General features: G+C 29.4%; 8 protein-coding genes across 10 annotated transcripts; 5 read left to right on the top strand and 3 right to left on the bottom strand.

Moving 5' to 3' along the window:
* Positions 1 to 17,462: 17,462 nt before the first annotated feature.
* Positions 17,463 to 26,154, top strand: LOC139425765 (uncharacterized). The gene is made up of 2 exons (XM_087160378.1): positions 17,463 to 17,654; positions 25,411 to 26,154. The coding sequence occupies exons 1-2, from the start codon at positions 17,640 to 17,642 to the stop codon at positions 25,918 to 25,920; spliced, it is 525 nt and encodes a 174-aa protein (XP_087016504.1). The 5' UTR covers positions 17,463 to 17,639; the 3' UTR covers positions 25,921 to 26,154.
* Positions 26,155 to 35,281: 9,127 nt separating this feature from the next.
* Positions 35,282 to 42,119, top strand: LOC107449177 (uncharacterized). Its single transcript, XM_043055716.3, has 2 exons — positions 35,282 to 35,488; positions 41,319 to 42,119. The coding sequence occupies exons 1-2, from the start codon at positions 35,474 to 35,476 to the stop codon at positions 42,096 to 42,098; spliced, it is 795 nt and encodes a 264-aa protein (XP_042911650.2). The 5' UTR covers positions 35,282 to 35,473; the 3' UTR covers positions 42,099 to 42,119.
* Positions 42,120 to 45,208: 3,089 nt separating this feature from the next.
* On the top strand, positions 45,209 to 59,702 carry LOC107449202 (uncharacterized). 2 transcript variants are annotated; one of them, XM_016064674.4, is made up of 3 exons: positions 45,220 to 45,503; positions 49,480 to 53,015; positions 59,059 to 59,702. In XM_016064674.4, exons 2-3 carry the CDS (start codon positions 53,001 to 53,003, stop codon positions 59,548 to 59,550), a joined length of 507 nt encoding a protein of 168 aa, XP_015920160.1. In that variant the 5' UTR covers positions 45,220 to 45,503; positions 49,480 to 53,000; the 3' UTR covers positions 59,551 to 59,702. The 2 variants fall into 2 exon arrangements, with proteins under 2 accessions (XP_087017436.1, XP_015920160.1); XM_087161310.1 differs by lacking the exon at positions 49,480 to 53,015 and having other exon boundaries at positions 45,209 to 45,503.
* Positions 59,703 to 62,912: 3,210 nt separating this feature from the next.
* LOC139425913 (uncharacterized) lies at positions 62,913 to 68,741 on the top strand. Its single transcript, XM_071182404.2, has 2 exons — positions 62,913 to 63,050; positions 66,671 to 68,741. Exons 1-2 carry the CDS (start codon positions 63,036 to 63,038, stop codon positions 67,583 to 67,585), a joined length of 930 nt encoding a protein of 309 aa, XP_071038505.2. The 5' UTR covers positions 62,913 to 63,035; the 3' UTR covers positions 67,586 to 68,741.
* A 3,968-nt stretch (positions 68,742 to 72,709) lies between these two features.
* LOC107449183 (uncharacterized) lies at positions 72,710 to 81,735 on the top strand. Its single transcript, XM_087161309.1, has 2 exons — positions 72,710 to 72,869; positions 81,290 to 81,735. Exons 1-2 carry the CDS (start codon positions 72,855 to 72,857, stop codon positions 81,614 to 81,616), a joined length of 342 nt encoding a protein of 113 aa, XP_087017435.1. The 5' UTR covers positions 72,710 to 72,854; the 3' UTR covers positions 81,617 to 81,735.
* Positions 81,736 to 83,323: 1,588 nt separating this feature from the next.
* Positions 83,324 to 99,591, bottom strand: LOC107449181 (uncharacterized). 2 transcript variants are annotated; one of them, XM_071181706.2, is made up of 3 exons: positions 99,435 to 99,591; positions 83,785 to 84,006; positions 83,324 to 83,742 (listed from the first exon to the last, which is right to left on the bottom strand). In XM_071181706.2, exons 1-3 carry the CDS (start codon positions 99,447 to 99,449, stop codon positions 83,656 to 83,658), a joined length of 324 nt encoding a protein of 107 aa, XP_071037807.1. In that variant the 5' UTR covers positions 99,450 to 99,591; the 3' UTR covers positions 83,324 to 83,655. The 2 variants fall into 2 exon arrangements, with proteins under 2 accessions (XP_071037807.1, XP_071037806.1); XM_071181705.2 differs by having other exon boundaries at positions 83,324 to 84,006.
* A 2,260-nt stretch (positions 99,592 to 101,851) lies between these two features.
* Positions 101,852 to 107,886, bottom strand: LOC107449180 (uncharacterized). The gene is made up of 2 exons (XM_016064633.4): positions 107,733 to 107,886; positions 101,852 to 102,463 (listed from the first exon to the last, which is right to left on the bottom strand). The coding sequence occupies exons 1-2, from the start codon at positions 107,748 to 107,750 to the stop codon at positions 102,026 to 102,028; spliced, it is 456 nt and encodes a 151-aa protein (XP_015920119.1). The 5' UTR covers positions 107,751 to 107,886; the 3' UTR covers positions 101,852 to 102,025.
* Positions 107,887 to 112,102: 4,216 nt separating this feature from the next.
* Positions 112,103 to 119,867, bottom strand: LOC107449176 (uncharacterized). The gene is made up of 4 exons (XM_071181590.2): positions 119,680 to 119,867; positions 117,906 to 118,104; positions 115,235 to 116,059; positions 112,103 to 113,086 (listed from the first exon to the last, which is right to left on the bottom strand). Exons 1-4 carry the CDS (start codon positions 119,689 to 119,691, stop codon positions 112,923 to 112,925), a joined length of 1,200 nt encoding a protein of 399 aa, XP_071037691.1. The 5' UTR covers positions 119,692 to 119,867; the 3' UTR covers positions 112,103 to 112,922.
* Between the last annotated feature and the right edge of the window lie 5,253 nt (positions 119,868 to 125,120).

Raw genomic sequence — 125,120 nt, 5'->3', positions numbered from 1 at the left:
CACATACCTATGATCTCAGCACCAGCTGATCGTCTATAAATAAGATGACGTTTAAAATTGAAACTAAGTTTCTACACATAATAATTAACGTGAAATTAACATGAAGTTAGTATGTTCACTAACGTGTAGTTAATTAAACGCAACGCCGTATCAAACATCGAATTTGTTAAACTATAATTCTTTCTTGTCTGCTTCTTTTACTCAACCTAGGCTCCGCAGTGGACACGGATCGTAGAGACACGGTTCCCAATTGAACACCGAAGACAAGTATCACTTACTGCCGTCAGTAAGCGGGTGGGTGACCACTTTGATCAGCCTGCCTAGAGACTAAGGGTGCGCGTGGTATTGGTCCTCGTTAAACTGTTCTACGGTAACGTGCTCGACTTCGCATGCAGGTCGTCGGGCTATCAAAGCAGGGGAGCTATTCCCTCTGCAGAGGATCAAAATTGCGATGGCATGTCTTCATATCATCCTCAGGCATGTTTCCCAGACCGTTGCCAATAGCCCATTGTGCAGCTCTAGTGCGACATAAATAAAGCACCCACCTACCTTACTTAACTTAGATTTGTTATGTATTTTAATATAAACAAGATTATTTTTATTTTGTGTAACTGGAAACTTTGATGCCTAATTATGTTTGTGCTCTCCATGACTTTGCGTTAAGTAAGAAATAAATAGGGAAAGAAGTGAAATCATTGCGAAAGAATATAGAATGAGTCGCACCATAAGAAATTATATTTAACGGCCTTGGCTTACTCGAAATAAAATTAAAGAGCAGTTTGCTACCATAAATAAAATGCAATGTTTCAATTCAATAGACAATCTGGATCGTTATGCACTCACTACCTCCCTTGTAATTACCTAATTGAATTCATTTGATTTTTCCCGTCATTTTGTGATCTCTATTGTAATATTGTATTAACTTGTATCCTCTAATATGCATTTTTGTAAAGATCCTAAAAATATATACTACGAGCAGTCATTAAGGATTATCATAAAATGATCACACGATCTGTGATACCTTCAAAATTAATATTTATGTTAAACTGATGCTGCATTACTGAAGAGGGAAGCTGCACAGTAAAAAATTCCGGATCTCATTATGTAAAAAGCACCGAAGAAAATTGAAATCATACTGACAGATTTTCTGATAATTGAGTCATATTTTCACTTTATACATCTCAATGTTGAGCACTATATAAGGTGTTTATAATCACTGCCCTTAACATATATCTTTATAATCCTTTCCCAGTTGAATGAAGAGAACCCTTGTGCATAGATATTTTTAAAAAAGTAAAGCAAATAAAAAAAGCGTTTGAGTTCTCGAAGCAAAATGACGATAACAGAAAACCCTAGCTCCATGCAGAAAACCCCTCCGAATACCGTCTTGCAATGAAGCTAGTTTTGATTTTTTTTTAAAATCTGCATTTCACAATAATGATTCGTCAGATTCACTATTATTTATAATTATTCTCAAAAATTAATTTTCGACTCCTAATGAGCATACGTTTTTATGACATTAGTGATAAGGCTTGTGGGGATTTAATCTTAGATTATGTCAACCGTCATCAATCAAAAGGTACCTCGGGATGGATTCAAGTTAACATGTCTTATATACTATTGTTTTGGTATTTAATATTTATAGTGGTAGTTACGCCACAGGCTCACTAAAAATAAATATTATTGCTCTCATTAATGAACACCCTATATAAAATGACTCCACAGAAATGTCCAAATCAATATAAACTTGCAAATTACGTAATGATTAATCACCGAACACAAACATGCTCAGAAGTATCTTCAAATTTTGCAGGCTATATAGAAGTTTCACCAAAATTAATTTTGTTCTGGCTTAAGTGTAAGTTTCTGAGTTATGTCAGCGTTGTTTTGCGCATGCGCACGTAAACTCAACATTTATGTTTCCTAAAAAAATTAACTATAAATTAGAAGTTGATCGCTAAGTAATATTTTGTGCCACTTTAATATAACATTTTAAAATAGACAAAAATATAGAAATGTATTGGAAAAAATGGTTAAACAGTAATTTATTTATTTTGTTATTTTACCTCATTCAAGAAAACAATCAAATAACTTCAAACCGTTAACTGGGGAAGAACTCTTTATTAACTGCTTTCACGTAATACGGTCCTCCCGATGGTGTTCCTGCCTTGACGGGGCGGTGAGGCTTGAGCGCACCAATGACCCGGAGGGCTATGCCGGAGGTAGCTTGCTACTGGTAGGGTCTCCCAAGCCGGACAGGCCGAAGGGTAGGTGCCAGACTAAAAAGAACACCACCAGGAGCCAAGACAGTCTTCTACCTCACGGTGCTCCGGTCTTTGGACAACAGAAGCTGCATACCCCCTCCCATGAATCAGTTGACAAATGAACCCGATGCTGCATCGTCCGTCGCGCAGAATAATCAGGTACGCGCTCAAGGTTTAGGCAGAGGACCTTGTCCGAAAAGTAAGTTACAGTCTCCCCACTCACTGAAGTCCTTGAAAATCTTACAGTGTAACATTAATGGCTTGACCACCCCAGCCACCAGAATCAAACTGGACCAATTGTTAAATATAGCAGAAGTTAATAATGTTCAAGTTATAGCTATACAAGAAACTAAACTAAAAATGAAAACAATCTTGAAGTACAAAGGCTTTAATATCTATAGGAAAGATAGAAGATAGAACTACCACTGGAGGAGGAGGCTTAGCCTTCTTTGTCCGTGGGCTCAATTATCAAAGCATAGACACTCCTTCAATTAGAAATTCCGATCTCGAAATCCAAGGTATAAATATCAACTGGAGAGGTAAAAACTTACGAATTTTCAATGTATATCATCCTCCCAATCAAAAACAATTGCCTAATTGCTTTCCTGTATTTATGGACAAAAATACCATCATCCTCGGCGATCTTAACGCCAAACATTCTTATTGGGGATGTTCCAATGATAACGACAGAGGCTCTGACCTTATCCAAATCATTGATGACAACGACTTTTTGCTTCTCAACGATGGAACGCCCACACATACCTCCTTCAGTTACAACACTTCTGAGGCTTTAGACATAACCATGACCAGCTCAGACTTATTTCCCCAATGCTCCTGGACAGTCCAAGACAACATTGGAAGCGACCATCTCCCAATTATCACTGAATTTAAGAAAAGACAAAAGACGTCAAACTCTAATGAGAAATTCTGGAATTTCAAGAAGGCAAATTGGACCTGTTTCAGAGAGTATTCGGATAAAGAATTGGAATCTTTGCAACTTTTGGAAGATGTAAACCAGTGCTGGCAGAATTTCAGAAGAATTATTCTTAAGTATGCTAAAGCCTTCATCCCTAGAGGGAATGTAAAAAGCTTTATACCGCTTTACTCCCAATTTACTGCCACTCTAGATCCCCTTTTTGTAAAAAGAAAACAACTCTTTGAATCTGCCAGATTGTTGGGAGTCAACTTGAGACCAGAGATTAGCAAAATCAATGCAGAAATAAAATTAGCTTACTCCCAACTTAAGAGATCTACACTGGTTATCATAAATTAAGGAAAATTCACAAAAATCGCGATAACTCAAGAAATTACACATGGAATTTTATGAAACTTACCCACAATATACAACACATAGTAAGGTATTAAACAACATAAAAAGAAATTATCAGACATTAATAGTAGTATAGAAATTAGCACATGTATAAAATAAACAAATTGGAAGTATCGGTTTGCAATAGAAAAAGTACCTTTAATATGGAATATGATTGCCTCTAGAAGCAATACAGCACAAACAGCGATGTGTGATGCTTTCAATTATGCGGTCTATCAGTTCAATAGGAAGTGAGAGCCATTGCTCTTGTAAAGCAGTTGCAAGGGTCTGAGGGGGCGGATTGATGGCAGATACACGCCTCCCTAGAGCATCCCAAACGTGCTCGATAGGATTCAAGTCCGGGGATCGAGCTGGCCACTCCATGCGAGTAATTGTTTCCTGTTGAAGATAATCATCAACAATGCGAGCTCTGTGTGGTCTTGCATTATCGTCCTGTAACAGGAAGCAATCACCAATTGCCCCGGCATATGGGCGCACATAAGCATCAAGGATGTTGTCTCGATAAACCTGAGCATTCACGGTTCCCCTTGGAAAGACATGGAGGTATGTGCGCCCTCCTAAGGATATGCCTCCCCAAACACAGACACTGCCTCTTCCGTATGCATCTCTTTCACGGATGTTTGATGGATGATAACGGGTCCCAGGTTCTCTCCATATCAAATAACGTCTACTGTCACTTTCTAGACTAAACCTGGACTCATCCGTAAAGAGAACAGGCCTCCATTGATCTGACGTCCAGTGGACATGTTGTCGGGCCCACTGCAAACGGTCTCTCCTATGGCGTGATGTGAGCGGCACGCAAATGGCTGGTCGTCTCGCATACAGACCACCTTCGTGGAGCCTTCTGCGCACAGTTGACGTTGACACCAACCTTCCGGTGGCTGCAGCAAGAGAGGATCTAAGATGTGTCGGAGTAGCGGTTCTATTCCTGCGTGCACTTAATGTCAAATATCGGTCATCGGCACTGGTCGTAACAGTTGGCCGTCCTTGACTGAACCTCCTAGATGCCGAATCTGTGGTTTGAAATTGCCTCCAAAGTCTATGAACCACAGATGGACTCACATTTAGCCATCTGGCCACTTCTGATTGACTCTGCCCTGCCTCTAGTCTCCCGATGGCTCTCCATCGTAGTTCTTCAGGCAAATGATGCCTAGAGGTCATTATTACGAATTGGCTATCTCAGATTTTCAATGTCGCAATCACAGTAAAATTTGTGTGCTTTCTCTCAAACTTGGACTTTTATGCTCCAGGCAGATGACGTAAGCCGAGTGCAGCGCCACTAATTTGCATATTGCAATTTTACTCAGCTACTCTTAGTGGACAACATATGCAAATTTTGCACGGTTTGGCTTACTTTTGAAAGAGTTATCGCTATTTTTGTGATTTTTCCATAATTTATGATAACCAGTGTAGATGGAACGAAATTTGCAGTAAAATTGACTTTAGGACACCGGACTCAAAGCTTTGGAAACTGCTTAAAGGTATTAACAAAGAACAAACACAATATGAGGAATGCAACACAATTAAAGATGACAATGGCCAAATGTTTACAGATGTTGAATCTGCTGCCAATGGCCTTGCTTCTCACTACCAACAAATCAGCAGACTCAACTTCTCAAACGAGGACAAGCCGGTAATGCACAAGGCAAGAAATATTGTTCATGGATGCCGAAGTACTGATTATGGTGATCCTTCTCTGGCTACTAAATTTAATTTGCAAGAGTTACTGTTTGCATTGGCTTTTCTCGATCTTAGCAAATCCCCCGGTCCGGATGGAATTCATGGCTACATGCTCGAAAACCTTGGACCCTTTGGAAAACAAAAACTGCTTGACTTGATTAACCTTTCTTGGAGTAAGGGGCGTTTACCTCAGGAATGGAAACAAGCCACCATCATACCAATCAAGAAACCTAATAAAGATTCTTGCTCACCTGGAGACTTTAGACCCATTGCATTAACCTGTACAACGAGTAAAATAATGGAGAAAATGGTCTTATTCAGACTCCATTTCTTTCTTGACAAGAGTAAATCTCTCCCTAGAGAGCAATTCGGATTCCGAAGAGGACACAGCACCATGGACCAAGTTCTTTTCTTCGCCCAAACTATCAGAGATGCGCAGAACCACAGGCCAACCCATCACAGCGTTGCGGCTTTATTGGACCTCACGAAAGCTTTCGACAGAGTATGGAAGGACAAACTTGTTATAAAACTTCACGATTCCTACAACATCCGAGGCAATACACTGGCTTGGATTTCAGACTATCTTCATCACAGACATATCAGGGTGAAGTTTAATGGAACTCTCTCAAATTCAGTTCACCTCAGTCAGGGTGTACCCCAGGGAACTGTCCTCAGTCCAACTCTATTCACTCTGTACATGGCCGGAATTGAGAAAACTGTTTCTCTCGGGACTCGCATCGGAATGTTTGCTGATGATATTGCTCTTTGGGGTAGCGGTGACGACGTTGCCGAGATTGAGTCGAGACTCAACAACTCATTAGAAGCCCTATCCAAGTACGCAGATGAATTCAAATTGAGCTTCAACCCAACCAAATCGATAACCACCTTCTTCACTACTAATAAACGACTTTATAAATATGAACCATCCTTGTTTCTCAAACACCAGAAGCTCTCCTACGAGAAACACCCAAAATACCTGGGATACATTCTCGATCCCGAATTTACAAGTAACAAACATATTGATTATATTGTCTCGAAGGCTAGGAAACGCCTAAATATTATTAAGTGTATCGCTGGTAGGGATTGGGGAGCAGATGCAACTACTCTTAGGACTTCCTACCAGGCTCTTGTTAGACCAATTCTTGAATATGGCTATCCTGTCTACTGCTGTGCTTCTCAATCTAACTTAAACAAATTGGAAAAGGTTCAACTGAGCGCCGCTCGCATCATCACTGGACTGAAACGTAGCTGCCCTTCAGAGATCGTTCTTTACGAAGCAGATCTGCAACCTCTTAACTTCAGAAGGCAAGCTAATTTAGTGAAATATTACAATAAACTTTCCAGTTTAGACCAAGGCAATTTAACTGCTATTTACCTAAATAATTGGACCTGCAATCAAAGGCTAAAGAAAAACAGTCCTTTTAGTCATGTTAAATCACAACTGTTAATCGCTGAAAATATTGAACCTCTTTATCTTCATAGCAATCTTAGTACTTGCTTGGATCTTTCCAATGTTAGTTTCCATGAAAGCCTCCCTACCATGCTTGACAAGAAAGACTGTGTGCCTGACTTCCTCAGACAATTGTCCCTGGAAATCATCAATAAAATCCCTCCAAACGACATCAAAATATTCTCTGATGGCAGTAAAATAGATAGACAGACTGGCAGTGGGGTATTTATTGAAACACCTCGAGAGAACTACACTCTTCATCAACGAAACCCCGATTTCTGCTCCGTCTTTCGAAGCGAACTAATTGCAATCGACAGGGGACTAGAGAAAATCTTGAGTGAAGGGCACCTTGGAAATACTTGGATACTATCTGACAGCCGTAGTTCAATTCAACACCTCAAAAATTGGGCCCTCATTGGAGATAAAACCAGTTTTTCGATCTTACAAAAAGTAAAGCTCATTTCCCAACAGCATGAGGTCCACTTTCAATGGATCCCGTCCCACGTCGATATCCACGGCAACGAGTTGGCTGACACTCTTGCAAAGAAGGGACTAGACCATCCAGTCCCCTCCACCTCAGAGCTTACATACTTTGAACTGTTTGCAAGGCAAAAGGCCCAGAACAAACAAAAGTGGCTGCTTCCACCTATTCACTACTGGTATAAAGCAAAAAGACCAGGACTCTCTTTATCTCTCCCTGGTGACAGGCGAACCAACACCTGCTTATCCCGACTGGCCAGTGGACACCTGAAATGTCTCACATTTTCTGCAAATCAAAAAGTCTTTCCTCTTTGCCCTAAATGCCAACAAAACCAGGCATCACCTGAGCACATCTTGAACTGTTTAGGGCTGGACTGGAATGACATTCATTCCTCTCCCATTCTGGTTTCGGATTTTCTGAATGTCAACGGATTCATTGATCTGGTCTGACCCCGTCAGACCAGATGGGAATTAGCAACAACAACAACAACGTAATACGGTTGAACAACCAGAATTTTATCGCACCAACTAAGTCCACCTAATGAAGTATCTTAGTTCTTAGCAATTGGGTGCATACTATAGCCGAAAGGGCTAATCTGACTGCCTCATGGCCGACAGAACGAGGGTTCGAGTCCCTGTGTTGACATCACAATATTTCTTCCACGAAAGCCATATTTTTTAATTAACTGTCATCATGGCCCAAGTTTCATAGAATTTCGTGCATAATTTCAAAAACTCCTTGTTTGTAGAATTTAAGACACTTGTTGTGTATAGAATTTCAAACACTTTTGTCAGATATCGTTTAAGAAAAAGAAAGTATTGATCTCTAGTTAATTGTCACTTGCTACTTTTTTTTGAAACTATAATATTCAAAGAACAGATTTAATTCTTATTTGAGAACAACTTAATTAATATTAACATTAGGTTTCTTTCTTACTTAATACGATATTAAATTTTTTCATTTAATATTTGTGTAATGCATTCGTTAAAATATGTAAATGTTGTAATTAAAATTTTGATGCATAATTTAAATGGCGTAGACAAGCATGACACAACTAATCAATCGATACATTGCTTGCTTCAATCTCTACTTGCATCTACTACACAAATTGTGTCAGAAAATTCATTTCGTTTAACATTAATTTACAAAATCACTTATCACAGATGTATAGAACACATGTTACAAACGTAAAATCATGATTCTTCACTCACTCATAAAACATTTATAACACTCATAAAACATTTATTATATCACACACAGGAAATCACTTTTATTGCAAGTGCAAAAACACTTATCACACTCGAAAAATCCCTGATAAGTACAAAGAACATGTATAAATCACTAGTCACACATGCATAAAACACTTAACACTCATGTATAAATCACTCGTCGCAATAAGTATGAAACGCTTAACACATATGTATAAATCATTCTTCACACATGTATAAAGCACTTAACACATATGTATAACTCACTCGTCACGCATATATGAAACACTTATCACACATGTATAAATAACTCGTCACACGTGTAATAAACACTAAATACACATGTACAAATCACTCGTCACACATGTATGAAGCACTTAACACATATGTATAAATCAATCAATACACATGTATGAAACACTTATAACCGATGTAAAATCACTTAACTTACACATAACCAATATTTTCTGTCTATTCAAAATTAGTCATTGATAACACAAGCCTGCGATGAAAAAATACAAGGGGTCTGATAGCTGAACTTAATGTATTTTTTTGTGCTGAAATGGAAAATAATAATGAAAAATGTCCATCACATCACGTTTTTTAGAAAAATTCAATTTTACCGGAATTTTTATGAACATTTACCATTAAAAAATTTTTCATTTCTGAATTTCTTCCCTTTTTGATGGACCAGCATTCTACTTTGGTGAAATCTACAAAAGTACCCCTCTATCACTACTTCCTGTCACCGTCCCTTTCTCTCTAACTACTCTCTCTACCAATAGCGTTGCGAGAATCCTTATCTAGGTCCGCTCACCTTCCAGAAACACTAGTAAGCGTTACAGGGAGTCATTTTAAAGTTTGCTTTTTTCTGTGCGTTTCGTGAAACATGGCTTTGAGTTCAAGACATTGTGAAAATTTCCCAGATGACTTTTGTTTTACATGCGGCAAATATAGTGTAGTTAAAAATCGCATGAGGAGCATTACAGACTATGTAAGACAACTTTATCTCGCATATTTTTACATGAAACTCGGAGATCAGGACAAATCTTGGGCACCTCATGAAGTTTGTGTGCAGTGTCTCAATGATCTACGCTTATGGCACCAAGGAAAGAAGACTGCTTTACGATTTGGAATTCCTATGATGTGGAGAGAGCCCCAAAACCACTTTGATGATTGTTATTTTTGTTCCTGCCATGTTCGTGGATATAACCGAAAATATCAAAGACTAATATCTAAATCTGGCTCTCGTCCTGAACAAAATAAAATATATCGACCACAGTTGGATCATTTGCGGTGATTTGAAAGTTATCTCCATGCTTTTTGGTTAACAAGGGGGATTTATAAAGTACCCATGTTTAATTTGTGAGTGGGACAGTCGTGACAAGACTCAACATTGGGTCAAAAAAGAATGGCCGAAAAGACAAATTCTTGACCCAGGCACAAGAACGTTATTCGAAACAGCTTAGTTGATCCGAAAAAAGTATTGTTACTTCCGCTACATATAAAATTAGGTGTAATGAAACAATCTGTCAAGGCTGTTCCAAAAGAAGGCAATTGTTTCAAATACCTGTGCAAAAAAGTTTCCAGGTGTATCCCAAGCTAAGTTCAAAAAAGGAATATTTGTTGGTCCAGATATCCGCAAACTCATGAAGGATAAAGAATTTGAGACTAACATGACAGAAACGGAAAAAGAAGCCTGGGTTGCTTTCAAAGATGTTGTCAGTAAATTTCTGGGTAATTACAAGGATCCTGATTATAAGGAAATTGTAATGAAAATGCTGGACAAATTTAAAACGTTGGGTTGCTCCATGAGTGTAAAAATGCATTTCCTTCACTCACATGTGGACTTTTTCCCTGAAAATTAAGGAGCAGTTAGCGAAGAACAAGGGGAAAGGTTCCATCAAGATATCAGAGATATTTATGGTAAATATCAAGGAAGATGGGACAAGAACATGTTCACTGACTACTGTTGAATGATAGCTCGGGATAAACCTGAGATTAAGCATGAAAGAAGATCATCAAAAACAAGTTTCAGAGGAAAACGAGTATATACTTAAATAGAAACTTTTCTCTTTTGTTTTTTGCTTCTTTTATTTTTTGTTTCAAACTTTCATATACACATACACAATATTTGTTATTCTTGGTTAATCGTCAATTTTACGTAAGTTATCTCAATAAAAACAGATTAAAATGGTATGTTGGTGATTTTCTTCTAGAAACTGATGTAAAAAGTTTGAACACAAAGAACTTATTGTTTTTCTCTTGACCAGAGGTAACTTCTGCTGTCTGGTAACAGTATTTTTCATTCATTTTAAAATATAAAAAATCAGTTGATAGCTCAAAAATCAATTTTCTTTCACAAGATTAAATTTTACATAGATCAAAATGAATGAAGAGAACAGTTACCGCGGATAGTACATGCAAAATTATTTGAGAGAATTCCTTTCCAAATAGGATTTTAGTAAAAACATTAACATCGATTTTATAAAAAATCCTGATGTGATTGTGGGAAATGAAGGTCATTTTCAAAATCAGCACATCAAATAACATATAAATCAGCAATAACTTCTCTTGTATTTTTCAAAAAGTTCAATTTCGCAGGCTTGTGTAATTTGAGCCATTATAATTTAAAAAATGTATGTACAGTCAGCAAAAAAAAAAGATATCACCCTGAATAACTTTTGTTATAATGATCGGATTTTCACGATCTAAGTGTCAATCTTAATGGTTCCCGGGGGTGACCTCAAATATGCTAATTAATTAGTGCTAACTATTAATTAAGTTACGAAATCTGACACAAAAACGTACTTTCTCTGAATAAACATGTATTTTTTTTTTACATATTTGGATTTCTAACCTTCAAAATATAGGGGGTAGCCGCAATCTGGGAAATGTGGTCCCCATAGTTTGGTCAGGAGAGCGATCCAAAGTTCGTACCCCTTAATGTTAATTTCGCTTTTTGCGTTTTCAGTCATATTTTCAAAACTAATGAAGCAATTAAAAAAAAATTGCACCCACTCATAAAACTCATTTACCCAAAGATAATTTCATGAAAAAAATAATTTTTAATAATTATTAATTATTTTTTATTATTTAATTAAATTGAGGATGAAAAAATTTTGAATTATAAGGTATGAATTTTTTTATACCATAATAATCTACATATTTTTCAATAGAAAAATCTAAAGTTTCAACTGTTTTTATTTATTAGAAGCTGAAAAAAATTAAAATTAATTATTTTTAAAAAAATAATTTGGCGACAATAAAAAAATGATTAAATGGGGCGATTAATATTAAAATGTGATAAACTTGCGAGGAACTTGACTTCGCGCGCGTAGTGTAAAATTTCATTCATATTTTTTTCGCTAATAATCGTTTGCTAATCTTTTTATTTTTATTTCTTTCAAACTATAAAATACGATGTTTCTTTTTAGTCATTTAATAATGTATTTGTAATTTAGTAAAGAAATTATTAATAAAACATTTTGAATAAAAAACACTTTATTCAACGAATGTCTAGTTTTATAAAGGCGTGCTTCTGATAGAATATGATTATGCACCAGATTGTGCTTACTTAATGTGATTATTTTTTAATTTTTGATTTTCTTTTTCAATAACTGATACAATTTCAATAATATACACACGTATGCATAGATTTGGAATAATATATTTATCAATTTCTTGAATATATATTTTATAATTATTAATACGAATGCGTAGTCAACATTTTTAATCATCTTAAAACTTCCCCCGGTGGCTGAGCGGTAGCGCTTCGCCCTGTCGTTCCTCGGGCCGGGCAAGGCTGACTCAGCCTTTCATCCCTTCAGTGGGTCGATAAATAAGTACCAAGCATGATTGGGGACTAAACACTGGGGGTTCCGCGTTCGGCTGACCACCTGACCGGAACATCTGCTCCTGCACCCCAGAGCCCTAGGTCCAGAAAACTGAGATGGGCATATTAGGCCTTGGCCCTCCATGGGCTGTCGTGCAGCTGAGTTTAGAGTAGAGTTTTTTTAAAACTTCTTTACATCTTATATATCGCCTTAATCTTAAAATAAATTTGTAAATTACCTGTCTATGCGTGTTTCGCAGAATTATTTTTCTAACTTTTTTATTGAATTTTAATGCAATTTTTTTTTAAATTCTATTATGTATATTTTTTTCCAATAATATACTAATCAATTGTTTAAGTACTTTAATTTATGTTTTTCTTTAAAATAAAATTACTTTTTAAATTATTGCTAAGTTCTTATTGAAAGAAAACTTAAAATTATTGCCAGCTATCTGAGAATTAAATCTTGTTAAGAAATTAAAAATATTCTACTGATCACACTCAATATCATTCGAAGCAGAACAGCTGACTATTTACTAAAAATACTATTGTTTACGAAAAATGAAGATAAATTATTAATTTTATTTTTTTTATTACTTCTTATTTATTCGAGTAATGAAAAGTAAATGCGTATGTGCGCACAGGGGAAAAATTTAACAGATTGTTTTGTTTTTTAAATGAACAAAAAACTATGGGCATGCAATTTTAATTCAACATTCAAAGTTAATCTTGTGCGCTAACCCTTTTAAGTTACCCTTTTGTCTTAAAAAGTTGAAAATATTTTCTTTAAAAGTTGTTTGTATAATTTCTCAACTTTTGCACAGTTCAAAAAAATATTGCTATATCAGGAAAATGTTCGATATGCCTTGTTTTGTTAAACAACTACTAAAATAAAAAATTGCAAAAAGATTTGAAAAATGTGCTATTTTTAGAATCATCATCTCAAAAATTGTTCTTTTACTCCATTTGACTTTTTTCTTCTTAAATAACTTATAATCATAGTTTTAACACACGTTTTGAAGAAATTATGTATACAAATTTCTCCTAATATTTCGTAATAAAAAAACAAGAATATTAATGATTTATTTATACAGTGAAACCTGCCAAGTTGACCACACTTGTAAGTTTTACACCTGAATAAGTTGACCTCAATTATCAAGAACGGAAATTTTCCTACATAATAAAGAAGCAAAACCTTTGTAACTTGACCACCTGTCTATCTTGTATGTTGAACACTGAAATAAGTTAATTTTGTCTAGGAGTATTATGAAATTCTATTCTAAAACCCTCATAAATTGACCAGAAAAAAAAAATTCAGAAAATTTTCTGTCATTTCGCAATGTATGTTAATATTTCACTTGTTTGGTGAAATAGTGTAAAAAGCTAATCTAAACCTTTTTGTGAGTTGACCATCTGGGGAAACTGTAGGGAGTCAGCTTTTGACCATTTCTTTCATTCATTCATTGAAAACAGGTGTGTTAGTTGAAAAGTTGCTCTTCCAGTTGCAATAGTGAGCAAATAGGCTTGTATGCGTAGTAATAACAGAATAAATTTTAAAGTGTTAAAATAATTTTGTTTTGTTAAAGTTTTCAATGTTTTCGTGTTCTGATATTTTAAGAAATTATTTTTATTAAACACTTCACATGCATAACTAACAAAATAATTTTTTTTTAAAAGTTAGTTAAATATTAAAATTATTTCTGTGTAACAAATTGAAGTTCGTTTAGGTTTAAACACATTTCTTGAGATATTCATTTGGCCATTTGCTAAATCAAATTTTTAAGTCAAGTAAAAAAAAAAAATTTTAATGTATAGCAACATGTAGGAAACGAAAAAGTAAACAATGTCCCACCCCTTCTATAAGTTGACCACTTGTCTACGTTGGCCACTAAAACAATGCACATGAAGTGGTCAACTTACCCAAGTTTTACTGTAATTGTTTCATTGAACCAGAGTAGTTAATTGTTTTCGTAATAATCGGCCTTACAACTATTTAACTTAGATTCTTTGGACTAGGCGTCACTTCATGCATGTCTTTCGAGATTGAAATTTCAAAGATAAAATGTAAAAATTACAAGAATGCGTAAGCTGGTTTCAACTAACAAAAAAAAGGGACAAAATCGTTGGCAAAAGAAGTTATCTCATGAAAAGAGTGTCAGAGTTGAAAAATTATTGTAAAAGCTGTAACAATTGTTACTCTTGTTTAATTAAGGGTATTATAAACCTAATTTTCGTTTAATCATGTTTTTTAAGGAACTAACGAAAGGAGTGTGTAAATAACATCAACTATTTTTACTGCAAACTAAGTTTACTTAATATCATTTGCAAATATTAAGAAGTACAAATTCTTGACTTGCTCCTTAAAATAAAGTTTTATTTTAATCGTAGTTGAAGAAGTACGGATATAGTTAAGGGAGGTATGCGACATTCGGAAAAAAAAAGTCGTATGATAGAGATAGTTTTAAACAGAACGAATTAGTTCTTTTAATTGAAATGCTGACAATATCATTACAGCATTTTGGTTAACAAGTGCCATGAAAAAAGGTTCTGAACTTAAGATATGGATTTTAATATATTTTCCTATTTACATACCTCCTTGATCTCCGCACCGTTTTAATATTCTGTAAAGCATAAAATGAAATAATGTTGAATAAAAAAATAGATTTCAAATGAAATATTTTATTTTCCTTAATACAGGGTATCTGTTACATTTTAGATTTTCAAATTCATAACTTTTCATGTCTAATTCCAAGAATTTTCATGATTTAACGAAGTTACTATTTTCTCCGATAAAAACAGAATAATAAATTCAAAAAGCATTATAATCACATTATATAAAATAGGTATAACCAAAACACTGCAGTAAGAACGCACTTTAATACAAAACCCCTCCATTTAAGCTTTTAGCTCAATTTCCGCTTTTGGTTTCATATTTTGTAATGTGGCAATCTTTTTCGAAAATATTTTAAATAATTCTTTAAAAATTTCACGTTCATGTAATAAGTTCATTTGAATTCGCAGCTCGCTTTATAGATTTCGTTTCATGTTTTATTCTGTTTCTTCTTTATACTTAATTTTCTGATTTCGCTTGATATTTTTACTTATTGTGTTCCATTATGCTTGTAATTTTTTTGAGTGCTTCTCAAACTATTGCATTGATATATTTTACTTTGGCTATATTGATACAATAATAGAAAGTACTATTTTTTTGCTGATATAATCGTGTAAGCTGATGAAAAGATTATATCTTTTATTTTCCGGATATTTTTAGAATTTTTTTTCCGGTTTCTTGCTGTTTTATGTTTTATTATTATTTTTCTTCCCCCTTTTTTTATTGTTCCGTAATTTTTCCCAAGTTTTTTCTACATTTTGAACTTATTTACTTATTTTATGAGTTCTATTTACTTGCAGCTTATGCGCAATAAATAAAACTTATTATTTTTCGTAATTTTCTTCGTGTTTTTTTTGTTTTTATTTATTAATATATATATATATATATATATATATATATATATATATATATATATATATATATATATATATATATATATATATATATATATATATATATATATATATATATATATATATATATATATATATATCAAAATGCTTTTAAAATGCCTTATAACATTTATTAAGTTTTACAATTTTATCGAAAATAAATACCGTGATTTCTATAAAATTTTGCGATTATGCATCAGAATAGCTATCTTTTTTCAGGTCCACCTTTGCTTGATCACTTTTTTTTTCCTTTCCTAAGAAACTCGAAGTGCGGGGCAAAAGCATTTAACCCTACAACTCTTCATAAATTTATGATAACTTATGAAAATTTGGTTTTAATTCAAAACTGTCTTACAAATTACATTAAAACAGCTTTACAAAAATAAATAATGTCAGATAAAAATTCAAAGATTCTATAATCTTGGAGAATCAAAAATAATTTATTAATTTATTTAAATTTCCTTTTTAAAGGAGATTTTAAAAAAAAAAAAAAAGCCCAGAAAGCAACGTGAAAAATTCTTTTGGTTGCTTAGCAACGAGAAGCACTATCTTTTCCCATCTTGTCATTCATTCAGTTTCTTTATGGTTGTTATAAATTATTTCCCCTTCTATGGCGAGGTAATTTGGCATATTTTTAAACCATCGCTAGATATATAAATCCCTATTGCGACCTAATTTACAACCCATTTTTTTCGAAATTTTGTCTACCCCCCCTATTTTAAGGGTCAGGATTCCAAATATGTAAAAAAAAATACATGTTTATTCGGAGAAAGTACGTTTTTGTGTCTGATTTCGTAACTTAATTAATAGTTAGCACTAATTAATTAGCATATTTGAGGTCACTCCCGGGAACCATTAAGATTGACACTTAGATCGTGAAAATCCGATCATTAGAACAAAAGTTATTCAGGGTGATATCTTTTTTTTTTTGCGGACTGTACATTATTGAGTTTTGTAGTTTGAAAAATATATATACATTATTGAGTTTACTTTTTGTGCAATTTTTGAAAAAGATGAAAACGCACAGACATACTAGTGTATTTGTTATGACTTATTAAAAAGTTTTAAATTAAGACAAAGTTTTAATTAAAATTTAATATTAATGTTAGAAAAACTGCGAACACAATTCTACATGAAAATTTAAAATTAGCCTTCAATAAACGATAAATTTTTCAGAATGATCGGGACATTATAGTAGAAATTTATAAATTCAATATCAATTAATTCAATAATATAAAAAAGTTGTTTTAGGCATAATTTGATTTTCAGCGTTGTAAGCAAAAATATGAAATACAATATAATACAAAAATAATAATATTTAAGAAAAAATTGCACAAAACACATTCTACCAACTAAGAAATATATTTATATATATTTGTTCACTTACTTCATGTTATGCAACACAATTCAATGCAAATTTTTAAGATATCAATGTCTGTGTATTGTTTTGCTTCTTACTCTCAATGCATGTAAGCGGACATTTTTTTAATGATAATTCATTTTACCATTTCATCATAATTTCCTAATAATTTATGGGAGGAAGAGTATAATACAAAACAGAAATAGTTTAAAAATATTGGTAGCAATTTTTTTTAAATTTATTTATTCCTTTACTTTTTATTTATTTATTTATTTATTTTTTGAAGAATGTGCAAATTTTGCAAATTCAGTTTGCAATCATTGGACAAAATGGGAAATGTTACACTTGAGTCTTATTTATTTCTTCTGTTACGCACTTATTGCAATTGTAATGGTAATAAGTAATAATAAGAAGATAGTTGATAAGTACGAAAGCCTATAAAATAACTCAAAATAATTTGAATTTGAATCAAATCCATTTCCTCAGAACTTAAGTCTCCTGCGAAGAAAATAACGTAAAACAGAAATATGGAACTTTATTTAGTAAGTGCAATACTTGTTTCTATCCAAAATATTTTTAGACTGTAAAATTTTGTTTGATTCTTTAATTCATGGTCTTCTTAAGAGTTATTTGTAAGAGTGTAGTATAGTAAATATATTTCATAATTTTGTTCAATATTTTTTTATTAGATGCTTGGGAGTCTAATTTTTTTTCAAGAAAATTAGGTAAACTTTAAATATGAATATTGTACTTTGATTAGTAAAAAAAAAAATATTTTAAAAAAATTATGTTTTTTTGATTTTTTTAGTTATTTGCACTAAGAGATTTGCATTATTGTATTATTAAAATAATTTTTAAACTTATTTTATGCTCGATATCCATCTAATCCACTGTAGAAAATAGCGGCTTAAATATAAATCACTTTTAGTCATTAGGCACTAATGGGTAGCAGATTAGTTTTTTAACTGAGATAATAAACTAATAACTATATTTAAAAAAAAAGTGCGTTTCTTCGGAAAATTAATAGCTAAGATTTCTTTGACAAAAATTTGTGCTATGTTATTATAAATGATACCTGAAAAACACCCTATTCCTCTCTGTACAGTCCGCAAAAAAAAAAAGATATCACCCTGAATAACTTTTGTTCTAATGATCGGATTTTCACGATCTAAGTGTCAATCTTAATGGTTCCCGGGGGGGACCTCAAATATGCTAATTAATTAGTGCTAACTATTAATTAAGTTACGAAATCTGACACAAAAACGTACTTTCTCTGAATAAACATGTATTTTTTTTTACATATTTGGATTTCTAACCTTCAAAATATAGGGGGTAGCCGCAAACTGGGAAATGTGGTCCCCATAGTTTGGTCAGGAGAGCGATCCAAAGTTCGTACCCCTTAATGTTAATTTCGCTTTTTGCGTTTTCAGTCATATTTTCAAAACTAATGAAGCAATTAAAAAAAAATTGCACCCACTCATAAAACTCATTTACCCAAAGATAATTTCATGAAAAAAATAATTTTTAATAATTATTAATTATTTTTTACTATTTAATTAAATTGAGGATGAAAAAATTTTGAATTATAAGGTATGAATTTTTTTATACCATAATAATCTACATATTTTTCAATAGAAAAATCTAAAGTTTCAACTGTTTTTATTTATTAGAAGCTGAAAAAAATTAAAATTAATTATTTTTAAAAAAATAATTTGGCGACAATAAAAAAATGATTAAATGGGGCGATTAATATTAAAATGTGATAAACTTGCGAGGAACTTGACTTCGCGCGCGTAGTGTAAAATTTCATTCATATTTTTTTCGCTAATAATCGTTTGCTTATCTTTTTATTTTTATTTCTTTCAAACTATAAATTTAATAATGTATTTGTAATTTAGTAAAGAAATTATGAAAAAAACATTTTGAATAAAAAACACTTTATTCAACGAATGTCTAGTTTTATAAAGGCGTGCTTCTGATAGAATATGATTATGCACCAGATTGTGCTTACTTAATGTGATTATTTTTTAATTTTTGATTTTCTTTTTCAAGAACTGATACAATTTCAATAATATACACACGTATGCATAGATTTGGAATAATATATTTATCAATTTCTTGAATATATATTTTATAATTATTAATACGAATGCGTAGTCAACATTTTTAATCATCTTAAAACTTCCCCCGGTGGCTGAGCGGTAGCGCTTCGCCCTGTCGTTCCTCGGGCCGGGCAAGGCTGACTCAGCCTTTCATCCCTTCAGTGGGTCGATAAATAAGTACCAAGCATGATTGGGAACTAAACACTGGGGGTTCCGCGTTCGGCTGACCACCTGACCGGAACATCTGCTCCTGCACCCCAGAGCCCTAGGTCCAGAAAACTGAGATGGGCATAGTAGGCCTTGGCCCTCCATGGGCAGTCGTGCAGCTGAGTTTAGAGTAGAGTTTTTTAAAACTTCTTTACATCTTATATATCGCCTTAATCTTAAAATAAATTTGTAAATTACCTGTCTATGCGTGTTTCGCAGAATTATTTTTCTAACTTTTTTATTGAATTTTAATGCAATTTTTTTTAAAATTCTATTATGTATATTTTTTTCCAATAATATACTAATCAATTGTTTAAGTACTTTAATTTATGTTTTTCTTTAAAATAAAATTACTTTTTAAATTATTGCTAAGTTCTTATTGAAAGAAAACTTAAAATTATTGCCAGCTATCTGAGAATTAAATCTTGTTAAGAAATTAAAAATATTCTACTGATCACACTCAATATCATTCGAAGCAGAACAGCTGACTATTTACTAAAAATACTATTGTTTACGAAAAATGAAGATAAATTATTAATTTTATTTTTTTTATTACTTCTTATTTATTCGAGTAATGAAAAGTAAATGCGTATGTGCGCACAGGGGAAAAATTTAACAGATTGTTTTGTTTTTTAAATGAACAAAAAACTATGGGCATGCAATTTTAATTCAACATTCAAAGTTAATCTTGTGCGCTAACCCTTTTAAGTTACCCTTTTGTCTTAAAAAGTTGAAAATATTTTCTTTAAAAGTTGTTTGTACAATTTCTCAACTTTTGCACAGTTCAAAAAAATATTGCTATATCAGGAAAATGTTCGATATGCCTTGTTTTGTTAAACAACTACTAAAATAAGAAATTGCAAAAAGATTTGAAAAATGTGCTATTTTTAGAATCATCATCTCAAAAATTGTTCTTTTACTCCATTTGACTTTTTTCTTCTTAAATAACTTATAATCATAGTTTTAACACACGTTTTGAAGAAATTATGTATACAAATTTCTCCTAATATTTCGTAATAAAAAAACAAGAATATTAATGATTTATTTATACAGTGAAACCTGCCAAGTTGACCACACTTGTAGGTTTTACACCTGAATAAGTTGACCTCAATTATCAAGAACGGAAATTTTCCTACATAATAAAGAAGCAAAACCTTTGTAACTTGACCACCTGTCTATCTTGTATGTTGACCACTGAAATAAGTTAATTTTGTCTAGGAGTATTATGAAATTCTATTCTAAAACCCTCATAAATTGACCAGAAAAAAAAATTCAGAAAATTTTCTGTCATTTCGCAATGTATGTTAATATTTCACTTGTTTGGTGAAATAGTGTAAAAAGCTAATCTAAACCTTTTTGTGAGTTGACCATCTGGGGAAACTGTAGGGAGTCAGCTTTTGACCATTTCTTTCATTCATTCATTGAAAACAGGTGTGTTAGTTGAAAAGTTGCTCTTCCAGTTGCAATAGTGAGCAAATAGGCTTGTATGCATTGTAATAACGGAATAAATTTTAAAGTGTTAAAATAATTTTGTTTTGTTAAAGTTTTCAATGTTTTCGTGTTCTGATATTTTAAGAAATTATTTTTATTAAACACTTCACATGCATAACTAACAAAATAATTTTTTTTTAAAAGTTAGTTAAATATTAAAATTATTTCTGTGTAACAAATTGAAGTTCGTTTAGGTTTAAACACATTTCTTGAGATATTCATTTGGCCATTTGCTAAATCAAATTTTTAAGTCAAGTAAAAAAAAAAATTTTAATGTATAGCAACATGTAGGAGACGAAAAAGTAAACAATGTCCCACCCCTTCTATAAGTTGACCACTTGTCTACGTTGGCCACTAAAACAATGCACATGAAGTGGTCAACTTACCCAAGTTTTACTGTAATTGTTTCATTGAACCAGAGTAGTTAATTGTTTTCGTAATAATCGGCCTTACAACTATTTAACTTAGATTCTTTGGACTAGGCGTCACTTCATGCATGTCTTTCGAGATTGAAATTTCAAAGATAAAATGTAAAAATTACAAGAATGCGTAAGCTGGTTTCAACTAACAAAAAAAAAGGGACAAAATCGTTGACAAAAGAAGTTAGCTCATGAAAAGAGTGTCAGAGTTGAAAAATTATTGTAAAAACTGTAACAATTGTTACTCTTGTTTAATTAAGGGTATTATAAACCTAATTTTCGTTTAATCATGTTTTTTAAAGAACTAACGAAAGGAGTGTGTAAATAACATCAACTCTTTTTACTGCAAACTAAGTTTACTTAATATCATTTGCAAATATTAAGAAGTACAAATTCTTGACTTGCTCCTTAAAATAAAGTTTTATTTTAATCGTAGTTGAAGAAGTACGGATATAGTTAAGGGAGGTATGCGACATTCGGAAAAAAAAAGTCGTGTGATAGAGATAGTTTTAAACAGAACGAATTAGTTCTTTTAATTGAAATGCTGACAATATCATTACAGCATTTTGGTTAACAAGTGCCATGAAAAAAGGTTCTGAACTTAAGATATGGATTTTAATATATTTTCCTATTTACATACCTCCTTGATCTCCGCACCGTTTTAATATTCTGTAAAGCATAAAATGAAATAATGTTGAATAAAAAAATAGATTTCAAATGAAATATTTTATTTTCCTTAATACAGGGTATCTGTTACATTTTAGATTTTCAAATTCATAACTTTTCATGTCTAATTCCAAGAATTTTCATGATTTAACGAAGTTACTATTTTCTCCGATAAAAACAGAATAATAAATTCAAAAAGCATTATAATCACATTATATAAAATAGGTATAACCAAAACACTGCAGTAAGAACGCACTTTAATACAAAACCCCTCTATTTAAGCTTTTAGCTCAATTTCCGCTTTTGGTTTCATATTTTGTAATGTGGCAATCTTTTTCGAAAATATTTTAAATAATTCTTTAAAAATTTCACGTTCATGTAATAAGTTCATTTGAATTCGCAGCTCGCTTTATAGATTTCGTTTCATGTTTTATTCTGTTTCTTCTTTATACTTAATTTTCTGATTTCGCTTGATATTTTTACTTATTGTGTTCCATTATGTTTGTAATTTTTTTGTAAAATTTTTTTGAGTGCTTCTCAAACTATTGCATTGATATATTTTACTTTGGCTATATTGATACAATAATAGAAAGTACTATTTTTTTGCTGATATAATCGTGTAAGCTGATGAAAAGATTATATCTTTTATTTTCCGGATATTTTTAGAATTTTTTTTCCGGTTTCTTGCTGTTTAATTTTTATTATTATTTTTCTTCTCCCCTTTTTTATTGTTCCGTAATTTTTCCCAAGTTTTTTCTACATTTTGAACTTATTTACTTATTTTATGAGTTCTATTTACTTGCAGCTTATGCGCAATAAATAAAACTTATTATTTTTCGTAATTTTCTTCGTGTTTTTTTTGTTTTTATTTATTATGATATATATATATATATATATATATATATATATATATATATATATATATATATATATATATATATATATATATATATATATATATATATATATATATATCAAAATGCTTTTAAAATGCCTTATAACATTTATTAAGTTTTACAATTTTATCGAAAATAAATACCGTGATTTCTATAAAATTTTGCGATTATGCATCAGAATAGCTATCTTTTTTCAGGTCCACCTTTGCTTGATCACTTTTTTTTTCCTTTCCTAAGAAACTCGAAGTGCGGGGCAAAAGCATTTAACCCTACAACTCTTCATAAATTTATGATAACTTATGAAAATTTGGTTTTAATTCAAAACTGTCTTACAAATTACATTAAAACAGCTTTACAAAAATAAATAATGTCAGATAAAAATTCAAAGATTCTATAATCTTGGAGAATCAAAAATAATTTATTAATTTATTTAAATTTCCTTTTTAAAGGAGATTTAAAAAAAAAAAAAAAAAGCCCAGAAAGCAACGTGAAAAATTCTTTTGGTTGCTTAGCAACGAGAAGCACTATCTTTTCCCATCTTGTCATTCATTCAGTTTCTTTATGGTTGTTATAAATTATTTCCCCTTCTATGGCGAGGTAATTTGGCATATTTTTAAACCATCGCCAGATATATAAATCCCTATTGCGACCTAATTTACAACCCATTTTTTCGAAATTTTGTCTACTCCCCCTATTTTAAGGGTCAGGATTCCAAATATGTAAAAAAAAATACATGTTTATTCAGAGAAAGTACGTTTTTGTGTCTGATTTCGTAACTTAATTAATAGTTAGCACTAAATAATTAGCATATTTGAGGTCACCCCCGGGAACCATTAAGATTGACACTTAGATCGTGAAAATCCGATCATTAGAACAAAAGTTATTCAGGGTGATATCTTTTTTTTTTTTGCGGACTGTACACTTTTCCTTTACTTTGAAAAATACAAGTGATTTGAGGGGGGAAATTCAATCCGCTCTCAATAAGCAGGCAAGCGAGGCTTTGTTTTCAATATATTTATTTACGCTAAATCGATTAAGATCAGAAACAATCAGACTAATTGTTTAGAAGTTATAAGGGTTTTATTTACAAAAAGTACATATTTTTTTATTTACGCAAGTACAATTTTTACTTGCCCCTATTTACGCATCTGGTATTACTGCCTATACTAGTGAGACATAGTTTTCTATGTATTTTTGTTCATTGATAAGAATGAGACTGCGCGCAAGCCAATAGAACCAATAATTCAAAAGTTATTTCGAACAGTATAAAAAGTTTTACTTTTGACATAATTCAGTACACTTTTCACTTTGTTATCGAGGGATTATATATAACATTTCATATAACATATATTATATACATTTATATACATTATATATAACATTTTCCGACTTTTTTATTCTGAATTCGATGAGATAAAAACATAAAATTCTAGTTGATAAGTTTATAAATTGTATATATATAAGTATATATATAAGTATATATACAATTGTATATATGTATATATATATATATATATATAATAGGACCCAAAAAGAAAGATAAAATATAAATTTAGGAAGAAAAATCTTATAAACAAATAATCACGTGCAAAACATTTTAACAATGAGTGTCGAAAAGCATAAAATTTTCCCATTTTAAGTATGAAGTAAAAATGTGATGGGAAATTAACATGTATGCGGAAAAAATATTTTTAAATGTAATATATAACTTTCCTAATATGCAGTATCAGCAATACAACTGAAATAATTCGCAACGATTTACAAAATAATTGCTTGCAATCATTCAAAGCTGAAAAGTTGGATATATGTTTGATGTTAGAACACAGTTAGAATTTTCATTCTAAAAAACGGTAAGATAACCGACAGCCCTCTGTCCATTAAATCAACCCTAAAGTTTACAGAAAAGAACACTTTTTACCTCTACGGTTTTGAAACCGTTTACAACTAGTATGGTTAAGATACCGTAAATACAAAACTATACGGTTTTTTGAGCATTTGAAACTGACATGGAGATGCTTTGTGTTAAACAGTTTTATGGTGCTGCCATCTATATGCGAATGAGAGTATCGAATTTTAATAAAGCAGGGTCACAAATTAGGGAGTGCAGAACACTGGAAACTTTTCCTGTGTTGAAAGAAATAGAGAAAATATTGTGCTGACAACGCAAGGACACGAACCCCCGAACTATCGGTCATAAGATTGACAGATTATTCATATCAGCTGTTATATGCACTTAGCTGTAAGGAACTAAGTGATTTCATTGGGCGGGCCTAGTTGGCGTGATGAAATCCTTGTCGTTTAACCGTTTTAGGTGAAAGCAGTTAATAAATGGTTTTTTCACAGTTAACAGTTTGAATACCATCTTATTTAGGGTTATTGGACTGTTTTGTTTGAATATGGTAAAATAACAATTAGATTGTTATTTAGCAATTTTTTTACTAGAAATGTCTAACACTGCATGTAAGACATATTTTAATAAAGCTAAAACTATGTAAATATTTATCTTTTATATTTCAGGTTCTTTTTATATTTTCTGTTATTGTCTGGTTCCCTTTTCTCAAGACATCATGCCAGCCACTAGACTTTCCTACAGATTGCTTCTGCTCAAATGAAACCTCATCAAATCATACAGAAAATGAAAGAAGCGAAAAATGTCTATGTGAAGGGGATGAAGCTGACGACTCTGTTAATAACTTCACACATCCTTCTAATGAAGGAATTAAAGAAAATGAGGACGAAAGCGATAACCAAGTTGAAACTGAACCGTATCAGAATGTGACTGATGAAGATTCACTTGAAAATCTAAATAAAGATGCTATAAAGAAAATTGGAAAACCTTTAAATGATGAAGAAAAAGAGGATTTGAATTCTGATAAAACTTATATTAATGAAAGTAAAGATGAGAAACCAGATGAAAAGAGCGATAAAGAGGAAAAGCGCAATAACAGCATCTTTAACTACCTAAGCAAAGAACATAGTTTAAACAAAAAGAACAATAATTTATTCATTTTCGAAGTCAATAACTGATTATATGCTACTCAAAATGAATACTGATGCAATAAAATCGATCGTTTCTATAGTATTTTTGAACTTTAAGGCAGGAAACAGATGTACTTGATTATCTTCATATATCTCTAAAGACGTTTCATTTAATAAATTGTAATATGTTTATGAATCAATTGTATTATTAAAGAAGTTATTTCGAATTCAGTAAGTAATGTATATTGTACCGTTGTTTATAAACTAGTTAAAGATAATGCTAGAAAGCTATACGAAATTTTTTCCTGTGTGTTTTAGAAATACATTGTGCAAACATTGAAGGGTCCGATACAATATTTAGCAACAGACAAAAAAGTTTGAAAATATATAAATCACAAAACTAAACAGAAGTATTCCTTTTAATATATCTCCTATAATGTATATATATTTTAAAGTAATACTAGGGAATACAATCTGCTCGCTGCCCTCGCCTAGCCATTGAATTACTTTCGTGATTCCTTTCAGATTGCTTCGCAGGGCAACAGCTCACTTCATTGACCCATTAGTTTTAGTCTAGTTCAGCTCTTTAACATGTGCTTATGTATGCACATCTTTGGCATGTACCTTACCATGTATCTTTGGCATGTACCTTTGGCATGTACCTTCAAAATCAAAATATTCCTATTAGTGACACCATAATGTACCTTGGGTTTCGGGTAAACTGTCAGCTCTCCTGGTTGCCGCACTTCGATGGTTTATACGATAAAATTTTATCATTCTATGCTAAATTTAAAAGATTGTCCGGGGTAGATTGGGGATCATATCAGAAATACGTAAGTTTATATATCAAAACAGTATAATTAAAATCATTTCTTACGGGTCTGAAGTATGGTTCAAAAATCAGGTCAGAATAATTAATAAACTTAAAAAGATCGAAAGAATACCCTTATTGAACATCACTAGGGCTTATAGAACCACCTCGACATCGGCACTTCAGGTGTTGGCTGGGACGGTTCCGTTGGAGCTGATTATTCAGACAAATTCTGATATGGCTAATCTTTATTTACATAACGATAACGTTATAACAAAACCGGAAATCACGCCCAGACACCCTGCGGGGCTCATCTCTATTCCTTATAATTTTGATCCACCAATAGGCAATGATATAGAGATGGATCGAGATTAATTTATAACAACGAATTCCGCGTGGGATGCGCCTTCGTGGTGTACGATGGGGATATTCAAATAGATTGTTATAGATATAGACTTAATAACTACTCATCCGTTTTTCAAGCAGAATTATGGGCGATTCTTCAGGTAATGTACTGGATAATTAAGAACAAATTAAATAGAGATGTTCATATTTTTTCCGATTCCCTTTCGGGATTACAATCACTGGCAAACCCCGAGGAAAACGATTGCTTAATTAAACTGATGAAAGACCAATATAAATCAAACATGATAATCCATTGGATTAAGGCTCACGTCGGACACCACGGCAAAAAGGAGGCTGACAGTCAGGCGAAATTGGCCTGCCAAAGACCCGAAATTGATCTCTTTGACCAGAAGCCAAAAAGTTCAGTAAAGTTATCGATGTTCAAACGAAATATAAATCTTTGGCAAAATATGTGGGATGATGATCAAAACCAGGGCAGGCATACCCACCATCTAATCCCGAGGGTAAATTACCGTAAAATTTATGGAAATTTCTACTTGAACCAATTTATCACAAACCACGGAACCCAGGGTACATACCAATCCAAGTTTCACAATAAATCTCCCCTATGCAATAACTGCAAAGTTACAGATGACCTGGAACATATACTGATTCACTGCCCTCTATTTGATAACATAAGAAAAGCAAATTTCCCGGTAAACCTGACCTATAGCTCCCTCAAACAACACTGGAGGATACCAGCTATGCAAAAGGGCATAGAACGAATCATCGAAAGCCACTTTAGCGCTGGCTTGCCACCAGACACGTCATAATAACGAACTCAGAACATTGACATCACGCACTGAAATTCAAAGACTTATCCAAACCCCATCAAACTTTTCGATTTGTTGTAAAGGTAGAAAGTTCCCTTTCCACCTACCCTGAGTTTTATAATTAAAATATAGGACACTTTGTGTATGGAATTAACATTTCACCTGTACTTACTTTCACATTTAAACTTGTTTGATACATGGACTGGATCAGCTTTCCATCTGTTAAAATTAACGACTTTGTACACCGAGTTAACTTTTCATCTGTTCAAATATCTGCTTTTTACATATCTTGCTTTTCTACATTTTTCGTTACTGTGTTGATGGAGTCATCTTTTCATCTGTTTTGCTATCTATATTTTGAATTCAAGTCACCCTTTCTATTCCTCATTGTAAATACTCATCTTCCCTTTGTTTTTCAAACTGAGAATTGTTTTTGTATTTCTAGTTGATCAATAAAATTGCTCCCCGGATGCCCCCGACAGGGGGCGGGACGGGGTTAAGCGTTTCTGATGTACCTTACCTACTATTCAGGATATTATATATGCACCTTACATTACTATTTAGGAATTATTTGATCATGCAAGGTATATTTTCTGACGCATTTTTTCATGCTAATTTGAGAAAAATTTCAAAATGATCGGACTAATAGTTATAAGGGTTTTATGTACAAAAAGCACAATCTTGTACTTGTACTTGTTTATCATCTTTCTTCGCTATCCAAATAAGTTGTCAGTCTGTTTTAGTCTGAAAATATGTAAAATGCAACAATTTAAAAAAAAAAAAAAAAAAAAAAAAAACTAATTATTTTGAGTAGCTTTTGATCCCTAATGTAATGATCTTCACGCACTAGGGCTCAATCTAATGGTTTGAGGGGGTAAGCTCAAATGTGCTAATTAGCTTGCGCGGATGATATTTTAAGTTACGAAATTCGCCATAAAAATGCAGTTTCTCTGAATAAACAAACCTTTTTCCGAAGGATATGGAATTGTGGTTCACGAAATATAAGAGGTAACTACAATCTGAGAAATATGGTCCCTATAGTTTGGTCAGAAGAGTTGCCCAAAGTTTGGACCCCTAAATATTAGTTTTACTTTTTGCACCTTCTTCTATATCTCGAAAAGTTTTTAAGCGAATCGAAATTTTTTTCCACATAAACTGCTGTTTGTAGAAAATGCAACACCATGAAGGAATCATCAGAATCAAATGAAATTCGCAGCAAATGTCAATTATAGGATATTATGCAAATTAATAAAGTTTCAGAGCCATCGCGCGTGCGTGGCGCGCGCAGCGCCCTCTGAATTGATGCTGAAAGCGTATAAATAAAGTGCTGTAGCGGGACGTTGAAAATAGTCTATGATTATTTGTTAGTGGCAAACGTTTAGTGAGACCTGAGTATGCCTCCACGACGGAAGAATAAGAAATTCAAGCAACTTACGGAGTTTGAACGAGGGAGGATAATCGGCCTTCGAGAAGGAGGATTTTCCTATCGCGCAATAGCAGCTCGTATGCAGCGGAACAGTTCCACAGTGATGCGAGTTTGGAAGCAGTGGACCGACGAGCACCGAACAACTCGAAAAACAGGCACTGGACGACAGAAGGTGACGTCAGAGCGCGATGATCGACACCTGCTCCGCATGGCGGTGAATGATCGCACAGCTTCCTCCAGGCAGCTGGCAGCACATTGGTCTACTGCTACAGGTGTACAATTGTCGGCTTCGTCAATTCGTCGTCGTCTGCTGCGCCGTGGATTGCGTGCAAGGGTGCCATTATACAGGATTCCCCTCACGGCGGATCATCGACGGCTGCGTCGGCAGTGGGCTCTTGAGCACAGAGACTGGCGAGCTGATTGGCACCAAGTTGTCTTTTCAGATGAATCACGCTTCAATTTGTGGACCCATGATGGCCGTGTTCGTGTTAGACGTTATGCCGGTCAACGCTGCCTTCCTGAGTGTATTATTGAACGACATAGTGGTCGAACACCCGGAGTTATGGTCTGGGGTGCGATTTCGTATCATGGACGATCCAATTTGATACGAATTGAGGGTAATCTCAATAGCAACAGATACGTCCGTGAAGTGCTACAGCCCGAAGTCGTTCCTTTCCTTCAAGGCATCCCTGGAGCTATCTTTCAGCAGGATAATGCACGCCCACATGTTGCGCGGACTGTTAGAGACTTCTGTTCAGCACAACGCATGCAACTTCTTCCTTGGCCTGCTTATTCGCCGGATATGTCGCCTATTGAGCACGTGTGGGATATGGTTGGTCGGCGTCTCACTCGTGATCCGCGTCCTGCAGTTTCCAAAGACGAACTTTGGTTGCGCATACAAGCGATATGGAATTCTCTTCCTCAAGCAGATATTCAACATCTGTTTGACTCCATGCCACGTCGTATAGCAGCACTTATTGCAGCGCGTGGTGGCTGCACCAAATACTGATTTCGGACGCTTAATTTGTTTCTTTTGTTTTGAAAATTTCATCATTTATTTGTATCAGTACAAGTCGTTTCTGCATTAAATTTCATTTGATTCTGATGATTCTTTCATGGTGTTGCATTTTCTACAAACAGCAGTTTAATTACAAAATTTCTTTTTTCTAAGATATCTCAACGAAAAAATAATTTTCAATAATTATTATTATTTTATTTAAACAAATCATTTTGAATTATAAAGCGTATAAATTTCGCGTCATTTTAAATATATAATTTTATAAGGCAAAATACAAAATTAGAATGAAATCGGACATATAGCTCTTGAGAAATCAAATCTTAAAGAATTCGTATATTTAAGATTGTAGTCACGGTACTCTTTTTTAAATGAAATTCTCGAAAAATTCCCCACAGGCATTCAGCGAAACCTTTGATTAAAATATTTAAGTCCTTCTTATTAAAATTTGATTTATGTTAATTAAGATTAAATTTGTATTAATTTTAAAATTATATGGAAATTACATTTGAAATAATTCCTTGAACTTACACAACTATTAGATACACAACTATTAATTTCAGTCTTACTCGTTTTAAGTAATTATTTTAACATGAATTTGTAAAAAGTATAAAAAGCAAAATAAAATGTTAAAAAATTAAACAAGAAAAGCAGACCTTATCTGATGAAACTCATTTCTTTACAGTGTTAATGAAGCATCATTAAAACTAAAATACACCTCTACGTTATTATTGAACTTGCGTAACTTAATAACATGATTACAACAAAATATAGAGCGATTTTCTTGCATGAATTGTTTGCATTTAACCTTCCATTTCTTCTCAATTTATATCTCATTTTGTTTTAGAATTTCGTTATCAATGCGCGAAAATTATTTTCATTCTGAAATTAGTAATCGTGTACATAGCGTGAAATAAAATACGAACCACCATGAATAACTTTTGATCCAATGATCAGACCTTCACGTTCTAGAACTCAATATTAGTTATTCGAGGATGTGACCTCAAATATGCTAATTAATGAGTGCAGACGATATTTTAAGCTACAAAATTAGACATACATTTCTCTGAATAAACATACCGATTTTTCGACGGATTCGGATTTCCGTCCCCCAAAATATAGGAGGTAGCTGCAATCTTCAAAAGCATGATCCCATAGTTTTGTTTTTCCAACTATGGGGATCAAAAATTTGTATTTTACCATATCAAATTTGATTTTTTTAAAATAATGTAAAAAAATTTATACCTTACAATTCAATTTTGTTTCGACTATTTTTATATAAAATAATAAAATAATAATAAATTTTTACTAAAAGTTATTTTTTGAAATTCGCTGAAAAAGTTCTCGGGTTATGGCGAAATACGCAAAAGTAAAATTGACAAGGAATCCAAACTTTGGACTGCTCTTCTGACAAAACTATGAAGACCATATTTTCAGGATTGTGGCTGCCCCCTACGTTTTGGGGATCAGAAATTTGAATCCGTTGAAAAAACGGTACATTTACACAGAGAAAGTACATTTTTGTGTCTGATTTCAAAACTTAAATTATCGTCTGTACTAATTAATTAGCATATTATAAGTCATCCCCTCGAACCATTAAGATCGAGTCTTAAAACATGAAAATCTGATCACTTGATCATTATTCAGGGTGGAATATTTCTTATATTGCGCACTGTACATTAAAACACTCCTGCTTGGGACTGCTCACTCTCTCGATATTTCAGTTTTCCGTTCTTTGCTGACAGGGTAAAAAAGAAAAAAAAGAATTTATAATAATGAGTCTTTTTAATAAAGTAAATTTCAAACGAATTTCTAATTGTAAAAGTAATTAAAAAAGTCTTAAGATGTCCGCACTATCGGTAGCGATTTAGATACTTTGAAATCATCGTGTTTTGGATTAAACAAGTTTTATAGCTTAAATTTCTGTAAAACTTTCTAAGTATGTATAGGCATACTGTGATTACACTTTTAATTAGGAAATCCCTTTTAATTAGGAAATTAGTTTCAAATGAATAATGATATGAAAAAGATTATTTAAAAAAAAAGTCACAAAATGCCAACCCTAATGTTAGCGATAACTTATCGCGTTTTGGACTAAACAAGCTTTATTATTAAATTTCCTAAAGAAAAAATTCTTGGCATATAAATGGTATTTCCCAAAAACTGATTCTTACTGTCTAATATGAGACAAATTTTAAGTGAATTTTAACTAGCAAAAAATAACTAAAAAAGTCTCAAATCGTCCACACTAATAACTGCAATAGAGGGACTTTCAACTTATCCTGTTTTAGAATAAACAAGTTTTATTTCTTAATTTTCTAGGTGAATATGGGGGTTTACTTAATTATTTACATTTGCTTTTTTTATTGTGAAATAAATTTCAAATGAGCTTCGCATTATGAAAAATTGTAAAAGAAAAAAAATTTAAAAGAACATTTGAAAGAAAAAATTCCGCAAAATGCCATTCCTAATGTTAGCGATACGACTAGTTTTATATACGACAATGTAGATACGATGATACGACAATGTAGCGACAAGTTTTATTATTAAATTTTTCAACCGTAATTTCTTCACAAAAATGGACATTACTATGTACCATTTATGTAATGGCCATTTAGCTTTAATGGGAAAACCAAAAAATTCGGGAATTTTTAATGATTTTGCTATATGATAAGTTTAAAAACATTTCGTATTGCAAATAATTATTTAAAAAAAATCTGCAAAGTAACTAGCCTTAAGTTAACCTTATAAGCACGTTGAACCTAATGTGTTTTGGACTAGCTGAGCTTATATTTTTAAATATTCTACAAAACTTTATTTGCTAAAAATTATGTTTTCCGACTAATTGACACTAACTTTTATGAATGTTTTAAGTTTCAAATGAATTTGGCTTTGCAAAATATTATTAAAAAAATTTGCACAATGTCCACTTAATTTCTTCTAACTGCTCAAAATTTTAAGCAACTGAGAAATGTAAGAAAAAAAAGTTTCGGAAACGGTCTTTGAATAAGCTTTGTAATATAAATGTTAATTATGTACATAACTAAGTAATTAAAAGTCATAAGATAAAGTAAAAATTTTTATAATTATAAACATGCTATCAAGTTATTATAATACACTGGGAAAAAAAGTATGGTCAAAATTACCAGTGTTTCTTCTCCGTGTCTCTGACTTAATGGGAAAGCCAAAAAATTCGAAAATTTTTACCAAAGTGCAATGATTTTGCTAAAATTAACAATGAAATATGTTTTCATATTATGTGATAAGATTAGATATGTTTATCATGAGACCTTACAAAATAGCTTAAAAACTACTTATTTAGTTAAATTCTTTTATTCAGTTTTGTATTTTTTACTAAATGTGTAGGAACAAGAATCATAATTTTGAAAACCAGAATTTCCTGTAAACCGTTACCACATAAACGGAAAATTATTAAATAAATGGTTTAAATACCGTATATTTTGTTATTAACTAGAAATATGATTTTTTTTTTTACCAGAAAGGTTATTACCATGTAGTCCGAAGGTTTTACCAGAATTTTTTTCTCCGTGTGCTAAACACGTTATTAAAGAATTTTTAAAGCTTTTAAAAATAAAAATCATATTTCTTTGAATTATTTGAATACAATCTATTATTAGCATTTTTGTTTGCTTCAGGATCTTCACAAAAATTTGTGAAGTTTTCTTTAGTTTCTTTCTGTTATTCCGCTGTTCGATTTCCTTGTTATTGGGGGTGTGTATGAAAAACCTTGATTTGCTACGGTTCACCTAAACCTCTATAAATAGCCATATTTCAAAAAAAAAAAAAAAGATAATACTGCAAATTAGAAAGTTAAAGTAAACAATAGTAAACTGGCATTTTGATGTCTAATTACATATGGTATTGAGTGATGAAACAGGAAAAAGCATCTTGCAAAATCAAAAAGCTTTCTTTCTGAATGAAAACGTAAATACACAGGATTTGACTTTAGTTTTACTGGCAATAAATATGACATATAAAATATATTATTCTGTTTGATACCATGCCACAATATAAAACTCATCAACGAATAAATGTTTAAACGTGAAAAATATATGGTTAGTCAAACCACCTGCAATGTTTAAAAACCCATATGTCTCCTACAAAGCCGTGATAGCTCAGGGGTTACAACATTCGCCTCCCAATGAGATGACCGGGTTCGAATTCCATCGTTCTACCGACCACAGAGCTGATGTAAAATCTCAGTGGTTGGCGCTTCATTGGTTAGAGTCCCTTTGCTGTCTGGCTAATCAAGGGAAGTTTTCATGGTTCCAAAACTCGCAAATGTGGATGCAACCGTGGTTACTTCCACCAAAAAATCCTTCAAAAAGACAAATTTCACCCAAAATTCGATCCAGAAATTTTTTTTCATTGAGTTACAAGTCTTCGGAGCTGAATATTGTTAGTCGTAAACTCAAAAATTGGGTCAGCTTTTCAACAATGGTTATAAAATAAAATAAAATATGCCTCTTACTTATGAGTTAGCTTTAAATTTTTTAAACATTAAAAACAATTAATATAAAGTAATATTTCTTTAAAATTAACTTATATCGAAAAGAAAAGGAAAAAGGTAATGTGAGGCAAAAATATTTCGCAAGAATAAAATGAGCATTTGGCATGAGAGTTGAACTTGTCAAAAAACAAATGATATAAGTAGAAAAAAACGAAAAACAATTGCTTGCGCACTCACATGAAACTTTTTTTCATTCTTCCTCTTATTTATTAGATTTTGATGGCGCAATTCCAGTTAATACATAATTTTAAAAAATTCAAATCACACCTCTTTTTACGAATACAATTCAATTCAATTTTTTCTTCTCACTTAAACAGAAATTCGTTGTTATAAAAACATGATTTGTTTTAAATTTATGATCCAAACATGGTAATGATTTACGTAAGTTTTAAAAAACAAAGCACCTAAGATTTTGAGTGAAAAATCATGCGCACTTATGTAAATGTTTACTGAAATAGTTCGATTGATAAAAATCACAGGAAACTAAATTCTTTCTTTCAGTTTAATCCGTTGCAAACCTTATTGAAACATTTTAAGGGTGCTACTTTGTTTTTAGTACATATATAGTGAGGAATATATTGATTTAAACCACAACTAGAAGTTTAAATATCTTATATTTTACGATAGTAAATTGTAGAAAATGCAGATTCATTTGGTAAGAAAACTGTTTTTCCTTAATTACTTTTATCGCTATTAGTTACTTTTCAGTTACTTTAAAAATTACATAATGTAAAAATACTTAATTTTCAACTGCATTAACATTCTTACGAATTTTGTTAATGGTGCTTTATTTTTAAAATGGAATAAAATTAAACTTTGAATTAAAAATGGTTAGAATTTAATTTTTTTATAAAAATTTACTCACTCATAACGTCTTATTTCATAGTTTGTATTTAACTTACGATATTTTTCCTATGAATTTTTTCATGTTTATATATTTTATTAACTATGAATTTGTCTTGATTAACGTAAAAGAAAATTTTTAATTCTTTCGTTTTCATTTTTTTACGAAATACACTCTATAACAAAAAAATCGACGCACCAAGAAGGAGTTGTCCGATTGAAACGAAAATTGGCGGATAGGAAGACAATGTACAGAATAGTAAATGATTAAAATTTCAGAACAATAGAATAATTTATTGCAGAGTAACAGTAAGAAGTTCAATAAGGTGTTGGCCCGCCTCTAGTCTGGAAACAAGCGCCACAAGGCGTGGCATAGACCGATAAAGCTCCCGGATGGTCTCTTGCGGTATTTCCTGCCAAATTCGATCCAATTGTCGAACGAGGTCATCAACATTCCGTGCCAGATGCAATCGCCTTCCCATCATATCCCAGACATGCTCGATGGGAGAGAGATCTGGTGATCTGGCAGGTCAAGGAAGAGTTTGACAAGCTTGCAGACAGTTCATAGCAGCACGTGCCGTATGTGGTCTGGCATTGTCCTGCTGAAAAACCAGCCCAGGGCGCTGCGAAAGGAACGGTAGCAAAACAGGTCTTAAGATGTCGTCGACGTACCGCTGTGCAGTAAGTGTAGTACCTCTAATGACGACCAAAGGGTTGTCAAAGGAAATGGCACCCCAGACCATGATGCCTTGTTGAGGGCCGGTGTGGCGTGCAATAGTGAAGGCAGGATCCCCCCGCTGCCCTGTGCATCTCCAAACACGTCTTCGATGATAGTCAGGACACAGTTGGAAGCGGGATTCGTCGCTAAAGACTATACGTCCCCAGTCGACATCATTCCAGCCTGATCGAGTGTCGATTTTGCGCGTCTTAGTGCGTTCTTGGTGCGTCGCTTTTTTTGTTATAGAGTGTACTCTCTGAATATAAACTGCTTTTTTTAAAAAAAGTTTTGTTAAGAATTATTTGAATTTTAAATTTTGATTATTTTAAGATCAAGTTTGGACAATTTTTAAACCACATTGTTTTTAATACATGTAACACAACCTTACACTTTTGCTATTATAAATTATAAATCTTGTAAAACAAACTGCAGCTTTTAACATGAAAATTCAGACTGTATTAACTAAAAGTTATCAGTCTTTTGTATTTATTTTATAAGAAATGTTTCCTCTTTCAATAACAACTATAGATTTTTTTATAAACTTTTTGATTTTAATCGAATTTCAACTATTTAGTGTCCAAGTTTGGACCATTTTGAAACCATAAGTACTGCATGTATTTTTTTTTAAATATACAATTTTGTACTTTTTTTCTTACCATAACCAATATTAATCGTGTGAAATGCATTTTGCTTATTAACTTGGAGATAAGAAAATTTAAAAATATGAGTTAAAAGCTATAAGAATACTTTTTAAATCTAAAAATGGCAATTATTTATGCATAATATGTTAAATGTGCAATGATTAAAATAATGGCAGATTATTTTTACAATCCAGTTCAGAAGTGTGTTATTTATCATATAAACGAAGTGAACAAATTAACTACCTAAAATATAAATTAATATATGCATACGTTGATTGTTCCATCTTTTATATGTTTAAAGACTAACGTAAAAACTAACCAATTCTTTTATAAAATCATATAAAAGTTTGACTTTCTCATCTTAATGTGACCTAATGTAAATTAAGTATAACTAAATCCCAATTCTAATTAGTGCTTTCTTAATAAATTTGAAATTGAAAACACCTGACTATTTGCAAATATGTTATTTATCCTCTAAATAATGTGAAAAGAGTTCACCATTAAAATTAAAAATTTAATTGAATAAACTTATAGATTGAATTGGGCCTTTTTCTGCGGTTACTTTTATAATTTTTATATTAATTTAATCAAATAACGTATAATGCTATGCTTGAATCATAATACTGCATAATTAAAACATTTTGTTTGTATTTGCTTTTGATATTAATTTGATTTTTTAAAGCTCCAATGCTTGCAAAAATGTTATTTATCTCAAAATCAAGTTGGAAGAAATTCTGAGTCAAATCTCTTAATTTTTCTAATAAATAGAATAAACATAAAATATATGGAAAAATTCTTTGAAACTTTCATATTAATCAAACAAATGGCATGTATATGAGTCTTATCAAATACAATAACGTAATGTTTTTAAGAATAAATTTAAAAAAAATATTATTCCATGTAATGATTTATTTGAAAATTCTAGTATTTACAAGTATGCTATTTATCATTAAAATAAATTGAATGTAATTCATCCTCAATTTTTTTTACAAATATGGTGATACGGCATAATATATTTCAAAGTACAATTTTTTTTTATATATAAAATTAAGTAAAACTACAATTTTTCATTAGAGATTTCGAACCTATATTATTCTAAACAGATGAAAATGCTGCGTGAAAAAGTGTATACAATATTTTGGCAAATATGACACTTAATATGAAATCTATTTAGTAAATTTTTTGTTTCTTGTTTTTCAATTAGAAGTTATTAATCTGATTACGAATAAACTTGTGATAAGTATTTTTTTTTAAATTTAATTAAAATTGAGATTCAATTTTATAATTAAACTGATGGATTATCTTAGGACTTGTGAAAAGAAACAAAATTTTATACAAATTTAGCGAGTAAGGAGAAACGTTGCCACTAGGCTATAGAACTATCGTTAATTGGATAATTGTGTAGTAAGAGCGCTGTCAAAATCCATATTAAAAGATATTTTTTAAATTAAAAAAAAATGCGACGATACAATTTATAATGAAATGAAATGACACAATTGCTGTTTTCTTCTTTTTTCTTTCGTTTTTTTCAAAAAGAATTTTACTTTTTTAACCGATACAACAGGGCTCGAAAAACCACCCGTCCCCCCGTCCTCGGCGGTCAAAAATTCCCAGCGGACAACGAACTTCTCGAAACCGACGTCCGCGCGGACGGCCATTTTCCCGTTAATGTTCGTGATACATTTTCAATTTTTGTTATCTTACAATCTTTTTTGAAGGAGCAGATAAATTTTTTTTTCTCATGAATGGGTGTCATTAAAATTTAAGATACATAACATCACTAAACACCAGTAAACTTCAGCCCTCCGAGCCCAAGCTATTTATAAAGACCTAATGCAGCAAAATAACCCACGATACTTCAACATACTGCGCATGGTGGAATTGATGATCTCTGTCTTTGAGTTCTGCAGCGGTTGAAAGGAGTTTTTCAACTATGAACTTATTATAAAAAAGAAGAAAAAAACACACTTTACGTACTGGTCTTAAACAAGAAGCGTTAAACGCAATGATGAACATCTATCAAAATGGAAAACACCTTTCAAATTTTTGTGCAGAAACCTCTGTAATTCATTTGGCTTGATTGTGGAACTACAAACGTCATATTTATTTCATTTAAAAAACGCAGTACCATAGGATAAATTGACATTTCAGATAACTTGACCATTGGTCATTTAAATTATTTCATAAAAAAATAAATTATTACATAAGAGAAATACTGGGTTAATATTAATAACCTGGTATTTCTTTTATTACTGTGTAATGTAATCCTAGTAACTACGGATTTATTGTGTAATTTATATAAATGTTTGTAATAAATAAGAGAAACATAAACTTTTTTATTTATTTAGAAGCGACTGGTTAGTTTCAAAGGAGGGCGGGTATATTGTTGGACAAACCGTCCTCGGGGACGGGTAAAATTTCTAAGTTTTTTCGAGCCCTGCGATACAACATTACGAACGCAGTACGTTTAGTTACAAAACCTTGTGTAAAAGCTGTACAACTGGAGATTTTCCTGTCATTGAACTAGATTGATACCGTTGATTCAAGTCATGGTCGATTAAAAAATAATAACTGATACTCAAAAACGTTAATATTTTCTTTTGAAGAGGGAACACTTTTAGTTGATTTTTTTAAAAAAAGAACTCAGATCGGTTAAGGTTATTGGGGAATCTCGTCATGTGTGGTATTGGTGTTAAAAATCTGTAGTCTTATGATACTGGTATTATTACAATGCAATAAAATTGGGCCAATATTTTTAAATATTAAAGTTTAGTGATTTTTATAAGTAAAGAAAAAGGCAATCTTCACTTTTAGAAAAAAAGTATAGTTGAAACTACCAAAATAAGCCAAAATTCATCTTTCTCCAGGATCTATGAGAATATCAAAAGGCTTGATAATTTTTACAGTATCGCTTTGGTAATTAATTTAGTAAAACTAGCATCAAAATATGGTTTTATAATAAGTGAAAATTTGGTATATGTGATGAAATTTGATAATTTCATCATGATATTTTAAAGTATGGAGCAAAAATTATTTATTTGGTAAAATTTACTTTTCAGTTATATATTTTTTACTGTATATCTGCTAATAAGAACTATAATTTTGAAAATCAGAATTTCCGGTAAACATTTACCATATGAACTTTAAAATTTAGTAAATGAATGGTTTAAATACCGTAGATTTTAATTTATTCCGTATAAGCCAGAATTATGGTTTTTTTACTAGAAATACCATTGCTATACACTATTATAGTAATTTTACCTGAATTTTTTTTCTCCGTAGTGTTTTAGGGAGTCATATCGAACTTGATTAAGATGAAGCATGCATGTTCAAATATAGTATTTCAAAGTAATCCTCCATACAGTATACCATAATTTTATTATAATATTTCTGAGAGCACAAGCAATTATTTCCCTTAAATCATACAAATTAATTATAAATAACCATCTCTTATCATTCGCTTAAAAGTGAGTGTCAATTTAATGGAATATCAAATATATACTGAAAATATTTATTATTATACTATGATTAAATATATTGTTGGAACTTAAGCTTTTATGGAACACTATTACTGGCAATGTAAGCAATATATTTCATGGAATAAAATTGGTAATCTTACTTTATGATACACCCTTATAAGAAGATAATGTTCTTGCATGTTGGCAATCATCGAACTATATGACAAAAACTTTGATAAATTTTGAATGACTGGTGAGATTTACTTAAAATGTGGTGGTAAAATGCAGGACACAATGGAACTTACTTTGAGCATGCACTCTTATTATTGTAACTGTTCATTTCTCAAGAGCAGGAGTCAAGAAAAACATGATTTTTTTAAAGTGAAACAAGTTTGATATTGCAAAAAAAATTTGCGAACCATAACTTCAAAGAGTTTCACTGTTTTCCAGCACCAGCTGTTGATGGAAAACATATGGAATGTGGCATAAACTAAAATTGGTATTCTGCATTTTTTTGAAAATTTTGTGTCAATTTTTCCCCTTAGTAGTATTTGAAAAAAAATTTATTTCATAGAGCTCAATAATTGTCCCTCTGTATTTAGTCTTTTAATCTTTTGTTTTATAAAATTTATCCTTATCAAATCAAAATACTATACAAAAGTATGCAATGTACTTCGTCAATTACGATATAACTTTAAACATTTCAATTTATAGTCACAACGGTAGCAAAAAAGTTTACTCTGATAACAGACTCACACAAACATTGGTTAAATACTGCAATGCTTTCTGCTATTCGTAAACTGAATACTCTTTTTTATATTTCAGATTTTGGCTGTACTTACAGCAGTTATTTGCTGCTTGCTTTTGAAAGCTTCTTGTTTGCCATTGAATTCTCCAAATGATTGCGATTGTTCGAATACTGGCTCCTCAAATAGCAGAGAAAATCAAAGAAATGAAGAATGTCATTGCGATGCCGAAGAAGAAGATGACTCAGATGATGAGGAAAATCGGGTAAATGAAGGCGCTAAAGAAGCTTCAGATCAAAGTAAAGAAGCAAATATAGTAGATAGTATGCTGAAAATCGATAAAGGAAGCAATGATGAAAAAGAAGATAGCACTGACGGTAAAGAAGATAAAAGCAAAAATGATGATGACGATAAAGAAGAAATGACTGAAGACAAAGGTGATAGGGAGGAAATGACTGAAGACAAAGACGATAAAGAAGATAATAATGAAGACAAAGACAAGAAAGAAGATAATAATGAAGACAAAGACGATAAAGAAGATAATAATGAGGAGAAAAACAATAAAGAAGATAATAATGAAGACAAAGACGATAAAGAAGAAAAAACAGAAGACAAAGATGGTAAAGAAAAGATGTCTGAGGAAAGAGAGGAAAAGAAAGAAATGACTGAAAATAAAGATACAGACGAAGGAAAAGGTGAAAGCGAAGATAATTCAAAACATGAGGAAACTGAAACTTCTTCGCCGGATGATAAAGATGAAAAACATTCTTTGGCTGATGAAATATGTGAATTTGTCAAATCTATAACTAATTTAGTTGTCACTGCAGCTAAGAAAATTCATTCTCACAAATCATCTTGAATAAATTTGTTATGAAACAAATTTTGCATCTCCTTTTCATCAGCACAAATTAACAAATTTGCATCTCTTTTTCATCAACAAACAGGATTCAAGTAGCCTTTAAATATTTGGAAAAAAATATTATGTGGAGAACAGGCTAAAAACATTCTTGCATTTTTATAAATTTTAGCATTAGGAAAGCAACTTTATTTTTAAGAGTGAGCTAACTATATTGCTATTGAATAAAATTGTGCTTTAAAAATACCTAGTCAATTACACAATTTTTTTTATTTTAATATCTCTTGATGCTTTCTTGGAAGTATGTTATATGTAACTAAAATTTAAGTATAAATGAAGTTTGTCTTTTGAAAATTAAATTATTTAACTTACTCTCCTGGAACGATGCTTTAGTTACATTAAAAACACTCCAATTTAAAACTGCGTTTATTCTCGAATTTTCTTCAATACTATAGAGCTTTTTAATGATACAATAGAGGAAAAAAAGAAAACTAAAAACTATAATAATTTAAAAACTACTTTTCGTGAGAAAAATATTTTCAACAAACCTTTCTTTTGTGACATTTTAAATCAAAAATTCGAAATGAAATGTTCAAAAATTGGAGAAAAATACATATATATTTAATATTATATGCTCACATTTTATTTGTTTATTTACTTTTTGTATTTCATTTACCACTTTTTTGACGAACTATTTTACTTCATTTTATTTACATTTAAGCTGTATTTTTGTTGAAATTTTATTTTATATTATTCATTAAAATAAATTCATAAAAAATGAGATGCTGTGTATTTATACATAAAAGTCATAATTGTGTATGGAATGATGTAGCATCGTAACTACAATTTAAGTGTAAAATATTCTATGCAATCTTAACAGTAAACTTTCAATTGCTGTTAGCAGAAATAATGAAAACACGTCTTATTCATATAAACTAACAAAACAAACTCATTGGTGATAAATCTTGTATTACAGAAGTATGAAATCAAATAGTTTCATTCAAAACCTCTTAAATATACAAATCTATAAATCTAATTTTTATTTTCATTTTTAATTTTTTTTAATTCAATTTGAAATTTTTAGTTTTAAATCAACAAGTTTCATGAAGATTATAACAGATAAAAACTTTTACTGAAACAAATATTTGTTGTTAGATGCCAGTAAGACAGTATTCAGTTGCGATTGTCGATATTTAAAATTGAGTTAAATGAAATTTATTTAGACCTTCTAATAATGATTGTTTACTTTGCTAAAACCGAATTCAGAAACATATTACATGCAAACCACTTGCTATATACTTTCAATGAGCTATTCTGAGTTGCTTTGAGTGGGTTTATAATCTAACTAAAAAAATTATATCTAGGCTAAAGTAATTCTGCAACGTAATATCTGATTTTATAAAAAAAGAATATCAGGAGTAATTAAAATTACAATGAGATAATACTTTAATTTATTCCTTGAGGTTGAACATTGTATATCATAATATGATACTAATTAGCACTTTTCATTTCTGAATCATACTCATAATAGATTTAAAAATTTTATTGAGTTAAGGCAGAGTGATAATGTAGGTATTGAAAAATAAAATTACTACTCTCCCACTCAAGAACTACTCAACTCGTCATAACGGGACCGGTTGCCTTCATTAGGCCAAGAGCACGTATTCTTACTTTTTCAATATTTACTTTCTAATTTATAATTGTAACCCTTATTTCCGGATGAGTGTATTATGGAAAATAACAATTAGATTAACATCCATAAAACTATAAAATTTACTCACAAAAACAATTTCTAGTTCAATTATTATACTCAATAGCAATTATTTTTCGAACGGAAAAAATAATAATAATTTTGGTTAATGAAACCTAAAATTATTGCGGTATTTATGCCATTGATTTTATAATTTTTCCGTTCGTGCTGTAAAGATTTAGTGGATATTCTGATTCTTATAAAAACAATAGTTCTTTTAACCAAACATTTATTAAAACTGCAAACTAGAAGGTAAATTAAACCGAATATTTCGTTCTTATGCAATGTTCTAAGGTTATTATGAAATCATCAAATTTTATCAAATATTATAAAAATATATTTTGTTTTTAACTTCTCAAAAAAAGATTACCAAAGAACTTCCGTAGAAATTACCGAGCTTTTTGGTGTTCTCAAGGAACCAAAAGCATGGCAAATTTTACCATATTTTTACAGTCTTCGCCATACAATTTTTTTTCAATACGTACTGTTAGGATGTTACTACATGCCGTTAGAAATAAATTGTACCCTATGAACTTTAATAATTTGTACTAGGAAAACTTAAATGAAAATCAAAGTAAGAATTACATTTTTATGACGCATGTTTGCACATTTTGAACTTTAATCCAACATTCATTTAATTTAGTGATTCAATTATTATATTAAAAATGATTCCAATGAATATGAGAAAGATACTAATTGAGCTCTGAGAAAAAATGTATGTTCAAAACTACCAGAATATTGAAAAAATTCGCACTGTTTTTGGCTCTATGGGAACACCAAAAAGCTCGGTACTTTTAACGAAAACTTTTTTGGGAAAATTGGAAAAATCATCAATAAAATAAGGTTTTATAATATGTAATAACATTTAGCAAATTTGGTGATTTTATCATGATACCCTATAGCGTGGCATAAAAACAATTTATTAGGTTAACTTTACTTTTATGTTGTTTTTTTTACTAAATATGTGGTAATCAGAACTATAATTTTATAAACTAGAATTTCTGGAAAGTAGTTATAATAATTTGAACGGAAAAAATACCAGATAAGTAATTTAAATACCGTTCACTTCGGTGTTATTACCAGAATTATGATTTTTTTTTGTTTCACCATACAGTAGGGTAATTTTTCCTGTTTTTTTTCTTTCTGAGTATTCAACAATTTTTTATTCTCTCATAACAATTTAACTGAAGGTAATAATATTTATTTGAGGAATTTTAATAACCAATATGGTAGCAGTTAGAAGCTGGTCTGTTTTGTATGCATTCATTTTTGATGGAAAATAAATCAGTTTCAAGACTGGACAAAACTACATAATATATAAACGAACAATGTGCTTTTATTTGACTCTTAAGAACAATGAAACTGAAAGACGCATTTCTTACCAATAAATAACAATGATCTTTTTTATCCTAGAGGCTAATTTTAATTGGAGTTTATATTATCACGTAAAATAGTAACGTTATGCTTACGCTACTCATAGCTCTGGCCGTTTCAGTGTAGCATTTTATATATAGCGTTTGTAGCGTTTCAAGTATTTGGCAATTTTTGATTTTGCAAACATTCTAATACAAAATTCAATAATAGTTTAATGAAGAAATGTTTATTAAAATTACCGGAAAATGCTAGCTTTATAAACTGTTCAAATGATTTGCCTTTTGGTGAGACTTATTTATATTTTCTTACGATAAACAATTGTTACAAAATTAACTTTTTTACACTGAGGAAAAAATTGTCTTAACTTCCAGAATATGGTAACATTTACCGTGTTTCTGGCTCTTTCGGAACCCCAAAAAGAAACCCAAAGTATGGCAGTTTTACTGAAGTGCTTTGGTAATGATTTTAGTAAAACTAATAAGGAAATATGGTTTTATAATATTTGATAAAGTTTGGTAAATATGGAAAGGTTTGATAATTTTATTATAATACTTTAGAGCATAGCATAAAAACTATTTATTCGGTTAAACTTACTTTTAATTTTTGTATTTTTTATTAAATGTGGGGTAATATCAACTATAATTTAGAAAAACAAAATTTTCAGTAAACTGTTACCATATGAACTGAAAAATTACCTAATGAATGACTAAAATATAGTACAATTTTGTTTTATTAATCAGAATTTTTCGTTTTCTTTAACCAGAAACGAAATTACTATACAATACAGAAATTTCACCACAATTTTTTTCTCGGTGTAAGAATTTGTTATATTTTTGTTGTTTTAATGAGTTTATAAAAGATTTTCGAAGCGTAAAGTTATCATAAATTCATCTAAAATTATTTTAATTAAAAAATACTAAAAACATTCTTAAAATTAAAAATCAATATAAGTTGCATTTAAAGAAAATCAATGTTCAAAACTAAAATTTGTTTACCCAATTTTTTGTGTTTATAAACAATTCAAATTAAAGAAAGCTCTTGAACAAAAAACCATCTTTTATTTAATTTTTTCAAGTTAGTCAACTATAACCAGAACGTTCGTAATGGTTTATTGTTTAGAGTTATGGTTTTACATAATTTTGTTTCCTAACGTTTATACAATTTAATACATCATGATGAGAGAATTTCTGGTAAACCGTTACCATATGAAAAGAAGAATTACCAAATGAAAGGTTTAAATACCATTTGTTTTTATTAACCAAATTATGTTTATTTTTCTGAAGCGTCACTACCATACAGTATGTTAATTTTACCTGATTTCCTTTTTCCACCTGTTACTTTAGAAAAATTATTAAACTGAATTAACATTTAAAAATATTTTCAAACTTTCTTAAAATCTATTTTTAGCTATAAATATTTTTAAAACAACTTCTGTTTTTTTTTTTTGGCTAATAAATTTATAAACACACGTCCGTCTTCCCATATAAGCTACTCATATTTCAACTAATATAAAGGTTTAAAAAAAAGACAAACATTTTGAAATAAAAATGTTGATTTCTTATGCAGATAAAAAATTCGAATTCGATTTCAATTTTTCAAAATTTAAGATCTCCATTCATGCATGATTTTTTAAATTAATCTTATTGTAAAAATATTTTTTATGTATTTAAATATGCTTATTTTAAATGGTTTATATTTGTTTTTTTTTATATTGTTATTAAATATTTAATAAACTGGGCAAAAATAATTTTTTGATCCTTAAAAATATGTGTTAATTTAAGATTGAGTTATATGAATTGAATAATACGAAAATGAAGCGTCTCAGGTTGAATTCCATTCCTAATTTTAGACATTCGTTTAATTAAACATATCCATTATTAAAATTTAATAACTTTTAATGCACAGTGATTGTTATTTCATGTGTTATTTCATTTTTTAACATTATCATTTCATTATAATTTATCTACAATAATAAAATGATTGTGTGACTACCAGTGTCAGTGAAAAATGTATGATTTCAGATATTCAAATTTAGATGAAGGGTGATCGGCCAATTATATACCCTAATCCTAAATGATTTAAAATTTTGATAATTTTTTTTCAAGAAAGGTGTAATAAAAACTGTCGAAAGATTAGCATCATGCATAGTTTTATACAATTTGCAGATATTGTGTTTTTTCATTTTCAGTTAATTATATGATAACATCAGTGATGTTTGATATCTTACAGCTATATTTGATTGAAAATTAGTTCTATTATGAGTTTATGGCAAGTTCATTGAAATTATTTCTTTTTGTTAATTCATTATATCAAGTATAATTAAAGCTGGTGGCATGTTACCAAATTAGTATTTTAAATACTCTCTGAAACAACGAGATGATTTTTGTTGAAAATTACTCTTTTGTATTGCGTTTTATAGAAATTAAATATTGTTGAGTCGTAGTTGAAATGAAAGAAAAGTTGTGTACGTAAGTTAGGTTTGGTTCTTAGTTGTGTACTTATTGTTTACTTCATTTTTTATTCCTTTTTTATTTTCAATTAATGGAAAAATAACGTTATTTAGGTTTGACTGCTTAGAGCTATATTTAAACAAAAATGAGTTTCACTGAATGTTCATGTCAAGCTCAATTATTATTATTTATTTATTATTAATTCATTATAATAAGTAAAATTAACACTGAAGCATGTCACTGCATTAGTATTTTAAATACTTTCTGAAACAGCGTGTTTATTTTTGTTGATGATCTTTCTTTTGAAACGCGTTTTTATGAACTTCAATATTATAAGTTCGTAGTTGAAATCAAAAAAAAAAAACTGAGTACTCAAGTGCACATTCAATAATCATTTATTTATTTGTTTTTTTTTGTTATCGGATGGGCATACTACTGCTAGCTATTTTGCCATACTTTTAGAATATTTCTAGAATAATTTAGAATATATATAGATAGGTCGATAAAAGTTACTTTAAGTCATTTTTTCAAATTGATCAAGCTTACTACAACTCTAAGCTTATTGAAAAAATCATATAAGCTAAGCGCAGAAAATAGTTCTAGTAAAATTACTGTACTGAATGGTAATGACATTTCTGGTAAAAAAAATTCATTCTGATTTATAAAACAGAAATATACGATGTTTAAACCATTCGTTTGGTAACTTTTCTGTTAATATTGTAACGGTTTACCGAAAGTTGCAACGATTTACCACAACACTGAAAAGCAAATTTAACCAAATAAATAGCTTTTGTGCCATGCTCTAAGGCTGCGTTCCAAAACCTAAACCTGTGGAAACCTAAAGGCTCAACGATCAATGTTCATTTGATGGAACCACGAGATAATATAAATAAATTTCTTTTAGCAATTGTGAACATGTAAATTAGTGAAAGACTTAATCATTTTAAAAACATGTAATGATCTTTATTTTATAAACTACTTTAAAAATATTTAGAGAATAAAGGAAGAATTAAATTATTTCATCCTATTGTTTTATCAATATTAGTCTTAAAATTGTGTCTTTGCGATAGACAGTTGAATTCATAGGTCTGGATCAGCATTCTAGTCAAATTTTTAATTTTTTTTTCATGTATGCATGAACTGAAAATTAAGGAGTTGAAATATGGTTTCTATTACAACAAAACCGGAAAAGGAAGAAAATAAACGTTGAAAAGTGGTTATCAGCGAAACATACTTCTTCATTGCTGAATGTAGTTATTTTTAGCGGAATTTTTCATAAAAGCTTCCTTTTCATAATTCATTCATTATATTGTTATTAGAAAAACATTGAAATTTCTTTTTTCACAAACATTTCAATTAAATACTCTCGTAACAACGTAAATATTAAATAAATAATGTATTATTAACAGTACATAAATTTATTTACAAGTTTCGAAAAATATAAACGGTAAAAAAAAAAATTCTATCTGTAGGAACCCCTGTGACCCTTCCACGGAGCCCTAAGGATCATTTGGAAGCCCCTGCTCTTAAGTATCATGACATAATAACCAAATTTTACTCATTTACCAAGTTTTATCACATATTATAAAATCACAGTTTGCTGTTAATTTTTAACAAAATCATTACCATTATCATTGCCATCGGTAAAAGTTTACCGAAAAATTATCGGTAAATTTTTTTTAAAAAATCGCTAAAAATTACCGAACGTTTTGGAACTCTCAAAGAGCCAGAATCACAGTGAATTTTACCATAAGTTTTGACCACGATTTTTTTCTCAGCGTAGTTTTTAAGTATTCTGTATCTTTTTCAGACCTTGTTGATGTTTTTAATATCCTCATCATCCTTCCCGACATCCCCTCCGAGTGATGAAGACATTGATGAAGAATATTACTCCTCCCCCTGTGGAAAATTTGACGGTGATGGTGAATACGACATTATTATTGATGAAAATGTGATAGATGATTCTGATGAGAGCTATGAGGACATGAACATATCGGATAGTGAAATAGATGAAGATGATCCCACTAATATGGATAATGTAATAGAGTTTATGGGTTACATTTGTGGAAATAAAACCGATGATAAAAACAGAAGACGAAAAAGACAACTATAAAGTTATTAAAAATATAATTATTTCTACATGCTATCGCTAAAAATGTCATTGATTGCCTTTTTGTCAAGGTTTTCCAGCTTTCTCAGTGCAATTTAAGTATTATATACCTTTTGTAGACTTTGTTGATGCTTTTAACTCCCTCATCTTCATCTCTTCCGAGTCATCAAGACAGTGGTGAAGATCAGTACTCCTCCTCCTGTAGAAAATTTGACGGTGATAGGGATTGTGACACTATTATTGATGAAAATGTGATTAACGATTCTGATAACAGTTGTGAGGATATATCGGAAAGTGAAACAAACAAAGATGATCATGAAGATATGGATGACATAATAAAGTTTGTGGGTTACATTTGTAAAAATAAAACCGATGATAAGAGCAGACGACAAAAGATACAACGACAAAATTATTAAAAATAAAACTATATCTGCATGCGATCTTTGAATATGTTATTGATTGCCTTTTGTGTCGAGGTTTTCCAGTTTTACTACAAAAAAAAAGTTCAGAATAGTTGTTCACGGTGTTCTGCTCTTATTTTAATAACAGAAGATGAAATATTTTAAACTCAATTTAATTTTTTCTTAAATTAAAGGAAAAATCCACAGTTCTCTATGGTTTTTAGAAAAAATTTGGCCACATCTAAAATATCATAAGAAGCATTATTTTATAGAAGTGGGTTTCGGATGTTTTAGAGGAATTTTTTTAGGATGAATTTATCTCGATTTTCGAGATGACTACTAATATGAACCAGCATTTTTATTTTATCATTTTAGGTGGTCGGGAGTTGTCCTTCAGTTAACATTCTCATGATCAGTATTTTGTTGGTACACTCGTTTCTTACATTGACAATAGAAAAGCTCATCAAGCTGGACGAATTTTATTTAATAAGCACTCATACACCCAATTACATTTCCATCGGCCTTCGAAATCACCAGATTTGAAATCCACAATTGTGCGATTTCGTGTGATAAATTCCCCAGTGAGTTGATTAAACTCAATTCAACCTACCTAACAAACTATATTGATTCCTTTCCTAACCGAATCCAGGCGATTATCAAGTCCAGAAGTTATTACAAAATGCTAAACTAATTTCGAAATTAATTTATTTATGCTTATTACTTTTTCGGTTAGCTTATGCAAAAGCTTATAAATAGAGTGAATACAACAATTAAGTGGAAAGCTAATTTTAAACTAAAATTTAATTCAATATGCTATCTTCTGCTTCTGAAAATACACTAAACACATTATACCTGGATATAATTAAAAACTGAATAAAATGTAGTATGTATGCATTGGACGCACGTGAAGGTTCGCCTTAATTTTTAAAACCATTTCACCGAAAAAAATATGATATTTGTTGCAATTTGGTTTTCATTTATCTATAATATTATTCATTTTGTTAAATACCTGTATTGATATAAAAATAAGAGTTTTATGGATAACAACTAGTAAGGGAAAAGGAAGAAAATAGTCCAGATTTGAAATAAACTGCTTTCTGCTTGAAAATAAACTGTCCCTATTGAATTTAATCTATAAAATTTGTAAAATTTAAAACTTGTTAAAGTTAAAGTTGTAACCATACATACTGTCTTCTGACGACCACCATTTTTTTCTCTCTTTTTATTTCAAAATATGTTGGCAGATTTAAAACTTGTAAATTTGTTAAAGTTTACCTCATTGTCAAATAATATAGAAAGGAGAGGAAGTCCAATAGTAACTAATGCGGGGAACAGCTCGGAGAGCGGTATGTTATACCATAAAAACAATTTACAGGGTGACCAACATACTTAGCCCAACATCATATATACTAAGATCTAGTGAGCATACGAAGCAAAGTGACAGTTAAGAGGTACGTTAACTGTGAACCTGTGGTTGGACAACTCTACATATATGGTTGCGTACACTGTCTTCTGACGACAGCCATTTTTTTCTCTCTTTCTATTTCGAAATATGTTGGCGGATTTAGTCAACATGGATGATATAAATGTGTTCTCAAAGAAATATCTTTAGTAATACTACAGTACTGTTAATAAAAAGTGCAAATATGCAGAAAAAAACAGCAATAAAAAAGGGAAAGCTTTTCATCACCCCCAACCTTTCACCCATCCCTGTAATGGTTGGGAGTAGAGGAGGATGAAAACAAGTCTCAACCTCTGCTGTTGTTCTTCTTATTGTTGCTTTTGCCTTTATACATAGGAATCGCACCATGCATTGGGGGACGGGTGCACATTATGTCCATTGGTGCTAGCCTTCTTCTCCTATTTATATTCGTTGTTATGGTAACCTTAGCAAGTGCGACCTTTTATCAAATAACATAAAAAATGACATATTTGGTCCATAGCTGCTCTTATTGATCTATTTAAGCCTAATTATGGCGACAAATAGCATGTTAGAATAACGCGAAAATTGTAACATACTTCAGAGTTAATCTATTTATCCCGAAAGCTCGCTAAAACATTATCCAATTTAAAGTAAATAGCAAACATTATTAACTACAAACTTCAATAAACAAACCATACATAATAAATCCATAACCATACATAATCTTGCTTGAAAAAATACCACATGAAACTTCTCTACTAAATAAAATTCAACAGTCTCAGCCCCATCTGGTACAATGCCCACTGTTATTTCAGAGCATTTTTCATTTCAAGATATTCTTTTCACTTATTTTGCTTGTCTCAAGACATTGCAAATTTATTTAATAGTTATAAATGATGGTTTTTAATTTCAAAAAATGTTTCTTGTAAATAGTTAATTTAAGAAATTGAAAAAAAAAATTGCTATCACTTTATATGAGTACTTATTAGTAAAACCTAAAACAAAATACCTTGGATTGCATTGATAGTTTGAACAAAAGAAGAGTTATGCTATTGTTGCTCGTTATTGGTATTTATTTTCAGGAATAGTTAGTCCCATCATCAGACAAATAACATAACACAATAAAAACACATTGCGTGATGAATCATAGATTTACTTTCATATGATATTCAATGAATTTGAAGGGCGCAGGTAGACTAATAAATGATTATAATGAATCAGGAAAATATTAAATACCATCCATTTGCAAGTTATGAAATCTTTTGAAACGCTTTTCAAAAGTTGATCACACAATATTCGAAGGACATTGCGTGATTAAACTTAGACTACATAAAACTATAAAAAGTAATATTTTACAGTTGAAAACTCAACTTAAATTCAATGAAGCAATTTTAAAAATGTCAAATATAATGGTAAGATTTTTTCTCAATTTATAACCAATCTAACTAAATAAAAACTGAGAAAAGGCTCAGATGCTAATCATGATTTATTTTATTTTATTCTGTCTTTTTTGTTTGTAGCTTGTGTCATTTGATTTAATATTAAGTTGTAAAAAATATAGGAAATAAAGTTTTTTCAAAATTAATTCTTTTTTGAAAACAATTTTTAATTGTTTTTTATTATTATTTTTTTATTATATTATTTAATAAGGGTCTTAAAATTATTGAATTATGAGTTATATAAATTTTTACACAATTTTATCAAAGTAATTTTAAATGTCAAAACACGAAATTTGAACAAAATCGGATGAATAGTTCTTTAGAAATAAAACTTAAAAATATGGCTTTTATTAAATAATTGCTCAGGTACAACAAATTTGTAACTCCAACAAATTTGTTCACATTTTGCATTTTGTCATTTAAAATCGCATAGTTTAAAATAGTGTAAAAATTTTTACGCCTTACAATGCATTTCGGTGACAGTCACTTCATTAACATGCATTTTGGTGACAGTCACTTCATTTACATGCATTTTGGTTACAGTCACTTCATCAATAACATCATACGTTTCATCTACAGCACTCATCATCAGATCAATCTATCAATTAGGTCAGGCGATTTTGTCAACCGGGTCATTTTGTCAACAAGGTCGTTCGTCAACAAGGTCGTCTCCTCGACAGGGTCATTTTATCGACATTATTTAGAAAATTTCAGGGTTTCGTAATTTTAGTATATTTTTTCGTGTCTCAATTTTTTAAAATCAGTATAAAGCAAAATTTGTGTCCCATGTGCGATAGCCAAAAAAGAAAAATGATTTTTAGTGAAATCATATTGTTTCTTTAAGACAAACTTTATTAACATTGCTTACAATTCACAATCGAACGCATCTTTTAATTATCATTTTCGAGTGGAGAAATATCCAAATCCATATCATTTACAATGGGATTATGATACCTAAAGTAAGATACGAAATGTTTGAGTTCTATTTTTTCAATATTTCTAGCAAAAACTGCATCAATGATAGTTCCCCCTTTGGTTGTTGGATCATTCCTACCATTTATCATTTCCAATCCAAATTTGTCTTTAAGGAAGGTTAATAATGTTTCAGCTTCAGGTAACGAGAAATTCACATTAAAATCTCCTGCAAGGATCACAGGCAATAATCACAGGCACAATAATCAGTTTCTTCACCAGTAACATCTGCCAGAGCTTGTGAACCTGCAGTGGATAGTGGCAATAAAGATGTTCCGTCATCAATAAACAGTTAGTTTGAATAATTGTTTTAAATCGTCTGCTGATGTAACTGCAACTCTAGCTGGTTGCTAGGAAACCAAACGACTTTTTCTTGTTATTAATGTTTTGTTTTGCTTATCGTTTAACGCAACTTTGTTGGAAGTCGCATTAGAAATTTCATTTTGCACGTATTTATTTCTGAGATTGATTGTTTAGATTTAATTTTTATTGATAAGCCTCGTTAAGTCAATTGCAATAACTACTTTGAATGTTTCTTGATATAACAAGTGAAGGAAGAGGGGAAAAAAATAAGGGGGAAAAGGAAGTGAATTAATGAAGCAGCATTCAATCCAATATTAATAAATACGGAAATAATTTTAGAATTGAAAATTGTGCTTTTCTTTCCTTTTTTTTAATTAATTGATAGTTAGTTGGAGAGCTTTTAACGGCTATCACCATCAACTTTTTTTGACAATGTAATAAATCAATAATCATAGATGGGCAAGAATAATTCTCCGATTATCACTAAGCATGAATCATTTCATCAACAAGGTTGTTTCGTCGAAATTCCATTTCGTCTTCTGTGTATTTTGTTAATTCGGCAGCTTCGTCGACTATGTCTAACCGTCCACCGGTCATTTCACCAAAAGGGATGTTACCGGGACAGGACTTCGGCAAGTCGTTTCATCACTCGCACAGAAAAAAAAGAAAAAGGAAAGAAGAGAAATGAATAACTAAATATGAAAGGGAAACTTTGAGTCGCATTATTCATTAAATAAGTGATTCGATTTATTAATAAGTAAAAATACGCAAGAAATGCAAAACACTAGGAGACCATAATTATTTTACTATTTATTTTTGGTGGAACCGTGGTGGCTCATGGGATAGAATGCTTTTTTCCAATGGGGTGACCCGGGCTCGAATCCCAGCGATTTCTGTTCGATACGAATTCAGCACCCAGCACACACCGATCACAGTGCTGACGTAAAATACCCTCAGTAAAACATCCTAGACGGGTTAGAGTCCCCTTGCTGTCAGGCTAACCGTGAGAGTTTTTAATGGTCTTCCTCTGTATGTAACGCATGTGCAGGTTAGTTCCATCAAAAAAGCCAAATAAGACGAATACTGGGAGAGATGTACAAGGCTACAAAGTTAAACATTAGTAGTAGTAAACTCTGAACTGGTTCGGCTGTTGAACGACGTTCATAAAATAGAAAATAAAATATTTATTTCTGTCAATTTATCAGCCACGAGTCGTTAATGCATAGCATAGAACCTGGATGAATTATTTTATTTGTTAAATAAAAACTACATTTTTGATTTCATTGAGATCTCTTAGTTTATTTAAACTGTAACATTCACAGAATCAAGATCTTTAATTTTTTTAAGATCTTTTTTTTAATGATGCTTCTTATTTTTTACACACATTAAATGTGATTTTTGTTATTAGTGAGTAATTTCTTTGACCTAGTTAATATAGTAGAGCGGCATAATTTAAAAATTTAGTTATAGTTTTGGATAAAAACATTAAAATCTTTATTTTTCTGAGTACAAGATACGAAATAACTTTTAGATATTAGGACATTTTAATCTCTATCTCCAATGGTTATACTGGAGAGAGGAATAGGGGGTAACAGGGGAATAGATATAAATATTGCTATCTAGAAAAGTTTGGTTTTATTTCGATGCATTTCTCTTTTCTTAAACGAAACAATATTTTGATAGAACTAATATCTATGAAGTAATGAGGGTTTAATGTATGAAAATTATAATTTTTGACTAATTCTCTTTTACTCATAAAATTATTGCAACTATATGAAACAATTAATTTGATCAACTTCACATTAATTTTATTTGAGGAAGCGTAAAATCTATTTGAGAAACATTACTTAACTTGTCTATATAACAATGCTCGGCGTTAAATATGAGTACACAACTACTCATTGTATGTAAAAACTTTAATAACGTTTGAAATTGAATTTCTATTGACTATGCTTCAGTCTCAATAAATTCAGCTTAAATACATTGGAAGCAATACCACACTTGCCTAGATAGCAAAGTATAAATTGGTTTAAGTACGAAACTGTATATTTTATACATAAAGCTTAAATATCCTCAAAATTATTTGTGATATCAATCTTAAAATTGATTTCATTAGATTCTGTTGCTTGTCTACATATAATTATTTAAGTTTTTCCCTCGAATAAAACATTAAATACCCCACTACTGAAATTATGAATATATTATGAAATAAACTTGAATAAAATGTTTCACTTTTTTCTCTAAATGCTAATTTTTTTTTTTTTTTTTTTTTTTTTTTTGCTGACGCTGCCTTATGGAGATTCTGTTAACAATTCAAGCGCAATTGTTACCAGGATTCAAACGAATCTTAAATCGTTGATGAATACTTAAATCGCTTACTCCCAACCACTTTACAAATTGATGAATCAATCAATTTTGACACTATGTGAGAGATAGTAAGACGAGGTAATTTCTCTTATAAACAACATTTAACAATGCCCAGCAGAACAATGGTAGGAAAATTAAAGTATAAAAAGCTCATAACCTCTCCGATGGATATTATATGAAATACAAAGAGTAGTAAAATAAAATTTAAAAAACATTAGCTATTGTAACGTCGGGATACATCGAAATAGCTTAACGTAGCTGAACGTTCACTAAGCTATCCCCATATATAGTAAGTAAATATCCCAAGAGGAACATAGGTACAGATTGCCAACCATCCCTAAGTTCTGCAGGCCGAAGTTGATAAGTACTCAAATTGCTTACTCTCAGCCGTGCTAAAAACTGATGCTACAGTCAATTGATAATTTATCACTATATGGAAATACTCCAGCCTCACATATGCTATCATTACAACAGCTATTATTCTTTACGGAGAACTCAATGGCCAGTTAAATCACTGTTTGTGGCCCAAATTTTTTTAAGAAACGTGGAACACAACTTTTATTGATTGTACGTAAGAAGTTCTTGACCGATTCAATTAACGAAACAAATTTCTTTAATTGATACGATGACGCCCTTTTACGTTCTTAGTGGTCCAATATTCCATTTTAGTATCTCATATATTGAACCTCTAAATTCATTAAACCAGGGAGAAAAAAAACAACTTTTTGATAATAAATGGCTCTCCAGAACTAAATTTTGTCAAACTGATTAAAATTTATGCATTATATTTTTTGTATTTTATATTATTTCTCTTTTTTCTACTCTGAAAAAGAAGTATGGTCAAAACTACCGGAATATAGCAAAATTTACAGGGGTTCTATTGGAATACCAAAAGCTCAGACTTTGGTAATGATTTTTGTAAAATTAATATCAAAATATGGTTTTCTAATACGTGATAATATTTGGTAATTTCATCATGATGCTTCAGAGCAGGGCATGAAAATCATATATATATATATATATATATATATATATATATATATATATATATATATATATATATATATATATATATATATATATATATATATATATATATATATATATATATATATATATATATATATATATATATATATATATATATATATATATATATATATATATATAATATATATATATATATATATATATATATATATATATATATATATATATATATATATATATATATATATATATATATATATATATATATATATATATATATATATATATATATATATATATATATTCCTTTTATTATATAATGTTTCGCAGTAGACTGAGCGTAAAAACACGGTTCCCAGCAGAACACCGAAGTTAAGCATCACAGGCTGTGGTCAGTAAGCGGATGTGTGACCACTTTGATCAATCTGCCTTGGGACCGAGGGTGTGCGGTATCGGTCGTCGTTAAAACTGTTCTACTGTAAAGTACTCGACTTCGCGCGCAGTCGGGTTACCAAAGCAGGGGAGCCATCCATCTGCATAGGATCAAAATTGCGATGGCACGTCTTCGGATCATCCTCAGGGATGTTTCCCAGACCGTCGCCAATGGCCCACTGTGCAGCTCTAGTGTGACTAAAATAAAGTACCTACCGTACCTTGAATATATAATTTATTAATAACATTCATAAGATACTTTATTGACGAGTGCAGCTTAACCCCGACCCGCCTCGACAGGGGGCATCTAGGGAATACTGAAGTCTGGAAGAGAGTATCCGAGTTCTATCAGTACAAGAAAACAAATAGATTGGGTAGATGAACAAAGGAGATCTGCGAATGAAACAATCTTGAGAATGATCGTGGGCTTCACGTGAGTTGTACAGATGTACAGATGTGCTGTTAACAAAGCTCCAAGGTACAACTGAAGAATGTTTCCTATCTTAACATAAATTTACAGATGTTACATGCGGAATAGAGCATGAAACTTGTGTAATAAAGTGAGAGGCCCTTCAACTTTATCAGCAACATGGTCTGAAAATGAAGGTTGTAACATTGGCAGCTAAAATTTTTTTATTTTATTGAAAATTAAATTCCTATTGTTTACTTATTTATTAGTTTCTTATACTTCTACAGTATAATTAAGTACTCTGTATTGAATATTCCTAATCAATCATTTACAACTTGACTTTAAAAGTTTAATTTTAGTTATATGCACTGAATTTTTAAATTCGTATTTTTTTTCCAGAATTTGAACTTCTGATACTTTAAATGTTGCCTTTTTGTGTTTCACGTGAAAAATGTATGATAACCCAAGGCAACCATTTAATGCTACGATAATTACTTCCTCAATCTTATTTGAATAATTTATGTAACGTTAATTATTTTTCAGGTTTCAATAGTTGCAATTTGTGTCTACCTAGCTGCTTCAGTAGTAAACAGTCAATCGACAGAAGAACCAGATGTAACAATACTGTGCCCGTGTGATGCAGATGATGAAGCATGCTTCAACGATTGTATGAAAGATTACGCCTTAACAGACTGTCTATGTGAAGAAAATGATGAAGCTTGCAGGGAAAAATGCCTGGAATATGAAATGGGTAGTGGAAATTTTAGTAGTTCTGAAGAAGGTAGTTCAGATGAAGGTAGTTCAGACGAAAGTAGTTCAGACGAAAGTGGTTCCGAAGAAATTAGTCTCAGCCAAGAAAACGGATCAAATCGCCGTAAAAGACAAACTAGTAATCAGAGAGGTCAACAAGGTCAAGGAGGAGATCAGCAAGGCCGAGGAGGAAGTCAGCAAGGACAGAGAGACGGACAGCAAGGCCAAGGAGGAGGACAGCATGGTCAAAGAGGAGGTCAACGAGGGCAGTCAGGTGGGCAGTAAGGACACGGTCAGCGTGGACAGCAAAGCTAAAGCGGTGGACAAAGGAGCGGATAGTAGGGGCAGCGTAAATGTCAGCAAAGATAAAGTGTATAGCATAAGACCAACATTATTGTTGAAAGAATAAAAATGACATATTTTGCAATTTAAAGAAACACCGAACTTCAATGAAATAGTGTATTTGTTTATTTCAAAACTAATAATTTCAATGACATTTCTGACATTTTCACATTCATTGTAACATTTTCTGAGATTTTCAAACTAAAATAATATGTAACGGGATGCAGGTGAAATCAAATATCCTGACCCAAGTTAAACAAATACAATTATTTATTAATAGAGTCATATTAATCATAACATTTTAATCATCGATATTTTCCAATCTGGCACAATAATAACACGGTTCCTTATACCCTAAATAAACCTAGCCTGTTATTACATAACCTAATAATAACCCTAACTGAAGTATCAGATTATGAAACACATTTATTTTTACCGTATTAAAACGCCTTAAAATAGTTTGATCATAAAAATTACATTTTTAAAATATTTGATACAATTTTTTTCAAAAAAATCTTATTTAAAGAACTACAAAAAAAAACTTTACGTCATCAAAAATGAAAGTTTTCTGATATAAAACATACCTCAAAAGTTTAATTAAAAGTTTCAGCACTCTGATGCATTTACTGTAGGTATGGTTATATTATGCATTAAAGGATTAGATAAAAAGAAGGAATTTTTTTATTAGAACAATTTCACAATCAGAAATAAAACTGACACGTTTAATGATACAGCTATCCTTTTTAGTAGTCATTTCTTCACGAAGTCACGAAAAAACGATAGTTTAAAATGCTAGATTTCGTGACGAAGCATGAACTCTAACATTTTAAACTAAACTAGTTATATACTAATTGGGTAGCTTAGTACATTCTGCGAATTCTAAAATTTCTTATGTGATTTTAAAACTGTTTGAATTATGTGACGGGATGGTACAGGAATTAGTGGGATCACTTTTCAAACAGGTTTCTTTAATTTGAATCTCCTGTAGTGATGACAGTTAGCTTATTTGCTAATACTCTTTTTATTTAAAGTCTTATTTTCTAATGCTCTTCTTATTTAAGGTCTTATTTTCTAATCAATTCTGTTATTCAATAGATGCTAACTTCATGCTTTTGACAAAATTTGTATTCTGAAGCAAATAAATTACAGTAAAGGATTAAATTTATGTGACAAACCTCAATTTTACACAGTGTTCACTCTCTGCCTAGGAAACGGTTTAGTCAAAATTTGGATAATTTTGAACTACTTTTAGTTTTAATTTTTTTCTATGAAAATATATATATGATTCTTAACTTTAAATAAGACAACAGAAATTTAATTTGAGTATCAAACAAGTCATGATACGAATCATAACATATGTAGAGGGCTTTTAAGAAGGAGCTTAAAAATTTTCTAAATTTTGTCATGTTCTCGTTCTTTTAAAAACGAACAAAAAAAACTCAACACAAAATAAAATCACAAAATTAATCTAAAAAAATTCCCAAGCTCAAGTGGTTTCTATAAAAATCTAAGGGATTATATACTTAAATGTGTCTGTTATTATCTCAAACAATTTTCTTTTTGCAAATTTTCCCATTTATTAAATTGTGAAATTGTGGGATAAAAAGTCTTTTTAGTCACGACAACTTAAAAATATTTCTGTTCTTATCAAAACAAATCATAAAAAAATATTCTCTTGTCATAAAACTAAATTTTTATGAAAGATTCTGTTATTGTAGATTAAAGTTTTAGATTTTGAAATTAAATCCAGATTTATGAATGTCGAAACAACATTGTGGAGACAGATTTTTGGAAACCCTTTTTGACAAAAACATCAAAGTTCATTTCTCCAAAACTTAGCTCTACCATGAACTAATTTTTAAGTGCAGTAAAAATATTCAGAGGGATTACAAAACAGTGTTTTATTTCATAACTGATAAGTAAAATACTCATGTAATAGTCAATTGATGTTAAAAGGGTCAGTGGAGATTTAAGATTTTCCAACTTCGAAGCCACTAGCAACATACTAATAATATGCCGCTTTTAACAGCCGAAGTTACTCAGATGAGCTGGTAGTCTTCAATCTGAAGCTTTGTTGGCTCCCATCCACCACCTGTGAAAGAACCTCAGCCCTTTACAGTGACAGCATATTGCCTTAACTACTATGCCGACATAGTTCAATAATTAAACTTCACTGTAAATAATTACACCACTAGATAATGATCGTTAATTGGTAAAAAGCCTTCAGTCACTGATCATAAAAATTAATGCATGTCTGTAAAACTATCATGACCATAATATCACAGGTCTGTACGTGAAATTTTTCTCGTAAAATATATAGCCTATGACCGTCATGTAACGTTATTCTTGTGAAAGCTATCCTGAGTTTAGACCCTGACACTGTTTGAGACTTAAGCGATTTGTTTCTCGAAACCTGTCAAACCGTGAAATGAGGCAAGATAGTGTAATGTCGTCATCTGCTGACGAGTGGGAGATGGCATAATTGCATCTCATGATTTGTTTACCGAGATTAGCAATGTAAAGGAAGTGCGAAGGAGGCGTTGTTTGACGTCCGCTGTGTTTGAACACTGGACTTATGTGTCCGTTGATTTATGCATTAACCACCTTAGAAAATGGATTATAGTACACCCCAGATTGAGTTATGAAGCTTTTCATATTAACCGTATAAATTAATGGTTAACACTAATTTTGCTGAAATTCGTACCAACTATGAGTTTTTTTTTTATTACAGAAGGGAACTTGTTGTATAAATAAACGGTAAATTCTCCTGATTCTGCTGAAATTATTCATAAATACGGGGGCTGAACGTTTTTCTGAAAGAAGGGAGCTAACCGTATAATTTAATGACTATCTCTCCGAATTTTTCACAAATTTCTTAAAATATAATCGTAATATAATAGTAATATGAAAAATGAAGTAATTCTATTTGAAATCTTTTCCATTGGCTTTAGCAAGATGTATTTATTTGGGGGAAAATTGTTCAGATTTAGTAAGAAATATATTGTTAAGATTCTTCGACATATTAAACTTTAAAACTTTTAAAAACACATTCTTTGGTTTAATAAAATTTCTTAGTAAAAATGTCACTTCATAGTGTAAAACTGAAAAATGATTATCTTTCTTTTAAATTATTCTGTTATGAGGCAATGTTGGAAGACAATGGCTTTTTTCAAATTATATATTCTTTTACTTTTCACGGAAAATATCTTCTACATCATTAACATTCATTAAATTTCTCACACCTCTAACATAAAAAAAATAATAGATTGATATATTATTGCGCATATCTTTCAGCAGGACGAGAAATATATTATCAATAAAAAATATGCTAAATCAATTTCGAAAAGAAAAGAAAAGATTATTTAAGTTGATGTGAACTTAAGAATGTATTCTTATGCAACTAACTGTTAAGATTAAGACTTCGAAAGATGCGGAGCTTTCAAGTAATGTTTTTAATATCCAATTTGCTTTCTATAATTTATGTATGATTCTTATAAGAAATATTTCAAGGATGTTTAAATTAAATTTTATAGCTTTAGTAATTACTGCTTTAATAGTTTAAAAATTACTCGTTAATAGTTTAAAAATTACTCATTTAAAAGCAGATTAATCGGCCATATTTTATTTTCCAATGTTTTATTTTCAGAAAGGTGCTGAAATTCTGCCAAATCAAAAAATGCAACTAAATATGTTGTATTCTTTGGGCAAAAGCCAGCATGCAGAAAAGAAATTTTAATGATCAAAATACGTTTGTTAATAAGAAGATAAAAGGTTGTTAATGAAAATTTTGAGTATTTCTTGCAAGAAAGTAATTTCAAATATGACATATAAATCGTTTCATTTTTGCATTTATTTTACCATTAATGTATAAAATAATATCATTCTGTTAAATGCTCAGTCATATTATAAAAACTAAATGTTTCTGAGTAAGTATGAAATAAAATATTATTATACACTTTGCCGTATCATTATATGGAAAACCAGTAGGTATTTTATTAGTCGTTCTAAACCCTGTGTGAAATATTTACCATTACATACTTTGCTTGCTCAACATTAAGTCATTCTAAGGAATGCCTTGGCAATGTGCGAAATATTTATAATTTCATACTTTTTTTATGATTGATCTTTCTTTAGAAGGCCTAGAGAATTTGGGAAAAATTAAATGTTTCATTTTTGCCAGTATGCCATTAGTCATTCTGTAGATTGCTTGGTTTAGGTGTGAAATATAAATAATTCAATACTTTGCTGGTTTGTTTTTAATCATTCCTTAGAATGCTTAGACAAAGTGTAAAATATTAAACATTTAATACTTAAACAGTTTGTCATTAGTTATTCTGTAGAATTTATTGGCAGGTCATGAAATATAAATCATGAATGAAATATAAATGATGCATGGAATATAAATCATTTGCTGGATAATTTTGGCTTTCTGCATAATACCAGCTTTTATACAAAGTCGATAACATATACAAATATTATTTCCTTCTATACTAACAAAAATCATAAGTTCAGCCGCCGACGCCGATGTGGGTGTTTAATGTTAACGTTATTTTTTATTTTGCTGCGCAAAGGGTAAGTGACTTAGAAACTTCAAATTATTAATGAAAATTGTTTTTACCATGTAAAAAATGTACACGATATACAGTGATGTAGGAAAATTCAACATTCTGCAATTAATTCGAGAATTAACAGCTATTAAACGTGTCTGAAACAAAATCACCTACGTGTCGTTGTACAGACAGCAGAGATGTAACTGCAAAGTTGAAATTTGACATGCTGAACGGGCCTTGTTTGTTTGTGAACTTAAGTTTGTTCGAACGTAGGTGAAATTTAAGAGCTCTTTTAGTGAATTTTTTTCACTTTTTTTTTTACTTTTAATAGTCATATATCCATTGTTATCGAAAGATTTATCTCTCTCGAGACTATCATTTTATTAGTTCTCGCTTGACTTTAAGTCAAAAGTATCAAACAAAAAAGGATAAATAGAATAAAAGAAAGAAGAGAAAGTGATCAGATGTTGTCATATAAGAAAAATACTTTAAAAATATAAATGTTTTAAGAGAGATTAAAAACCGTTCTATATTTGAGTAAGGTCATAGAATATAAGATTGTAGTTATAGATTGATAACAAGTAAAATTACTTCTCATCTATTACTTCTTATTGTGTCACACATTTTATATTCCTAAGTTCAAATTTTTTTTCAGATACAGTTAATTATTTCTCAAATTCAAATAATCGTTCAGTTGTAGTTTTCCTCTCCATATATACGCAACTGCGGGTTGGTTCCATCTATAAGTCTTCCACGAAAGCAAATTTCTTCCAAGAGTTCCCTTATTTTCTGGATTATGTTCAAAATTACAAAGCTACGGAATTGAAAATTGATAGTCGTAAACTCAGAATTGGATCGGCTGTTCAACGCAATCAATAAAATATTTTTAGGGAATTCGAGATGGCTTAAGACGTAGGGGGATTTGGTACTCATTCCCAATGATGTGACCAGGCTTTAATACGTTGATGTGATCTTTTCGTGCACTGTTTCTGTTTTTACAGACCACACTTTTGATGAAAAATTGGCCCCGTGATAAACGGATTCTATATTAGAGTCAACTTGCCGGTTAACAATGGAAAGTTTTCCACTTCCTACAATACAAATGCGGATCAAAAAGCTCAATTAAAAAATCCTCCACGCAAGCGAGTTCACTCGAATATTTGTCCCGTTATATTTCTTGTCTTTTGGGTTGAAATATAACTTATGAGGCCAGGGAATTGAACATTAATAAATGCAAAACGTTTTGTTCAATTTTTTTTAATAGTTTCTCTTTTAAAGTTTAAATTATTCATTCACAGCGACAGAATAAAATTCAAAATGAAAAATCTATAAATATCAATTAGATTAGGGGGTATATATAACATGTTAACATATGTTACCTGAGCTAAATGTCATAAGTTTATTAATGTGATTGAATTATTCCTCTTGAATACAGTGTGATTCAACGTTGAAAAAATGCTAGTTTGTCCCCCTGAGCAATTTTCCAGTTTTTATTCTTCTTTAAACTGCATTAAATAAACAAGGCTTTCTCTCCGGAAAAAAAATGTGCCATGATAAATTTCTTTGATCTTCTTTGATCTCGTGAAAATTATTTAAGTTAACATTCATAAATATGTTGATAGTAAAATAGTCCCTTGGATGAATGTGGCGACAATCATTTCATCAAAAAATGTCGCAAAACTAATTTCCAACGTTAGAAGTGCTTTTGAGCCTATGTTTGATTGCGTTATTAAAAAACACAAAAAACTATTAAATCTGTAGTTTTAAAATAAATCATTTATAAGTTCATATATACTCTTGATTTATACATTTAAAATATATATCATATCATATCATATATATATATATATATATATATATATATATATATATATATATATATATATATATATATATATATATATATATATATATATATATATATATATATATATATATATATATATATATATATATATATATATAATAAGAATTCAAAATGAAGATAAAACAAAGAAAAATTATAGACATATGAAAAAAGGGGAGAAATAATAAGTATAAAAATAACAAACAACAGTTTAAGAAAATTTTATTTAAAAAAAAAAACGGAAAAAAAAAAGATTTTGCGAATATAATCGTGTGGGCTGATGAAAAGATTTTTTTTCCGGTTTTTTTTTAAATAAAATTTAATCTTCTTTTCTCTTTTTTTTAACCGTTGTTTGTTATTTTTCCACTTATAATTCCCCCTCCCCCCCACTTTTTCTTATGTCTATAATTTTTCTTCGTTTTATATTCATTTTGAACTTATATATATATATATATTTTGAAAAAATCACGAAATTCTCTTTCTCTCTATCTTTTAAATAGGCGTTCTTCTTTATTTCTACCAAATTTTAAGTATTTTATATCCTAATGCCAGAAATTTTCTTTTTAAATTATTTAATCAATTAAATTCTCTTTTTAATTATCTACAAAATTATTTAATTAGTTTGAAAAAAAATGGATGTGTAAATATAATTTATTTGTTTTTACAGGTCAAAACTCTATTGATTTTGATTCTCTGGGCTTTTTGTTATATTAATGTGTTTTGCCGTCCAACTGAAAACTGTAACTGTTCAAATAAAATATCAAATATTAATTCTAATGAGGATGTATGCCAATGTGGAGGTTTATCTAGTAACAGTAATCAAACGGATGATAGCAGTGAAAGTGGTCGATATGAACTTGATGGAAGTATAAATAAACTGGATGATGAAAAGGATAACAATGAAGACATAAAGGAGGGCGATAAGGTAGATGATCTTAAAGATAATGAAACAGGAGATTCAAAAAATGATGACGAGAAGATCAACTCTAATGACTCAGGCGAAAGAATTAAAAAGGATATAAGTGATGATAACGAAAGAAGCCAAGAGGATAAAAGTGACGATAATGAAAGTAGTCAAGAGGATAAAAGTGAAGATAATGAAAGTAGTCAAGAGGATAAAAGTGATGATAACGAAAGTAGTCAAGAGCTTAAAAGTGATGAAGACGAAAATAATGAAGAGGATAAAAGTGATGATAATGAAAGTAGTCAAGAGGATAAAAGTGACGATAATGAAAGTAGTCAAGAGGATAAAAGTGATGATAACGAAAGTAGTCAAGAGGAAAAAAGTGATGATGACGAAAGTAGTCAAGAGGAAAAAAGTGATGATAACGAAAATAATGAAGAGGATAAAAGTGATGATAATGAAAGTAGTCAAGAGGAAAAAAGTGATGATAACGAAAGTAGTCAAGAGGAAAAAAGTGATGATAACGAAAGTAGTCAAGAGGAAAAAAGTTATACTAACGACAGCAGCCAAGAGCATAAAAATAATGGTGACAAAAGTAGTCAAGAGAATAAAAAGGAAATGAAAGTGAGGAGAGAAAAGTTTTACTTATATATCCACCAAAAGAAAATAATTGCTTAGTTATAATCGATATACGTAATCTTGTTATTTATTCGTTTTAATACTATAAAAAAAATTTATTTTATTTAGAGTTATACTAAAAGTAATACATCAATTTATTATTCAGCATTGATCTATCATTTTATATCAGAAAGAGTAGATTGAGAGAGACGAAGTATATGATTTTAATAAACAAAAGCGCTATTTTGAAAAAATAGATTTTTTTTCATTACTCTTACATAACGTAGGGGAGAGTCGGGTAGCCCCGCCCACCCGCCACTATTGCTTTCCCATCTCATTAAATAATGCAAAAAGAATGAACCAAAAAAAGAATAGTTTAACTTAACAAAATAGAAATTTAAAAAAACATGTTTTTCAGCTCTTTTCAAAATGTGTTGGGTAGCCCCGTCCAGTTACAAAAATTTTGTTTTTTGACTATTTTTTCAGGTGTAAATGAAAGTGACCAATGTATTGACAATAGATAAACCTCATTTATCATTTTTATCACAAAATTATTTTATTTATTGCATATTTATATACTCTTACTTTTTGTAAATTTGTAATTACTCGAACAATTTTTCACATATAAACTTCTTTCTTCGTGCAAATTAAACTTAAGACTACATACTTTAATGCTGTATGTATAGAAAAAAAAAATTTTAGTATTAAAATGAAGTTTAATCGAAGCATTCAACAAATTTTTCTTAATCTCATGACTACTGTATTCAACATATTTTAAAACTATTGTTTACCATGTTAGCAGCTGCATAAATACTTGAAACTTTGAAAATAATCTTTTTTCAATATAACAATTAATGTCCGATGGCCCATTGACTTGAAAAAATATTCTATACATATGAAATTGACTGTGGGTGGGGATACCCGCTGGGCGGGGCTACCCGACTCTCCCCTAACTTAAATTATTGAAATAAACATATTATTTTCTAATATTGATGTTTCCTAAACCTTTTAAATGCTTAAATAATAAATATTCTTAATTTAAGTTTGCATCAAGATATTCAAAATGTTATCTGCGAATAACAAGAATCAATAAGGAGTATGTGAAAAAATATTATACTAATTAAATAACGTTTTATGTGCAAAAAGTATTATTTAATTTCAAACTACTAAACTTTCGCAAATACATTTTCTTGAATAAAATTTTAAATTACTCAAAGCGATAATTCAAATTCTGAGAAATGTACCATTTTGTAATTAATATTATTAATATTATTTCTGCATGTATTTAATATACAAATAGCTTTAATATTATTACTCTATGTAATTAATATAAAGATAGCAATAATATTGTTTCTGTATGTAATTAATATAAAGATAGCATTAATATTATTACTGTATGTTATTAATATAAAGATAAAATACGGACTACTACGCAGAATATTTTTAAAATCTACTAAAGTTATTGTCGATTCTAAAAAAATTTTCTTATAATTGTATAACACACGATTTCTACAATATATTCGAAATCTGAATAATAAGTTTATTTATGATTTAGATGATTAAAATAACATATTTAAACAGAAACTATATTTTAGAATCGCATCCTATATTTCCAAAACATTAGATGGATCTACTTATTTTCTTATTATTTCCTCTCCTATTAATGTTTTATGAAATAAACTATTTTAAATATTGAGCAATATTATTTTAATTTGTCCCTTGCAGTATGCACAACAAATATATACATGACAAATTTAGAGAAGCAAATGTGATTCAGATAATTAAATTTCGGCATATGGCTTGGTCAAACAATGGCCATGACTAAAATAGTCAATGAGTTTTAAAGTTATCCGCTTTTTAAAATCAAGTCTTTAAGAACAAAATCATTACAATATCAAAACATGGTAAAATCATCTTTCTGCTAAAAACATTGTCACCGTTTTATAAAATTAAAGTCAATCTTGTAAGGAGCATATGTTTGAAAAAACAGGAAAAAAGAATTTTTCTTATTTTAATCATTTTCTTTTTTTTTTCTTGTCAACAGAAAAATAAGTAGCAGACAGATAATAAATTCCTGTTTGGCACCATGAACAAAATAAACCCATCTACAAGTACGGAGTATACGACTTTTTACAATGCAAAAGATTTCGGATCAAATTATGATATAAAGTACCGGTACTATGGGTGCATCATCGGTAAAATTCCTTTTGCCGTGAAATTTTTATCATAAAATATTATGCCGTAATTTTTACAGTAAATATTTATTTAATCACAATGATTTAGTGACTACTACTGTAAATATTACGATATTCCAGGTATTTTGTTCCTTAACATGCTCCTGTAAAATGAACTTTTTGTACTGGTACTTTTTGCCATAATTTAATCTGAAATAGAATTTTTTACAGTATGCTAGTAGAAATAAAAAAGAGTTATAAAACCACCCTACGCTAGATGCAATTTATCACTTTTAAAAATTAAAGAATATGTAAAAGTAACTTATGTCGAAAAATTAATTCCACTGAGTTTAATACCGAGTTGGGCAAAAATGTAATAGATTGCATTTCTCGATTATAGTAATTAATTACTTGCAATCATGATTACAATACATCATATTGTGATTACAGATGTAATATTGATTACAGCAATCAATTACAGAAATCAATTACTTGAAATCATGATTACAGTTTTGATTACAACTGTAATCGAGATTATAACTTTAGTTACAACTATAATATTGATTACAACTTTATTACAACTGTAATCATGATTAGAACTTTGATTGCAACAATAATCGTGACTACAATTTTATTACAAACTTAATCATGATTACAATAGTCGATTCCAATATTCAATTACTTTTAATCGTGATTAAAGCTCATCATCATTTTCAATACAATTGTCATCTGGATTACACTAATTGATAATAGTAATTAATTAGTTGTAATCTTAATTAAAATTCACCATAATTTTGGATGCAAAAATAATCGTGATTTCAAGTAATCATGATTACTTGTAATCACATCACGAAACGATTAGGGCTAATTATGACTACGAGTTATCAATTACAAGTTTTTTCTGTAGTTTGAACTGGAATTTTTTAGATGTAAGGAAAGTTGAAGGATCAGATTTTTAAAAAAAATCGAAACGAAGAATTTAAATGAAAACTGCTTGTGAACTAAGAAAGTTATTGAATGTTCTATCATTATTCAATACTCATTCATCTATCTTCACAGTTAAGAAAGAATGAAGCAGTTGCAATTTTATAGAGTTGAAAAATAATTCAAATGTAAATAAATTAACGATCAAAAGACTTAGGTATTTAATAAGATAAACCATTGGTTAATTTTTCATCAAAATAAATAAAAAGTGCAATCGTTTTACCGACGAACAAAATTTGAACTAGTTTCTACTGACGATTCAAAATTCGGTTAATTTAAAAACATATTTCAACTTTCATTTTAAATTAAATGTGGAAATAACAACATGCCTATACGAAAAAATGTAATCTCAATAATAAATTCGAAATGTATTGAATTTATCCTCGATATTCTACGGAAAGCTCTTCAAAAAAAATTTAATGATGTTGAATTTTAGTTTCAAATACTGTTAATCAAACAATTATACGACAATACTTTAAAACCCTTTTTTGAATGTTTAATTAAAATTTCACATGCAAATTAAAATAGATGAAATAAAGTATGAATGTAGCAATAGATTCAGATTTTAGTGTATTTGTAAAGTTAAACATTTCTTCTATATTTAGAAATGACAGTTTATAAAATCAGTCTACTTATTAAATCATATATCCTCAGAGCGAATATTGAAAGTGGTTGCAATATTTAAGAAGCGGGTACAGTATCTACAGATATGATAACAATAACTCGATCAAAAGGAATTACCTTCCAGAATCCTGAGGGGAAAAGGAAGAGAGGCAGGCTACGTTTTAGATAGTTAGATGATGTAGAAAAAAAGCTGACCAGTTATGGGGGAAATCGATGGAGATTAGTGAGTAGATAGATAGAGAAGGAATAAGCTGTTTCTGACAGCCAATGAGAGTAATCGGCTATAGTGCTTATAGAAGACGAAAAATAACTATTAAATAATTTTAAAAAAATCGAAGCAAAACACATAGTATTTATGTTAAATCTCGTTGTTTTTGAATTCTTTGCTTTGTATTAAATTTAATGTAAAAATACACAGACATTAAACTTAAAAGGTTTATTAACTCACATCGAAAGTAAAATTTCCGCAGAATTTAATTGATAGTTTTCTGCATGGAAAAGTTATTCCTAAAACATTTTTTTAAAGTTAGTAATACAAAAACAACTTTTAAGGTTTATTTTACTCTCTATAAGACGTAACATGCGTAACTTACGTTTTTGACTTGCATTATGTTTCGTAAAGGCCTCCCTTACAGAATCCCAGTAAAAATTAAATCTAAGAAGTCTATACGCATTAGGAGCTGCAGACTAATAAAGTGAGGAAGACGAAATATTATTGAGAATAGCAGGATTAAAAACGCCAACTTTCATTTGATTGCAAAAAGAAATTGAGAGCCGATGAAAAACAATAATTCGAAACACTTCCAAGTTTCATTAAACGATCAAACTGATTTAAGTGTTCCCATACTCCCTTCCTCTCTAAGAGGGTTTTGATATCGTTTTTAATTTTTTCTCGAATAAATATTAATAATTTGGACAAAGATTCTAGATATATATATTTAGGATGGCTAATACAGAGCATCCCGTATACGAATGAATTATCCGCCTTTTAAAATTCTGTATCAATTAAAAAAAAGATGTTGCGGTTAAAAATAATATGCTATGCATTATATTAATGCAGAATTTGCCTCTACATTACAATAGAGGACAACAGCTTTAAGGAATGTGTTTGTCATTTAAGGAATATGTTTACAGTTTAAGAAATACGTTGAATAATACAACTCAGTAATTATGTTTTTTTTTAGAAAACATAAAGCAATGACGTACCTGAATAAGATTAAATAGCTACTCGCTAAGCGGTAGAACAATGTTGTACAGATTTCTTCTCTTGCATTTCATGTACAACACAAAATAATAAATATTTCTTTCATAAGTAATGAAAAAAACCTTGTACGGATTCTCCAGAGATCAAATTTATTACAGAATGGTAATCTTCTAATGTACATCGAGGACTTGTAGCCATACTTTAAACCAAAGAAACAGATAATTTGACAGGTTGTTGAGTCAACGAAGGTTTTAAATACAAAGACATCAGGATCATATTCGCTGGTTTTCATGAAATCAAAACTTCTTTTGTTTTCAAGACTTCGGTAAAAAATATTCACAAAATGGTTTCTCATCTGGTAAGATATAATTTTGTACTTATGAATTTTTAGTTTAATTCAAGCTGGATTTAAAAACCACTTCTTCTCAAGGTGAACTAGAAATGTTTTTTAATTAAAATTTTCACTATGAACACGAGTCCAGTTATATGCACTGAAAAAGATTAAGGATCAAATTTCGGTTAAAACTATCGGCACCTTTTTACCGCAGAATCCATTTTTTGCGGAGCATGCAACAGAACAAAAATTCTTATATATCGTAATTTTTACTGTAATAATTATCGCAAAATTACAGAATCACTCTTATTAAACAAATATTACTGTTCAAATTGTGGTTTAATATTTTACAGTAAAAGCAGATTTTTTGATAAAATGGATTTTACGAATGATGGACTCTAAGTGCCGGTCCTTTTTAGTGCTCATTCTTTATGCTATTTATTGTTTGCTTGCGGTAAATCTTGGCTATTACTTGTTAACCGCAATCAGAAGTATCAATTTCGATGCCTAAAGATACTGAATATACTTTATTTTGATGAGTTAATTTTCTTTTTTAATCTTATAATACAAAATACTTGGGAAAAAACAAATATTAACAATAAAAAACTAAATTATTTTATTTCATTTTCAAATGTTTCATGCTATGCTTCCTTTCAGTTTTGATCATGCACTGTCAAAGAAATTGCGGATCAAATTACGGTAAAAAAGTACAAGCACTCAAGGTGCAGGCACTTTTTTATCGTAAAATCCTTCTTTACAGGAACATGTTACGAAACAAAAAATCTAATAAATTGTAATTTTTACAGTAATTAAACAAATATTGCTGTACAAATTATGGTATAATATTTTACGGTAAAAATGTATTTTATACTAAAATGGATTTTACGAATTGTGGTCTCAAAATGCCGGTACTTTATACTGTAATCTGATCCAGAATTCTTTACAGTTCACTAAAGTGCACATTCTTTAGGAGAAGTGGTTCTTATGAGGTAAATCTTGTCTATTACATGTTAACTGCAATCAAAAGTATCAATTTCAATGCTTAAAAATACTGGATATATTTTATTTTGAAAAGTTAATTTTCTTTCTTAATCTTATAATCCAAAATACTTGGGAAAAGCAGCCATTAACAATAAAAAGAAACTGAAGAACAATTTTATTTCATTTTCAAATGTTTCATTTTATGCTTCTCTTCAGTTTTGGTCATGCATTTCAGATCAAATTACGATAAAAATTACAAGCTCTCATGGTCCGGGTACTTTTTATCGTAAGACAGGAACACGTTACGAAACGAAAGATCTAATGTATTATAATTTTTAAAGTAATAATTACGGTAATATCACTGAATCACTCTAATTAAATACATATTAGTGTAAAAACTACAGTATAATATCTTTATGCAGAAATTAATTTTACAGATGATGCAACTAAAGTGCCAAAACTTTGAACCGTAATTTAAACTTTAAGTTTACAGTCTGATTGCCTAATATTGTATAATATAGATTTGTTTATTATTTATGTTTTTTCATATTTTGTATGATTTTTCTACTCCTATAGTAATAATTATTATTGACGAAATTTCGTAATTATTTTTTCTAGATTGTCCACCCTTAACAAACTTAAAATGTTTTTTCTTAATTCAAATTTTAAATGCATGATAAATAAGCTAACAATAAATTTTAAAATAATATTCATTCTTTGCAAAATATACATCAAAAGAACATCAAATATAATTATTGTGCAATAATTAATTAGAAATAATTTCTCTAGTAAAACCATTGCAATTTTAAATCCAACTTCAATTTAAGAATAAAAATATTTTTTAATACTTTATGTGAGTTAAAATCTTATAAGATGCTTTCTAATATCAAAATGAACAGGGAGAAGAAATTCCGATAAAATTACCATACTATATAGTAAAAAAAATTATGGTAAAAAACAGCATAAATCTGGTAGTAAAACCAAAATATATTGTATTTTACCATTCATTTTGGCAATTTTTACACTCATATGCTAACGGTTTATCGAAAATCATGGTTTTCAGAATTTTAGTTCTAATTGTAATTCATTCGAATAATTGGTTTTTATGCCATGCTCTAAGCTATCATGATAAAATTACCAAATTTTACCACGTTTACCAAATTTCAATACATATTATAAAACGATATTTATATGTTATTTTTACCGAATTCATTAAAGTGTTTCGGAAAAATTGCCAAGTTTTTTGATGTTCCCATAGAGTCAGAAACACGGTAAATTTTACCATATTTCGAAAGTTTTGGAATACTTTTTTTCTCAGTGAAGAAACACTAATCAGTTATAGCTATATTCTATAATTTTCAAACTTAAAATTATTCTTGTAAATTGGAGAGCAAGTTGCTATTTTCGATTTAAGAGTTTATACTATAATGAAATTGATTCATTTCAATTAAGTAAACAGAATGTAAATTAAATTGATATCGACGGGTGAAAGGCTAACCTAAGTCAACTAACAACTCCTGAAACTTTCGTTTCATTTGCTTATGGCTAGTATAAAATGTAAGGAACTCAGTGTAAGGAATTCCAACCTGAGCTACTTCGTTGAAAAACGAGTGCTCTATTTCCTAAATCACTGCGGTTCACGAGTTCTATTATGAAGAAATTGTAATCGAGAGAATTTCACTACAACATTATATCAATTTGACAATAATGTCAAAACGCAAATTTATTTATACGATATTCAAAACCATAAAGTAATTGCTAAAAAGTAAGAGCAAGTATGGAAAAGAATTGCAAAATGATTCGATAAAACGGAAAAGTTATATTTCAGTTCACAAAAATGCATGGCAGAAACAAAGAATTTCAACTGATAGCTTTAATCCCTTTGTAATTGGGATGGAAAACGGCTAAAAACCATTTTTCAACAAAGGGGATTTTAACCATTAAATATACTGAGAAATTTCGAAAAATTAAAAGTTATATTTTACAGTGTAGGATTTTTAAAGAAAAGTTAATTTAAGGGGAAATTACAATGCAAAGAATATACAAGACAAATATATGGTGGAACATTCTATTTTCTGACAAAAAGACATCCAAAGCATAAAACTGAAACTTAAGAAATCAAAACAGCATACTATCGCATTACATTGACTGCTTGTCTGGAAGATCACTGATTTTATTGTGGTTGGAGTCAAATTTTACTGGTCTTGGACCAACAGACCATCGTTAATTTCAAGCCCATATTAAAAGAACTGATATATAAAGTTATTCATCCTGTAACAATAAAGAAACACTAAAAGTTATTGATAATATAACAATAATTCTAAAATTATTTTATTAGTCTTTCTTTTAACACTTTAATAAGTAAACTACTCACAATAGCAGTTTAATAGCATCATTATTAAACGCCATCAATAGGTTTTTACCAGATAAGCTACTTATTTTATAAAAATAGAAAATATTTATGCAGATGGAAGTAAGAAGTATGATCGAAACTACCAGAATATGGTAAAATTTACCATGTTTCTGACTCCATGGGAAAACTAAAATGGCTCGGTAATTTTCAACGAAGCCCTTTGTTTTTTTTTAAAATTAACAATAAAATCTATGGTTTCTTAATGTGTTTTAAAATTTCGTAAATGTGGTAAAATTTGATAATTTTATCATGATACCTTAGCATGGTATCATGATAATCAATGTATCATGGTATCATGATATAGCGAAAAATCATTTATTCGATTAAGTTTAATTTAAAGTTTCGAATTTTTAGCAAATATTTAAAGTACGTAAATAAAACTATAATCTTGAAAACCAGAATTTCCGGTAAAATTGTTATTATATGAACGGAAAAATTACCAAATGAATGGTTTAAATACCGTATATTTTTGTTTTACTTTGAAAATCACGCTGTTTTTTCCATCAGAAATGTCTTTACCATTCAGTGCGGTAATTTCAACAAATATTTTTTTTCTCCGTGCTGTAATAAGAAAAAAATAAAAACTTTTGATAGTTTAAATGATGCAACGATTAAAACGCTTATTGGTGTATAAGTAACATAATTATTAACGCAACTATTTATATATTATGAAGAGTTTATTTCAAACACATCTACTAATATTTATTAATGTGGGAGTATTATGAGGAGTCTAATTAATAACATGACATTATTTATTTTAAACTTTTGAAAATTTAAATGATACAACGATTAAAACGTTTATTGGTGTATAAGTAGCATAATTATTAACGCAACTATTTATATAATTTGAAGAGTTTATTTCAAATATACCTACTAATTTATTTTAATGTAGGAGTATTACAATGAGTTTAATTAATAACATGACATTATTTTTATTAATTGGCATATTTGAGATTCAGATTCTTTGATATTATGAATTTCAGATTCTTTTTCTCAAAATGGGATATTTTATGGAAGTGAATAGTAAATATATTTATTTAACTGCTATATAACCTTTATTTCACTGAATAATGACTAATTTCATGTTTGCCAGTAACGCACTAACAGACAAACACTAGGATTTTATTCGACAATGCATTGAATTACCATACAATATGAAGTATTGTCAGGAAGGCACGACAGATTTAAACCTCATTATATCCTCTAAATCTGACAGAAAACGCAAATATTTGAATTCTTGACATAAAGAAATTCTACACGGGGCTGATTAAACAAAGACATTTTTTTTCGGTGACCATGAAAATTTACGGACTGCTTAGAAATGTTTACACTTCCTACAATGCGTTACTATTACGATTGCTCTTAAATAAAATAATAAAATTATATCTTAAGAGCTTTTCTTGATATCCAGATATTTATTTCGATATTTAAATATAAGTCTTTAAATTCAAAAAACGTTTTGACATGCAAATATATTTAAGCTTTATTTTATTAATTATAAACTCTTAGACTAGAACAAAATAAATTTTTAAACTACGCTTCCTCACAATGCTGTTTTCTGCCTCACTGTAAAAAAAAATATATGTCTGGATCAAATTACAGTATAAAGTACTGGCACTTTGGGAGCATCATACATAAAGTCCCTTTTACCGCAAAATATCATATCGTAATATTTACAGTAATATTCATTTAATTTAAGTGATTCAATAATTTTAGCATAGCTATTGCTGTAAAAATTAAGGTATATCAGATTTCTTGGTCCGTTACATATTTCGGAAATACTGGGTTTTATGGTAAAAAAGTACCGGAAGCCTTTTACCGTATTTTGATACCGACTAATTTACAGTACTGAAGAACTAGCAAAAAGAAAAACAAAAAATATCGATACATTTAACAAAAAATACAAATTTCCTTCATAGAACATATGGAACTCATCATAAAGATAATTGTTCATTAACGTATTAGAATTTTGAATCAAATATATTGTGCACTGTAAAAAATTCCAGACCAAATTCCGATAAAAGTAACGACACTTAGGGTGCAAGTACTTTTAACAGTAAAATCTATTTTTACCGTAACTTTTTGTGGAGCAAAAACTCTGATGTACCATAATTACCGCAATCTGTAATAGAGTAAATCACTGTTATTAAATAAATTTACAATTTTTACAGTAATATTAACTGCAAAAATTACGGTGTAAAATTTTAAGGTAAAATTGGATTTTTTAAAAGTTCTTATATTTAATTTCTAGATTATTTCTACTTCATAAAGGACCATATGCAGTTGGAAATTCTGGTATATATTGAGCCATGATATAGTTTAAGTTCGATTAAATTAATCCCCTTCCTCCAATGTTAAACAATGTCATTGCGCATCTGAAACGTAATTACACGATGTTATGGATCAATATAAGCAGAAACATGATACATTTCAATACCTTATAAAGTGAATTTGCGTAATTTTACAGCATAATTTAGGAAGCATAACCTATTATGGCTCAAATTACCGATATTTTATTTCATATTTCATAACCATCAATGAGTAGCCGACCAAAATTGGAGTTTAGGGCTACCAATGATCAATTCCGCAGCTTTCTAATTTTGAACCCAGAAGACAAGGGAACTCTTGGATCAGTACCCCCAGAGGTGTTGGTTTGTTACGGGGACTTGGAGGACTTTGTGCCCCGGCAGATTTAACATGCACCAGTCACCACTTAATTCCCGGGGATTCTTGCGCCGGCTGGATTCCAACTCCTGCTCTCTGGAACATGAGTCCAATACCCTACTAACCGGGCTACCCCGACAGCAAAATTACCGATATTACAGTTCAAAAACTTCCTGACTTTCTGAGTATGTATCGAATGAATAACAAAAACAACTTCACTATTATCACTATACGCGCAGAAGTAAATATTTTTCACACACTAAACTTGATTACAATTCACACTGTATTATTTAGAGTAGAAAAATTGGAATAGAGTAAAATGGATCTGCTTGATTTAACAACCAAAAGAAATTTTTTTTTATTTGTTTAATAAATAAAATTTAACCACAAGATTTAAAAGGTAATTTTCTGTCATGTTGGTATGTTTAAATTATTTCTGTTAATTATTATTTCTGTTAATTAGTTATGGGCACAATTTTACTTTTTTTTTCTCTTTTTTTGTTTTTTTTTATTTTGTTTTTTTTTTTTTATTTTTTTTTTTTTTTTTTCCTTTATTATTTATTTTTTTTGATGCCGTGAATGAAATTGTGCTCATAACTAATTAACAGAAATAATAATTAACAGAAATAATTTAAACATACCAACATAACATTTCTCTTTAAAAAAATCAGATTTTCTAAAATAATTATACTTGTCTATTACTAAAACTTTTTTTTTTAAAAAAAGTTAAATATCCTTAGCACTCTTAGAAATGTTCTGAAAAAATTTTTAAGATTTTTTTTTTAACAGAATAACTTTAAATAAATTTCAAAAATTTATGGCAAAGAAAGAGCTAAGACTAAAAGATTATTCTTTCAATAAATTCAGATGACAAGTTATAAAACTTCCAGTGTGCTTGATTTTATATAAAAAGAATTTCAACAGATAGCGTTGATAGTAAATAAGTAAATCAAAAATAAATCAATAAAAATCGCATCCCAATTTTTTATAAATCTTTTCTTTTATGGAGTGAAAATTATCATATTACAATAATTTCGAAATATTTACTTTCTCAGATTTATACTTTACTATCAGCAGTGCCATCTATTCATAATTTTTTGAATTAAAAACCAGAGAAAACCTGTCACCAGAGAAAACCTGTCACGTGAATTTACTGCAAAATTACATATTGATTTATTAATTTAATTTCTGCAGTTTTTCAATGAAACTTTTTGGAAACCCGTCCGTCTAATTAATTACACAGTTAGAAATTTCTCAGAAAAAAGTAACTTTAAATAACTATTTATTTAATTCTTATTTTACCATATTAAAAAAAGCTGTTTGATAACCTTTAATAAGATGGAATTATAAGATGGCATTTGATAACCTTTAATTAGATGATAACTGTAAGAAAAACCGCTTACTAACTGTTTTCGCCTAATACGGTTAAACAACTGGAATTTTACCGTATCAACTTGGCCTGATTAATGAAACCACTTAGTTCCTTGCAGGCAGTTACAGAAGTTTAATCTGAGCTGAAAGGGCAAATCTGTGAATCTCATGTTAGACGGAACGAGGGTTCGAGTCCTAGTGTTGGTGCCACAATATTTATTTCAAGAGACGCGGTGGCTCAGAGGATAGAGCGTTCACCTCTCAATAAGGTGGACCAGGTTAGAATCATAGCGATGGCTAATCGATACGAATTTTGCTCCTGCTAGCACAGACCACAGTGCTGATGCAAAATATCCTCAGTAGTAGACAGATTATGGATTAGAGTCCCCTTGCGGTCAGGATAACCATAGTAGGTTTTCGTAGTTTTCCTCTCCATGTAATGCGGATTAGTTCTATCAAAAAGCCCTCCACTAAGGCAAAATTTCTCCTGGACTTGATCCTTGAGTCCCCTTCTCTTCTGGATAGGGTGCAAAATTATATGGATACGAGAGTCGAAAATTGGTATTCATAAACTCAAAATTGGGTCGGCTGTTAAACGGCGATTATAAAATATTTCTTTCAGTTCCAGGGCCCTGCCCTGCCCTCCCCTATTTGTGACCCCGGACTGTTAGGTTAAGACACTCTCACCCACGCATGAATGGTAGCGCCATAAAGCTTCTTTATATCCTAACCTCAAGAAAAACCTAGCTCCTATGTCCAATTAAATTTATTCTTATGGTTTTGATTGTTGTTGTTGTAAATGGTTAAAAATTCGTATAGCTTTGTATGTATGGTTTTTTAACCATTCTAGTTATAAACGGCCTTAAAACCATAAAAGTAAAAAATGTTCTTTTCCGTATACGTTAAGGTTGATTGGATGAGCAAACTATATGCCCCTGGTTATTTTACCATAATTTTAGAATGAAATTCCTAACAGTGTTTATTTTTCTTCTCAACTTCGATTACTTTTTTTTAGTTACTTCTATTGATGGTACTTGCATCATTAGCAACTACTTCAATAACTCTGATGACAGACAGTAACGGTGAACCTGACTTTTATTTATGCCGCAACATTGGAAGTGATGGTGCTTACAAAATCAACAATGCTTTGGAAAATCCGAACTTCGCTGAAGATACCATAGCTCTGAATGATTTGAAGAGAGAATTCAATAGCGACTCTGCTTTAATGAAATTCTTGAACTATATATGCGGACGTAAAGTTGCTGACAACCGACCAAGATGGGCAAGTGTAATAAGATGGAAGAGGGATGTTAAAAATGCAAATGAAACACAAAGTTCCTAATGGATAAAATGAACAACCACGTAATAATTAAAAATATTGTGGATCTTTAAGTAAATAAAAAGTTAACTACATAAAGTTTCTAAGTGAATACATGAAAATAAAAATCTCTATCAAATACATCGTTGGAAATTTCTCAGTAAAAATTGCTAGCTAGCAATTTATTTAAATGTTATTTTACCATATTAAGTCAAAACATTCGAATAATAATTTAAAAAAGATGAAATTCGAACTCTCAAGTGTGAGAAAAACTTTATTGATTTTTTTTTATACCTAATACGGTTTAACAACCAAAATTCTATCCGCATCAACTAGGCCCTCTTTTGTCATTTAATTTGTAATCTTTTGTCTTAAGTCATTTTGTTCCGTGCAGCTGGGAACATACTGTAATCGAGAGTACTAATCAGTCAACCTTCTTGCCGGTTAAATAGGAGTTCGAATGGCAGCGTTGATGCCACAATATTTCATCCGTTCCTTTAATACATGAAGAGTTTCCACTATCCTGCACTCTACTATCGGTGACCCTAAACTGTTAGAATACGAAACTATCCTTCACGCATAAATGGCGCAGCACCCAGAGAGTTCCAATATTTCCCTAAAGTTTTATGGTTTAGAAACTGTGCTAAAGGTAAATGGTTACAAAATCGTATAATCACTGTTTCTTAACCATAAAAGTTGTAAGCGGTTCCTACACCGTAAAGTTGGGAACATAAACTTTACGGTTAATCGGTTAGACAGACTACTGCTGATTATTTTAGCGTAATTTAAGAATGAAAATTCTAACAGCGTTATTAATTTAAATTACGTAAATGGATGTTCTGTATGTAAGATCTTCCAAGAATCACCTACATTCACTCACAAGAATTAGAATGAATTTTATAAAAACCCCGTGTACATTTTTCTTTTAAATTTTTTTTGAAATATTTTTTTTAATTTTCGATATTTACGGTATTATAAAATTTTCAAATTTTCAAATTTTCCCCGATTATGTCCAGAACTATGGGACAAACTTTAATAAAGTTTTGAGAATATAAACATTTTTAAAACAAATATAATGAACCATTTTACCATTTCAGATGGGACACTGGTATCCTATTGATACATTTTTTCTGATGCTCTAATTACAAGCAAATATATATTTTGGTATTATTTAATTATAAAAAACAGTATAATAGTCCCTAAAATATCTGTTACAGTTTGGAATCATATTCGTATTAAAATATAAATTCCAAACAAATTCCTTAATATTCAAAAATATATCAATAATTGATCTTGTAAATTAAAGAAATTTCAATGATAAATAACTGTTTCTCTTAGATCTTAGATCTGAAAATAAGTGCAAATTTGAAAAATTATTGTTTAGAAGTGAGCCGTGTTTGAAAGATTTTACGTCCAACGACGAAAAAGACACCGGTATTTCGTGCTGCGTTTCAAAACCATAAAAATTTAATTATTTTATTTAATACAAAATAATGAAAAAAATATAAAAAATATGTTTAATACATATTCTGCGTCAAAGGGTAGATTAAGAAAATATATGACGGCAAATATAATGACCACTCGATGCAAAATTATTCTAAAAATTTTATTTTATTACATGATATGGGAATGTTAAGGGTTTTGATTGTTAAAATTTTATTTGTATGAAGAAAGAAGGTGTGTAATTATGCCAATATAATTTCTTTTAACCTGAAAGGAAAAAATAACTAGTTTTAATATAGTTTTTAATGTTCTCTTTTTTTAACATCATCATTATGCGAATCTTTCTTAAAGCATTCTAAATGTTTTTAAGCACGCTAAAAACATTTACAGTTTCTACTAAATATAGTTTATTAACACATTTTATTTTTAATAACTAAAAGCTTTAGAAACAATTTTATAAGGTATATTTTCAAATTTTATTTATCAAGTAATTGAAATAGAAATGCAGGCATGGTTCTAGTCTAAAAACACAATGTTAACATTTACACTCTTGCTTTCTTTCAAAGTTCTAACTAGTTTTAATAGCCAGAGCCACCACCATAGCCACCTTGACTACCATATCATTTTCCTTGTCTACCATATCCCATTCCTTGTCTGCCATATCCCATTCCTTGTCTTCCATATCCACCTCCTTGTCCTCCATATCCACTTCCTTGTTTACCATATCCCATTCCTTTTCCTCCATACCCCATTCCTTGTCCGCCATATCCTCCTTGTCTACTGTTTGCACGCCTGGATCGTCCACCAAAAATATCATCTTGTTCTTCTTCGGGACCACCACGATTTCCAAATGGTGGTGGTCCAAAAAGATCTGGGGGTGGTCCTCTGGGTGATCCAGGTTTTGAATCATCAAATTCTTGGGCTTTCGATGCAAGAACAAAGCCGAGAACCCCAAACAGGAGAAATGTATGCTGTAAAAAATAAATGAATATAATTTTCAAATAAAAATAAACATTTTATAACGGAGATATGAAACCTTATCTACTATTAAATATTCAAGAAAAATGCACGAAATAAAGTTATTGTCTTTAAAATTGCAAATATTTAAGAACAATTATTGAGCTATATAACTAAATTGGTTCATGTAGCCTAATTACAAACCTGCCAATTGTCTTTTAGACAGAACGTTAAAAATGGATAAAGCAAGGCAAATAAGTTATTTCGTTTAAAATAATTAATATATTAAGGTAGTGAAAATTAAAGCTGGAATAAATCTTAAAACATAGCATTTGATACAGTGAAATACTGGGTGTTGTGTGATAACCACCCTGAAAGTAAATTTAGAAAAAACCTCATCATAAATGAAGTCCCAAATTAGTTTCTAAGCAAGGAAAAAAACGCATTAAAGTACCTTTTGTCACTACTGAGATTGTATACGGAAACAGAATAGTTGAGTGACAAATTTAAAAAATGCATTCAAGTTTTATCAGGTAATCAAACTGGTTTTCATGATTTTAAGTACATACTCAGTAATGATTTGTTAGATTTTAATATCATTTTTTTAACTTTAATTTTGATAAGAATTCTAAACACACATATTTGTATTGATCATTACAAAACTTCATACATGTAACTGATTTTTCTAAAAGTAGAACAATGAGATTTGCATTCAGGTGATTCAAATAATTAAAAAGAGTACAATAATACAAGAGTACTGTATAAATACAGTACTCTTGTATTATATATATATATAACGAAGTAAATAAATACAAGAAGACACGAAGAAAGTTAAGAAAAGCAATAAGTTTCATTTATTGCGCATAAGCTGCAAGTAAACAGAACTCATTAGAAAAGTTCAAAAGGAAACAAAGGATAAGGATAAAACAAAGGAAAATTATAGACATATGAAGAAAAAAAGGGGGAGGGGAATAATAATGAAAAAAACATAACAAACGACTGATTAAAAAAAATAATAAAAAAAAGAGGATGATTTTTTTTGTAAAATATATATATATATATATATATATATATATATATATATATATATATATATATATATATATATATATATATATATATATATATATATATATATATATATATATATATATATATATATATATATATATATATATATATATATATATATATATATATATATATATATATATATATATATATATATATATATATATATATATTATGTAATGTTAAAACAATTATGTATTAAATATAATCCTTAAATAGAGCATTTATCTAACGCGCAAACGTTTAAAAACCTTTCCCACAAGAAAGTAATAATATTGATCTAATTATCTCAAAAAATGTGATGATGGGGCTTTAGCAGCTTGGGAAATTGATCAGTCCCACGCTACTGAGACCTATTAACATTTAAATATATTGTCCAGAAAGATATAAAAACCCTCTTTCCAAGGTCAAATGTGCTATTCTATACCTATCCACCAGCATGTAAGGTTGTCATTCTGGGGCTCTGGCCCTTACTTTAATAAAATTATATTATGATTCCCGTATTTTCCTGTATCTTTTTCAAGAAGCACCGGCCACACTACGAACTTACAATGTTTAGGCTTTCAAAGCGTAACATATATATATATGGGTCATTCTCACAAAAACAGTCATTTTCATGTCCCAAGTATATTTTATGTTTGTTTTACAGCTTACGAGAAAAAAAAATTCAGGGAAAGTGTCCTTCAGAATGCAAGCTAACAAAAGAATAAAAATAAAATTATCAATTTTTATTTTTTATTTATTTTAGGTAATTAAAATATACCAATATGTCATTCCCTCACTTGTCCCCACTGCTGATTTAAAAAAAGAAAAAAATTGTTTCTGAAATAAAAAAAATTTTTTTACAAATTCGTGTTTTTTATTTCAGAATACTGAAATATAGAATTCAGAAAATCAATTTTAAGTTTAATTTCTGATAAAAATATTAACACAGCGCTATTTTAAACTTTGTCCCCAGTGTTTCGCGTCATTCCCTCACTACAATGTTCTTATCAGCTGCAATTTTCTTAGAATAAAAATATTTTAATAAAAACTTCAGAAGTTAACAACTGGCATCATAGAACAAAATTGCAGTATGTTTCCATCTTCAACTTAAGGAAGCTTTATTGTGGAATAAATTTGAATGAATCAAACCAGGTAAAATTTTTTACATTTGTCATTCCCTCATGTCATTTTTTAGAGTAAAATAAAATACAACTTCATCGAGAAAATGGATAATTATATGTTGCTTTCTTGTATGAATATAATTGTATGTGATTAACTTCAGAAATTAATTAGGCCTAACTGCTATTTTTAAATTTTATTGAATTCGTCATTCCCTCACTAGTGTATAAAGTGAGGGAATGACGCTGAAGTGAGGGAATGATTCAAGATGAGTATATTATCAAATTTTTTTTGTTCAATCGTGCCAGCCAATTTTATTTCCCAAACCTGTAAAAACTATTAAATATATAAGACTAAATTATAATAAATATTAGATATACTTAGTATGTTATCATTTTCAAACTTTAGGTAGATGTAACTTAGATAAAAACATTTATTAAAATAAAATATCATTCCCTCACTATAAGTGTCATTCCCTCACTTTTTTTTAAAAAAAAAGGCGGGCAATTTATTTATAATAAAATTAATTAAAAAATTAATAAATTAATTTATTAAATTAATTAATTTATTTATTAAATTAATTAATTAATTATTATAAATTAATTAATTATAAATTAATTTCTTAAAAAATTAATTAATTTAAATATTAAGTATAATTTATAGGATATATACTTTCTTTATAATGCCATTACATATTTCTATTAATATAAAAAGTTTCAGAGCTTTTTATTCACTTTACTTTTTTGGGATTTCATGAACTGAAAAATGACAGTTTTCGTGAGAATGACCCATATATATATATACACCGAAGAGCCATTACATTATGACCACCCTGCTAATAACATGTAGGACCACCTTTAGCCCTCAAAACTGCTAGCACCCGCTGTGGCATTGATTCCACAAGGTGCTGATCTGGTACCAAGGGCTCACCAACTGGTCCTGCAATTCCTTCACATTGCGAGGGGGTAGCGTGGCAGCACGAATTTTGTTTTCCAAGTAGGACCACAAATGCTCTATTGGATTAAATTCAGGTGAATTTGGGGGCCAAGACATGACTTGAAAGTCACTGGAATGTTCCTCGAACCAATCCATGACGATTCGACCCTTATGACATGGTGCATTATCCTGTTGGTAAACAGCATCCCCCGCAGGAAAAACTGTAGTCATGAATGGGTAAACTTGGTCTGTAACTATATTCAAGTAGCTTACAGACGTCAGGGATTGTTCTATGAGGATTATGGGACTTAATGTGCCCCATGAAAACATTGTTCCTGGGCGAGAAAACATGAAAACCTGGGTGAGCCCATTGTTATAGATGGAGGGTGGTCATAATGTAATGGCTCTTCGGTGTATATCAGGACTAATAAAGTTAAGAAAGAATCATTCGTATGGATACGAGAGAGAAATTAAAGCGTAAACCAAATGATCCTCTCAAAACCAGCTATTAATAAAAATAATTAGAAAGCGGAATACCTGTAACCGAAGTAGACATTAGTATACATTAAATGTAGACTATACAGAATTTTTTAACCCGCCTCATATCGTATTTTGCAATATCATTGATTTTAGTTACACCTGCGCTAACTATTATATATAGAATGACAAGGACAAAAGAAAATATTTTTTTAAAAATTTTTATACATATTTCTTAGCGTACGCATATGTTTTTCTAAATTTTGACATCTATCTTTTGACTTGGTATTAGTATCAAAATTTTCATTTGAACCAAAAAATTATTAACGTGTCCACCAAATGATCCCTTCAAAACCAGCTAGTAATAATAATTATAAAGCAATAAAGGGGAATCCCTATAACCGAAGTAGACAAAAGTGTACATTAAATGTAGCCTTTACAGAATTTTTTTATCCCGCCTCATATCGTATCCAAGTCAAAGGATAGGTGTCAAAATTTCGAAAAATGTATACTTATGCTAAAAAACATGTATAAAATATTTTTAAAAAATATTTTATTTTGTCCCTTTCACTCTGTATATAATAGTTAGTATATTAGCATACATATATGTTTCTCTAAATTTTAACACCTATGCTTTGACTTGGTATTAGTATCAAAGTTCTCATTTGAGCCAAAAGATTTTTTAAAAAATTACTAAAATGTCTACCAAATGAACCCCTCAAATCCAGCTATTAATATCTTTGTTAATTATTTTCGACACAATATAGTCATGTTAAATAAAAAGATTCAGTTCCTATCTCATAACTTACTCACGCGTCCTAAACTGGTCATTTCTTTATACTTTTCATTTATTTACACTTTATTAATTATTTTCGGCATGATACAGTCGCGTTAAATAAAAAGATTCGGTTCCTATCTCATAACTTACTCATGCGTCCTAAACTGGTAATTTCTTTATACTTTTCATTTATTTACACTTTATTAATTATTTTCGACACAATACAGTCGCGTTGAATAAAAGATTAAGTTCCTATCTTAAAACTTACTCATGGGTCTTAAACTGATCATTTCTTTATACTCTTCATTTATTTACACTTTATTAATTATTTTCGGCATAATACAGTCGCATTGAGTAAAAGATTAAGTTCCTAGCTTAAAACTTACTCATGCGTCTTAAACTGATCATTTCTTTATACTCTTCCTTTATTTACACTTTATTAATTATTTTCGACACAATACAGTCGCGTTAAATAAAAAGATTCGGTTCCTATCTCATAACTTACTCATGCGTCCTAAACTGGTCATTTCTTTATACTTTTCATTTATTTACACTTTATTAATTATTTTCGACACAATACAATCGCGTTGAATAAAAGATTAAGTTCCTATCTTAAAACTTACTCATGGGTCTTAAACTGATCATTTCTTTATACTCTTCATTTATTTACACTTTATTAATTATTTTCGGCATAATACAGTCGCGTTGAGTAAAAGATTAAGTTCCTAGCTTAAAACTTACTCATGCGTCTTAAACTGATCATTTCTTTATACTCTTCATTTATTTACACTTTATTAATTATTTTCGACACAATACAGTCGCGTTAAATAAAAAGATTCGGTTCCTATCTCATAACTTACTCATGCGTCCTAAACTGGTCATTTCTTTATACTTTTCATTTATTTACACTTTATTAATTATTTTCGACACAATACAGTCGCGTTGAATAAAAGATTAAGTTCCTATCTTAAAACTTACTCATGGGTCTTAAACTGATCATTTCTTTATACTCTTCATTTATTTACACTTTATTAATTATTTTCGGCATAATACAGTCGCATTGAGTAAAAGATTAAGTTCCTAGCTTAAAACTTACTCATGCGTCTTAAACTGATCATTTCTTTATACTCTTCATTTATTTACACTTTATTAATTATTTTCGACACAATACAGTCGCGTTAAATAAAAAGATTCGGTTCCTATCTCATAACTTACTCATGCGTCCTAAACTGGTCATTTCTTTATACTTTTCATTTATTTACACTTTATTAATTATTTTCGACACAATACAGTCGCGTTGAATAAAAGATTAAGTTCCTATCTTAAAACTTACTCATGGGTCTTAAACTGATCATTTCTTTATACTCTTCATTTATTTACACTTTATTAATTATTTTCGGCATAATACAGTCGCGTTGAGTAAAAGATTAAGTTCCTAGCTTAAAACTTACTCATGCGTCTTAAACTGATCATTTCTTTATACTCTTCATTTATTTACACTTTATTAATTATTTTCGACACAATACAGTCGCGTTAAATAAAAAGATTCGGTTCCTATCTCATAACTTACTCATGCGTCCTAAACTGGTCATTTCTTTATACTTTTCATTTATTTACACTTTATTAATTATTTTCGACACAATACAGTCGCGTTGAATAAAAGATTAAGTTCCTATCTTAAAACTTACTCATGGGTCTTAAACTGATCATTTCTTTATACTCTTCATTTATTTACACTTTATTAATTATTTTCGGCATAATACAGTCGCGTTGAGTAAAAGATTAAGTTCCTAGCTTAAAACTTACTCATGCGTCTTAAACTGATCATTTCTTTATACTCTTCATTTATTTACACTTTATTAATTATTTTCGACACAATACAGTCGCGTTAAATAAAAAGATTCGGTTCCTATCTCATAACTTACTCATGCGTCCTAAACTGGTCATTTCTTTATACTTTTCATTTATTTACACTTTATTAATTATTTTCGACACAATACAGTCGCGTTGAATAAAAGATTAAGTTCCTATCTTAAAACTTACTCATGGGTCTTAAACTGATCATTTCTTTATACTCTTCATTTATTTACACTTTATTAATTATTTTCGGCATAATACAGTCGCGTTGAGTAAAAGATTAAGTTCCTAGCTTAAAACTTACTCATGCGTCTTAAACTGATCATTTCTTTATACTCTTCATTTATTTACACTTTATTAATTATTTTCGACACAATACAGTCGCGTTAAATAAAAAGATTCGGTTCCTATCTCATAACTTACTCATGCGTCCTAAACTGGTCATTTCTTTATACTTTTCATTTATTTACACTTTATTAATTATTTTCGACACAATACAGTCGCGTTGAATAAAAGATTAAGTTCCTATCTTAAAACTTACTCATGGGTCTTAAACTGATCATTTCTTTATACTCTTCATTTATTTACACTTTATTAATTATTTTCGGCATAATACAGTCGCGTTGAGTAAAAGATTAAGTTCCTAGCTTAAAACTTACTCATGGGTCTTAAACTGATCATTTCTTTATACTCTTCATTTATTTACACTTTATTAATTATTTTCGGCATAATACAGTCGCGTTGAGTAAAAGATTAAGTTCCTAGCTTAAAACTTACTCATGCGTCTTAAACTGATCATTTCTTTATACTCTTCATTTATTTACACTTTATTAATTATTTTCGACACAATACAGTCGCGTTAAATAAAAAGATTCGGTTCCTATCTCATAACTTACTCATGCGTCCTAAACTGGTCATTTCTTTATACTTTTCATTTATTTACACTTTATTAATTATTTTCGACACAATACAGTCGCGTTGAATAAAAGATTAAGTTCCTATCTTAAAACTTACTCATGGGTCTTAAACTGATCATTTCTTTATACTCTTCATTTATTTACACTTTATTAATTATTTTCGGCATAATACAGTCGCGTTGAGCAAAAGATTAAGTTCCTAGCTTAAAACTTACTCATGCGTCTTAAACTGATCATTTCTTTATACTCTTCATTTATTTACACTTTATTAATTATTTTCGACACAATACAGTCGCGTTAAATAAAAAGATTCGGTTCCTATCTCATAACTTACTCATGCGTCCTAAACTGGTCATTTCTTTATACTTTTCATTTATTTACACTTTATTAATTATTTTTGACACAATACAGTCGCGTTGAATAAAAGATTAAGTTCCTATCTTAAAACTTACTCATGGGTCTTAAACTGATCATTTCTTTATACTCTTCATTTATTTACACTTTATTCATTATTTTCGACACAATACAGTCGCGTTAAATAAAAAGATTCGGTTCCTATCTCATAACTTACTCATGCGTCCTAAACTGGTCATTTCTTTATACTTTTCATTTATTTACACTTTATTAATTATTTTCGACACAATACAGTCGCGTTGAATAAAAGATTAAGTTCCTATCTTAAAACTTACTCATGGGTCTTAAACTGATCATTTCTTTATACTCTTCATTTATTTACACTTTATTAATTATTTTCGGCATAATACAGTCGCGTTGAGTAAAAGATTAAGTTCCTAGCTTAAAACTTACTCATGGGTCTTAAACTGATCATTTCTTTATACTCTTCATTTATTTACACTTTATTAATTATTTTCGGCATAATACAGTCGCGTTGAGTAAAAGATTAAGTTCCTAGCTTAAAACTTACTCATGCGTCTTAAACTGATCATTTCTTTATACTCTTCATTTATTTACACTTTATTAATTATTTTCGACACAATACAGTCGCGTTAAATAAAAAGATTCGGTTCCTATCTCATAACTTACTCATGCGTCCTAAACTGGTCATTTCTTTATACTTTTCATTTATTTACACTTTATTAATTATTTTCGACACAATACAGTCGCGTTGAATAAAAGATTAAGTTCCTATCTTAAAACTTACTCATGGGTCTTAAACTGATCATTTCTTTATACTCTTCATTTATTTACACTTTATTAATTATTTTCGGCATAATACAGTCGCGTTGAGCAAAAGATTAAGTTCCTAGCTTAAAACTTACTCATGCGTCTTAAACTGATCATTTCTTTATACTCTTCATTTATTTACACTTTATTAATTATTTTCGACACAATACAGTCGCGTTAAATAAAAAGATTCGGTTCCTATCTCATAACTTACTCATGCGTCCTAAACTGGTCATTTCTTTATACTTTTCATTTATTTACACTTTATTAATTATTTTCGACACAATACAGTCGCGTTGAATAAAAGATTAAGTTCCTATCTTAAAACTTACTCATGGGTCTTAAACTGATCATTTCTTTATACTCTTCATTTATTTACACTTTATTAATTATTTTCGGCATAATACAGTCGCGTTGAGTAAAAGATTAAGTTCCTAGCTTAAAACTTACTCATGCGTCTTAAACTGATCATTTCTTTATACTCTTCATTTATTTACACTTTATTAATTATTTTCGACACAATACAGTCGCGTTAAATAAAAAGATTCGGTTCCTATCTCATAACTTACTCATGCGTCCTAAACTGGTCATTTCTTTATACTTTTCATTTATTTACACTTTATTAATTATTTTCGACACAATACAGTCGCGTTGAATAAAAGATTAAGTTCCTATCTTAAAACTTACTCATGGGTCTTAAACTGATCATTTCTTTATACTCTTCATTTATTTACACTTTATTAATTATTTTCGGCATAATACAGTCGCATTGAGTAAAAGATTAAGTTCCTAGCTTAAAACTTACTCATGCGTCTTAAACTGATCATTTCTTTATACTCTTCATTTATTTACACTTTATTAATTATTTTCGACACAATACAGTCGCGTTAAATAAAAAGATTCGGTTCCTATCTCATAACTTACTCATGCGTCCTAAACTGGTCATTTCTTTATACTTTTCATTTATTTACACTTTATTAATTATTTTCGACACAATACAGTCGCGTTGAATAAAAGATTAAGTTCCTATCTTAAAACTTACTCATGGGTCTTAAACTGATCATTTCTTTATACTCTTCATTTATTTACACTTTATTAATTATTTTCGGCATAATACAGTCGCGTTGAGTAAAAGATTAAGTTCCTAGCTTAAAACTTACTCATGCGTCTTAAACTGATCATTTCTTTATACTCTTCATTTATTTACACTTTATTAATTATTTTCGACACAATACAGTCGCGTTAAATAAAAAGATTCGGTTCCTATCTCATAACTTACTCATGCGTCCTAAACTGGTCATTTCTTTATACTTTTCATTTATTTACACTTTATTAATTATTTTCGACACAATACAGTCGCGTTGAATAAAAGATTAAGTTCCTATCTTAAAACTTACTCATGGGTCTTAAACTGATCATTTCTTTATACTCTTCATTTATTTACACTTTATTAATTATTTTCGGCATAATACAGTCGCATTGAGTAAAAGATTAAGTTCCTAGCTTAAAACTTACTCATGCGTCTTAAACTGATCATTTCTTTATACTCTTCATTTATTTACACTTTATTAATTATTTTCGACACAATACAGTCGCGTTAAATAAAAAGATTCGGTTCCTATCTCATAACTTACTCATGCGTCCTAAACTGGTCATTTCTTTATACTTTTCATTTATTTACACTTTATTAATTATTTTCGACACAATACAGTCGCGTTGAATAAAAGATTAAGTTCCTATCTTAAAACTTACTCATGGGTCTTAAACTGATCATTTCTTTATACTCTTCATTTATTTACACTTTATTAATTATTTTCGGCATAATACAGTCGCGTTGAGTAAAAGATTAAGTTCCTAGCTTAAAACTTACTCATGCGTCTTAAACTGATCATTTCTTTATACTCTTCATTTATTTACACTTTATTAATTATTTTCGACACAATACAGTCGCGTTAAATAAAAAGATTCGGTTCCTATCTCATAACTTACTCATGCGTCCTAAACTGGTCATTTCTTTATACTTTTCATTTATTTACACTTTATTAATTATTTTCGACACAATACAGTCGCGTTGAATAAAAGATTAAGTTCCTATCTTAAAACTTACTCATGGGTCTTAAACTGATCATTTCTTTATACTCTTCATTTATTTACACTTTATTAATTATTTTCGGCATAATACAGTCGCGTTGAGTAAAAGATTAAGTTCCTAGCTTAAAACTTACTCATGCGTCTTAAACTGATCATTTCTTTATACTCTTCATTTATTTACACTTTATTAATTATTTTCGACACAATACAGTCGCGTTAAATAAAAAGATTCGGTTCCTATCTCATAACTTACTCATGCGTCCTAAACTGGTCATTTCTTTATACTTTTCATTTATTTACACTTTATTAATTATTTTCGACACAATACAGTCGCGTTGAATAAAAGATTAAGTTCCTATCTTAAAACTTACTCATGGGTCTTAAACTGATCATTTCTTTATACTCTTCATTTATTTACACTTTATTAATTATTTTCGGCATAATACAGTCGCGTTGAGTAAAAGATTAAGTTCCTAGCTTAAAACTTACTCATGCGTCTTAAACTGATCATTTCTTTATACTCTTCATTTATTTACACTTTATTAATTATTTTCGACACAATACAGTCGCGTTAAATAAAAAGATTCGGTTCCTATCTCATAACTTACTCATGCGTCCTAAACTGGTCATTTCTTTATACTTTTCATTTATTTACACTTTATTAATTATTTTCGACACAATACAGTCGCGTTGAATAAAAGATTAAGTTCCTATCTTAAAACTTACTCATGGGTCTTAAACTGATCATTTCTTTATACTCTTCATTTATTTACACTTTATTAATTATTTTCGGCATAATACAGTCGCGTTGAGTAAAAGATTAAGTTCCTAGCTTAAAACTTACTCATGGGTCTTAAACTGATAATTTCTTTATACTCTTCATTTATTTACACTTTATTAATTATTTTCGGCATAATACAGTCGCGTTGAGTAAAAGATTAAGTTCCTAGCTTAAAACTTACTCATGCGTCTTAAACTGATCATTTCTTTATACTCTTCATTTATTTACACTTTATTAATTATTTTCGACACAATACAGTCGCGTTAAATAAAAAGATTCGGTTCCTATCTCATAACTTACTCATGCGTCCTAAACTGGTCATTTCTTTATACTTTTCATTTATTTACACTTTATTAATTATTTTCGACACAATACAGTCGCGTTGAATAAAAGATTAAGTTCCTATCTTAAAACTTACTCATGGGTCTTAAACTGATCATTTCTTTATACTCTTCATTTATTTACACTTTATTAATTATTTGCGGCATAATACAGTCGCGTTGAGTAAAAGATTAAGTTCCTAGCTTAAAACTTACTCATGGGTCTTAAACTGATCATTTCTTTATACTCTTCATTTATTTACACTTTATTAATTATTTTCGGCACAATACAGTCGCGTTGAATAAAAGATTAAATTCCTATCTTAAAACTTACTCATGGGTCTTAAACTGATCATTTCTTTATACTCTTCAGTTATTTACACTTTATTAATTACTTTCGACACTATACAGCCACATTAAAAAAGTGTAAATAAATATAATTAAAATTAATTTCGCTTTATATATGGGGGTGGTATGTACCTTTTAGTTTTGTGCATGATTTAAGTGTTATATAGCAGTGATTTATTTACTTTTTTTTAATCCCGTACGAAGAACGGCGATTCAGCTTCTCTATAAATACAATCTCCCATTATTTATTGAAACTATTTTAGAAAAAGTAATGCAAAGTCAAAACATTAATACTGAAAGTATGTAAATACTTACAATATAGAAAAGAGTAATATGTAAATATAAATATTGAAGTATTAAGTAAGTGCATCGTCAAATTAATTAATAGTTAAACTTAATAATTTTGTCGATGCAAAAAGAAATCCATAATAGTTTTTAGTATGATTGCATGATTTTTAGTTCAAATTAGACAGTGGTAAATAAAATAAGGCAAAGAATTATTAGTCCCACCTTCCAATAAATTGGTGCTAAAATAATTCGAATATATGTGTTCCATTTCGTTCTGAAAATGTTACTTACCTGGTTCTTCCACTAAGTTTCGCAATTAATAAAACTAAAATAATTTCAATTTTTTTATTTAATGTTATATGTTGTAATCTTCGGCATCTTTACGTTGCCAAGGTAAGCATAGCTCGTTGTTTGTAATTCATGCCATTGGAATAAAGATAAAATCTATTTATCATCTCTTGTATGATGCAATTGCTCGCGGCCAATGCATGGTAAATAATATTTACCACTATTAAGTGATTTTTTCAGGTTCATATCCCTTTCGAGGGGTCGTAAAACACTCAATTTAAAAGTATCGGTATTAAAACTGATTGATGCATTTTTAATAATCACCAAATATATCAATTTAATATTGTCTACCAATATTAGAATATTGGGTACGTGTTACATAATTCTTCCATTTGAGTCTATACATATTCGTCAGTGGCAGCCAACCAGAGCCGAATTTTTTTTAAAAATAATATTAGAACTTCATAACGATTTTGGAGCATGACCATTTATCTATCTGACCTTTACTTTTACTGTTAAAATATTTATAAGTAGTGGTGGAAATAAGTTCTTTCAATTCTAATTCATTAAAATATTAATGTACTATCTTAGCTACCACTGGAGAAAATATTTTCTGAAACTACGGAAAACCCGTTGTAGAATTCTTATCAAAATCAATTCGCCAATTACCATAATACCAATAGTACATATTACAGTCAATGATGTATATGAATTAAGCGTCTTCTGTGGCTGGTGTTTTTTTGCGCTTTTCTTAAACGAATTTCCCATTAATCTTTCCTCCATGAGCTTTGCGTTTCAGCACATAGCTTATTTCATTTTATTTTATTTCAATTAATAGACATTATTTTTATCAATTGAGCATTAGTTTCAATAATAATATGCAGATTCTTCCAGTTATTCAAAACACGAATAACTATCTTCTCTACTTATTTTTTCTTTTATGTTCAGAAGTTACTTTTTTATTCCAATTTCATTAATTAACCATCATTCTCGTCAATGATAGTATGACGATTTCTTAGAGTTCTTCTAGACAAATAAATACCTTTACACCATTTATTTATTTATTTATTTTTTTTGCTTCCTAGTACGTAGCTTATTTCTTTTATTTCAATGCGCATATATTACCTTAATTAATTAAGCATCATTGGCGTAATTAACTCTCATTGGCGTCGATTTCTTATGTTTCTCCTTAACGAATTAATTTTACTTTTGAATACATAAATATTTTTTTCTATTCCATTACCGTTGGTTTTAAATAAGTAATTTTTTAGGAACTGTTTAAGTGAATTAATATAAATAAAACAAAAGTGGGTGGTGTACCAAAGTAGCACAATTCACAAAAACGATATCGTAAAAACTTAGCTTTGAACATTGTACAATATCGTAGCGAAACATTGTACTATATAAAAACTGACCCCTTTTATAACGTATATTCAATATCGCGAAACAATATTGTTTGATATTGTTAAAACGTTGGGGAACGTCGATCGATATCTATCAGCATTTCGGATATCTCTAAATTTATATTTTAAATTTATTTTTTGGAATTATAACAATTTGACGTCATTTTTTGCCTTTTAAATGATTAATTTTGATTTAAGAACACAATAAAGTTTAAAATGAAAAGTTTTACAAACAGACTTTTAATGTGAAATCGACGGGAATCGTACAATATCGTACACACAATGTCGAATTTCGCCAATATTGGCAATGTCGGTCGATGTAGACTAAAGCTGTTACAATATCCCTGTGCTACTTGGGTAGGGGCTCTACGTGGTATCAGACAAAGTAAAAATTTGGTGACGTGGACCACGCTCTCTACCCCGCAATGCTCATTGAATTTATCTGACACAGCGAATATGAAATAATTAAATATTTAAATACGTGCAATAGACTTTTTTTGATAAAATAGAGCTATAAGCTAACAAGGATCAGTAAGATTATCTTTAAAATATGTGAACAATTGAAACTTTAAATTTAAAACAATGGCTACTCAACCAATCAGAAAATTCCATTTCGTTTTTCACTCATCCGACACGAACAGTTTGTCGTAGAATGTTCTAATGCCGACACTGACCTTTCTCGTGCTTTGAACTATCTGTAGGCCAAATTTCATAGCTTTAGGTCGGATGGTTTAGAAGTCTTTAAAGGACACACACACAGACATTCCTTTTTTATATAGAGAGATTAAATATTTTATTAATTATTAATTATATTTTTTAAATAATAGTTTAAAACCTAATCAGATTTCGTCGAGTCTAATTTTGTAAATTGTTCGCCATGTTTTCTTACAATTTCAAAAAACTGGCAGTTTTTCCGTATTAGACGGAGACAGTTTTATAAACTTTGCTTAAAAATGTACAATAATAGAATATTCTATAGTTTATTATTTATTATAAAACTTATTATTTATTACGTAATTTATTAGTTATTATGTAATTTATTTATTTTTTAAAATAATAGTTCAAAACTTAATCGAATTCTCTCGAATCTAATTTTTTAAATTGCACTTACAGTTAACTTCGCCATGTTTTCTTACAATTTCAAAAAACTGGCAGTTTTCGTGTATTAGACGGAGACAGCTTTATAAACTTTGCTTAAAAATGTATAAATAGAATATTCTATAGTTTATTATTTATTATAAAATTTATTATTTATTACGTAATTTATTAGTTATTATATAATTTATTTATTTTCTTTTAAATAATAGTTTAAAACTTAATCGAATTCTTTCGAATCTAAGTTTATGAATTTTACTTACTGATAACTTCACCATATTTTCTGACAATTTCAAAATACTGGCAACTTTTGCGTATTAGACTAAGACATATTTACAGCTTTATTTACGTTGCTTTAAAATGTAACATAATAGAAAATTATCTAATATATTGCTTATTATATAATTTCTTATTTATTTTATTATCTATTTCATATAATTTTTAAATAATAGTTTAAAATTTAAATGAATTTTGTCGAATCAAACTTTGTAAATTTTACTTACTGATAGCTTCGCCATATTTTCTTACGATTTCAAAATACCGTTAGCTTCTGCGTATTATTTGGAGACACATTTATATACTTTGCTTTAAAATGTAATATAATGGAATATCCGGCATCGTTTGATACTAAAATAAGAAGATTTAAACAATAGGTAATTGTTCATAACTTTCCTTTTCGAAAACAAGGGCTGTAAAGTAAAAAACTTGTGGTACATTCTTCCGTTCTTACGTCATAATTGTTTCGATGTTATTCTACGTTGCAACGCAGGCGGTGAAGCTATTAATTATTTTTTTCCTTAGTTGATATACAGCCAACATTTTATGAAATGTTTATAAAAGAATAATTCGCATTTAAAATATTTTTTCTAATACTTAATATGATTTCTATTGAATCATTAAGGTTTGATTTTTATGAAGAAAATTACAGAAAATAAAAGTCATTTTATCAGGGATATATTTATGAATGGTATATGCAATTTGCAAGCCTTTTCTCGTTTGTAAGACTCACATGATGTTAATTGCAGTTATTATCATCATATATTGCAAATAAATTATCATCAAATGATAATTTTCAAAAAAATATATTAATTTATACATAACTACATCATATTGTAAATTCGAACAAAACTAGCTTCGCAGAATAATTTTATAATTATTTAAATGCAAAATCAATTTTAAAATCAAGTCAATATTTTTTTTTCCAAAATGACATAATCGCCAATCTATGTAATGAAGAAAATAAACTTTAAATCATTCAAGTCTTCAGTTTTATTCTGTTATTTGAAAGAAGAATCCTTATCGTTAACTAAATCTTTATGTTTATCTAAATCTTTCTAGAAAAGATTCCAGAAAGATTTCTTCTAAATCTAGATAAGATTCTAAATAAACTTTTAAAATGTGCATAATTGCAAAATACTAATCTCGAATTTTGCAATTATGTCTTTATATATTATCTGCAATTATGCTTTATATATTGTCAGCAATTATGTCTTCCTGTAATCTTTATGTTTATCTAAATCTTTCTAGAAAAGATTCTAGAAAGATTCTAGAAAGATTTCTTCTAAATCTAGAAAAGATTCTAACTAAACTTTTAAAATGTCCATAATTGCAAAATACTAATCTAACATTTGTAGAATTATTGGGTGGAAATGGCCATATTAATATATTTCTTAAAATATAACAAATATAAACAATCAATAAGTCTATCCTAATGATATTGTGTGCATTTGCTTCGAATTACATAATTAAGAATTTATATTTATTACCAAACAAACAAAGAAAATAAAAGATTTATTTTTGTTTGAAAAAGGTTTTATAAAGAATTTATTGTTTTGTCTGAAAGTATTTAGTCCTGCAGAGGACTGATCGTAAAGACACGGTTCCCCACTAAAACACCGAAGTCAAGGGTTGCGGTCAGTAAGCGGGTGGGTGATCACTTTGATCAGCCTACGTTGGGGCCGAGGGTGCACGGTATCGGTCCTCGGTAAACTGTTGTACCGTAAAGTGCTCGATTTCAAGAGCAGGTCGTCGGGATACCAAAGCGGAGGCCTTTGTCTGACCTTCTTAGTTTGTTTACAACAAGTCAAGGATGGTAGCAAAAAAAACGAGTTAACACCATTTTTTGTTAAACCTGGGAATGATAGTGTTAGTTTTGGCGAAAATTAGAAGCTAAATCTGAAATCTCATAATTCATACATTCTAATTTAATGTTTTCTTCTTATCAAAAAAATGCTTTTTAAGACTTCAATTCAAGATTTTTCAACAAATAATATACTTCACACAATTCCGAGAGTCTCTATAGAATGACAAAAGATAAAACAGCAAAATGTAAAGCTAGTTATACTTCTTACATTGCCTAGGCAGTTTAGAGAATGACTAATCAAAAACATACTGACATTTAATGAAACTAAATACAGAATTTTTATGTTTCATATTTTACCTAAAGAACATTTCTCATTCAATAGAATGGCTGGATTTTCTATACAATTATTCAAAGTATGTAAAGATTCTCGTATTTGACTTTGCTTAAAAATACCAGGTACTTTATACAATTACTGGGCATTCTATGGAATGCCGGTGTTTTATACCTTGACGATAATATAATTATTATAGTCTTTTTCCCCCTAAACTGTTATCAAGGAAAGAATTATTAACATAGCATTTTAATGTAGAAAAATTGAATTTCATTTTCACAAACCTGAAACTTTTCTTCTTTTGACGTTTTGCTTCCTTTTTATAATTGTAATAAACAGACTAAGAATAACTGAATGTTATCGCTAAAAAAATTGTTTTATTTGACGACCGAGCCTTCAAATAATAGCCTCAAACAACTAATGAAACATATAAAAACCATATAGTTTTTTTGTTATTAAATATGTAAAATAATGAGTTTACCCATATTTTTTTTAAAAAATAACTATAAGCTTCAAAAAATTATTTTATTTATAAAATGCATTTTCAATTTTGTTTAAAAAGATATTAAAATATAAGTGCAGACATAATTCCAGTTTAAAAACATAATATTAAAATATATACTATAGCCTTTTCAATGTTCTATTCAGTTTCAGTAGTCAGAGTCACCACCTTAATCATCTTAGCCTCTTCCACCTTGCCTTCCATTTCCTTGTCCACCATATCGACTATCCTGTCCTCCATATCTACTGTCTTGTCCACCATATTTACTGTCTTGTCCACCATATCTACTGTCTTGTCCACCATATCCACTGTCTTGTCCACCATATCTACCGCCTTGTCCACCATACCTACTTCCTTGTCCACTATATCTATCGTCTTGTCTACCGCTTCCACCTCCGAAATTGTTTGCTCCTGGTCCACCTCCGTTGCCACCTTGTCCGAAATTGTTAGCTCCAGGTCCACCACCGAATCCACGTCTTGATCGACCACCAGTAATTTCGTCTTGTTTTTCCTCAGGACTAAAATGATCTGGATGCGGTCCAACTTCAGAATCTGCACATTTGTGGGCTTGTGTCGCAAGAACAAAACAGAGAGCTCCAAACAGCCAAAATGAAACCTGCAAAATCAAATAAGTTTCACTTTATGTAGATTGAGCACCAAACTTAGTATTTAGTTATCAGGAAAAATACGCTCAAGAAAGATATTATCATTAAGTTGCATCTATAAATAAGTAGCCCTGATTCATACCTGTTAATTACCCTTTAGCCGAAACGTGAAAATTGAAAAACGAAAATAGCATGCCACTATACAAAATTTACTTTTATGGCTTGTCTTTTTAGAAATTGAAACAGTTAATGAAAATGAAGGCAAACGTATTATTATAAATGAAATTGAATTGATAAAATCACTTTTCCTAAAAGTATAGAAAATGCGACTACGTAATATATACATTAAGCTCTATATATAAACATATATCTTTATATATTTATATACAAGCATGTATCGTTCACGACAAGAGTACTTGAATTGAGCTTGAAGAATTAATATTCATTCAATATAAAATTCAGTATATTTGCAATTTTTTTAAATGAACTTTGTTTGACTTTAACGTACTGAAATGAAAAAGCGGGATCAATATTAAAAGAATGACTGAAAGAATTCATTGGATGACTAACTAAGCATTTTTTTTAAAAGAGGAAATGTTTCATTACAGAACTTAAACAGACATAACATATCAGCTATCTACAAGTTATCTTAAGTTAGTCTGTTGATTTCGACAATTTATAACAACAACAAAAAAAACTATCAAGTTTATTAAAATTAATCTTGCAGTAATTCGTTTTTGTGCCACAAATTCGAAGCTTGTTCCACAAATTTTGTAATTTTACACCGTGAATGGAGCTTAATCCTCTACAATCCTCCTTAATCCTCAAAGCTCTACAGCTCTTGCAGAGTCCTGGTCTTCTTTAAGATTTTGGATCATTTTTTTTTTGTTGGTTGCTTTCTTATTTTAGGTCTTAATTTTCAGGACTTTCTCACTTTGTTCTAGTTCTATGTCTTCTTCTAGATTTTGACCATCTTTTCGTCTAATAATCTTTTGACATTTTCCGTTCTTAGGTTGCGTTCAAACCATTGGATTATTTTTATCATTATATTTGAAACAATTTCAAAGTTATTATATTTTTCATAAATCTCTTTATTTGTTTCGTTCCTCCAATGTCTATCTTCAGAAATTGAGCCAAAACTCACATGGTGTTAAGTCAGGGTATCATGGTAGTCATATAGTAGAAGTAAAAATCACCGTTACCCGGCTCTCTTACTATTCTTCAAGAACTTGAAGGGCGCTTTCATTCGAAACCATTGAAAGTGTGATATACTATAAAACGTATGGAATGAACTTGATTTCAAACTAGATGTTTGTCTTGTAACAAAATGACCACACATTGGAAAGATTGAACGGAAAATTTAATTTTATGTATCATTTATAAAATAGTTTTGAAAATATAAATTTTTAAAATCTAGTCATTTATTTTTGCTGACCATGTGTGACCACAGCAGTACCAGAGGAAATTCCCTTTTTATCCTTTTTGGCCAAACATATCAGGGCTATCTATTTGATACTAAGCATATTGTTTGAAAATATTCTCATGCGAGCTTTCATGGTCGTGTCTTTATTTTCTAAATTGGAACTTTAGTTGTCCTAGTGATTCTTTCTTTATACCCATCGATTATCAGACTTTAAAAAATAATCTCATTAATGCTAATTATTTGAAGTAACAACCAAGGTAAATTTACCAGCTACATATTAACTAAATAGAAACACGTGGTGGAATCAACGACATACTAGGTTTTAGTACCCAAGTTCCAGTGTACCTGTCGAACATGTAAGCTTCCCTGCCAAGTGTAACCTGAAACGAACTGAACAGAATTTTAATCAATAAAACGTATACCCATATACCATTGCAAAATATTGCTTTTTCTCAAAATATTGTTTTCAAATATTGCTTTCAAAATATTGCTTGCAAAATATTGCTTTCAAAATATTGCTATGATTTTTCTTTGTTTAAATTTTATTTAAGTTAAGTTTAAAATTAGACTTCTCCTTTTTTTTCTTTGTTGATTGATATTTCAAATGATGATAATAATATACATGCAAAATAAAATAAACTATCTCACCGAAAACATATCAACTAATTAAGTTAATTTATGTAGCATTAAAATAATGATGTAATATGCGTAGAAATCTTAAGTCAAATAAAACTTTAAAATTATATCATTATATAAACACTATGCTGTACATAATGCTATCATTATATAAACGTTATGCTTAAACATTATCTAAACATTACGGATCATAACACATTGCTTAAAGATAACTGTGAAAGGTAACTAAACACTTAAATTTATAATATATAAAAGAGTAATGTCATTACTTTGAAAAAGCGCATAACAATAGCAATGTAATAAAACTCTACAATTATAGTTGATATTATATAGTAATTAATAAATATCCTGAAAGTATCATAATAGCATGAAACGAAAAGATGAAGATGTATATCGGATTGAGTCGCAGAATCAATATTTTTATAAAATACTAATTATCTTTTCTGTTTTACTCGAGTCTTTTAAAATTAAGAATTACAATTAGGAAACACTAAATAAAAAAAAACTTGTCACTTGTCACAAAAAGTATTGTCATTAATTTGAAAAAACATATAACAATAGCAACGTAATAAAGCTACAATTATAGTTGATATTATATATATTAATTAATAAATATCTTAAGAAGGTCATAGTAGTATAAAACGTAAAGATGAACATGCATATCGGATTGAGTCACAGAATCAATGGTTTTATAAAATACTAATTATCTTTTCTATTTTTCTCGAGTCTTTTAAAATTAAAAATTACAATTAGGAAACACTAAATAGGAAAAAAAACTTGTCACTTATCACAAAAAGTAATGTCATTAATTTGAAAAAACATATAACAATAGCAACGTAATAAAGCTACAATTATAGTTGATATTATATAATAATTAATAAATATCTTAAAAAGGTCATAGTAGTATAAAACGAAAAGATGAACATGCATATCGGATTGAGTCACAGAATCAATGGTTTTATAAAATACTAATTATCTTTTCTGCTTTACTCAAGTCTTTTAAAATTAGGAATTGTAATTAGGAAACACTAAATAGGAAAAAAAAACTTGTCACTTATCACAAAAAGTAATGTCATTAATTTGAAAAAACATATAACAATAGCAACGTAATAAAGCTACAATTATAGTTGATATTATATAATAATTAATAAATATCTTAAAAAGGTCATAGTAGTATAAAACGAAAAGATGAACATGCATATCGGATTGAGTCACAGAATCAATGGTTTTATAAAATACTAATTATCTTTTCTATTTTTCTCGAGTCTTTTAAAATTAAAAATTACAATTCGAAAACACTAAATATATAGAAAAGAAACGTGTCACATGACTCATGCGTGGTTTAACCAAAATGAACTGTTGTTTATTTCAAGCATTTTTTATTTTGTACATTTTTTGTTCAACCTTTTCCATACCTAATGTCAGTGTAGGCAAACTGATGGTAAACCTGTACGCTAAAATTTTTCAATGTTAAATAGGATCTGAGTCATTTTTCCAAGTGTTCGAGGGAAAGAAGACTTATGTTAAGTTTCAACACAGAGCCACGATTAATGACAAATTATGTCCATTTGAGATCCAGCGTCGACAAACTTTAATACAATTTCATCACTTGAAAAATCTTTTTTCTTCTGTGTTTATTTAAAAAAATAATTGGTTTTATCCCCATTTGCTGGATTTTTAGGGAATATTTTAGTCTTATGCTTCAATTGGATAGTTAAAATCTCCCGTGACATCTGAAATACACCGTTACATTTTAAACAGTTTTTATTTCGTTCATTTGTTGATCAACTTTCTTCATATCTGAGGCATAGTATGCCACATATAAAATATTTGTATTATAACACAAATATTTCTTATTTATTCGCGGCAAATTAGAATACATGCTTTAATTAATTTGCAATGCATTTCATTAATTTAATTGTGTTACTTTAATATGGCATGCTTTCGCTAAATTAATAATTTCTTAATTAAAAAATTATTAATTTAACAAAAATATACCACATTAAATTAACATATTTAAATTAATGACATTCATTGTAAATTAATTAAATCATTTACTTTAATTTTCCAAGATTTGATGTAAAAATTACATATTTATGTTTGAAAAGAAATATTTCATATGTGGTATACAATACTACAGATATTCCCCCTTCGATTAAAAAGAAATTAGTGAAAAGAAGAAAAAATTATGTAGAATTAAAACTACAATCAGAACGTCAACATTTCTTTTAAGGATTGAAATTTAACAAAATTTTGTTGCAACAGAATCACCATATCACGATGAAGTGCAATTAGTCTCGATTAACAGAAAAATAATCTTCACACATTATCCTGTTTTGATTAGTTAATTTGTGAATATTTAAATGCTAAAAAAAACTATGAACTAAAAAATGTCAAACTATATAACCTTATAGGTTAAAAATTTGAAAGAATAAAATGAAAATCAATTAAATAATCAATATTAATAGCTTTAATAATTATAACCGAAAATAGTAATTTTATTTGGGGATGAAACATTTAGAAGATGAAAGAGATGAAATTTAACCAATTAATTTAAATTTTAAAATTTATCACAAAAAATCCGTAATTAAGAACTTTTATACACCCAAATCGAAAAATAAATTAACCATTATTAAATTGCTAATTTTTTTCTGAAAGAAGTTCTCTTTTCCAAAACCAGGCTTGCAATTGCGAGAAAAAAATTAGTTGTCAGAAGAACTAGAGCCAGATACACGGAGAAGAATTTAAAAAATAAAAAAAATCATTAATTATCATTAACTATCATTCAAAATATTGGTATTTAACTTCCTGCGGCTCTTTTGCAGGTAAATATTCGTATTTTTAACACCCCTCTTTCCTTAAGTAAGATTCATAATTTATTGCACTATCCATGCAAAGTAAGTACATTTATATATCACTTTAATTAATTTCTATCGCTTAGTTGTTAAAACTAATCATCTTTACTAATGAAAAATGAACAATTTCAACGATGGGCAATGAAACATAATATCAGTGATCAAAAGATACACATTCAATCAAAATCAATCAAAAATCATTCAATCAAAAGATACACAGAATGATTCATTTTGAATAATACACAACTTTATACCTTATTAAAAATAACCAAAATTGTAATATATAATACATGCTTTTTAAAATAACTATTTAAAACTTAAAAGTTAATTAAATTTAAATGAATTAAACTTTTAAATTTTACTTACAAATAATTTCGCCATCATTTTCCAGTGATTTCAGAAAATTAGCAATTTTTGCGTATAATAGACGAAGAAATATTCACAGCTTTATATAGTTTGCTTTAAAACCTAACATAATAGAACGTTCGGTATCGTTTGATAACGAAACGATATTAAAACAATGGGTAATTGTTCATAACAGTACTTTAAAAAACAAGGACTATAAAATAAAACCTGTGGTACATCCTTCCGTTCTTACGTCATTATTGTTTCGATATTGTTCTATAGTACACCGCAGGCAAAAAAGCTGTTACTTTTTTTTTCCTAATTAATTTGATGTATAGCTGACAATACATTGAAAAAGAATGAATCACATTTAACATATTTTCAACATGTTTGATCTAATTTGCGTTTAAACTAATGTTTTATTGTAATAAAAAATAATCGGTATTTCATAAATTGCTTTCGTAGATTCGGCTCGGCTATAATTCGCTTTTCCGAATTCGATTATAAGACTTATCATTCATGGGTTTTTTTTTTTTTCAATTATTTGTGTCATCATATTATCAGTAAATATAATATTTTTTAAGAAAAAATAATAAACAAACATTTATAAATTCAATAGCATTTGTAAATAAACTATTTAAACAGTCAATCTCTCCTGTATGAAATATATAGTTTTGTACAAAGACTGCTCTTTTGTACAAAACTATATATTTCATATATTCAAACAAAATTAGTTTATTAGTTTATAAAATTGCTTATACACAGAGGAAACAACTCTGGTAAAATTACCGCACTTTATTGGCAAAGACATTTCTGGTTAGAAAAGACAATAATTCTGAAAATAAAACCAAAATACACGGTACTTAAATCATTTATTTGATAATTTTTCAGTTCGTACGGTTCACCTTAAAAATTCTGCTTTTAAAAATTATAATTCGTATTGCTACACATTTCGTAAAAAATACAAAACTGAAAAGTAAATATTGCGAATAAATTGTTTTCTTATCATGCTAAGATATTATGATAAAATTAACAAATTCAATCACATTTACCAAGTTTTAGCATAAATTATAAAACAATAAATTACTGTTAACTTCACCAAAACCAGCTGACTTAAACCACGAAAAAAAAAAAAATTTCTAACACTAAGAGGGCTCCCCTTCCCTGTTCGCTCCACGCACCAACCACCATGATTGCTTTTTGTTATTATTGAAGTTATACTTCTTATGCGACTTCCAACAAGGTTGCGTTAAACGTTTAACGCTTCATTTTTATTGGCCGGGAAATCACGTGGTAGGATCCAGTTTTAACTCATTCATTTCCATATTGTTTTGGTTCTCACTAGCATAAAAATAATAAAAGTCTCACAAGCATAAATTAAAATACAGGAAAGCAAAATGTATGACACAATAAGAGAAAATTAAAGTAATTTTACTCGTTAACGGTAAATAATTATGTAACTGTAAATAATTATGTAACTGTATTAAATCAAATGGGAAACGATTTTCGTCACTCTGTAACTCTTGAATTTGCTTTGCTCTCTCTCTCTCTCTCTCTTTTTTCCCCTCTCGGCATTGAAAATTAAATCACGAATGTTTTAAATGAAATTTTCATCGAAAATTCACGGACTAAATTGTCATTATTGAAAGCAAAGAAAGTGATATAAAATTGGTAAAATTGGAATTTCAAATAAAATAAAACTCCTGTTAAGTTTATAAATAAAAATGACCCTATTTAAAATTTTAACTCTTTAGTTGCTTTCCGATTTCTACATTGCAACTACAAACTTAACTGCAAGTTGTAACAGTGAATAATTCTCGAAATAGTTATAGAATGTTAACATATTTTGTTCCATCTTATTCTAGTGTATTTTACGTACGCCTACGTTATTTCAAGTTTTTAAGTCTTACAGTTTTTGAGCAAAATAAAATATTAAGTAAAATAAAACTCAATATGAATAATATTACGTAGCAAAATAATATATTACGTATAGTTGAGCGTCCAAAACAGTGACGGTGGTCGCGTTTACGATTTTTTTCATATGAGAGAGGGACAACATACTAAACAACCCGTGTTAATACAAATGAATAAAACAGACTTGAGGCCTGATTTTTCTTTAATTTTTTTCATTCTAAAACTAGAAGTTTGAATGCCTCCAGTTTAATCTGCTGATCGTAAAAGTCTTATAAATTCCAGTACATGAAAGAAAATTTTAGTTTTTATTTTCAAAATATGAATCTATTCAAAATATTAATTAAATATTTGAGTCTGAGGAGCATATCTAAATATTCATTTGTATTTTTGAATATAATATGTTTTTAATCATTTGATGCATTTATATGTTGGTAATGTGGTATTGTGAATATGAAAGTTTCAATAACTAGGAGACGTTACGAAAGCATAATGTTGATCTATTGGAATCCGTACAATATATCCCATTTACTAATGCACTACAATAAATATTATTTGGTGAAAATTCAAAACTAATTTAAGAAAAATCATAAATAAAATCTCATTCACATTCTTATGCCTTGTTACATGGTATAATGTGCTTGTTCTTCAGAATTTAAATAATATTACACTTCCAGATATTTTATTCGGTTAATGTCCTGATTTTTTTTCTGACGAGCCACAAATAACAAAAAAAGGACGTTGTATAATCCTTGCTTTCTAATACCATAATAAACAATACCATAACAAACAATATCAGAGTTAATATTTGCAAAAGCTAAATATTCAAAGCTATAAAAACTACAAAATATTGAAAAGTATTATTAAATTAAGTTATTTCATGTAAGCATCATAAATTCATCGGTCAGCTATTTAAAAAATTTACATCGATAAATAAATTTTACAACATTTCTTTCATTGTTATTCAAATATTAAAAAATGTCTACTGTTATCACGTTATTTTAAAGTGGTTTGAACTTATTGCAAAAATGAATCAAATTCTGTATAATCTCAAGTATATACCTACCAAGTCTTATATAACGCCAAACTTGTAAAATCGGAGCAAAATGTGTGCAAGCTCAACCATAATTTTGCTGATTTAAAAATTTTTATAATTAGATACAACAAGCATATTTATTTGTATTATTTCCATGTTGCTTTTATATTACAAACATTGCAGATTAAAATTTCATGTTATAATATTCTTTAAATGAAAATATTATTTTTATTCCATTACATCTGCGTACAAATGCTTTTATATTTATTAATTTCACTGTTAACGTCATTGCCTTAAATATGTTGTTCTATAGAACGCCTATTAAATATAAAAGCCTAAAATCGATCGGTAAAGCTTAAAATTATTTATATTTCCCACATTGCTTAGACTTTCTGCACATAGGGAAAACAATTCTGTTAAAGTTACTGTATTGTATGGAAGTGACATTTCTGTTAAAAAGAAAAAAACAATATTCTGGTTAATAAACCGAAAATATACGGTATTTAAACCAGTCTTTTAGTAATTTTACGTTCACATAGTAACTCTTATTACCACGTATTTAGTAAAAAATGCAAAAAATAAAAGCCAATTGAAAAGAAAAAAGTGATAATTAGGCCATTTTCTAAAGTATCATGGTATCATAAAGTTTGGTATATTCGATAAATTTACCAAATTTATCAAATTTCATTAGCTATTATGAAACTATATTTTATAGTTAATTTTACCAAAATCGTTACCAAAGCGCTTCAATAAAAATTACTCAGCTTTTTGGTGTTTCCATAAAACCGAAAACACGGTAAATGTTACCATATCTGGTAGTTTTAACCATACTTTTTTCTCAGTGTAGAATGCCAAAAAAAACCTTAGGGACGAAACTAATCAAAATTCTTTTTTTTTCTTTCATTGCCTAAAGATTGCTTGTCAATCTATAAAAAAAACTTTTCAAATTTCCTGATATGTCTAAAAGCATTCTATAGAATGATTAACACTGTCTATAAGCCTTCCATACAATACAGGGTTTTCAAACATCAACAATAACACAACAATCATAGTTAGTTCTTTTTTGTTTTTTTAAGAGTAAATGGGAAAAGAATTTGCAACAATGTGTAATAATCTGACAATCTGTATGCTTTTGTTTTGAAAAACATTTCTGAATTTATGTTCCTTTATACTTTATTATTTATTTTCATGCTAATCATAAATAATGTTAAATAACACTACATGCTGTAAAAAAATGAAATTGCTATAAATAAACAGACTATCTCATTAAAAAATGACTGGTTTTTAATAAATAACCTACTATACACACGAATACATACTTAGAACAATACAACAATGCTAATAAATACATCAAATTAATTATTGGCATGAATTTTGTTAATTCAAATGTTTTAATTTTTTGATCTGAAAATTCAGCGCAGATTAGCAAAACTGCTTGAATTAGAATTTAATATATTTAAATCACAGATCAAATGAACCTAGACACAATAAACATATAAATTTCACTAGTTTACATTTTAAAGAAATTCAAAAAACAATTTACATTATTTTAAAATTTTAAAAATCATATCGGAATCAAAATGCTTGAGATTCAAAAATAAATATTATCAACACAAAAAGACATTAAAAGCTATTGGCATATGAATTAGTCAATGATGGGTAAATAGCACAATAAAGATATTAAATCAAATGTTTGCAGTCATTAAAAACAACAAAAAATTGATGATTAATAATAAAAGTTAAGAAGGACAAATCAACTATTTAAAATTGCTACAAAATTATTTACAAGGTGACCAGTAATCTTTAAACAATTCATGTTTAAATAAGGATGTTACACTTTTAGCAATAAAGATTCATTTCAAAAGTGCACTCCCTTACCTTTCTTTAAAAAAATTGAAGAATTCCTACATTAGAATATTATTAGGTGTAACGAGAAACCTTATAAATTTAGGCAAACAATTACGGATCAAATTACGATTAAAAGTGCCTGCATTCAGGATGTCAGTACTTTTTACCGAAAAATCCCTTTTACCGGAACATGTCACTAAACAAAAGAAAAATCTGTTATACCGTAATTTTAACAGTAATGACTACCGTAAAACCAATAAATCACTCCAATTCAAAAATATTATTGTAAAAATTACGGTAAAATATTAAATGGATTTTACGGTTAAATAGATTTTACGGATGATGCTCCAAAGATACTATTTTAAACCGTAGTTAGATCTGTAATTTTTTACAGTGTATAAGAGGATAAAAGTTTTTTAATATTGGTAAAAATAGGAGTAGCCACCTTTGGCTGGATGCGATACAGGAAATCTGTTGAATGGCCTTTTTGATTCTGAAAATATATTAGAAAAAGATCTTTCAGGAAATCCGGGAGGAAGAGGCTGGTAAAACCAGGATTTTACTTTTGCCATATTTGGTCCTAAAACGATAAAATAAAGCTTATTATTATTAATCTATAATATTTCATATTTATATAAATTTTAGTACTTTCTTTTTTATTTATACGCAAAATACACATAAAAATATAGTTATTGATGCAGATGATTCATATTGTCAAACTTTATAGAATATTAGTGCTAGTTTGATTCTTATCAAGAAAGATTTTTCTCTATTACACTGTAAAAAATTACGGTAAAAAGTTCCGGTACTCATGGTGCTAATACTTTTTACCTTAAAATCTATTTTTACAGGAACGTGTTACGGAAAAATCTGGCTTACCGTAGTTTTTACAGTAATAAATACCGTAAAATCACTGAATAACTCTTATTAATCAAATATTTATGTAAAAAGTACGGTATAATATTTTACAGTAAAATGTTTCTTACTCATGATGCACCCAAACTGCCGGTACTTTAAACCGTTATTTCATCCGGGATTTTTTTACAATGTATGAATTTTATTCTTTGTTAAATAATGTAATATATTTTATCACCGTTTAGTTTCTGATAAGAACAGTGAATTTAAAATCATCTTATTTAGAATATTAAGATTTTAATCGTTAGCGTAATTTAAACACTTGCACATGTATTTAGACAGTGATGTTTTTCAACCCAAATGTATCAATTATAAATATAGTCAATAATCAATGAACAGGACTTAAATTATGTAAATTACACAGTTTTTTTTAAAAAATATGTATAATTATTTCAGAAATTCCAAGTTTCTAAATGCATTAAAGCTTTAATCATTATATTTCATTCAACTTTTAATTTTTAAATATTAATTATTTATTAAAAATGGTTTTCCTCTAAATGTTTCATTCTAAACAATTTATTTTTACAATATTTATACTTTGGATGATTGTATTAAAACTAAATTAACATTTGTCGACGGAAAATGATATTATTTTGTTAAAAGTATCTTTAAATAAAATGAAATTTAAAAATGACTACATTTAAAATGTAAACTTAGAAACCATTCATATATATTTATAAATAATATAAAAACCTTTTAACTTAATTTATGTAAATTATAATTAATTGACTTAAATTATGTAGATTACACAGTTTTTTTAAAAATATGTATGACTATTTTAGAAATTCCAAGTTTGTAAATGCATTAAAACTTTAATCATTATACTTCATTCAAGTTTTATTTCTTTTATATATTAATTATTTTTTTTAAATATAAATGGTTTCTTTTAAATTTTTCATTTTAAACAATTTATTTTTAGAATAGGGTAATTGTATTGTAACAAAATTAACATTTATCAACGCAAAATGGTATTATTTAGTTAAAAATATTTTTAAATAAAGTAAAAAACGAAAATGACTACATTTAAAATGTATCCATAGAAACCATTCATATATATTTATAAATAATACAAAAAAAGCCTTTTCACAGTCACAAATAGAAAGATGCTACTGTATCTGACAGACAGTAATTATACATTATTTTTAGATAACTATTTATTGAAGTACATTACTTATAATTAAGTGAATTATCTATTGTAACAGTAATGTCCTATATTTAATGAAAATTCAGAAAAGACTATAAAGTGTAACTGCTGTCACTATTAAAATAATAGAAAAAATGGAGGAAAACCAATAAAATTCGTCACATTATGTAGCAAATATTGCAACCTGTATTGTATCATTTATTATATTTGTTACTTGCCCAATAAAGTCTGCAGTTTGATGACCATCGAGAATTCGATAGACATATTTTTTAAAATTGTAAGTTACCAAAAATTATAATATTGGAATGGAATCTCTCTTAAGCAAACACACAGTAACCAAAATATCCACAGCAATAAAATAAAACACACAGCAATAAAATATAAAAATAAGCTCAATATACTTAAATCACATCTTTCCTTTTTAATATTTAGCAAAAAAAAAATTTTTTTTAAAGCTGTGCTAAAACATAAAAATCCTCTAATTATTCTTCTAATTTCGACAGCAGTTTCTCAATTGTAAAACTTTTACCAACTTTATCAATACATTTTAACGTATAAAAATATAATGTAAATCAACATATATTTTTATACGTTACTATATTAATATATGGAATTTTCCATTTCAATATCTCACAAGAAAAAAGAACCAAAAAATAAAATAATAATTACCTTTCTCAGATTCCCCCTCCTTTTCCTCTTTTTCTTTCTCATTTTCTTCCCTAGAATCCTTCTCTTCCTCGTCATCCTCTTCTTTTTCATCCTCGTCTTCCTTTTCTTTCTCTTCTTCATCGTCCTCTTCTTCTTTTGATTTTCGTTCCTTTTTCCTTTCAGGCTCTTTTTCCTTATCTTCTGCTTCTTCTTTCTCTTCCTTTTCTCCTTTTTCTTCCTTTTCTTCTTCTTTTTCCTTTTCTTCTTTTTCTTCCTTTTCTCCTTTTTCTTCCTCTTCATCCTTTTCTTCCTCGTCGCCATTTTCTTCCTCTTCGGGCTCCTCTTCTTTTTCTTTTTCTTCTTCTTCTGGTTCCTTTTCTTCTTCTTTGGCTTCCTTTTCCTTTTCTTCCTCTTCGGGTTCCTCTTCCTTTTCTTTTTCATTATCTTCTGGTTCTTCATCCTCTTCTTTTTCCTTCTCTTTATGTTCTTCTTCCTTTTCTTTTTCTTCTTCTTCTTCAGGTTCTTCTTCCTTCTCTTTTTCTTCTTTTTCAGGTTCGTCTTCTTTTTCTTTTTCCTCATTATCTTCCTCCTTTCCCTCCTCTTCAGCTTCTTCTTCCTTTTCTTTTCCTTCTTTAATTTTTTTATCAAATTTCCCCTTCTTTTTTTCAGATTTTTTAACCTTTCTCAGTTTTTTTTCCTCTTTCTCTTCTTTTTCCTCTTTCTCTGATTCGCCTTCCTTTTCCTCCTCTTTCTCAGATTCATTTTCTTCTTCTCTTCCATTACCTTCTTCTAATTCTTCTTTATTCTCTCCTTTTTCCTTTTCTTTTTCTTCTTCATTATTTTCATCTGAAAAAGAATTAACCATATAAATCCACTGAAAAAACAAAATGGATTTTTAGAAATAATTTTTAAGCTTTCGAATTTTAAAATATGATAAAAATAAAATTAAAATTTAAAAATTAATACATTATTTGCGAACTCTTCACAAGTCAGGTAAAAACTGTTTGACAAACTTCCACTTTATTTATTTTCAACATAATTTATTGTATGTGATTTTTACTGCACCATACATTAATGAGTAAATCAACTTTGAGTATTGTATCTAAAAAATGTTTTTGAACATAATCGGTTTAATTTCTCATTGAAATGAAAGAAAAATAGAATATAGTCGCATCTTTGATGTAATTTCCTTATAATGTTCCTGATAATTTGTATAAATCATTTTCAAATAATTGTTTAATACCCTGAGAATTTATAAGATTTTTATCCATATTTGACTGTTTTGATCCCCACAAAAAATATTTTTATATATTTGCATTTTTATCGAAATCTAGAAAATTTTTAATAATGAGTTATAATTTAAAAATGCTTTTACTTTGAAAAATTATCTTTATTTAAATAAGAGAAGGAAGCATTTTAAGTATTGCCCCCTCATTTCTGATTGCATTTTATGAAAAAAATAATAATGCAAATTATGTATACAAATTATGTTATGCAAATTACATATTATGTGTAATGAAAGTTATGTAAATAGTAATGCAAATAATGGAATCTGCTAACAAGTAAAGTTGCTTTTACTACAACTGAAAAAAACATTACGATTGATTTTGTTCTGGCAAGCAAAATTTGATAAACTTAAAAATAATTATGTTTGTGAATTTTGAGAAGAATGTGATTAGTGTAAGAGTGTAACGTGTGTAAGAATAAACGCGTATGATAGCAATAAAATACAGTCAATCATTTGCAACATTTCTGTTCTGAATATTAGAGTAAGTTAAGCTCGGCACACATTTTGAATGTAACTGATTCACCGGTTGGCATTAGAACATTTAAAATAAATGTAAAGTTTTACAAAAATGTGCGTTTTCAAAACAGCACGACGCTTCTAGTACGCAGCGTATGATGCTACTGCCAGATAGCGAGCGTACTACATACATTTATTCTCAATTGGTTTCTATATGTAGCAAACTCTGTCTCTCTCTTAGACACATTGAAGAGAATGTAAAAGTTTCCATGAACGGGCATGGGTCTGCCAAGACTCAGGGCAAGCAAGAACCATAATCTCTCGTGAATCTTTTGCTGCAGCCAGTAAAAAGATAATCGAAGAGGATTGACATGTTATATCTATGTAGCAATTTGTCTGAGTAAAGGAAATGTGCAGTTTGTATATATTTCAAAAGTGATTTTGTATTCCAAAAGTGATTGAAAAAGTAACAAATCAAGAATGTTTACCTTGGTTTAAAAAGTAATGTAGTGTATCTGTGTATGATCCTGTATTTTAATAAATGAAAATATAGTATTTTAACGTAAAATTGACTTTTTTTCGGTGTGAAATGCTTACAGAACATTTGTATAAATTAATAAGTCCTGTCACGGAACATTTGAAAATATTTTGCTTATGGGCATCTGTGTATCTGTGTCTCGATAAAGGAATTGTGCAGTTTTTAACTGTCCCTTTGAATCAAACTGTTTTGTACAACTTTATTCACGCATCTTTTCCAGCCCTCATGTGGACTGGTTAACAAATTATGAGCTGTCTGCCGTGCATTTCTGTTACCCATCCTAAAAACTCTGGTGACGCTGCTACTGTTACTGTGTTTCTGACGCTTCTATAGCTTGTCCACTTTTTTTATTTGGCCAACTGTTATAACTTATTTATGAATTTTAAATTAGTGCGCACTGCATAACTTACCTTCAGAACTTCCTCTGTCCTCCTTTTGCCCATTATGTTCTAAACATTTTATAGGTATTGCTAAGTAAGGACCAAATGAACCGTACTGAATTGGATAGGAAAGGCTTCCGTGATTATTCTGATAAGGCCAATAGTACATACCCGTACTCGAACACTGGTCCACAACACATACCAGGATACCGATTGCAAAAATAATAGTCTGAAAACAAAAGAAAAAGTATTAGAAGATGTTGCAAAGTCAGTTTTTAGATTTTTAAAATCAATAATAGTCTTATCTATTCAAAATTTTGCGGATAAGAAAAAATTATTGATTTCTGAGAAGTGTTCGGTTTTTGCCCCCCCCCCCTAGCATGTTCTTTCTAAATCCTTGTTTAACAAAAAGTGTACACATTACGATCAATTAATATTAACGAGAACGAAACAGAAAAATCTATCGACAGTTACATCAGCAATATTTTTAAAACTGTTATATCCATAATAAGTTAAATCCGTAATATGTTTAAAAGTAATATTATTAAGCATAACATTCTGGTAAGGAAACAACACTAATTATAGAAAATATTTCAAAACATTTCAAGATGTACTCGTACATGGGGAAGCAAATTCTAATACAATTAAGCACTGCAATGGTAATGACACTTGTAGCAAAAAAAAACGTAATTCTGGTTCATAAAACCGAAGTAAAATGTATTTATTCCATTGAACAACTTGCCGCTTGCATTGCTAAAGTGTTGAGAAAATATAAATGCATACTTAGATGAATGAATTATTTCCTTATATCTGTAAACTGTCAACCAACTTTGCATTTTTTTAACAAATTTCATGCTTACCTCCCTTCTATACATACTATGATTTAATATTTATTTATATGGCTTTTAAATTTTTTATTCATTATTTTAATTAAATGAGTTTACAGTTTTGTACAAGACTTACAATAAAGGTAATTATGACTTATCTTCTCTTTAATAAGTGTAAAACAGTTAATAAGTTTAGATAACGGCTTAAATATATTTACACCGAGAAAAAAAGTATAGTCAAAAGTATGGTAAATTAAGTTCAAAAGAATGGTAAAATTTACTATGTTTTTAACTCTATGTGGAACACCAAATAGCTCCAGAATTATTACCGAAGCTTCTTAGTAACTATTTTGGTAAAATTAACACTCAAATATGGTTTTATAGTGAGTTGAAAATTTTGTTAAATAACGTAAAATCTGGTAATTTTATCATGATACCTTAGAACATGGCATAAAGTCGTTTTTTTTTTGTTAAATTTATTTCGCAATTTGATATTTATACTAAATTTGCAGTAATAACGGCTGTAGTTTCGGAAACCAGGTAAAGTTTTACCATATAAGCGGAAAATTACCAAGTGAATGGTTTCAAATACCATATATCTTGTTTTTATTACCAGAATTAACATTACGATACAGCACAGTAATTTTACCAGTACTTTTTTACTGTGTATACTTAAAATTAACAAAAAAACCGTGTCCTTAAAATTAACAAACTAATGTAATAATAGCAGGGCATACCAAGGATGATAAAAATAATTACTGGTACATACCAGTAAATTATAGGTAAGAAATATTAAAGTAAAGAAATATTTTATAGGTATTATAAAAGTTACAATGATATTATATAATCATACCATTAAATCTTTTATCTATTTTAACTGAAAATATTGTAAAAATATTTAAAAAGCCTTTTCTTTGAACAAATGTTTTAGAAAAATAACTTTGACACTTTTATATATAAACACAAAAAATACTAACCGCAATTCCCATGTTTGGTTTTAATTTTTATCCTTATACTTAGAGCTGTTCCATACTTCAGAATAAACTTTTTATCTGGGACATTGTATTTATATGAACTTAAATATTCAGGTTTTAAATTTTAAATCACAGATTCCTTTTAGTAAGAATTCTGTTTTTATCTTATAATGCATACTTTCTACTGCATAGTCATCGCCTTGAAAATTACAAACACTGCCATTGAAATTTCCTCATCAAGGATTTTCGCACTTCTAATCCATTATGAGGTAAAATTATCAATATTAAAATTTAAGGTGACTGAAAGTCAAGATGAAATGTAAGCGAGTTTATAAACAATGAAAAATTGCACTTAAGTAACTTTTAAATCAATATTTTGACTCTTAGTAACAAAAAACCCATATATCTTTCGTGAATTGCAAGCAATTTTCAGAAGTGAATGACCATGAAGTAAAACTATTTTCGTTGAATTTGAAAATTTTTCCTTTTTTGAAATAAAGTAAAAAAATGTATACAATTCATAAGTGAAGGCAAACGTTGATCCTTACTTCTTTATTTTTTTCAAAGATAATCATCTCTTTGTTGATTTCAACTTCATATTACAAACAAGGTATTATTATGTAAAGATTGTAAAAGTATTTCTATTTTAAATTCTGAAACAAATTATGAAATAATTCTGAAATGAATTATTAACATATGGTTAATATACTGACCCATTATAATAAAAATTTCTGTGATAATTAGGGATAACATATTTGACAAAATACGTAGAGAAAAAAAATCTGGTAAAATTACCGTACTGTGTGTTAATGAAATTTCTGGTAAAAATCCGTAATTTTGGTAATGAACCAAAATATACGGTATTTAAACCATTTATTTGGTAATTTTTCCGTTCCTATAATAACGATTTTCGGGAAATTCTGCTTTATAAAATTATAATTCTTGTTATCCCACATAACGTAAAAAATACGATACTGAAAAGTAAAATAAACTGAATAAATGGTTTTTATGAAATATTCTAAGATATCAGGATAAAATTACTGAACATAATCAAGTTTACCAAATTGAATCACATATTATAAAACCATATTTTATTGTTAATTTTACCAAAATCATTACAAAACCGCTTCGGCAAACATTTCGATTTTATATAGAATGAGATCTGCGTGCTCTTTGAAATATTAAATTAGCAATTAAAGTGTCAAAATAATGTCCTTAAATCAAATATTACATAATAGTTTTTTCTTCTCATTTTTTTAGAACACATCATATAAGTTATTAATAAAATTATTAATTGGATACGTGATTAGGACCAACCATGGGATTCAATTCCCCTGATTAGGTTTAATTACGTAATTGTGCTTCAATGGTTAAACGTTACAGTAATTAGCCTTGGTTTATCACTACACTGAATCAATTTTTGGATCGGAATTAATTGGAAACCTGTAAGAGACATCACGCGTGTGTGTCGAACCTGATTGGAATCGTGGCATAAACGAATGCCACGATTTACCCGCAATGACATCTCTTTCAGGTATCCAATTTTCGTAAACATTTTTTATGCATTAGTATTTTATTTAAAAATAAAAGTATAAATTTCATTAATGCACTTATTTACGAAATCGGTTGCCAAAATAAGTCGTTTAGAAAATCGTTTGCAAAAAAATGTGTTTTATTTTGTAATTAATAAATGTTTTATTTTTCAGTTATTTTGTTAAATTAGTAAATCTATAAACTATTTTGGAGAAAAATAAGTTTGTATAAATATTTAAATTGGGAAAATAATAAAATATTTTTTAATATTTCTCCTAACCACTTAATGAAACAAAAAAATAAATCAAACGATTTTTCAAAAAACTCCGATTACTTTGTAATTAAATTACCAGATAAAGATGTTCTATAACTATAAAATATTAGCTCAAAACAGCTGAGGTAAAGTTTACTGTAGGAATTTTCTTAAAAACTTAAAGTTTAGAAAATTCCAGTTAGTTTTCTTTAGCTAAAAGTTATTGCAACACAAATTATTACTTGAAATGCAGGACATAAGGAAAGGAACGGGTGAGTCATAAATTTTTTTAATTCCCTTATCAACATTTAATTTTTCTTCTGTCTAATAAATGATTAAGTGCAAGTGGAAATAAGTTATGCCTCTTTTAAAATGAGCTGTTAATATTTTTAAATAAATTATTTTGGTCTAATTTATGGTTTTATTAACTATGATGAATATTAATTTAAAAATAATTATGGTTAAAAACATATCAGTTATTAAAAATAGTTTCCCTGCAATCTTGTTCATGTTTTACAACGCCTCTTAAAAATTGTGTACCCGATATGAAATATGAGATTTCTGATATTTTGATAAAAACGTAAATTAGTGTATAAAACGTAATAACGTAAACGTATGTAAGTATTATAAAACATAAACGTATATTAAGTAGTGATTGTTTGCATTTAAAGTACTAATACACTCTTTTTTAATTATTCGCAACCCTTTTTCTAAACAAGTAAAGCAGTTTATTAATTTTTCTTCCTATTTCTTTGCTTTTTTTTCCAATGCCCACCTGGATAATGACCTAGGTCATACAGGCACCTGAAGGGCAGATTCGTCGGCCACTCCTTCAGGGTCACTATATTAGGTGGGCCAGCGTTGCTCTCACAGTAAGGACAGATAGAACAGAGGAGGAAAGAACATCCCTGCCTTGCCCGGGATTTGAACCCAGAACCTTTCTGATGCTAGAGCAGTTCCCTAATCCCTACACAGGCCGGTGCCATTTCTTTAATTGTGAATGTGCATATTTCAATTCTTTATTTTTATTACTACAATCTAATATTTTAATCAATTTAATGGTGTGATGAATCAAGGTTGATGATTCAAGGTAATATAACTGAGAATCAAGATATGTTTTTAATCTTCTTTTCTTTAAGTTGCTTTCATTTTCAGTACAAAAATGATTTCCGTAGTAGGTTTGCTTTTTATAACAATCGTCTAGGAGCTTGTTTGTTTTCGTTGCAATTTTTTTTAAATATTAACACAGATACACAGTTAGAAATTTCTCGGTAAAAATTGTTAAATAGCAATTTATTTAATTGTTATTTTACCATATTCAACCAAAATAGTCAAATAACCATAAAAAAAAAAAAAAATGTTATGTAAACTGCCTTTGTGTGGGGAAAAAAACTTTTGTTGATTTTTTTTTACCTAACCAACCAGACTTATATCCAATGTTTACCAACCAGTTGTTTACCAACCAGACTTATGTCCACGTCAACTAGGCCCACTTTAAGAATCCAGTTTATTCCGTGCAGCTGGGTTACGTAATGTAGCTGAGAGGGCTAATCGGTCAATCTCATAACAGGTTGAATAGACGTTCGAATCCCAGAGTTGATAACACAATATTTCTCTCACTCTTTCAATACATGGAGATTTTCTAGTGTCCAGCACTCCCTAGTGGTGTCCCTAGACTATTGAAATACGAATAGATGGCGCAGCATTCACAGTGCTATAATGTTCGTTTCATTTTTATGGTTTATAAAATAAATTCGTTGTAAATGGTTACAAAACCGGATAATTTTGTATTCGCGCTTTTTTAACCGTAGCAGTAGTAAACGGTTTCAAACTTCACAACTAACCATAAACTTTATGGGTAATCGAATGGGCAGACTGCTGCCGATTATTTTACCGTAATTTTGGAATGAAAATTCTAACAGTGTATTGTCGAGTTATCTTAATTGGATCGACTGTTTGTGATGTTCATTTTCAACAAAGCGCCAATAGTGGATAATAATGGATGTCTTCTCATATTTCAAAGACTCGAGTTCAATTCCGATGCGATGGTTAATAATTACTTCTTAATAGGCCTTTAATCTGCAGGTCTTGAGTTTTTATAACTCTGATGAATTGTTCCTATAAACACCGTTTGCCAGGACTTTTAAAAATAAATTTAACGAGGCTGACAACAGCAAAAAAAATAATGAAATAGGAAAACAATCAAGAAAGTGAGATGAAAAAAAATATTCTTTTTAATAATAAAATGAGGTATACCTAGACTGCTCGTCCAATTGGTGTCTTATAAATTGGGGCGAAAACCGATATCAGTGTTTTTTCGAACACAAGACTAGGGAGAGAATCATGTATTTTTTTATTATTTTATTGATATTTTTTGAAAGGGCGGAAATGTGATTTGATAGCTTTGAAGCTGGAACTGGAATTAGAAGTAACAGAAGAAATTTCTAAGCCCAGGATACGGGATTTAATTGTAAATGATAAAGCTTATGAAGGGGAAGGAGCGAAGTTAGTACTATAGGAATTGGTGAAAGAGAGATTGGAGAAAGAATTAGAAGCGAAAAAAATCGAAAACAATCATTGCCGTTTGGAGTTGGGGTGGTAGGCAAAATTGGAATTAGAAAAATTAAAAACTGAACAAAGAGGAACAGTGCCAGTAATAGAAGGAGAAAGAGTAAACATGATGTTTCTTGTAGACTATATTTGAGGGTGCCCCTTGATTCTCGCCAAGTTGCGATCGCGGTTGATCGCCCAGCTGGGCTGGTTGGAAAGTTACCTTATCGCCCAGCTGGGCGGTAAGGTAACTTTCCAACCAGCTGGTAAGGTAATTCGGCTGGTAAGGCAACCTTTCTTCTTGATGATGATTGACCCATCGATGAAAAGACATTGATGAAAAGACACATCGCTTGAAAAAGAAAAGGTTGTCTTCGTGATGTTTGAAACAGACCAAATGAGAATATGGATCAAGCAAAACGATCTTACACAGAATGGAAAAGCAGATAAGATGCAGAATTTTATCAAGAATAGCAAATGGATGAAACAAAATGGTAAACGGACAATGAAGTAACGCAAATGAAGTAGAACTGTGAAACAAAATACTTGCAAGGCCAATAAATCTGCAGCCATAAAAAACCGAGAAGGATTATGCAAGTTTCAAATAAAGATTTTGAAATTATCATGTACTAAAATTGGAAACCGAAAGTAAAATAAGGCAATTCTTTTCGGAGAATTAAAAAGATTGCAGAAGAATTTTGATTAAATGGAGAAAAACCGCTAAGCACTTGAAAAGTTTTCATCATATTTCCTGTTTTTAAAAATGGCAAAAGAATGTTATTTTTTGAACGTTTTAGAACTGAATATTTGAACCCGGCCATTGAAAAATAGAAACAAACAGTACTTAAGTAGAGTTATGATAGATATTTCCTAAATTTATACAATAATATTAACAATATGGGATTAACTTGTTTACACAATTATCTTAAATGACTTTTTTCGAAATATTTTTACCGTATTAATTTTTCTATATACTATTTCATAATTTATACGAAAATACTTTTCAAGTATAAGGATGCAGATAATATTAGTGGAAATCTGATAAATTTTTTAAGTTAATGAAGATGATAGTTAAAACGTCTCTCTAATTTTATTTTGAATTATCTTA

This window comes from Parasteatoda tepidariorum, chromosome 4, assembly GCF_982258835.1.
Source record: "Parasteatoda tepidariorum strain Cologne lab strain chromosome 4, Ptep-v5.0, whole genome shotgun sequence".
NCBI lineage: Eukaryota > Metazoa > Arthropoda > Arachnida > Araneae > Theridiidae > Parasteatoda > Parasteatoda tepidariorum.
This window is presented reverse-complemented; position numbering and strand designations above follow the sequence as displayed.

Excerpts from the sequence above, each read along its gene's own strand:
- LOC107449176 (XM_071181590.2), bottom strand. Across the intron at positions 116,060-117,905 it reads GGACAGAGGAAGTTCTGAAG|ATGAAAATAATGAAGAAGAA; the intron begins GTAAGTTATGCA and ends ATTCTTTTTCAG. Across the intron at positions 113,087-115,234 it reads GGAGGGGGAATCTGAGAAAG|GACCAAATATGGCAAAAGTA; the intron begins GTAATTATTATT and ends TTATCGTTTTAG.